The sequence below is a fragment of the Bombina bombina genome, chromosome 5, assembly GCF_027579735.1.
Source record: "Bombina bombina isolate aBomBom1 chromosome 5, aBomBom1.pri, whole genome shotgun sequence".
Classification (NCBI taxonomy): domain Eukaryota; kingdom Metazoa; phylum Chordata; class Amphibia; order Anura; family Bombinatoridae; genus Bombina; species Bombina bombina.
In genome coordinates, this window is record NC_069503.1 from 763,087,789 (window position 1) to 763,231,967 (window position 144,179).

General features: G+C 37.0%; 1 protein-coding gene across 1 annotated transcript; it reads right to left on the reverse strand.

Annotated features, from left to right (window-relative positions):
- Positions 1-32,065: 32,065 nt before the first annotated feature.
- On the reverse strand, positions 32,066-110,770 carry LOC128661616 (1,25-dihydroxyvitamin D(3) 24-hydroxylase, mitochondrial-like; the record flags this gene model as incomplete). Its single annotated transcript, XM_053715849.1, has 12 exons — positions 110,621-110,770; positions 110,144-110,334; positions 86,662-86,755; positions 75,951-76,047; positions 75,782-75,873; positions 63,915-64,026; positions 43,431-43,576; positions 41,811-41,977; positions 41,642-41,720; positions 39,321-39,518; positions 35,604-35,709; positions 32,066-32,085 (listed from the first exon to the last, which is right to left on the reverse strand). Coding segments are annotated over exons 1-12 (1,452 nt in total), but the record flags the coding sequence as incomplete, so codon positions are not given.
- Positions 110,771-144,179: the final 33,409 nt, after the last annotated feature.

Sequence of the window (144,179 nt, forward strand, 5' to 3'; positions counted from 1 at the left end):
ATTTTATTTAATTATATTTAATTGTATTTAATTTATTTAATTATAGTGTAGTGTTAGGTGTAATTGTATCTTAGGTTAAGTTTTATTTTACAGGTACTTTTGTATTTATTTTAACTACGTAGTTATTAAATAGTTAATAACTATTTAGTAACTATTCTACCTAGTTAAAATAAATACAAACATGCCTGTAAAATAAAAATAAACCCTAAGATAGCTACAATGTAACTATAAGTGGGGTTAAGCTAGCTACAATATAACTTATAGTTACATTGTAGCTATCTTAGGGTTTATTTTTATTTTACAGGCAAGTTTGTATTTATTTTAACTATTTAGTAACTATTCTACCTAGTTAAAATAAATACAAACTTGTCTGTAAAATAAAAATAAACCCTAAGATAGCTACAATGTAACTATAAGTTATATTGTAGCTAGCTTAGGGTTTATTTTATAGGTAAGTATTTAGTTTTAAATAGGAATTATTTAGGTAATAATAGTAATTTTATTTTGATTTATTTAAATTATATTTAAGTTAGGGGGTGTTAGGGTTAGGTTTAGACTTAGATTTAGGGGTTAATAAATTTAATATAGTGGCGGCGACGTTGGGGTGGCAGATTAGAGGTTAATAAATGTAGGTAGGTTGTGGCGATGTTAGAAACGGCAGATTAGAGGTTAATAATATTTAATTAGTGTTTGCGAGGCGGGAGTGCAGCGGTTTAGGGGTTAATATATTTATTATAGTGACGGCGATGTCCGGTTCAGCAGATTAGGGGTTAAAAATGTTATTTTAGTGTTTGCAATGTGGGAGGGCCTCGGTTTAGGGGTTAATAGGTAGTTTGTGGGTGTTTGTGTAGTTTTTAGCACTTTAGTTAAAGGAACATGAAACCCAATTTTTTTCTTTCATGTTTTAAACAACTTTCTAATTTACTTCTGTTATCTAATTTGCTTCATTCTCTTGATATCACTTGCTGAAAAGCATATCTAGATATGCTCAGTAGCTGCTAATTGGTTGCTGCACCTAGAGGCCTTGTGTGATTGGCTCACACATGTGCATTGCATTTCTTCAAAAAAAGAATATCTAAAGAATTGAGCAAATTAGATAATAGCAGTAAATTGGAAAGTTGTTTAAAATTGCATGCCCTATCTGAATCATGAAAGTTTAATTTTGACTAGACTGTCCCTTTAAGAGTTTTATGCTACGGTGTATAAAACTCCTAAAGGGACATGAAACCCACATTTTTTCTTTCATGATTTAGAAAGAGAATGCATTTTTAAACATCCTTCTAATTTACTTCTATTGTCTAATTTGTTTTATTCTCTTGATATTCTTTGCAGAAAAGCATATCTAGATATGCTCAGTAGCTGCTTATTGGTTGCTGCACATAGAAGCCTCATGTGATTGGCTCACCCATGTGCATTGCTTTTTCATCAAATAAGAATATCTAAAAAACGAAGCAAAATAAACAATAGAAGTAAATTGTAATGTTGTTTAAATGTGTAAGTTCTATCTGAATCATGAAAGAAAGATTTTGGGTTTAGTGGCCCTTTAACTACTGACTTTAAAATGTGGTATCAGTCTTGATAGGAGACGGTGTACCACTCACTTTTTTGGAAGACTCGAAATACCGGCGCTATGCAAGTCCCATTGAAAAAATCGGATACTCAATTGACGTAAGTGGATTTGCAGTATTTCCAAGTCTAGCCAAAAAAGTGAGCGGTACACCTGTACCTGCAAGACTCGTAATACCAGCGGGCGTTAAAAAGCAGCATTGGGACCAGCCTAACGCAAAACTCGTAATCTAGACGAAAATTTGTTTCCCCATAGGAATCAATGGGGCTGCGTTACAGAGCTTTACGCTGATTTTTTGCAGGTGTTAGACTTTTTTTCAGCCGGCTCTCCCCATTGATGTCTATGGGGAAATCGTGCACGAGCACGTGAAACCAGCTCATCGCGACTTTCAGCAGCGCTGGTATTGGAGTGTGGTATGGAGCTCAATTTTGATCTACTCTCACTTCTTGCCTGTTAACGCTGGGTTTATGAAAACCTGTAATACCAGCGCTGTAGGAAAGTGAGCAGTGACAAGAACGTGTAAGTTATTACCGCATCCCTTATTCTGCAAAACTCGTAATCTAGCCATTTGAATTTTAAAGGTTATATGTTGTCTGTTATTTTTTATGATATTGTAGAACACCTATAAGCCATAAATGTGTATATTGTGTAGTATGTGTATGGCATGATTTTTTTTTACATTTTTTTAAATCTTTATTAATTACCAAATTACACAAACAATGATATATATATCTCACATGTCGAAAATTTTACACAGATGTATCAGTAATTCAATCTCAAATAAAAATAAAGAGTGTAGTTACCCGCCTGGCAACTATTATTAATGCAAATAGAATCAAATTTACTCCTAAGGGGTCTAACTTCCAACCCCCCATCAAAAAAAAAAAAAAAAGTAGAAAGAAAGGGGGAGGGGAATTTAGTTTTTTAATTTTTATACCTCACTTTTTGTCCCCCCAATCAACCTATTTTACCCATTCATCTTTCCTCTTATTGAATCTGGAAGTTGACAATCCAACCTGTTCGATTTTTAAACTCTAAACCCATATTATTCAAACATTTCCTACAAATTCTGATTATAGAGAAAAGAGCTTGGGCCCGCGCCAACTAAACCCCTATTTGCCTAAGGGTGGTGGCACCTAGTAACCACCGGGGTGACAATAAGGTAAAATCAGATTGGAGTCCCCCAGGCGCCTATCAAACGGAGGCAAAGGGGATGAACAGTGACGATTGTATGGTAGGCGAGTGAGAGAAGTTACTTAACACTCAGGCAAATATTGCTTTACAATGTCAAATATTAAAACTTTAATACGCATAAACAATTCAAATCATCATCTCAATGTACACGATAAACCTCAATAAATAATCATGGATCCATGAACAAAAATTGAAAAATAAAATAAAATAGATACAATAAAAACAATGCAATAAAAACAATACAATAAAAACAATAATTCAATCGGATTGCAATAGTATAGCACTCAAAATGGCACTTGTTGTGGATAATAACAATGTGTTATGGAACCCACAATGGCAAAATGTGGAAGAAAACATGGAAGAAAATATAAAAATGAATGAAAAAATGTAAAAAAGTGTAAAAAATACTTTTGAGATAAATAGTCTAGTCTGTAGAGTTCATCAAAGGTGTGGTAGACCTTAATTGCGAAGAGAATAGATATTGCGTGTATATTCAGAGTGGTAAAAAATTCAAAGTGATAAAAAATTAAAAAACATATGTGTATAATATAAATCCAGTGGTGATCGGGTGAGGTGCAGGTACACCTTTAAAAAAGAAGCTTTGGAAAAGTTTAAGTGAAAAAACAGGTGAAAATTTTCAAATCACACATTGGTGAATAAATACATAGGCATAATATAGCAAAAAATATAGCTAATAATGGTGACAGGAAGTCTAGTGCTTGCAGCTCAGGGGTTCCTAGAGAATACAGAGTATGAATTTCTGAAAGATTCCGAGCATATAGTAAACCGATATCAACCTAAAAAGAAATAAAAAACAACAACATAGCGCAATGGCGTTTTCACAATGGGAGTAATAGAGGAAATAGGCTTACCAATCGGTCAACGCGTTTCGGCCCGTGATAGGCCTTTATCAAGACTGTTTTTATTGTATTGTTTTTATTGCATTGTTTTTATTGTATCTATTTTATTTTATTTTTCAATTTTTGTTCATGGATCCATGATTATTTATTGAGGTTTATTGTGTACATTGAGATGATGATTTGAATTGTTTATGCGTATTAAAGTTTTAATATTTGACATTGTAAAGCAATATTTGCCTGAGTGTTAAGTAACTTCTCTCACTCGCCCACCATACAATCGTCACTGTTCATCCTCTTTGCCTCCGTTTGATAGGCGCCTGGGGGACTCCAATCTCATTTTACCAAATTCTGATTATAGAATATATTTTCCTTCTTTTATCCATTTTATAATCATATGAATCTATTATCAGATGGTTAACCAGCGTATTTTTCACTTGACTGAGGGAACATAGATTCAATTCTTAAATATCAAGGCCACGATCCGATATAAATCGTCGCCCGCAAAAGCCGGCGACGCCAAATTTTGCGCTGGTTTTGTATCCTATATACGGCGTAACATAGAAGTTACGCTCGTATATTTCTGCCTTCGGCCGTAGTTTTTTGGCCCATAGACAGGTATACCAATCCAGCGCACTTTGGTATCCAATATACAGCGTAAGGACTCTTACTCCATTTTCACCTCGCCACAAATTGCAGGCGTAGTAAGCCTTACGCTGTGTATTGGAGCTCCGTAACTCCCTAAACTAGCTGCAAAATAAAACCTAACACCTAACGCATGCGCAATGTCTATCTACCTGTCAACCGTGATCCCCAGCCGCAATCCCTAATAAAGTGTTTAACCCCTAAACCGCCGCTCCCGGACCCCGCCGCCACCTACATTACAATGTCTAACCCCCTAATGTGAGCCCCCTACACCGTCGCCACGTACATTAAAATTATTAACCCCTAATGTAATCCCCCTACACCACCACCATCTATATTACAATTATTACCCCCTAATGTGAGCCCCCTACCCGCCGCCACCTATTTTAACTATATTACCCCCTAATCTAATCCCCCTACACCGCCGCCACCTATAATAAATGTATTACCCCCTAAACTGTCCCTACATAAACTAAATTAAAAATAGCCCTGAAAAGCTCTATTACCAGCCCTTAAAAGGGCCTATTGCAGGGCATTGCCCCAAAGTAATAAGCTCTTTTACCAGCCCTTAAAATGGCTTTTTGTGGGGCATTGTCAGAAAGCAATCAGCTCTTTTGCCTGTAATCTAAATCCCCCTACACCGCAGCCAACTATAATAAATGTATTACCCCCTAATCTAGTCCCCCTACACCGCTGCCACCTATAATTAATGTATTACCCCCTAATCTAATCCCTCTACACTGCCGCAACCTATATTAAAATTATTAACCCCTAATCTAATCCCCCTATACTGCCGCCACCTATATTAAATTTATTAACCCCTAAAATACTAAAATTTCCCTACCACTAAACCTAAGTCTAACCCTACAAATAGCCCTAAAAAGGGCCTTTTGCATGGCATTGCCCCAAAGTAACCAGCTCTATTACCAGCCCTTAAAAGGGCCTTTTGAGGGACATTCCCCCAAAGTAACCAGCTCTTTTACCAGCCCTTAAAAGGGCTTTTTGCGGGGCATTGTCCCAAAGTAATCAGCTCTTTTGCCTGTAATGTAATCTAATCCCCCTACACCGCCGCCACCTATATTAAATATATTAACCCCTAATCTGACCCCCCCTACACCGCCGCCACCTATATTAACTATATTAACCCTAATTATATTAGGGTTAATATAGTTAATCTAGTTATTATATTATATATATATATATATATATATATATATATATATATATATATATATATATATATATATATATATATATATATATATATATATATATATATATATATATATATATATATTAACTATATTAACCCTATCTAACTCTAACTTAATTATTATTAAAATAAATCTAAATAATATTAATAATATTAACTAAATTATTCCTATTTAAAACTAAATATTTACCTATAAAATAAACCCTAAGATAGCTACAATATAATTCATAATTACATTGTAGCTATTTTAGGGTTTATATTTATTTTACAGGTAACTTGGTATTTATTTTAACTAGGTACAATAGCTATTAAATAGTAAATAACTATTTAATACCTACCTAGTTAAAATAATTACCAATTTACCTGTAAAATAAATCCTAACCTAAGTTACAAATACACCTACACTATCAATAAATTAATTAAATAAACTACAAATATCTAAACTAAAATACAATTAAATACACTAAACTAAATTACAAAAAAACAAACACTAAATTACAAAAAATAAAAAAAAGATTACAAGATTTTTAAGCTAATAACACCTATTCTAATCCCCCTAAAAAAATAACAAAGCCCCCCAAAATTAAAAAAATTCCCTACCCTAATCTAAATTACAAAAGTAATCAGCTCTATTACCAGCCCTTAAAAGGGCCTTTTGTGGGGCATTGCCCCAAAAGTAATCAGCTCTTTTGCCTGTAAAAAAACCAACAACCCCCCCCATTACAACCCACCACCCACATACCCCTACTCTAACCCACCCAATCCCCCCTTAAAAAACCTAAGTCTAACCCTCAAGTGCTCCTTACCTGTCCTGAAGACCGGCGGAGAAGGTTGTGTTCCAGGTGGAGAAGTCTTCTTCCAGGCGGCGACATCTTCTTCTTTCAGGAACCAGCCGGCGCGGAGCAGAGGAGTTGAAGACCGATGACCGCGGAGCTGAAGACCGTCCATCTGGAACTGAAGACCGGCGATGCTGGAACTGAAGACCAGAGCCGGAGCGTGGAGGATCCTCTTCATACGATTGCCGCCATACACTGAATAGGAATTCAAGGTACGTGATTAAAAATGGCGTCCCTTGAATTCCTATTGGAAGATTTGAGCCTTCAAATTCAAATCAGCCAATCGGATGCAAGCTACTTTAATTATATTGGCTGATTTGAATAGCCAATAGAATAAGAGCTACTGTAATTCTATTGGCTATTCTAATCAGCCAATAGAATTACAGTAGCTATTATTCTATTGGCTATTCAAATCAGCCAATAGAATTAAAGTAGCTTGCATCCGATTGGCTGATTTGAATTTGAGGGCTCAAATCAGCCAATAGGAATTAAAGGGACACCTTTTTAATCGCGTACCTTGAATTCCTATTCAGTGTACGGCGGCAATCGTATGAAGAGGATCCTCCACGCTCCGGCTCCGGTCTTCAGTTCTAGCGGTCTTCAGTTTCAGCATCGCCGATCTTCAGTTCCAGCATTGCCGGTCTTCAGTTCCAGGTGGATTGTCTTCAGCTCTGCAGTCATCGGTCTTCAACTCCTCCGCTCTGCGCCGGCTGGATCCTGGAAGAAGAAGAGGTCGACGCCTGGAAGAAGACTTCTCCGTCTGGAACAGGACCTTCTCCGACGGTCTTCAGGACAGGTAAGGAGCACTTGGGGGGTTAGACTTAGGTTTTTTAAGGGGGGATTGGGTGGGTTAGAGTAGGGGTATGTGGGTGGTGGGTTGTAATGGGGGGGTTGTTGTTTTTTTACAGGCAAAATAGCTGATTACTTTGGGACAATGCCTAACAAAAGGTCCTTTTAAGGGCTGGTAATAGAGTTGATTACTTTTGTAATTTAGATTAGGGTAGGATTTTTTTTTATTTTGGGGGGCTTTGTTATTTTATTAGGGGGGTTAGAATAGGTGTAATTAGCTTAAAAATCTTGTAATCTTTTTTATTTTTTGTAATTTAGTGTTTGTTTGTTTTTGTAATTTAGTTTAGTGTATTTAATTGTATTTTAGTTTAGATATTTGTAGTTTATTTAATAAATTTATTGATAGTGTAGGTGTATTTGTAACTTAGGATAGGATTTATTTTACAGGTAAATTGGTAATTATTTTAACTAGGTAGGTATTAAATAGTTATTAACTATTTAATAGCTATTGTACCTAGTTAAAATAAATACCAAGTTACCTGTAAAATAAATATAAACCCTAAAATAACTACAATGTAATTATGAATTATATTGTAGCTATCTTAGGGTTTATTTTATAGGTAAGTATTTAGTTTTAAATAGGAATAATTTAGTTAATATTATTAATATTATTTAGATTTATTTTAATAAGAATTACGTTAGGGGTGTTAGGGTTAATATAGTTAATATATATAATATAATAACTATATTAACTATATTAACCCTAATATAATTAGGGTTAATATAGTTAATATAGGTGGCGGCGGTGTAGGGGGATTAGATTAGGGGTTAATATTTTTAATATAGGTGCGGCGGTGTAGTGGGATTAGATTAGGGGTTAATATGGTTAATATAGGTGGCGTCGGTGTAGGGGGGTCAGATTAGGGGGTAATATATTTAATATAGGTGGCAACGGTGTAGGGGGATTAGGGGGTAATACATTTATTATAGGTGGCGGCGGTGTAGGGGGATTAGATTGGGGGTAATACATTTATTATAGGTGGCGGCGGTGTAGGGGGATTTAGATTACAGGCAAAAGAGCTGATTACTTTGTGACAATGCCCCGCAAAAAGCCCTTTTAAGGGCTGGTAAAAGAGCTGGTTAATTTGGGGCAATGCCCCGCAAAAGGAACTTTTAAGGCTGGTAATAGAGCTGGTTAATTTGGGGCAATGCAACGCAAAAGGCCCTTTTCAGGGCTATATGTAGGTTTAGACTTAGGTTTAGTGGTAGGGAAATTTTAGTATTTTAGGGGTTAATAAATTGAATATAGGTGGTGGCGGTGTAAAGGGGATTAGATTAGGGGTTAATAATTTTAATATAGTTGGCAGCGGTGTAAGGGGGATTAGATTAGGGGTTAATAATTTTAATATAGGTGGCGGCGGTGTAAGGGGGTCAGATTAGGGGGTAGTACATATAATATAGGTGGCGGCGGTGTAGGGGGCTCACATTAGGGGTTAATATAGTTTAAATAGGTGGCGGCGGTTTAGGGGGATCATATTAGGGGGTAATATAGTTTAAAAAGGTGGCAGCGGTGTAGGGGGATCATATTAGGGAGTAACATAGTTAATGTAAGTGGCGGCGGTGTAGGGGGGTCATATTAGGGGGTAATATAGTTAATGTAGGTGGTGGGGTAGGGGGATCATATTAGGGGGTAACATAGTTAATGTAGGTGGCGGCGGGGTAGGGGGCTCACATTAGGGGGTAAAACATTTAATGTAGCTAGCAGCGGTGTAGGGGGGTCAGATTATGGGGTAATATAGATAATGCAGCTGGCGGCGGGGTCCGGGAGTGGCGGTTTAGGGGTTAATATATTTATAGTTAGGAGTGAGAGGGGAGATTGCGGATAGAGGGGTATACGTGTCGGGCTATGTTTGGGAGGCGTGTTAGACAGTACTGGAGATTTTATAACTTAGTCAGGTTTTTTATGAGGTGGCAGTTTCTAAAGTGCCGTAAGTCACTGGCGACTCCAGAAATTTGTACTTACGCAGATTTCTAGACATCGCTGGTTTGTCAGACTTACGGCACTTTAGCAAATGCCGGCGCCGTATATGGGATAGCTCGAGTTGCAAGCTGAAACTACAGGCGGCGCAGGTTTCCACGCTTGTGCCGAAACCTACGCCGTATATATCGGATCGTGGCATAACTTTCTAATAATTAATACTGCTACCATAATAAACTTACCATTACCCCTCCATGAATCATCACAAGATAAAAAAAAAATTTGTTTCCTTTGTCTTTTGTTTGAAGTAATTTATATATTAATGAAAGTGACTATTTCTCAGGATGGATAAAATCCAATAATGGAGGTTTCTGCCGGATGGGGAGGAACATTTTCACCAATTGAGCAATAAAATGTTTCAGGTGGAGAAAGTAAAATGTATTCCTAGCTTGGACCCCAAGAATTATTTTTTTAAAATCATTAAAGGTATAAAGTTTCTTAGTGGTAGGATAAAATACATCTGTAATCATTTAATTATGATTAGGTGCCCATAGACCAAAAATATATGTAATGGATCCAAAAGGGAAGTATAAGTTGACACCTACCGGTAACCATTTAGAGAACTTAAAGTTTGCCCAGAAGCCTTCCTCCAGACCCATAGAATATCCTTAAATAAAAGGTGGGCATATATTTTCCCTCCCAATTCTCTATTTGTGGTGTGAACAAAAAAGTTTAAGGAACGAGGATGGCATACATACTTGTCTACTTCACTACATAAGTATCTAGCTGTTTGTAGCAACCAATCTATTGGAAATCTAATAATTGTTGCATAGTTGTAGAGTTTCAAGTTTGGTAATGCCAACCCTCCCTTTATTTAGGGTAAGTATAAATTTTCAAGTTTTTCTCTAGATCTCTTCCCACTCCAAAGAAAATATCTTAGGGTTCGATTGAACCCTAACAGATATTTCTTTCTAATTAATAAAGGAAGCATCATTAAAACATACAAGGTTTTTGGAAATATAAATATCTTAAATAGATTTACTTTGCCTGTCAGAGAGGTCGGCAGCCCTACCAAGATGTTATCTCCATACCAACTTTAAGGGTCAGCTGAAATAAGTAATCCCAAATAAGACAGGGATTTTGTTTCAATAAATGGATAAGATTGATTGGAATCCATTTTTTATACCATAGTATTTTAGATTTTGTTAAATTAATCTTGTAACCCGATACAAGATTATAATCTTCCTATTAATTAAAGGGACACTAAACCCCAAATTTTTCTTTCATGATTCAGGTAGAGAATACAATTTCGAACAATATTTCAATGTACTTCTATGCTCTGATTTGCTTAATTCTTTAGATATCCTTTGTTGAAGAAATAGCAATGCACATGAGTGAGCCAATCACACAAGGCTTCTATGTGCAGCCACCAATGAGCAGCTACTGAGCCTATCTAGATATCAGTGAAGTGCGGTGAAGTGAGAGGCTAGTGAGGCACTGGCTATGATATGACCGAGAAACACATATATGAAGACCATACACTTTTAAGCAACTTTCCAATTTACTTCTATTATCTAATTTGCTTTGTTCTCTTGGTATCCTTTATTTAAAAGAATACATGCAGTAGGTAGGTTTAAGAGCTGGGAACTAGCTGCTTATTGGTGGCTGCACATATACGCCTCTAGCCACTGGCTTACCATTGTTCAGCTAGCTCCCAGTAATGCACTCCTACTCCTTTAATAAAGGATAGCAAAAGAATGACGCAAAATGTTAATAGAAGTAAATTTAAATGTTTTAAATTGTATTTTCTATCTGAATCAGCAAAGAAACAATGTGGGGGATACTAAATAGGTTTAGTATCAGATGAATGGGCACTAGAGGCCCTGATTGTTCAGAAGAAAAGTGCACATTATGAAGTATACACTACACATTACACACATGGATACATTACATACCATACAAAGACACAATACATGACATGCACACCTTACAGAGACTACGCACATGATGTAACACACACACACTACTTATCATACACAAGAACACTACACATCATGCAAATACTAGAAAGCATACAAACACTACATTGCATATAAAAATTCAAGCACATTACAACATATCATGCACACATGTATACACACAAACAAACTATGCAGAAGATGTGGAGTACACAGCATATACACAAACATTATGCAGCACACCCACACTACAAAATATATACATATATTATACACTCTGCAGCATTAGCACACTACGCAAAATATATACTCATAATCATAAATATACTCTATGCAACTTAAATACACATACACACTAACTGTATAACAAAAACACACACTACACAACATTGGCACAATATATTTACACATGTTTATTCAGATGAACTACACACAGCACAATCCATAAACACTTCTCAGCATAAACATTCATATACACACACTACAAACAGTATACTAGAAATTCACACAGGACAGATAATACAAACACACATCTCACATCTGAGATACAGTATATGTTTTTTTTTTTTAAAAAGTGTCTTAGATTCTATGTCTTGGCCCTTTAGGAAGGAATGCAAGGCATGTGAGAGTAGGTGGTTATAAATTATAACAGGGAATGCTATGCTAATGGAAAGAAAAAATGGAGACTATTATCTAATCTCGTATCACATAAATAAACTCACGTTAGCAAACTAATCCTGAACTTCAAAGGAGACAAAAAATAAAGCAGCCAGCAGCAAAAAGAAAAGGCATGGGAGGCAAAGCTAGAGAGTGGCACTTCCGTGTTAGTCAGAGCATACATAAATATTCTAGTAAATTACGGAACAGTGTTTGACTTAAGTGTTGCACAAAAAAAATAAACTTTGACCTCAAGGTAAAGGAGAGGAGTGCTCAGAGTCAGTGCAGTTAAGTAAGTAACCAAACCGTTATCCCATTCCCTGACCCTCAGTAACATACAGCAGAGCAGCGCAGCAGTTAGGTTAAATTGGTTAATTAAGGTTAGCAGCACCTGGCTGCTTCAAATTTTCATGCACAGCACAGTGTCAGTGTCAGTGTTGCACAAAAAAAACAAAAACTTTTGGTCACTAACCTGATTAAGAAGTATAGAAGACACCACTGATGGTCATGACACCCCATGAGCTCATTTGAAGAAGCCACCGACTTCACTTCTGACAGTGACACAGTCCACTGACTGGCTACTGGATAGCGCTAGCCTGCCTCTCTGAGACTCACTCAGATGACTCAGTCATGACCGGATCGGAGTTGGAGCTGTGGAATGGAGATGCACGGTACTCAGTCACTAGTCTGAGCTCTGAGCTCTCACGTGACCTGACAACCTGGCTGAGCCTCTCACAATCGCATGCATGTGACAGCTCTCACTCTGCGCCTCGCATTCCCACCTGTCAGTCAGTCCCAGAGTCAGACATGCTCCTGTCTGATTGGCTGAGGGGCGGGCAGGGCTCCCGAGGTGGCTCAAGAGGCTTCTAGACACCAGCCTCCGGTGGGAGTGGTATGGGCCACAAAAGAGATGAGCATAAGCTTATTCGCCACTGGGTGGCAGTCTCTAGCGGCCCATACAAAAAAGTACATTCATATTGCGCAACGGAAGAGTAGCTGAACGGCTAGCAGCCTCTACTTCCTTGCGCAATATGAATGTGTGTACTAGTACTACAGGTTTTATTACAATACTATCTTGAGATCAAAATTTGGGCACTGCGGGGTCACCTTTGATGATCAAAAAAATATTTAAAAAAAAAAAAAGATTTTTTTTTTTTTTTTTTTATAATTATTATTATTATTATTATTAAAGAGTGTAATTACACACATTGGACAGGGGAGGCGCTACCTCACCTGCCTCCTATGAATGCACGTCAGATATGCTTTTCAGCACAGGATATCAGGAGAATGAAGCAAATTAGATAATAGAAGTACATTAGAAAGATGTTTAAAATGGAATATTCTTTATTAATTTATTTATAATATATATATATATATATATATATATATATATATATATATATATATATATATATATATATATATATATATATATATATATATATATATTATTTGCCGGATCAGTAACAAATACAAGAAGATTGTGTGCAAAAAACAAAGTTTTGTATGGCATGATTTAGGGCTAAGTGCCCAAAACATTGCCTGTTCTACTTATGACCCCTGTGTTCCAATAAAGGTGAATAAAGTGAACTTTGCTGTTTGGATCTCATTATATTTTCACTTGTAATCCAAGAAAAATGCAATTCATCTGACTCATATTTCAATTTTTCTGAAAGGAGCTTACAATACTCCTATTAGGTGATCTTTGATATTCTTCCCAGGTATTACTTGCACATTCTTGAACAACAGGATGTTCTTCTAAGGCAATGTTTCTCAACTGTTTTGTAGCAAACACATCTAAAAGCATACCTTTTATCCATATGAACACCAACTTCAACATGAAAATATTATTAGGTTAAACAAATTAAAGGCAATTGTGCATATCCCAGAATGTGATATATTGGTTTCAAATCTATTTTTCTTTTTTATTAAAGGGACACTGAACCCAATTTTTTTCTTTCGTGATTCAGATAGAGCATGCATTTTTAAGCAACTTTCTATATTTACTCCTATTATCAATTTTTCTTCATTTTCTTGTTATCTTTATTTGAAAGAGAAAGTTCCAGAACCCTGAACAGCACTTGTTTATTGGTGGATGAATTTATCCACCAATCAGCAAGAACAACCCAGGTTGTTCATAAAAAATGGGCCGGCATCTAAACTTACATTCTTGTTTTTCAAATAAAAATACCAAGAGAATGAAGAACATTTGATAATAGGAGTACATTAGAAAGTTGCTTAAAATTGCCTTCTCTATCTGAAACCCAAAAGTAAAAATTTGGATTCAGTGTCCCTTTAATTGATTTTAAAAGTTCAGTTTTACTATATGCAGCAAATCTTTGGAAATATTAGAACAAAGAAATAAACAGAGTAAAAACACACAACACATATCTGTCACATTATTTTTCACAGTGCTACATATTTTAACTGTCACTTTTCATGTGATACACTGTATTAGAGTTTCTCAACTTCAGTTTTCAAATATCTATTAGTGCTGTGGAATCTGTTGGTGCTCTACAAATAACCGATAATAATAATAATCTATAGCCAACCAAATTAAAGGTTTTTACTAAGTATAGCAGAGTCAGTCACATTGAGTGAGCAGATGTCCAACTCAGGCAGGGAATTAGAATCTGGCCTGTTATGGTGATTGAAAATAGAACTGAGAAACAGTGATTTCTGTCATACAGTGTTTATCTTAGCTGCATCTGGGCAAAAAATACTGAATAGTGCAGCCAACGAATATTTGGGGAAACATATTTCCCAGAGTACTCATTATGAAAGATTTGAACAAACCATTTTTTTTTTTTTTTTTTTGCGGCTGCACATCCCTATTACATATAAAGTTTGTTGATTGGAAGCTTGTTGCTGATCAATCAGGCAGATATTTCCACACTCAATACTTCTTTTTTTAATTGGAAATGTTAAAGGGCCATAATACCCAAATGTTTAAACACTTGAAAGTGATGCAATATAGCTGTAAAAAGCTGACTAGAAAATATCACCTGAACATCTCTATGTAAAAAAGAAAGATATTTTACCTCAAAAGTTTCTCAGTACCTACATCCCATTGTAAAGTACTTCTAAGCAGCAAATCAGTATGTCTGTCCCGGGACAGCGGAAGGAGCGAGCTTTCGTGCACACTCATCTTATTTCCCTATTCAGTGTAAGAAAGTTTACAACAAAATCTCATGAGAGTTAAGTGAAATCTCATGAGTTCATGACCTCAGCACTGTTGATGCTTATTGGCTGCTGTTCATCTCCTCATTTTTTTTTTTACCTGCAGCTGGACAGCAGCTGAAGTATAACTTTTTACACAGGAGTTACTCTGCTGAGCTGAGGAAATTGTGAGGTAAAATATCTTCCTTTTGTACATAGAGATGCTCAGGTGATATTTTCCTGTCAGCTTTTTACAGTTATACTGCAACAGTTTCAAGTGATTTTGCATATGAGTATTATGTCCCTTTAATTTAAGCCAATTACATTCTCTTAAGATTCCAAAATACTATGTCATTTTTGGTGCCTAGAATGTTGTAATTTCTGATTTCATAATACACCTGATCATGTTTGCATAAAGAGTGCTAAGATTTCCCCCAGAGGCTACATACTTGGTTCCCAGTTCCTCTTGACATTTATAGCCATTGGTTTGTTATCCATAGGCATATCCTCCTAATACATATGCTTTATATTGTTTCTACATTTACACCCCTTATTCTTACTATCTGCCCAGGTGTCTTCTATGCTTGATTAATATTTTGAATTGAAAATTTGTTTCAGACCTCACCTGCCACTGGTCTTCAATCCTCTATTACATTTCTAAAAGAACCATGGAGGCTGCAGGCAATTAATTTCTTACCCTCATTAAATGCATCTGGTTCAGCTTGTGTAAGGTGGTTTTTGCTCAGCTGCAGTTCCAACAATTTGTTATATGCTACCATATGCTTACGCTGCTTCGTACATGGGGCCCCATAGCTCCAGCTATTGCTGCAGGAGATATATATGTTGGAACCTCTATTAGATAGTTAAGAAATATACCTGTTATAGACTGCAAAGTGATGGTGTTCACAATTTTGTTTTCAGACTGGACAGTTTAAGCACTGAATGGGACAGCTAGGTTAACCTTTTCTTGGATAAGATTTGCTCAAGTTGTCTATCTCCCTCTGGATTTGGGTATCTGGATTTCTCCTTTAGGTTGTTGTATATCTGAGTTTTCATGTAGAAGTCAGTACATCCTTTCACATGTCCTTTTCAATGATTGATACATTTTAATATTCATTTTACTATGCATATGTCAAATACAGTTCTTTCTAGATAAGACACTTCCAGGTGTCATTCTTGTATTTATTGTGTTTATTTATGTTTTGAAGCTAACAGAACATAAAGGAATTCTTACTGGCTGATAACAAAACTGCTGTTTTTCTATATCTTATTTTCTCTATGCAGAAACATCTCAAAATGCATCTCTAAGATGCAACAAAGACAGCAAATATGGCAGCAGCATCATACAGCCATAACATATGAATTGTATCATAAATAATGAAATAACTGCAATATTTATTCCTTTATTACTACATACTTATAAAGCAATATGCCATGTATGTATAATATTTATTTAAATAAACCAAATATTAGTTATGCTTTAATTCACTGATATGCTACACTGTATAACTACAAATAAAAAAGTGTTACTTATAATATAGAATGAACTGTATTCCCAAACCTGAGACTATACATTTCAAAGTTAACTTTTAGCATTATAAATCAGACTAATAAATGATTCATTAAAATCAGTCCCAACATGTTTAGTTTTATACTATGTTCCTTTTGTAATTTTCTATGCTCAGGTTTTATTTTTCCCAACAAAGATGGCCACCCTAAAATTAGACATAAATAAAAGGACGTAAAACACATTTTCTATGATAAATAAAACAACTGTTTGAACTTTAGCAGAAAAAAGTATATTTGTGCATTATTTATTCTGCTGTATTAATGTATATTGCTGGAACTCCACAAATGTTCAATGGTGGTCAGCATCAAATCTTCATAAATCTTCAGAAACCTAAAAAGAAAAAATAGATTTCAAATATCCTCATTTTACAAAAACAAAGAACACTTTACTTAATGCTCTTAAAAAAAAAAAAGAATCAAATTTGGATCTCCTTTACAGATAGACAAACAATTCTGATGCGATGAGAAACTTGAGAGCTACTTTTTAAAATATGCTGACATTTTATGTTTTCATGAATATTTCCAAGCAACAGACAAAAGTAAGAAGTTCTAAAACATGTTTGTAACAATGTAGACAAACAGATTAAGATTTTACAGTTTTAAACTCTGAATAACTATTAAGGGCTAGATTACGAGTGGCACGCTAACAGTTGCGGGTGAGCAAAAAGGGGTTTATCGCGGCTCTTTGTGTGTGTCGGAAGTAGTGTGTGTATTACAAGTTGAACGTAAATGCGTTCACTTGAGTGCAATTGAATTTGAAATGCATCAGGATACCGCAACTTCAGAGTTCTGGTTAACTGTTAACACTCGACTAAAATGTTACACAAAACACATAAAAAATACATTTAAAAGTGTAACATTGAGATACCTACACAAACATGTCTAAATATGTGTATATATATATATATATATATATATATATATATGCTCCGCAAACTCACCTTAATAAACTAAATACGTTATATAACTCATTCTGCCACTTTGTGCTACAATGTAACTACAGGACCCATCATTGTGACATGCTAAAAGAACTAAACTGGCTGTCGCTGAAATCCAGACGCACCCTCCATCTTTCCCGCCTTGTCTTTAAGAGCCAATAGCATGGCAGCCGAATATTCAGAAAACTAACTTTTTGGAATGTTCTGTCCAAAGGATTTGGCCGGACCGAATTTTTCAACTGTGCACAAATCTAATTAATACAAATTGCATTTTGTTTAAAACATTATGATTATCATATTATAGTTGTGTACACACTTTACAGTTTAAAAGTGTTTCTGGAACTGTATTGCATGTTAACCAGTTTTCTAATAGCGTGACAAGCTGTATGAAGCCTGGTTCTTCTAATCGATTTGAATAAACTGCTTTTTGTGCTTCCATTATAAAAAAGGAAGTGGCCAACACACTTTGCAATGCTCACAACAAAATATATAGTTTTGCTGCTGAACTAAGATCAAAGAACCAACAAACAATCTCCTAGATTACGAGTCTTGCGTTAGCCTTAAAAAGCAGCATGGAGGGGTCCCAACGCTGCTTTTTAACAACCGCTGGTATTAGGAGTCAGGCAGGAGAGGGTCTACCGCTCACTTTGTTTCCGTGATTTTAGCTTACCGCAAATCCCCTTACGTCAATTGCGTATCCTATCTTTTTAATGGGATTCTCCTGGCAAGACTCCTACCGCATTTAAAAATCAGTAGTTAAGAGTTTTATGGGCTAATGCCGGAACATAAAATTCTTAACTAAAGTGCTAAAAATACACTAACACCCATAAACTACCTATTAACCCCTAAACCGAGGCCCCCCCCCCACATCACAATCTGCCGACCGGACATCGCAGCCACTTTAATAAATTTTATTAACCCCTAATCTGCCATCCCTAACATCACCGACACTTACCTACATTTATTAACGCCCCCAACGTCGCCGCTACTATATTAAATTTATTAACCCCTAAACCTAAGTCTAACCCTAACCCTAACACCCCCTAACTTAAATATAATTTAAATAAAACGAATTCTATTGGCTGATTGGAACAGCCAATAGAATGCAAGATCAATCCTATTGGCTGATTGCATCAGCCAATAGGATTTTTCCTACCTTAATTCCGATTGGCTGATAGGATTCTATTAGCCATTCGGAATTGAAGGGACGCCATCTTGGATGACGTCACTTAAAGGAACCTTCATTCTTCAGTCGCCATCGGATGGAAGAGGATGCTCCATGTCGGATGTCTTCAAGATGGACCCGCTCCACTCCGGATGGAAGAAGATAGAAGATGCCACCTGGATGAAGACTTCTGCCGCTTGGAGAACCTCTTCTGGCCGGATTGGATGAAGACTTCTGCCCATCTGGACGTCCACTTGTGCCCGGCTGGGTGAAGAAGGCTCAAGGTAGGGTGATCTTCAAGGGGGTAGTGTTAGGTTTTTTTAAGGGGGGATTGGGTGGGTTTTAGAGTAGGGTTGGGTGTGTGGGTGGTGGGTTTTGAAGTTGGGGGGGTATTGTCTTTTTTTTTACAGGTAAAAGAGCTGATTACTTTGGGGCAACCGCAAAAGGCCCTTTTAAGGGCTATTTGTAATTTAGTATAGGGTAGGGAATTTTATTATTTTGGGGTGCTTTTTTATTTTATTAGGGGGATTAGATTAGGTGTAATTAGTTTAAAAAAATTTAATTCTTTTTTTATTTTCTGTAATTTAGTGGGGGGTTTTTTTGTACTTTAGTTTATTTAATTTAATTGTAGTTAATTGTAGGTAATTTTTGTAATTAATTTAATTTAATGATAGTGTAGTGTAATTTAGGTTAGAATTTATTTTACAGGTAAATTTGTATTTATTTTAACTAGGAAGTTATTAAATAGTTAATAACTATTTAATAACTATTCTACCTAGTTAAAATAAATACAACGTTGCCTGTAAAATAAATATAAATCCTAAGCTAGCTACAATGTAACTATTAGTTATATTGTAGCTATCTTAGGGTTTATTTTATAGGTAAGTATTTAGTTTTAAATAGGAAAAATTTATTTAATTGTAGTAAATTTATTTAGATGTATTTACATTATATTTAAGTTAGGGGGTGTTAGGGTTAGGGTTAGACTTAGGTTTAGGGGTTAATAAATTTATTATAGTGGCGGCGACATTGGCGGCGGCAGATTAGGGGTTAATAAATTTAATATAGTTGCGGCGATGTTGGGGGGGGGGCAGATTATGGGTTAATAACTATAATGTAGGGTTTGGCGATGTTTGGGGCAACAGATTAGGGGTTCATAACTATAATGTAGGTGGCAGCGGTGTCTGGAGCGGCAGATTAGGGGTTAATAATATAATGTAGGTGTTGATGATGTCAGGGGCGGCAGATTAGGGGTTAATAAGTGTAATATTAGGGGCGTTTAGACTCGGGGTTCATGTTAGGGTGTTAGGTGTAGACATAACTTTCATTTCCCCATAGGAAACAATGGGGCTGCGTTAGGAGCTGAACGCTGCTTTTTTTCAGCCAGCTCAGCCCCATTGTTTCCTATGGGGAAATTGTGCACGAGCACGTTTAGCCAGCTCACCACTATCGTAAGCAGCGCTGGTGTTACAGTGAGATGTGGAGCTAAATTTTGCTCGACGCTCACTTTTCTGAGGCTAACGCCGGCTTGAAGAATATTCGTAATACCAGCGTTGGCTTAAGTGAGCGGTAAGAAACAAAGGCTCGTTAGCACCGCACAGCCTTACCGACAAAAACTTGTAATCTAGCCGAATATATGTTAATAAGCATTTACCACTGAGACTTCACCTAACCTGTTGTTTTACTGTATTATTGATATCATTTTTTTAGTTGGTAAAATACCTGCATATTTTAGCAGTTTTAACAAAATGTGGTTTTCCCTGCACAGATTATTTTATATATGGTACATTTGTGATTAGACAACACTGGTTAGGATACCATCTTTCTTTTGTGTTTTGAGCTGTAAACATAACCTGCTTTGACAAGTTATGTGAATAAATATCCAGTTTGATGAATTACTAAAAGTGACAAAGGTGGAATTTCAGAGTAACTGTAAAATACAACTGTGGTTAGAGAATAAAATAATTAGAGTTATGCTCTAAAAAAGTAAAATTTGCCCCACAGCTTATCATCTCCATCTATATCAATATATTGTTGTTTATATGTATTTCCCTTTGTTTGTGTATTCAGTGCTAAGCAGTATCACAGCAATATATAAATAAATCATGATTATAAATTCTGATTATTATTTTCACAGACCATTTATTATGTGCTATTGAAAATGTTTTTGAACTCTTTACTTTCATATTCTATGTTATGATGACCCCTAGTGGAATTAATAGAATAATGCATGACTGAAACCTTTACTTATCTGGGTTTACACTGAACAAAGTACATACTTTTATAATATGACATATATTTGTATCAATACTTAAATATTGCTTAGGTACATAAGCAAAAAATGGATAAATAACTATTTGACCCATTTGTTTACACCAGAAGAGCTGTATTAATTTCTTTGCATGGCTTTTACTGGGCTTACAAATGCAAAGCCATGCTTTTTTTTACCATGTAACACCAACTATACTTTGTATTGGGACAATTTGATAGCAATATTCCAATCCTTCAGAAAATCTTTTTTTCCCCATTTTTTTTTTATATTTCAACAGCCATAAAATAATATTGTGCCTCCTTTGAATGACATATTGTGGCAGTTTGCACAGATTTTTTGTTAATTTATTTTGTTCATGCTTTAATCAAATATTTAAAACTTAATGGGCACTAACTGTTGTGCGCAAGCAATGAGGGGTATATTGCGGGTCTTTGTGCACATTGGAAGTAGCACACGTATTAAGAGTTTAAAGTAAACGCTATCGCTTGAGCACAATCAAATTTAAAGCTTGTCAGGTTAGAGCTCTGGTTATATTTTAAATTATATACAATAAAGTTGCATGAAAAAACATCAAAAATAACTTTAAAAATACAGTTACAATCATAATTACACTGTCTGATAAAAGGTAATAAAACCAAAATATTGCATTAAAAGGTTATAAGATATGATGTCTCAGGTGTTAGAAAAAAAAAGGCATAGAAAGCGCATTAACATAGAGATACATACATAAACATGTCTAAATATGTACATATATGTGTATATATGTTTATTGTGTGTACAGATGTGTTTATGTCTTTTATTGTATATGTTCTGTACATATTTAACATTCCAAAGTTCTTACAGGATAATATATTTTTTAATTGTAAATATATATTTCTATAAAATAGATATATAGGTATAGATATGTATTTTACATGAAAGGTATTATATATATATATACAGGTATATATATATATATATATATATATATATATATATATATAGATATATAGATATATATATATAGATATATATATATATAATAATAATAATAATAATAATAATAATAATAATAAAAAGTACATTATTTTCTATGTGAAGAACATAGGAATGAAAAATATGCATTTTCCACATTGTGTTTCACGATTTAGATCTTAAAGTGGTTGGGTTAGTGCACATGAAAACTTTTTAATCTTAAGGCGTGTTATTGAAATATTACATATAAAATATTGTAAAAATTAAAAGTTATGACAAATTATTAAGCATACTGAAAGATATTCTAAATAATCCACATGATATAACAAATAAAAACTCTTAACCTATACAACTTGCTTATATGTTAACTACATAAGGTAAAATGATTTGTAAACTTTGCACATTGTTTTTCCTTGTATTAATGCACCACATGATATTAGGCAGTTTAATTGCACATCTGCCAACAATTATGATAGTCAGAATGTTATTAAACATAAGGACATCAATTCATTGCGCAAATTAGTCAGTTTCAGAGTGCTTGTGACATGATGCTTTTGTGGGGAGAATAGGAGATGTACAGAAAGGAGTCAGAGTGATTGAGTTTCATACTGAGACTGGACCAGTAAGAGCAGTCAGTGGCAGTGGGAAAAAAAGGTATGAGAGGGTAACAAAGTATCAGAGGTGTCTAGCAAAGCAATATTGAGAGAGATTTAAATGGCCAAGAATAAACTACCCATCTTAGGATACAAACTGACATATGGCTGTAAACTCTTAAGATCCAGAGGTCTTTGCATATTTTGTCAAAGGGTTTTGCTTCATTGTAAGACATTGGTTAAGCTGGTCAAGTTTATTTACTGATTATTAACTTCTCAAACATGATATAAAAACACCAGTCTTACAGGACTGCATGTGCCTTTTTTATAGATGGAGACCTGTATTTACTTTAGCAGTTTCATTTCTCCAAGAGGTGTGTAAAGCGTTTGGTTTATGCATACAGAGAAATGCCCATGGGCCATAGATCCTACTTGATAAGTAATGAAGAAGCTGCAAATTTAGCTTACATTAATACAATTAGAAAGTTGTCCAATTTAACACAAGTAATCATGTCATATATGTTTTTTACCCAGAAATGTATCTAAGCCATTTTTAAATTTATCTAAGGTATAAACATTTACTACCTCCTTATGAAAGGAGTCCCAATATTTGAGTGCTTTTACTGTGAAAAAATGTTTACATTGCTGGAAATTAAATATCCTTTAAATTGTGACCTCTTGTCACAAACAACTGCCTTGGAATAAACATCACTTTACTAACTCTGTATATGGGCCTTAAATATATTAATATAAAGTAATCATATCACCTCTCAAGAACCTTTTTTTTTTTAGAAAAAAAAACAGACCCAGTTTGGCTAAATGCTTCTCATAGTCTAAATCCTCTATTCCCTTTATTCATTCCGTGAATCGTCTCTGAAACTTTTAAACCCCTTAGTGACCAGACCATTTTTTAATTTTCTTACAGTAAAGGAACAGGGCTATTTTTACATTTCTGCGGTGTTTGTGTTTAGCTGTAATTTTTTGTCTACTCATTTACTGTACCCACACATATTATATACTGTTTTTCTCTCTATTAAATGGACCTTCTAAAGATACCATTATTTTCATCATATCATATAATTTACTATAAAAATAATTATAAAAAATTGAAAAAAACACACTTTTTCTAACTTTGACCCCCAAAATCTGTTACACATCTACAATCACCAAAAACACCCATGCTAAATAGTTTCTAAATTTTGTCCTGAGTTTAGAAATACCCAATGTTTACATGTTCTTTGCTTTTTTGCAAGTTATAGGGCAATAAGTACAAGTAGCACTTTGCTATTTCCAAACCATTTTTTTTAATTAGCTAACATTGTAAAACTGATACCCAAAGTATTGATCTAGGCCCATTTTGGTATATTTTATGCCACCATTTCACCGCCAAATGCGATAAAAAAAAAAAAATCTTCACTTTTTCACAAACTTTAGGTTTCTTACTGAAATTATTTACAAACTCCTTGTACAATTATGGCACAAATGGTTTTAAATTCTTCTCTGGGATCCCCTTTGTTCAGAAATAGCAGACATTTATGGCTTTGGCATTGTTTTTTGGTAATTAGAAGGCTGCTAAATGCCGCTGCGCACCCCACTTGTATTATGCCCAGCAGTGAATGGGTTAATTAGGTAGCTTGTAGGGTTAATTTTAGCTTTAGTGTAGAGATCTGCCTTCCACCTGACACATCCCACCCCCTAATCCTTCCCTAACCCCCCTCAAACAACTCTCTTCCATCCCCCACCCCACAATGGTCACCCCATCTTAAAGGGACATTATACACTAGATTTTTCTTTACATAAATGTTTTAGATGATCAATTTATATAGCCAATAAAGTTGTTTTTTCTAATTTTAAAACTCCTAACCATGCCCCAAAGTTTTAGGAGAATACCAACATATACCTACACCAGATTGCTTCTGTTTGTGCAAAAGGGTCTTTTCATATGCAAAGGAGGGGGGGGGGTTCTGCTACTTCCCACTTGCAGTGGGTGTTCCAGTAACCTTTTAAACAGAGCTACACTGGAAGCTTCTAAGTAAGTTTTTAATTGGTTTTATACTGGATTTTTATATCAGTATCTGTGCAGATTATTCTTTATAGTAGTGTCTATTACATGCAGTTACTGTATATGAAAATTGGTGTATACTGTCCCTTTAAATACTGGAAGAAAACCTACCAGTACTAAAATAAAAGGGTTGTTTTTTGTTGTTGTTGTTTTTTTTGTTTTTTTTTTAAATGTATGATATATTTTCTGAAGTATAGGATCCCCCTTTAACACCCAACCTCCCTGAGCCCCCCCAAACAACTCTCTAACAATCCCCCCTCTACCTATTTTTCGCCATCTTAGGTACTGGCAGCTGTCTGCCAGTACCCAGTTTGCTCTAAATTTCCCTTTTCGGCACAGATCCCACATACGATCCCTCTCTTCTGTCCTTTTAAATTTACCAGTATTAAATCTAATTTTCCATTTAATAGCCCATTTTCAAATTTTTATAAATCCCCTTGCAAAGCAATTTCATCCTGCATTGGCCTAATCCAATTACACAACGTTGGGCTCTATGTATCATTGGCCGGGCGGACAAGGAACCTCATTAAACCAGCTTCAAGGTTGCCCACTTTTATCATTGAATAAGCCACTGCTTGTCATTGCCACCTGGCTCCAATTGGATCAGGAAGAATTAAGTCTGCAACACTTTAGGTGGCGGAAGGCTAAGTAGTTGCAGTCAGGCTTGTATTTAGGACATGAAGCTGTATCCACAGCTTAATAAATGGGGCTCTTTGTATCATATGTAAAAATAGAGATGTTGCTATTTAATCCTTCCTCAAAGTCATTAATGCAAATATTTCAAAGAATGGGCTCAGTACTGATCCTCGGGGGACTCCACTAATGACTTTTGTCCAACCTGAGTGTGATAAGAATGGGAGGTTACGTCACGGGATGGGGACGTGGCTTATAGCCATTATAGTCTATGTCGCAGTTACTAAGTTAGATGTGTTGTACAAGCTGTATACGTCTATGCTCTGCAATAAAATAGCGTTGTACCTTCTATGCTGTGTCCTCCATCTCATGACATGGTGTCAGAAGTACTTGCCTGTGCTTCTGTTTCCTGAGTAATAACGATGTTGAAGTTTACCCCACCTGAGCCTTTTGATTTTTCTCAGCCTGCAGCTTGGCCCACATGGCGTCAGTGGTTTCAACGCTTCATGATTGCTTCCAAGCTGGACAAGGAGAGTGGTGAAGTACAAGTTAATTCTCTTTTATACTCTATGGGGAAAGATGTGGAGCCAGTGTTTCATGCCTTTACATTCCAAGAAGGGGAAGGATTTGACTTTGAAATAGTTATGAACAAACTAAGTGTCCACTTTGTGCCCAGAAGAAATGTGATTCATGAGAGGGCTTGTTTTCATAAACGTGCTCAGCGTGTGGGAGAATCTGTGGAGTCATTTGTGTGCAGCCTGTATAAACTATCTGAATTAGGTGAGCAAATCAGAGACAGAATAGTCCTAGGAATTGCCGATGCTGAGGTCTCACTGAAGCTACAGTTGGAGGCTGATTTATTGTTAGATGGGGCTATTAGGATGGCCCACCAGAGTGAACTGGTGAAAAAGCAAAGTGCTGACCTGAGGTCTGTGAGTATTGTGGATGAAGTGCAGCAGTTCAGAAGAGCTGCAGGTGAAAGGCACAGTGTCAGCGGTAGACCAAGGGCAACAGATAGGCCCGGAAAGGGTGCAGCAGGCTTGCTGCATGCGGTGTAACCGTACCTATGATCTGAATGTCATATGCCCCACTAAATATAAAAGATGTGGAAAGCTTAACCGAATGGGCCATTTTACAAAGCATGTAAAACTGAATACATTAAAGGGACAGACTAGACAAAATTAAACTTTCATGATTCAGATAAGGCATGCAATGTTAAACAACTTTCCAATTGACTTTTATCACTAAATTTGCTTTGTTCCCTTAGTGGTATTATTGAAAAGCTAAACCTAGGTAGGCTCAAACTGATTTCTAAACCATTGAAAACTGCCTCTTAGCATTTTGAATTTTTTTCAGTTAGACAGTACTAGTTCATGTGTGTCATAAAGATAACTTTGTGCTCTCTCCCGAGGAGTTATTTAGGAGTTTGCACTGGTTGGCTAAACTGCATGTCTGTCAAAAGCACTTTGATAAGGGGTCAGTCTGCAGAGGCTTAGATACAAGGTAATCACAGAGGAAAAACATATATTAATATAAACATGTTGGTTATGCAAAACTGGGGAATGGGTAATAAAGGGATTATCTATCTTTTTAAACAATAACAATTCTGGTGTAGACTGTCTCTTTAAGGAGATGCAAGTGGATAGTGACCGGGAGGGTCAAGAAGTGTCCTTTGTAGGGTCTGTTGTTGAACGGTCTGGTTCAGACGAAGATTGATGAGTTACCCTTACTGTAATGGGAGCCAAGGTTGCCTTCAAGATTGACACGGGAGCAGACATCACTTTTATGTCCCTTGCAGCATTCATAAAATTGCCTTGACAGCCTCAGCTGGTGAAAGTTACAACAGAAGTTCATAGTCTTGGTGGCAGCATCGATTGTGCGGGGAAATTTCTTGCCAGGTGTGAGTACAAGCAGAGGAAATTCACCATGTGGGTACATGTAATTAGAGGTCAGTGTGTTAACAACCTATTGTGCAGGAAAGCAGCCTGTGGTTTGGGCCTTTTGAGTGAATGAGATTTCAGAAGATATGTTTGGTGAATTGGGCCTACTGAATTGCAACCCAGTCCGAATATCACTTAAAAGTGATGCAGTCCCACACAGCATTACCACTCCTCGTAGAATTCCATTCCCATTCATGCCTCAAGTCGAGAAGGAACTTCTGCTTATGAAGAATATGGGAGTTATTGAAAAGGTTGTTGAAGCAACTGACTGGTGTGCCCCTATTGTGCCTGTAGCAAAGAAAAATGGGAAGGTACGCATCTGCGTAGACTTGAAAAGGCTGAATGAGGCGGTGAAGAGAGAGAGATATGTGCTGCAGACGATTGAAGACATAGCTCCGAAACTGGCTGGGGCGAAGTTCTTCTCTACACTGGATGCTTCCAGCAGCTTCTGGCAGATACCTCTAGATCCACAGTGCCACAAACTAACTACCTTCATTACACCGGTAGGTTGGTTTTGCTTCTGCAGGCTCCCCTTTCAGGATATCCTCTGCTCCTGAAATCTTTCAAAGAGAGATGAATTCCCTCCCAAGGCCCCACGAGGGCACAGCAGTCGCCATGGACGACATTTTATAGTGTATAGGTCTACATTGGAAGAATATGATCAGTGTTTGTGCTGTGTGCTGCAGACCATTAGAGAGTCCTGGCTGAAATTAAATAAAGAGAAATGCCATTTTAGAAAATCTGAGTTATGTTACTTTGGGCATATCATCAATGGAGATGGCATGAAGCCGGACCCTGATAAAATCCTTGCTTTTGAACAGATGAAAATTCTTTCTGATGTACATGAGCTGAGACAAATATTGGGCCTTGTGAATTATGTGGGCAGGTTCCTTCCATATTTATCCACAGTACTACACCCTATCACAGAGTTGTTGAAGAAAGATGTTGCCTGGGTCTGGGGTCCTTCACAGGAAGAAGCTTTTGTACAGGTCACGTCCTTGCTGGGGTCTGCCCCAGTGTTAGGGTTCTACAACCCTTCTAAAAAGACTGTGGTTAGTGCTTATGCATGCAGTTATGGGCTAGGGGCTGCCCTCCTACAGCTAAATGAGAACAAACTATAGCCCATCGCCTACTGTTCTCATACACTGACGGCTACCGAGTCTAAATACACACACATTGAGAAAGAGTGCCTGGCTGCAGTTTGGGCCTGTTAGCGCTTCCAGTGTTATTTAGTGGGTTTAGAGAGAATTAGTCTGGAGACTGACCATAAACCGCTAGTCCCTCTAATTAACTCCTAAGATATTGACAAAACACCCCTAAGATTTTAGAGACTTCTGATGAGGCTGCTTAGGTTCAAGGTTCAGGCAGTGCATGTGCCGGGGAAACAACTGGTAGTGGCAGATACACTTTCCAGGCTCCCGCTGGCTGTTGCTGAAGAGTCTTCAATGGAATCAGATGTGAAAGTGTTTGTGGGTTCAGTTCTGGCATCCAAATCCATTTCTTTAGGAAAGCTAGAACAAATAAGAAAGGAGACACTTTTAGATACAGACCTTCAAGAAGTTATTTAGTACATAAAAGAAGGTTGGCCCGAGAGCCGGGCAGCCTGGATGTCTTTAAGTTCTTACCAGTCAGAGAGGTCACAGCTCACTGAGCTGGGTGGTATAGTGCTGTTCCAGGACCAAATTGTCATTACTGTTAGCATGCGGCAGGAGATGTTAAGCAGGATTCATAATGGCCACTTGGCCATTACAAAGTGCAGAGAAAGGGCAGCTATGGCGGTATGGTGGCCTGGCATCAGTTATGACATTGCAAGCCACGTGTCAAAATGGGCCGTTTGCCAGGAATGCTGGCCTACTCAGAGAAGGAAGCCCTTGATTTCTACCCCGCTGCCTGCAGGCCCATGGCAGAAAATAGCTGCAGATTTGTGCGAACTGCATGAGAAGAAGTATCTAGTTGTGATTGACTACTATTCCAGGTATTTGGAGATTGCACCCTTGAATGAGATCAACAGTCAAACATTAGCACTCATCTCAAGAGCTTGTTTGCCCGGCGTGGCATACCAATGGAATTAGTGAGTAATAACGGAATGCAGTTTGCTTCCATAGAGTTCAGTTCTTTCAGCAGTGAATATGATTTTGTCAAGGGGTGCTCCTCCTGGATAGCAGGAACCAAAGAGCTCAGTTGAACATCCTTGTTCAATCTCAGGCATTGTAGATAGGCTCTACCATGTGAATTAGCCTGGGTCCAGACCAGCTTTTCAGGGATTTTTAGTACTATGCCTCACTTGCTGCACGGTTGATTAGCTTTAAGGTTTAAATAGTTTGGGCCATATTACAAGTGGAGCGCTAATTAATACTCCCTTTCAAGCGTTAACTGTGCTAGAAGTAAGCTTTTTGCACTAGTCAGGTTTTTATTTCAATGTTAAAGCCTGTTGCCTGCCTTATTTTTTTTCTAACACCTGAGACCTCATATCTTTGAGCCCTTATAACTTGTGTGTGCTTTTTTAAAAATATTTTTTATTAGATAGTGTTATTATGAGAGTAACTGTACTTTATAATGTACTTTAGATGTGCTTTGTGACACTTTTTTGTTTCGCAAAACAGTTAACCAGAGCTCTGAGGACGCGGTGATGATTCTAGCGTAAATTGCTTTTACCTTCAACTCATAATACCAGCAGTAAGCCCGACAAGAACAAACACCTGTGATAAACCCCTTATTGCTTGCGCACAAACGTTTGTACTCCACTCAAAATCTGGCCCTTTATTATTCTGTGTTGTGTATGTTGTTACAAGTTACTAGTTTAGTTATGCGTTCAGCCCCAAAAGTAATAGGGCCTTTAATCCCCGATCTCAAAATAAGCTGTTACCCCTCTGTGAAATCAGAAATTTTTGTTTAAAATGTATATTATTTTTATTGTTACATATTTTATCCTTACCCATTTCTGCATAACAAAGTATGTATTTCAATTAATTAGGAATTGAGAATTTCCATTTTTTCACTTACAAGTTACAATGTAAAATACAGAAAATTACAAAAAAAAATAATTTTGTGGGTTTTATTGCAAAGTACATTTTCTAAATGTGTTGTTTGTTGATTTTAAAAATATATGGTTAACTCTTTGGTTTGGTGAGATTCTTTAAAAATGCGTGCGAGTATTCCTATATCCCTGGTGGAATTCTTTAAAGCCACTTTTTAAACTGACTTTTTAACTCCATTTGTATGGAAAGGAGGTGCATACATTACTAAAGTGCACAATGAAAATCACAGTTTACAAATCATACAAAATAAATACTTGAACTAATAACACAAAAATACTCAGGGAAAAATTGTTTTGTATTTAATCAAAAACATAAACTTTGTATTTAAATTACACAACAATAAATCATATTAAAGGTACATGAAAAACATTTTTTTTTCTTTAATGATTCAGATAGTTTGCCATTTTAAACATCTTTACTTCTATTATCAATGTTCTTCATTCTCTTAGTATCTTTTGGACATATGCTTAGGGTCTGGCCCATTTATGAAAAATATATGGTTCTGCACAAATGCAAGAGTGCTAGATGCCAGCACTATTTCCTGCCATACAGATGCCTACATAGGTATCTCTCCAACAATGAATTTTAGGTGAGCAAAGCTAATTTGATAACAGAAGTAAATTGGAAACGTTTATATATTTCAATACTCTGGCTAAATGCCAAAATCATTTTTTTGGGTTTGATATCTCTTTAAATATGCACAGCATAAATCATAATTTAAGTATATTGGATGTGCAAAAAACACATAGAAATGTGCTCTCTTTTTAATTGTTTGATGCTCTGCATCTAATAAATGATTCACTTGTAGAAATACCATATCATGTTTACAAGATTTTCTTAAAAAGTTGCGTCTAGATTTTCTTTTTATGGGCAAATTAATATTGCCCACATTCCATGATGTAATATTAAGCATTTATCATTTACAAAAATAATAAGGAAGATAAAAAAGTGCACCTTAGCCATAACATCCACAAAAATGATTGTAAATTTGGCAGAGCCAATGAGGGAGAGAAAAACAAAACACCTTAGTAATGAAGTGATGTGAACAGGCAGTGATTAAGGGCATTTAAGTGTCTACTGACCAGTGAAGAAAAAAAAAACTACTCCCCCTCCCCTCTCTCCTCCTATTGCTCCATTTAGCTAGTTCCACCGGTCACTGTTTTATCAGTTTTTAAACTGAAAATCTATAAACATTGACACATTCCAAAAATGCTAACACCTCTTCCTTGCTGTTTAGAATATTTTCTCAGAATTTTAACCTTCGTTATTAAAACAACAAAGACCTTAAATCCCTTATTGTTAAAGGGACAGTCTATGCCAAAATAAACTTTCATGATTCAGATAGGGCATGTAATGTTAAACAATTTTCTAATTTACTTTTATCACCAATTTTGCTTTGTTCTCTTGGTATTTTTAGTTGAAAGCTTAACCTAGGAGGTTCATATGCTAATTTCTTAGATCTTGAAGGCCACCTCTTTTCAGAATGCATTTTAACAGTTTTTCACAACTAGAGGGTGTTAGTTCTTGTGTTTCATATAGATAACACTGTGTTTGTGCACGTGAAGTTATCTGGGAGCAGGCACTGATTGGGTAAGCTGAAAGTCTGTCAAAAGAACTGAAATAAAGGGACAGTTTGCAGAGGCTTAGATACAAGATAATCACAGAGGTTAAAAGTATATTAATATAACTGTGTTGGTTATGCAAAACTGGGGAATGGGTAATAAAGGGATTATCTATCTTTTAGAACAATACAAATTCTGATGTAGACTGTCCCTTTAAGCTCATTACAAACCAGAATAAGCTCAATCCCTTATTCTTTCTGCCACATAGTCTTGGTAAATAAAAAAATGTTTTTAACCTTGCACATGGATATTACTGTTTTGTTTATATGCATTAAATACAGAGCTTTCGTCTTATAACTCACAAATTTCACTCCACATTGTACTTGCAAATTACAAGTACAAAATACAAAGCATCGTTTTTTTTTCTTTGTATAATGGGCTGTACATTCCATGGGTATAGGAAATTGTCTCTCAAATCCCAGTGTAATTCTGTAAATATTTCCGCCCTACAGATCTCACATATTAAAAGGTGGTAAGCTCAAAATATTCAAAACTCTAATTATTCTAAAAGACAAACCTATGCATACAAAACTAACAGCAAATATATGGTACAATGCACTGCAAACAGTGTAATTTGATTTGTTTTAGGCGTCATTTTAAAGTTTTAACATACGCCAGGTTCTCTCTGTGTACTTGGTTCTCCAATGCAAAGTTTTATAAAGCAGAGCGCTCTCATAATTTATATTGCAGACATCTCACCACTTGCAAGGACAGCTCATTTTTTAATAGAATTCCATGAGGGTGTTGGCATGGAATACCACGTCTAGACTGGCAATTATTTGTTTGAGTGGGAAAGTCTAAAAAAAGGTCATGACAGTTATTTAAATGGTTTAGTAGTGAAAAGGGTTACTATGATAAGACATACCCCTCAAGATCTGAAATCTTTTATTATTCATGCCATAAACAAATAGTCTGCTTGGTTATAAAATTGTGATACATTTTACAAAAGTGCTGTTTAAAAAAAAATGAGGGACAGTTTAGTCAAAATTAAAGTTTAATGATTCAGATAGGGCATGCCATTTTAAACAACTTTCCAATTTACTTTTATCATCAAATTTTCTTTGTTCTCTTGGTATTCCTTGTTGAAAGCTAAACCTAGTTAGGCTCATGTGCTAATTTCTAAGCCCTTAAAGGCTGCCTCTTATCTAAGTGCATTTTGTCAGTTTTTCTTTTGACAGTTGTTCACAGCTAGACAGCGCCAGTTCATGTGTGCCATATAGATAACATTGTGCTTCCTCCCATGGAGTTATTTTAGCACTGACTGGCTAAAAGGCAAGTCTGTCAAAATAATTGAAATAAGAGGGCAATCTGCAGAGACTTAGATACAAAGTAATCATAGAGGTAAAAAGTGTATTAAATGGATAGGAACGTCAAAATTAAACTTGCAAGAACCAGATAGAGCATGTAATTATAAAACACTTTTAAGATCACTTCTATTTTCAAATGTGCTCTGTTCTCTTGGTATCCATTGTTTAAAATTAATACTCACATATTATACACTAGTGGGAGCTAACTGGTGTTTGGTGCCTGCATACTTTGGTCTCTTGGGCTTAGCTAACTAAATGCGTTCAGCTAGCTTCCAGTAGTGCAATGCTGTTCCTTCAGCAAAGACTAGCAAGAGAATGAAGCAAATTTGATAATAAAAGTAAGTTTGAAATTTGTTTAAAATTGTAAATTAAAAGTAAATTGGAAACGTTTATATATTTCAATGCTCTGGCTAAATGCCAAAATCATTTTTTTGGGTTTGATATCTCTTTAAATATGCACAGCATAAATCATAATTTAAGTATACTGGATGTGCAAAAAAACACATAGAAATGTGCTCTCTTTTTAATTGTTTGATGCTCTACATCTAATAAATGATTCACTTGTAGAAATACCATACCAATTCCAAAATCAAATCAACCAATAGGAATGCAAGAGACTCCATTTTGAATTGCGTACCTTGCATTGAAGATTCAGTATACAGCGGCGACCATATGAAGAGGATGATCTGTGCCAGATGTCTTCAGGATGGACCTGCTCCGTGCCACCGGGATGAACATAGAAGACGCCGCCGTGATGAAGATAGAAGATGCCGCCTGGATGAAGATGGAGCCGCCTGCCGCCTGGATGAAGATAGAGCCGCCTGGATGGAACCGCCGGGATAAAGATCCTTCAAGCGGGACTTCAGTGACTGTAAGTGGATCTTCAGGGGTTAGTGTTAGGATTTTTTAAACTTTTTTGGGTGGTTTTTGTTTTTTTAGTTTAGGGTTTGGGCTTATAGTAAAAGAGCTAAATGCCCTTTTCAGGGCAATGCAAAAGAGCTAAATGCCCTTTTAAGGACAATGCCCATACAAATGCACTTTTCAGGGCAATGGGTAGGTTAGGTTTTTGTTAGAATTAGTTTTTTTTTATTTTGGGGGGTTGGTTGGGTGGTAGGTTTTACTGTTGGGGGGTCTTTGCATTTTTTTACAGGTAAAAGAGCTGTTTAACTTAAGGCAATGCCATACAAAAGGCCCTTTTAAGGGCTATTGATAGTTTATTGTAGGCTAGGGTTTTTTTTTTATTTTGGGTGGCCTTGTTTATTTTTATAGGGCTATTATATTAGGTGTATTTCTTTTTTATTTTTGATAATTTTGTTTGTTATTTTCGTAATTTAGTGTTTGTTATTTTTTGTAATTTTTTTCTTTTGTAATTAGATAGTTTGTATTTTTTATTGTAGTGTTAGGATTTTTTTAATGTGTAATATAGTTTATTTAATTGGTAGTTAGTTTAATTTTAGTTTAATAGTTATATTAGTTTAATTGTTAGTTTAAACTTAGTTTTTTTAATTTGACAGGTAAGTTTTAATTTAATTTAAGATAGGGAAATTGTTATTTTAATATAAAGTTAGTGGGGCGTTAGGTTTAGGGGTTACTAGTTTAAATTAGTTTATTGCTTATTGTTAATTATTTTCAAATAGTGTTTGCGATGCGGGAGGGCGGTGGTTTAGGGTTAATAACTTTATTATAGTGATGACAATGTTGGGGAGCGGCGGAATAGGGGTTAATAAATTGTATTAGTGGCGGCGATGTCGGGAGCAGCAGATTAGGGGTTAATAAGTTTAATTTAGTGTTTGCGATGCGGGAGAGCCTCGGTTCAGTGGCTAATAGTTAGTTTATGGGTGTTAGAATACTTTGTAACACTTTAGTTATGAGTTTTATGTAACGGTTTTATAGCGTAAGACTTATAACTACTGCTCTCAGATGTCGTTACGGATCTTGTCATTATAGGGTGTAACGCAAGCTTTTTAGCCAGAACGCAAAACTTGTGATGGCAGCGCTATGGAAGTCCCATGAAAATGTAATTTTTGCGAGTGTGGGACTGATGTTGCGTTACAGGCTAAAAGGCTTGCAGTACAGCTATACCGACAAGACTTGCTGTTTTAACGCTGAAATTAACATTTTTTTCAGCGTTAAAACATGAACGCAAAACTTGTAATCTAGGTGATTGTGATTACATTATTTTTCTGTTATTTTACAATAGAATAACATATCAGTATCAGTATAAAATGATTCTAAAAATATTAATACCTTGCTTGCTGCCATTGTTTTTCCATGGCTAAACTATTTCTATCTTTTACCTTATTTGGAGGGGCAAACCCTGACTTGTTTTGCAAGCAAAACTTCCATTGTTTTGCATGATGCTATTCTATCAGCTTTGCTGAGACCAGTTAAGAACAGATGCATAGCAGGACCAGGCATGCAGTGTGCACTTCCAGTTCTCAGAAAGGGGAAACCCACAATTTAAATTACAAGAAAAAGGGGCAAAATAATGAAAATATATTATTTTTTACTATTAGTTATTAAACATTTTATTTTACAATTTCAATCTAAAAGTGTTATGTTCCTTTAAAGGTTGAAAGCTTTCAACAAACTTATTTTTTCATATTATTTAAACTTTATGTTTAACAATCTTTAAACTTCAAAGATACATACTTAGCGTCTTTTTAAAGATACAGGTAATTTTCTTGCTGGTATCATCAAGCCAGAGACAATAGATTTTACTGGTTCTTCATCAGTTGCCAGTATCTGAAAATGCTGTACCAACTAAAAATAAACAAACAAGTAAATAAATACATAAATAAATAAAGTTTATAAACATCTATTAATAATCATTCATGTTGCTCCATTTGTTACATTCAAATAAATTATATATATATATATATATATATATATATACAGTATATATATACAGTATATATATATATATATATATATATATATATATATATATATATATATATATATATATATATGTGTGTGTCTATACATTATTCTTTGAACCTATGAGCTGATTATAGTAAGTGATCAAAAATTAGTACTAGTCACAGGAAAGAGTCAAAACTTACATAAAGTAATGTAGAAAAAACACATTCTGCATAGTTTTAGTAACTACTTCTAGTAGATAGCATATTGTATAAAATTCTAATTTTGAGGTCTATTTGTTCAGAGATAAAGATGCATTTTTTTAAAGTAATGTTTAAGTTGAACCAACCAGCTATCTTTTTTTCATGTCAATGATCTAGATCTAATAGAACTAGTTTTTTTTATATATTGCACAAAAACATTGCCGCAATGGCATATGTCAAAAAAATTGCAATTCAAAAAGATTTATTTCAGCCCCTCATCACATCCACAAGACATAAAGGTCTTGTCAATATAAGGCCAGATTACCAGCAGAATACTAATTATCACTCCCGCTCTAGCGTTAACTGCGCTAGTAGTAATTTTTTTGCACGCTTCAGGTTGCGCTCGTATTATGAGTTGAAAGTAAACTGTTATCAGTTGCACGCTAACCCAACGAGCGCAAAAAGCCTAACTTAGATTATTGCGTGCAGAACAACCTATTCCCCCATAGATGTCATCGGAACAAAAAAGTGTGGGAAAAAGCTTACACGCTACTTGTACACAAACCCGATCGCATATTCTCAATTATGGTAACCCGACATGAAAATTTCACATTTAAATGTTCTTCACATAGAAGAATATGTTCCATTTATTCATAAATATATATTTCTACATATATCTGATGGCATTTTGGTACAATATATAGCTATGCCTACATTTAGAATTTGCAAAAAACAGCACTCTCTGGACTTATATAAGGTACAATACTCCTTAATTACATACCATACTGGTATGTATTAAAAGAGTATTGTACCTTATATATAAGCCCAGATAGTGATGTTTTCTACAAATCCTATAATATATATATATATATATATATATATATATATATATATATATATATAGAGAGAGAGAGAGAGAGAGAGAGAGAGAGAGAGAGAGAGAGAGAGAGAGAGAGAGAGAGAGAGAGAGAGAGAGAGAGAGAGAGCATTGTGCTGCTATGTATAGCAAAATAAATAAAGTCCTGTCATTGCTTTTCACTACGTTTTGAGTCGCTACTCGTGTGCATCTCTGTATGAGTCTAATCTGCTTCTTTTTGAGAGGAGACAAGCTGTATTGAAACATTATTACCGGCACATCTATGATGCTTCGCTCTACCTGCTGACATCGACCATATAGGATTGAGGATTCTATGGTGAGCATTCATTTGACACTTTGTTATATTTATTTGTTTTCTTCTGACATACTACACCAGAGGGTTCCTTCTGTTTTGTGCGCTCCTCCCCCTCTTTTGTTTCTAGATTCTTTGAAAGTGTGCTTCATTTTGAAGTCAAGTCCTGATTTGGGATCAAGCTGCAAGAACTTTGAGGAATCCCTTGTCTACACAAGAAATTACACTATCTAGTGAATAGTGACTTGTGACTTTCATACGAACTGGTGTCAGTGTTACTAGTGATACATTTCTCCTGAGCGCTATTCTTATTCTATTTTGTATATATGTCTTTATTTGTGTGTACATATGTATTTATTTGTTTACATGTCTGTAAATACTTATATACACATAAATACATATGTACACATATATAGACATACATTATATACTGAATATACATACATATACATCTTTAGAGATTTATATGTATATATGTCAGTGTTAAAGCCCTTTGCATGCCATTTTTTCCTAAAACCTGAGACCTCATATCTTTGAGCCCTTATAACTTTTTTTGCAATATTTTTTAAAATCATTTTTTATTAGATGGTGTTATTATGAATGTAACTGTATTTTGTAATGCATTTTTTATGTGTTTTGTGACACTTTTTTGTTTTGCAAAACAGTTAACCAAAGCTCTGAGAACACGCTAACCCGACAAGCGTTACCTTGAATTTTGCTCAAAAGATCGCATTTACTTTCAACTTATAATACAAGCGATAAAACTCAACACACAAACACACGCAATAACCCCTCTTATCACTTGGGCATAACTGTTAGCACTCCACTTGTAATCTGGTCCACAATTAGTGGAGCAGAATCTATCTTGTCGCCTTTTAGTGCAAAGACCAAGCACAACTGTGAAAGACATAAACAGATTTAAGATATTACAGAGCAAAGACATATAACTGTGAATTTTTCTTTCATGATTCAGATAAAACATACAATTTTATGAAACTTTCCATATTAATTATATTATCAAATTAAATTGTTCTCTTGTTATCCTTTGTTGAAAAGCAGGAAGGTAAGTTCTGGAACGGACCGCTACGGCTAAGGAAAAAAAATAGTCAGAGGGACTGGGAGGGGGAAGGAGAGTGGAGGGAGAGGGGTATCATACTGAGGGATGGGATAAGAGGGTGGGAAATTGATCTAAGAGGGGGAGGGGGAGGATTTTGAGGGGGGCAGCTACACTACGGAAAACTTGTTTTTTTTAAAAAATAAAATAAAAAAATAGCCTAATTTGCAGCAAACTGGGCACTGGTAGACAGCTGCCAGTACCTAAGATGGTGGCAAATAGGTAGAGAGGGGAGGGTTAGAGAGCTGTTTGGGGGCAATCAGGTAGGTTGTGGTGTAAGGGGGGATCCCACACTGCAGAAAACATATGAAAAAAAAAGCCTTTTATTTTCATACTGGCAGACTTTCTGCCAGTACTTAAGATGGGGGTGACCATTGGCGGGTGGGGGATGGAAGAGAGCTGTTTGAGAGGTATCAGGGAGGGACCAGGGGTTGGGATGTATCAGGTGGGAGGGTAATTTATACACTAAAGCTAAAATGAACCTACAAGCTACCTAATTAACCCCTTCACTGCTTGGCATAATACAAGTGTGGTGCACAGCTGCAATTAGCGGCCTTCTAATTGTCAAAAAGCAATGCCAAAGCCATATATGTCTGCTATTTCTGAACAAAGGGGATCCAGATAAGCATTTACAACCATTTGTGCCATGATTGCACAAGCTGTTTGTAAATAATCAGTGAGAAACCTAAAGTTTGTGAAAAAGTTAACGATTTTTTTTATTTGATCGCATTTGGTGGTCAAATGGTGGCATGAAATATACCAAAATAGGCCTAGATCAATACTTTGGGTTGTCTACTAAAAATATATATATATATATATATATATATATATATATATATTGTCTAAAATGCCCAGTCCTTAAGGGGTTAATTAATAAGTTTTGTTAAAAGTCATAATTCGATACTATAAAAGTATGGGTACATTAACTATGATTATAAAAATCAGATCATTTTTATATGCAAATATGCTATAGTCTTCTTGGATTAAAGCCTTCTATGTTCATAAAAGTAATAAAATTGATGTTACCCAACAAAGAGCCAATTGAAGTTGCAGTTCTGCCAAGCGACGTCCAATACACATTCTTTTTCCAATGCCAAAGGGTATGTTAGCAAATGGATTAAGTGTTTGTTTTTCATTCAACCACCTTTCAGGTTTATATTTTCGAGCTTCAGGAAAGAACTTGTCATTCCAGGACATTGCATGAAAATTAATCATGGCGATGGTCTATTTCAAATACAAAAATTGGAGATATTGCGTAATGCTATTATGATTTTTATCATAACATTATTTAATTACAAATTGAAAACAGTTTTGTTAAAATAAAATGTTACCATGTTACCATGAAAATATCTGCACCTTTAAAGAAAAAGGTGCAAGAATATCATTAACAAGAACATATCCTAAAAAGTTATGTTTACTGCAGACATTTTAAAATGATATTTCTCCCCAGGTTGGACTATCTTGGTTTTAGCTACCAACAAGTGTAAATGATTATGCATATATTTTAGTTTATAGTTAATGGATTTTGTTATCGACACCTTGCATTTTTATATAACTAAAAACTACTGAACAGATTTGTTTACAATTCCTGCATTAAAAAAGCTCTGGGTATTTATTATCCTATACATCAGTTAACCTGAAGTGTCAAAATATAGGTAGGCTACATGGAAAATGTCTGTCTGAAAAGCATGAAAATAATAATAAAAAGTTCTTATATGAATATTGGATGGTGTCATTAGAGAAAAAAACTGTTTATTAGCCTTGAAGGAACAGTAGCATCATAAGATGTACAGAGCTTTACAATACATTTTACGTGATCTCTATTCCATTCTGTTAGAAGAGCCATGTTATTTATTTGTTTTAAAAGACTTGTAATATATGTTTCAATTATCTATTTATTTTTATTTATATGTTTATATCAATCAGCAGAATGTAGAGTACACAAAGTAATATATGTAGATACATAGGCTCCCATATATATCTATTGTACAAGGAAATGTACCATATGTGCAAATTGCATATTAAAACAAAGGTAGTGCAGTGAGTCTTAGTCACTAAGCGTTGCAGAGTTATACATTTATACATTTAAAAGGCTAAAAATAATGCACAAATGAAGAGACAATAGTACTGCTTGCTTGGCCAGGTTTGCACAATCCAAACAACATATTTCTGGGCTCCTCCCCTAATTTAGTCACAACTGAGGAAGGGAGAGGAGCCCAGAAATACGTTGTGTGGATTGTGCAAACCTGGCCAGGCAAGTAGATCTATTGTCTCTTCACTTTGTGCTTTATTTTTAGTATTTTAAATGTGTAACTTTGTAAAGCTTAGTGACTAAGACCCGCTGCATTTACTTTGTTTTTATATACAATTTGCACATATTGTTTGCAAGTTTTTTTAAATAAACCATATTAATTTAAGCTTCCCTGCTTGTGGCACTGTCAATTTTATAAAATGATCTTCCGATCTCTTGATATTTTAGATAGCAGCCCAACAAGGGTATTTCTTGTATATGTAATATATAGAACCATATTCTATTTATTATTTTAAGGCACTCTCATTTCTTTAGTTCTACGCTACCTGCTCTTGTGTGACTGATCATCCAGAAAGAACAGGGTATTTTAACCGCGCCACCCCTGTGAGGTTTAAAAGATGAAGCCCATAGCTAGAATTATATGGTTTTGGAATTAAATTGTATTATTTCTTCCCCAGTAACCTCACTTGCAGATGAAGATGTTACTGGTTGTTAGTAGTAGGCAGAAGGTTTCAATATTTAGTCATTTTCATTTGTTTTATATTGAACTTTTGTTTTGCAAATGTAAACAATGGTCTTAAAAACTAACTCCTCCTATTTGTGATATTTTATATGTCTTGTAAACCATGTAATGCGGCTTTATTTATTTTGAAGCGTGATATATTCTGTGGAATTTGTTTAGCAGCCTTGTTTTGGACGGTGGCTTTTCTACATCTATCACATAACTTTAAAGCAAATACTATGGACTGGGTTTTTCAAGGAGCTTGTTGGCGCACTTCAGTCATGACTTTGGAGCTGCATTAGCTCTTCCTTCTCCTTGGTTCCAAATGATTGACCCCTAGAGGAATCTTTTTCTACATAAATATCCTTCCTTACCCTCTCACACCCTCTCTCTCCATCTCTTACTTACATTCGCTGCCCCTCTCACACCCCCTTTGATTGTCCTTTCACTTATCATTTCTAATTCTTTCTCTTATTTGCTTTTCATCTGTCTTTTCTCATACCTATTTCTTATCACAGCTATCACATGTATAAAAAAAGAGTATTAGTGGGCATGTGTGATATTTGTATAAATATAAGTTTATACTGAACTTACTCCCTGTGGGATCAAAAATCCACCAAGACTTGTATCTTCTTCCAGTGTTCGACTTGTAAATGGCACTGTAGGAGTTAGCCTAAAATAAGAGGATATTCATGTCCATATAAGTTTTGTAGCATAATCATAATATAAAACATGAGAGAATTTAAATAATGTGGGTTAGTACCTCATTGACTCTTTTATGCAGGATTTTAAATAAGGCATCTTGAGTAAGAGATCGGCACTTGGCGTTTTCTTTGCTGGTAGCACATTCTGTATTTCTTCTAGAAGCTTGTCTTGAGCATTAGTGTTTCTTGAAAGATTAAAAAGCAACCACATTAAAGAATTTGCAGTCTGTGAAGAAAAGAATGAATTATAATTATATTCTTTTGCAAATAACAGACTGAATTTAGTATTAAAAATGTAAAATAGTTTGTCACTACCATATATTATGTAATGTCCAGAAATAGAAAAAGAAAAGACAATGCTATATGACAGGAAAATCAAAATTAAACCTTCATGGTTCAGATAGAGCATGCAATTTTAGGAATTCTTTCAATTATTCTCCAGTGTCAAATGTACTTATTTCTTTGGGTAGCCATTGTTAACAAAGCATACCTAGTTAAGGCTTAGGAGCAGAAATGCAGTCTGAGCTTGCTTGTTGCTAAATATGCAAATTTGGATGCATGCAAAAAAATACTAAATGTGATGCAGTTACATTTGGCTGTTAACAAAAAAAAACTTAACGAATGCATGCAAAATTATTTTAAAGGATTTATTCATTTACCTGAAGGGAAATCAGCAGGAGGGATAGCAGGACAGAGTTCCCAACCCACGTCAATCCTGCACTCATGCATTTTCCTCTTACTATAGGAGTGAGACCCAAAATCAGTTAACTAGTTGTGGAGGTTTTAATGATGCCAGTTAGGCCTTGTAGCCGATAAAGGGGTAAGGCTACTAAATCTATTCACTCAGAAGAGTTTTTATTTACCCTGTGTAGTACAGAAAAACGGGAGGGGGCACTCAACACATTACATACTGTGTCTTAGATACATTTCTTCCCATCCATTCGGGAGAATACAATTAGTTTCTAGCCCCATAAATTCACCTGATTTTACTGGAACAGTCTAAAATATTTTTTCTATCGTATCATAAGATGAAAATGGTTTTTATTACATCATGAAGTCATTTCTGAATTTCTATTAGGGAAAGATAAGGTTCATAAAAACCTTTGGCTTTATTATTTTTTTTAAAATCTCCTTATAAGGAGGCTGAGGGCTCTGAGACTCACCCATGGAAAGGGAGTTTTAAGGGTCTCCCTTATTTCATACAACAAATGATACTCTGGTGGCATAAAGGTCCAATGGGTGCCATTGTTTCTATTGATATAGCTCTCTATAATCACATATAATCTTAGAACTTGATCTCACCTCTTCATATGCACAGGAAACAGACCTTATATTAATATTGTGTGTAGCTTCAAATATTCATATGTTTCTTAGTGTCTTTATAAATTCATTTTAATGGACAGGAAACTTCAACAATTGTGGATTTTAAGTGAGTGTACACAAGTTCAGTCCAAACTTTAAAATGTATTAAACTACATACTCATATAAAAGGCAAACTGCAAATAGCTTATTTAAACAAATTCTCATTATATTTCTCCCTCTTCTCTCATGAGAAGATTGTTATCCTCTATTATTTTTTTTCTTGGTACCCTTACATATTTTCCCAAACAAATTCAGCTTTAATTTTTTGCTTAGGACAAGGAATTCATAACACATGTTAAACGAGCAAATGGACTTACTGTTTCAACGCCACCAATCTGAAGTTCAGCAAAAAGACCTGGCAGTTGTTTTTTTGTAAAAATTTTATCTGAATAAATTGCACTAAGTATGTCATCCTTTTTTTCAGTGGAGAGTTGTGCCAGCCTTTTATTTATACAACGTTTTGCTAATAATGAAAAAGAATAAAAAAAGAGTTATTGCATAGGCAAAATGTTACCAATTAAACCCATGTGTAGACCAGTTAATAGGGAAAAACATATTTACATATGTTTAAAGGTATACACTTAACAGCATTTTTTGTTGTAGGCATCACATTTTTGTTTGCTGTATTATTTTTATATTTGTTTTACAGACACTCTATATGTTAATTATGTAACAAAAACAAAAGTTAACTTGATCAGTAACAGCGCTCCTTTATTAAAAACAAATATGTTAAATTGAAGTAAGCATAACAAGAAACAGAATGTGTAAAAAAAAAACAGCAAACAGTTTACTTTTTTTCTAGCAAAATGAGCAATTCTCATTGTAGCCACTGCACTCAGGGAATAAGACAACTTATATGTTGATAACTTAGGTTGCATTCTGCCTCTTCTGAGCATGAGCAAAACTGTTTACCCTGTTAATATAGAAGTTTTTTTTTTTATGACAGCAAGCTAGATATGCTTACCTGAAGAAATCCCAGCCCCCTTTAAGGACTGTGGCAGGAAGTATTGGACACTGCACAAATTAAGTTTAAATACATAAAAATAATAGGTAAAATCTTTTTAAAATTATTTAATAGTACATATTGCAATATTTTTTATGAAGTATAAGTCACTTTTTTATTGCAATAATAAAACAGACTGTTTCATATCCCTTTGGGTAAATAAATTTTAAATTGAAACTAAAAAAAAGGTTTCATAGTGATGTACTTTTTTTTAACATTTTGAGATTATAGTCTAAGACCAGTCATTGTTTGTGTATGTTTTTTGTGTTCAAAAGAAATTTAAGATAGTGCCTAATGTTTTTCGGCATTCTACATGGAATTCCTTAAAATTATATGCATAATCATCTTCATCGAAGAACAAGGGACCTAAGCGATATGAGTAAATATTACATTCCAGCAGTATGTGTGCATTTTCCTGTTTGATTCTTCAAATGTGCAAAGTGTGTCAAATCCAAATCAATTATATTTAGAATCAGTAGTATTTGGATTGCTGGAGGTTCAGTTATGCTATACTGAATGAAATTGTGTGCACAAAGAAATTGCTAAAATACTTGATCCAGGAAACATATCTCCCTTGACACAGTCTTCTTCCTTAAAGAGACATGAAGCCCAAATCTTTTCTTCATGATTTAGGTAGAACATGCCATTTTAAACACCTTTCCAGTTTACTTCTATTATCAAATTTGTTTTATTCTCTTGGTATCATTTGTTGAAGGAGCAGCAATGCACTACTGGTTTGTAACTGAACACATAGGTGAGCCAATGACATTCAGTATATATATGCAGCCACCAATCAGCATCTAGAACCTAGGTTCTTTGTTGCTCCTGAGCTTTCCTAGATAAAGCCTTCAGGAAAGGATAACAAGTGAAGGAAGCAAAATAAATAATAGGAGTTATTTGGAAAGTTGTTTAAAACTGTATTCTCTATCTGAATCATAAAAGAAAAAAAATGGGTTTCATGTCCCTTTAAGGAATGTTTACAAACTAGAGCTTTACATATGTGGCTCAAACTCAGTTATCTTTCTGGAACCATAGCTCATTAAGGGCCAGATTACAAGTGGAGCTGTAACAGTTACACGCAAACAATAAGGGGCTTATTACAGGTGTTTGCGCTCATCAGTAGGGATGGGCGAATGGTTCTAAAAATTCAAAATTTAAAACAAATTTTGATACATTAGTTCATTTGAATCAAATTTCGAATGTTTATATAACATTCTAACATTCTATTTTTAAATTTTTGTTTTCAAATTTTTCAATAACATTAGAAAATATTTGTTCGAATAATAGAATGTTTAGCTATGTATTTTATATCACATTCAATTCCGAAATGTTACATTTGAATTCGAAATAGTATTTCTAGTCTACAACTGTGTTTTATAAATATAATATTCGAATTTGAATGCTACATTCAAATTCGAATGTAGCATTCAAATTCAAAATAGTATTTCTAGTCTAATACTGTGTTTTATAAATGTAATATTTAAATTCAAAATAGTATTTCTAGTCTACAACTGTTATTACTTTTATAAATGTAATATTCAAATTCGAATGCTACATTCAAAATTCAAATGTCACATTTGAATTCCAAATTGTTTTTCTAGTTTAATACTGTGTTTTATAAATGTAATATTGGAATTTGAATATGTCATTCAAATTCAAATGTAGCATTCATATTCGAAATAGTATTTCTAGTCTATAACTGTATTTTATAAATGTAATATTCAATTTTGAATGTGACATTCAAATTTGAATGTCATATTCGAATTCTAATGTGACATTCGAATTTGAATGTGACATTAGAATTCGAAAGTGAAATTCAAATTTGAATGTGACATTCAAATTAAAAAGTTACATTCCAAATATAATTTTTAAGAAAATGTGCTCCTATCAACATTCAATTATATAAATCGAATTTCTCCAACGTTTTAACATTCAAATTTGAATATAAACCCATTCGCCCATCTGTACTTATCAGGTTTACCTCTGGTATTACAAGTTGAAATTAATTGCAATCACTTGAGCACAATCGTGATTTACGTTACAATGATTACCTTGTCCTCAAAGCGCTAGTTAACTGTTTTGTGACACAGAAAAGTGTCACAAAACGCATCAAAAATACATTACAAGTATAGTTACACTCATAATAACACTATCTGATTAAAATTATTAAAAAAAATATTGCACACAAAAGTTATAAGGGCTCAAAGATTTGAGGTCTTAGGTGTTAGAAAAAAAAGGTGGGTAAAGGGCTTTAACATATATATACTGTATATATATATATATATATATATACATATAAATATATATATATATATGTTTAAATGTGTCTACATATGTTTTTATGTATTCATATGTGTATATATGTACACATATATAGACATTAAAGCATTTGCAGTGAAGTAGATAAAACGATGATAAAGCATATTTAAGCAATATTCATATTTAATAAGTTAATACGTGTTATACTGTGTATTTACTGTAAATATTTCACACTCCAATGTTCTGCACATAGCAGAATATGTTCAAAGTATTTATATATATATATATATATATATATATATATATATATATATATATATATATATATATATATATATATATATATATATATTTATTTATATACATATATCTAGACTTATATATAATAATCTATTTATTTAAGTATAAATATATATTTGTGCAAAATACCATCAGATATTTGTAGAAATTTGTATTTATGAATAAATAGAACATATGTGAAGAACATTGGAATGTGAAATATTCATATTTTCATGCCGAGTTAGTGCACATGAGAATATGCAAATGGTTTTGTGCGCAAATAAAGTGTTTTTATCTACTTTATTTGCTCCATTGACCTCTATGGGGGAAGGTGTGAACAGCATAATTTATACTTACCTAATAAATTATTTTCTTTCCTGGCATGGAGAGTCCACAAATCCATTCAATTACTAGTGAAATTCAACTCCTGGCCACCAGGTGGAGGCAGTATCCTCCCACTACCCACAATCCCCAGTCATTCAGCCGAGGAATTATGGAAAGAAAAGAAGACACAAAGGGTATAGAGGTGCCTGAGGTTTAGAAAAATGACAAAAAGTTGTCTTAAAAATGAGGACGGTTCATGGACTATCCATGCCAGGAAAGAAAATAATTTATCAGGTAAGTATAAATAATCTTTTCTTTCCAATGGCATGGAGAGTCCACGAATACTAGTGGGAACCAATACCAAAGCTAGAGTTCACAGAATGGAAGGGAGGGATACACAAGACAGGCAAACCTAAACAGAAGGCACCACTGCTTGAAGAACTTTCCTCCCAAAAGAAGCCTCAGCTGAGGCAAAAACATCAAATTTGTGAAATTTGGAAAAAGTATGCAATGATGACCAAATCGCCGCCTTGTAAATCTGTTCTATAGAAGCATAATTTTTAAAGGCCCAAGAGGAAGTGACAACACTAGTGGAGAGAGACATAATTTTCTCTGGAGGCTGCTGTCCAGCTGTCTCATAAGCCAATCGAATAACACTTCTCACACAGAAGGAGAGAGTAGAAGAAGTGGCCTTCTGTTTAACTGAAAAGACAACAAAAAGAGCAAAAGATTGACGAAAATCTTTCATAGCCTGTAAATAGAACCTTAAAGAATGCACAACATCCAGATTGTGCAATAACCACTCCTTCTTAGAGGAAGGATTAGGAAAAAATGAAGTAACAACAATTTCTTGATTAATATTGCGTTCCGAGACAACCTTAGGTATAAATCCTAATTTAGTATGGAGAACCACCTTATCTACATGAAGAATAAGATAAGGAGAATCACACTGTATAGTCGAAAGCTCTGAAACTCTACAGGCAGAGGAAATTGCCAGCAAAAAGAAAACCTTCCAGGACAATAACTTGAAATCAACAGAATGCATAGGCTTAAATGTAGCCTGCTGCAGAACCAGATTAAGCAATAGACCTAAATACAGGCCTGATTCTAACCAAAGCCTTGACAAAAGATTGAACATCTGGCAAAATTGCCATGCCCTTCTGCAGAAGAATCGACAGAGGCAAAATCTGACCCTTTAGGGTAATGACTGATAAACCCTTCTCCAGGCCCTCCTGAAGAAACGACAGAATACGGGGAATTCTCACCTGACTCCAAGAAAAAACCCTAGATCCGCACCAATAAAGGTATTTACGCAATACCTTATGATAAATCTTGCGAGTAACAAGCTTACAAGCCTGAACTATAGTCTCAATAACTTTCACAGAAAAACCTCTTCTGGACAAGACTAAGCATTCAATCTCCAAGCAGTCAGCTTCAGAGAGACTAAGTTCAGATGGAGGAAGGGACCCTGAAGTAGAAGATCCTTCCTCAGAGGCCATTTCCATGGGGGGAAATTATGACATCCTCACTAGGTCCGCAAACCAAGTTCTTCGAGGCCAGGCTGGAGCTAATAGAATCACTGAAGCCTGCTCCTGCTTGGAAGCTTGGCCTTTAGACAAGATGCCATCAGCTCAAGCTCCGGAACTCCCCACTTGAGGGTTAACATCGAGAAAACGTCCAGATGGACAGCTCATTCCCCTGGATGAAATGTCTGCCTGCTGAGATAATCCGTTTCCCAGTTGTCCACCCTGGGATATGAATGGCAGAGACATGACAATTGTAAGACTCTGCCCACTGAAGAATGATAGTCACTTTCTTCATAGTTAACAAGCTCCGAATTCATTCTTGGTGGTTGATATATGCCACCTAAGTGATGTTGTCCAATTGAAATCTGATTAACAGGACTAAACTCAGTTGAAGCCAAGCTGATAGAGCATTGAGCATTGCTCTTAATTCTAGGATATTTATAGGGAGGGCTGACTCCTCCTGAGTCCAAAAGTCCCTGAGCTTCTAGGGACCCCCAAATTGCTCCCCAGCCTAATAGGTTGGCATCCATGGTCACAATCTCCAAGAAGGTCTCAGGAAATAAGTACCCTGAGACAAATGGTCCTGGGAGATCCACCAAGACAGAGACATCCTTGTTTGAGAGTCTAAAACTATCCTCTGAGAGAGATCTGAGTGGTCTCCGTTCCATTGATTGAGCATACATAACTGTAGAGGTTTCAGATGTAAGTGAGCAAACCGAATAATGTCCATGGATGCCACCATGAGACCAATTACTTCCATGCATACAGCCCCGATGGATGAACAGAGGACTGAAGAGAATGACAAGCCTCCAGAATCTTGAATTTTCTGACCTCCGTCAAAAAAAATCTTCATAGATACTGAGTCTATGGTTGTACCTAGAAAACATACCCTGCTACTTGGCACCAATGAACTTTTTTCTAGATTCACCTTCCATCCGTGAGAGCGAAGAATAGCTAACAGAGAATCTGTATGTGATCTTGCTAACTGAAAAGATAGTGTCTGGACCCAGAAATCGTCCAGGTAAGGAGCCACCGCAATACCTAGAGATCTGGCCACAGCCAAAAGACCCCCTAGAACCTTTGTAAAGATTTGAGGAGCAGTGGTGAGGCCAAAAGGCAGTGCTACAAATTGAAAATGTTGACCCAAAAAAGCAAACCGGGGGGAACTTAAAATGTTCCCTATGGATAGGCTCATGAAGATACACATCCTTTAGGTCTATAGTGGTCATTATCTGACCCTCCTGAAATAAAGGGAGAATAGAACGAATAGTCTCCATTTTAAAGAATGGCACCTTGATAAATATGTTGAGAGACTTTAAGTCTAGAATGGGTCAAAAAGTTCCCTCCTTGGTATCCACAAAAAGATTTAAATAAAATCCTTGATCCTGTTCTGCTAGAGGAACTGGGATAATCATACCCAGAGAGGACAATTCCCTTACACAGTTTAAGAAGGTCTCTCTCTCTCTTTTCCTGGTTTGCAGATAATCTTGATAATAGGAATCTGATCCTAGGGGGTCAAGACTTGAATCCAATCCTGTATCCCTGGGAGATTACATCCATTGCCCAAGGATATGGAACATCGCAAATCCAAGCTGGCTGAAAAAAGGAAAGCCTGTCCCCTACCTGATCCAGAACTGGATCAGGGGTGGCCCCTTCATGCTGACAGCCTCAGCAGAAGGCTTTCTGGATTGCTTACCCTTGTTCCAGGGCTGACTAGCACTCCAATAACTCTTGGCTTGCTCAGATTTAAAAGACAAGGTAGATCTCTGTCTCTTGAAGTTACGAAAGGAGCGAAAATTAGAAGTCTGACAACCCTTGGGTCTATTTTTCTTATCCTGTGGTAAAAACACTCCCTTTCCACCAGTAACCGTGGAAATGATATCTGCCATACTAGGACCAAATAAAGTCTTACCCTTAAAAGGTAGACACAGAAGCTTGGATTTAGAAGTCATATCCGCAGACCAAGACTTTAACCAAAGGGCTCTGTGGGCTAGTATCGCAAAACTAGAAATATTGGTTCCCAGACTAACAACTTGCATACTTGCATCACTGATAAAAGTGTTGGCCAACTTTAGATCAATCAATCATGAAAGTCCAGCTCACACTGTTATTGGATGGGTGCACGCTATCGCTAGGCACTGCACAGCCCAGCAATCAAATTCCAAAACAAAAAAGTGAATAGCAGCACTCCAATAGAGTTTTCAATTATTTATTGCATATCCAGGAGTACAAAAAAATAGCAACGTTTCGGACTACATGTCCTTCATCATGCCATACATACATCACTTCCTATCCCTCCTTATATACCCCTTAGGACACACCCACAATCTAATTAACTCTTCACAAACTCCTAATACTGTTTTATTACTTCAGCATATGTGGGTATCCTAAATATTAAACATCAAAATACTAAACTAATTTTCAATCCACCTATATTACATAAGAAGGTGAAAAATACACAGAATTTATTGAAGGCATCAATATTAATTAGAAAACATTCAATTTAAAGAAAAAAGCAAGAAAACCATACTTAGCATATGTCAATTTCAATTATAGGTTTCCTGTATCATTACTATTTTTCTTTTTTCATAATATCACCACACATTCTCAGAGTCTGGGTGCCATCTAACCTCGTATACAATACTGACCATCCAAGAAAAAGAGAAAAAAAAGAGAGATAAACATAGAAATTAGTAATCATAAGTTAACAAATTTTAAAGGAAAAATTCCTAAAGAAAAACAGACAAATCATAATCCTTGTTCATACCAAATGGAACAAATGAATTCAAAGTAAAAATCCAAAATGCCTCTCTTTGTTTCAAATGTTGTTCCCTATCCCCCCCTCGTCTACCAGGGGGAACATGTTCCAGAATTTGGAATCTGAGTTGGCTCACCCCATGTTGGGCTTCTAAAAAATGAGTGGCTACAGGGGATTTTAGATTCTTTCTCCTGATATTTGATTTATGCTCTGTGATTCTATCACGTACCCTACGGGTTGTCTCTCCTAAATAAATCAAACCACATGGGCATTTAAGGAGATAGATGGCATACTCTGTATTACATGTTAGAAAATCTTTGATCCAAAATTTCTTCCCTGACTGTGGATGTACAAACGTGGATCCCTTAATCATACTATTACAATGGGAGCAACCAAGACATGGGTAACAACCCAAATTTTTACTTGTAATATATTTCTGTTTTTCACTTATAGTACTCCCAATGTCTGCCTTTACCAAAGAATCTCTTAAGTTCATACCTCTTCTATATGCAGGCATAGGTGTCTGCTGAAATGTTTGAATTACAATTTGCTAAGATGTACCAATGTCTGCAAATGATCTTATGCATTTGTGTACTTAATTCATTGTATTTGGAGACAAAAACCAATTTGTCCCCATTTCTCTTTTTAACTTTCTCTTGTGGTTTTAACAGACTCTCTCTTGTCATCTCAAGTGTCTTATCAATTTCCTTGTGGATCAAATTCTCATCATATCCTCGATCCAAAAAGAGATCTCCCATCTCCCTCAGCCTTTTTTCACTTAATTTGTCTTCTGACACAATGCGGCGTACCCGCATCAACTGGATTTTTGGTAGGGAGTTCTTTAAAGATTGAGGATGTGCACTACTTGCTAACAAAAGATCATTCCTGTAAGTCTCTTTCTTATACAGATCTATCCTGATTCTATCCTTATCTTTAAAAACCAAAGTGTCTAGAAAGGCCACACTTTCCTCACTGTGAACCAGGGTAAACTTGATATTCCTTGTAGAGAGATTTAATGTATCCACAAACTGCAATAGGCTTCCAATGTCGCCCAGCCATATGCCAAATACATCATCAATATAGCGCCACCATGTGGCGCCATATTGTTTAAAAAGTTTATTACTATAAACAAGTTTTTTAACAAAGTAAACAAAGTTTATTACTATAAACAAGTTTTTCTTCATATATACTCATATAGATGTTGGCATATGTAGGGGCGACATTGGAGCCCATTGCTGTACCTTGCTTTTGAATATAAAATTGGTCTTGAAATAAAAAGTAATTGTAACAAAGTATAATGTCTAATAATTCCAATACAAAATGTTTCTCTTCCCCAGTAAACAAATTTGAATCTGTCATCATTTTGTCCACTGCCCCCACACCCCCATCATGACTGATGGAGGTGTATAGGCTGGACACATCCATACTGAAAAGTATACATTTATCTAGAGAAACAGAGATATCCTCCAATTTATTTAGGAAATCCCCAGTATCTCTGATGAATGATTGGGACTCCACTACAAACCTCCTCAAGATACGATCAAGATAAACAGAAACACCCGAGAACACACTGTCCACACCTGCCACAATTGGACGACCCGGTGGTCTCATCAAGTTTTTATGGATTTTTGGTAGTGTATATAGGACAGGTGTTCTCGGGTGCCTGTTTATCAAAAAATATTTTTCTTCATGTCCAATAATGCCTTTTTGAATAGCAACATCAATACATTTGTTTAATTCCTTCTGAATGATAAAAACAGGATTATATGCAATCAGGAAATAGATATCCTTATCAGACAACTGGCGTAATATTTCTGATACGTAATCCCCTTTATTCTGTAACACAGTGGCTCCGCCCTTATCGGCAGATTTAATTATTAATAGTTTGTTATTTTTAATATTCAACAAACTATCTCTCTCCTTTCTAGAGAAATTAGATACCCTGTGTTTAAATTTAAATCCCCTGGTGCTGTGTTTCTTTTTCAATTTATTAATATCACAATACACTTGGGAGATAAATGTATCTATGCTCTTATGGTAATATTGAGGATTAAATCTTTTTTTGTTTTTAAATTGTAATCTCTTAAGACTTAATTGATCCCTCAAACTTGATCTATATATATTCACATTCTCAGATGTTATTACATTCCCCTCATTACTCTTTAATGCAAAAAATGATTTCAATTTGATCTTTCTAAACAATTTATATAAATCCTGATCAAGTTCAAAAAAGTCACATTTATTTTGTGGGCAGAATGACAATCCCTTATCCAGGACACAAAGTTCCTCATTTTTTAAGATTTGATCCGAAATATTAATCACCAGTCTGTCCTTTTGCTCTTTCATAGGTTGTTCTGTCAATACCTCACCGATATTACCTATTTCTTGCGCCGTGCTCGACTGCTGCCTTGACGGGTACTGCGTGTCTGTTTCCCCGTTCCTGTGACTGTGCTTTTTCCCTCCGTGGCGGAATCGTTTGCCGCTGTTTCGTCTGAGTCCCCCGTCGATTCACTCGAGGTATTCTGCGACATACCCTCTCCTCTAGGTCTCCGCTGTCGCCGCCATCTTGGACCGGAAGTACCACCTCCTGACCTGTTCTGCGGGTCATACTTCCAGCGGTAGACTCGATCTGTCGAGTAATCTTCCTCATCACGGAGGAACTTTGATCTTTTCCTTTCTTCTAGCGTTTTTCGTAATTCCGCTATCTGGGAATTAACCCCTGCAAGAAATTTGTCCATCTCATCAATGGTAAGTGCTGCCTTTAACTCTGCCTCTAGACGACCAATATCCGATTGTTGTAATTCTAGCTCTTTTTGTAGAAACTCCACAGTGAGCACCATAAGGTCAAACGAGCATTTATTTAAAATGAGCTCAAATTTCTTGCAATATTCAGTGTTATCCACCATCAGAGTGGGTCTGGCACTCATTCGAAGGCCCCGGGGAATCCTTCTCACCCGGTAGTATTCAGCTAATGTGGTTGAGTGCAGCTCAAAGGCAACATGTTTTTTAACAGCTCTTTCATAATTATTACCAGCTTTATCCACTGGCAGTACCTTTAGGAAGTCTCTGGATCCCAATGCCAAAGTAGTGATCCTAGATGCCTCCAAATCTGTGTAAGCAAATGTTGTTGTACTCAAGTCTGCATTATTTCCAGTCTCCATTGAAACAGCGGTGCAAGTGACTAGTGCAGTAACATACATAATAAATCAATCATGAAAGTCCAGCTCACACTGTTATTGGATGGGTGCACGCTATCGCTAGGCACTGCACAGCCCAGCAATCAAATTCCAAAACAAAAAAGTGAATAGCAGCACTCCAATAGAGTTTTCAATTATTTATTGCATATCCAGGAGTACAAAAAAATCGCAACGTTTCGGACTACATGTCCTTCATCATGCCATACATACATGCCATACATACATGATCCACAAGGAAATTGATAAGACACTTGAGATGACAAGAGAGAGTCTGTTAAAACCACAAGAGAAAGTTAAAAAGAGAAATGGGGACAAATTGTTTTTTGTCTCCAAATACAATGAATTAAGTACACAAATTCATAAGATCATTTGCAGACATTGGTACATCTTAGTAAATTGTAATTCAGACATACCAGAATTTCAGCAGACACCTATGCCTGCATATAGAAGAGGTATGAACTTAAGAGATTCTTTGGTAAAGGCAGACATTGGGAGTACTAAAAGTGAAAAACAGAAATATATTACAAGTAAAAATTTGGGTTGCTACCCATGTCTTGGTTGCTCCCATTGTAATAGTATGATTAAGGGATCCACGTTTGTACATCCACAGTCAGGGAAGAAATTTTGGATCAAAGATTTTCTAACATGTAATACAGAGTATGCCACCTATCTCCTTAAATGCCCATGTGGTTTGATTTATTTAGGAGAGACAACCCGTAGGGTACGTGATAGAATCACAGAGCATAAATCAAATATCAGGAGAAAGAATCTAAAATCCCCTGTAGCCACTCATTTTTTAGAAGCCCAACATGGGGTGAGCCAACTCAGATTCCAAATTCTGGAACATGTTCCCCCTGGTAGACGAGGGGGGGATAGGGAACAACATTTGAAACAAAGAGAGGCATTTTGGATTTTTACTTTGAATTCATTAGTTCCATTTGGTATGAACAAGGATTATGATTTGTCTGTTTTTCTTTAGGAATTTTTCCTTTAAAAATTGTTAACTTATGATTACTAATTTCTATGTTTATCTCTCTTTTTTTTCTCTTTTTCTTGGATGGTCAGTATTGTATACGAGGTTAGATGGCACCCAGACTCTGAGAATGTGTGGTGATATTATGAAAAAAGAAAAAAGAAAAATAGTAATGATACAGGAAACCTATAATTGAAATTGACATATGCTAAGTATGGTTTTCTTGCTTTTTTCTTTAAATTGAATGTTTTCTAATTAATATTGATGCCTTCAATAAATTCTGTGTATTTTTCACCTTCTTATGTAATATAGGTGGATTGAAAATTATTTTAGTATTTTGATGTTTAATATTTAGGATACCCACATATGCTGAAGTAATAAAACAGTATTAGGAGTTTGTAAAGAGTTAATTAGATTGTGGGTGTGTCCTAAGGAGTATATAAGGAGGGATAGGAAGTGATGTATATATGGCATGATGAAGGACATGTAGTCCGAAACGTTGCTATTTTTTTGTACTCCTGGATATGCAATAAATAATTGAAAACTCTATTGGAGTGCTGCTATTCACTTTTTTGTTTTGGAATTTGATTGCTGGGCTGTGCAGTGCCTAGCGATAGCGTGCACCCATCCAATAACAGTGTGAGCTGGACTTTCATGATTGATTGATTATATATGTTACTGCACTAGTCACTTGCACCGCTGTTTCAATGGAGACTGGAAATAATGCAGACTTGAGTACAACAACATTTGCTTACACAGATTTGGAGGCATCTAGGATCACTACTTTGGCATTGGGATCCAGAGACTTCCTAAAGGTACTGCCAGTGGATAAAGCTGGTAATAATTATGAAAGAGCTGTTAAAAAACATGTTGCCTTTGAGCTGCACTCAACCACATTAGCTGAATACTACCGGGTGAGAAGGATTCCCCGGGGCCTTCAAATGAGTGCCAGACCCACTCTGATGGTGGATAACACGGAATATTGCAAGAAATTTGAGCTCATTTTAAATAAATGCTCGTTTGACCTTATGGTGCTCACTGTGGAGTTTCTACAAAAAGAGCTAGAATTACAACAATCGGATATTGGTCGTCTAGAGGCAGAGTTAAAGGCAGCACTTACCATTGATGAGATGGACAAATTTCTTGCAGGGGTTAATTCCCAGATAGCGGAATTACGAAAAACGCTAGAAGAAAGGAAAAGATTGAAGTTCCTCCGTGATGAGGAAGATTACTCGACAGATCGAGTCTACCGCTGGAAGTATGACCCGCAGAACAGGTCAGGAGGTGGTACTTCCGGTCCAAGATGGCGGCGACAGCGGAGACCTAGAGGAGAGGGTATGTCGCAGAATACCTCGAGTGAATCAACGGGGGACTCAGACGAAACAGCGGCAAACGATTCCGCCGCGGAGGGAAAAAGCACAGTCACAGGAACGGGGAAACAGACACGCAGTACCCGTCAAGGCAGCAGTCGAGCACGGCGCAAGAAATAGGTAATATCGGTGAGGTATTGACAGAACAACCTATGAAAGAGCAAAAGGAAAGACTGGTGATTAATATTTCGGATCAAATCTTAAAAAATGAGGAACTTTGTGTCCTGGATAAGGGATTGTCATTCTGCCCACAAAATAAATGTGACTTTTTTGAACTTCATCAGGATTTATATAAATTGTTTAGAAAGATCAAATTGAAATCATTTCTTGCATTAAAGAGCAATGAGGGGAATGTAGTAACATCTGAGAATGTGAATATATATAGATCAAGTTCGAGGGATCAATTAAGTCTTAAGAGATTACAATTTAAAAACAAAAAAAGATTTAATCCTCAATATTACCATAAGAGCATAGATACATTTATCTCCCAAGTGTATTGTGATATTAATAAATTGAAAAAGAAACACAGCACCAGGGGATTTAAATTTAAACACAGGGTATCTTATTTCTCTAGAAAGGAGAGAGATAGTTTGTTGAATATTAAAAATAACAAACTATTAATAATTAAATCTGCCGATAAGGGCGGAGCCACTGTGTTACAGAATAAAGGGGATTACGTATCAGAAATATTACGCCAGTTGTCTGATAAGGATATCTATTTGCCGATTGCATATAATCCTGTTTTTATCATTCAGAAGGAATTAAACAAATGTATTGATGTTGCTATTCAAAAAGGCATTATTGGACATGAAGAAAAATAATTTTTGATAAACAGGCACCCGAGAAAACCTGTCATATATACACTACCAAAAATCCATAAAAACTTGATGAGACCACCGGGTCGTCCAATTGTGGCAGGTGTGGACAGTGTGTTCTCAGGTGTTTCTGTTTATCTTGATCGTATCTTGAGGAGGTTTGTAGTGGAGTCCCAATCATTCATCAGAGATACTGGGGATTTCCTAAATAAATTGGAGGATATCTCTGTTTCTCTAGATAAATGTATACTTTTCAGTATGGATGTGTCCAGCCTATACACCTCCATCAGTCATGATGGGGGTGTGGGGGCAGTGGACAAAATGATGACAGATTCAAATTTTTTTACTGGGGAAGAGAAACATTTTGTATTGGAATTATTAGACATTATACTTCGTTACAATTACTTTTTATTTCAAGACCAATTTTATATTCAAAAGCAAGGTACAGCAATGGGCTCCAATGTCGCCCCTACATATGCCAACATCTATATGAGTATATATGAAGAAAAACTTGTTTATAGTAATAAACTTTTTAAACAATATGACACCACATGGTGGCGCTATATTGATGATGTATTTGGCATATGGCTGGGCGACATTGGAAGCCTATTGCAGTTTGTGGATACATTAAATCTCTCTACAAGGAATATCAAGTTTACCCTGGTTCACAGTGAGGAAAGTGTGGCCTTTCTAGACACTTTGGTTTTTAAAGATAAGGATAGAATCAGGATAGATCTGTATAAGAAAGAGACTGACAGGAATGATCTTTTGTTAGCAAGTAGTGCACATCCTCAATCTTTAAAGAACTCCCTACCAAAAAGCCAGTTGATGCGGGTACGCCGCATTGTGTCAGAAGACAAATTAAGTGAAAAAAGGCTGAGGGAGATGGGAGATCTCTTTTTGGATCGAGGATATGATGAGAATTTGATCCACAAGGAAATTGATAAGACACTTGAGATGACAAGAGAGAGTCTGTTAAAACCACAAGAGAAAGTTAAAAAGAGAAATGGGGACAAATTGGTTTTTGTCTCCAAATACAATGAATTAAGTACACAAATTCATAAGATCATTTGCAGACATTGGTACATCTTAGCAAATTGTAATTCAGACATACCAGAATTTCAGCAGACACCTATGCCTGCATATAGAAGAGGTATGAACTTAAGAGATTCTTTGGTAAAGGCAGACATTGGGAGTACTAAAAGTGAAAAACAGAAATATATTACAAGTAAAAATTTGGATTGTTACCCATGTCTTGGTTGCTCCCATTGTAATAGTATGATTAAGGGATCCACGTTTGTACATCCACAGTCAGGGAAGAAATTTTGGATCAAAGATTTTCTAACATGTAATACAGAGTATGCCATCTATCTCCTTAAATGCCCATGGGGTTTGATTTATTTAGGAGAGACGACCCGTAGGGTACGTGATAGAATCACAGAGCATAAATCAAATATCAGGAGAAAGAATCTAAAATCCCCTGTAGCCACTCATTTTTTAGAAGCCCAACATGGGGTGAGCCAACTCAGATTCCAAATTCTGGAACATGTTCCCCCTGGTAGACGAGGGGGGATAGGGAACAACATTTGAAACAAAGAGAGGCATTTTTGATTTTTACTTTGAATTCATTAGTTCCATTTGGTATGAACAAGGATTATGATTTGTCTGTTTTTCTTTAGGAATTTTTCCTTTAAAATTTGTTAACTTATGATTACTAATTTCTATGTTTATCTCTCTTTTTTTTCTCTTTTTCTTGGATGTTCAGTATTGCATACGAGGTTAGATGGCACCCAGACTTTGAGAATGTGTGGTGATATTATGAACAAAGAAAAAAGAAAAATAGTAATGATACAGGAAACCTATAATTGAAATTGACATATGCTAAGTATGGTTTTCTTGCTTTTTTCTTTAAATTGAATGTTTTCTAATTAATATTGATGCCTTCAATAAATTCTGTGTATTTTTCACCTTCTTATGTAATATAGGTGGATTGAAAATTATTTTAGTATTTTGATGTTTAATATTTAGGATACCCACATATGCTGAAGTAATAAAACAGTATTAGGAGTTTGTAAAGAGTTAATTAGATTGTGGGTGTGTCCTAAGGGGTATATAATGAGGGATAGGAAGTGATGTATGTATGGCATGATGAAGGACATGTAGTCCGAAACGTTGCTATTTTTTTGTACTCCTGGATATGCAATAAATAATTGAAAACTCTATTGGAGTGCTGCTATTCACTTTTTTGTTTTAGCCAACTTTAGAGCCTTGATCCTATCCTGGATCTCCTCTAGAGTAGTCTCCTCTGAAATTAGATCAGACAAAGAGTCACACCAATAAGAGGTTGCACTAGCAACTGTCGCGATATAAGAAACTGGTTGCCACTGCCCTGATGAAGAAACATCTGTCTTAAATAACCCCCCAGTTCCTTATCTATAGGGTCTCTAAAAGGGGAACTATCCTTGGGAGAATAGTTCTTCTGGTTAAGGTAGATATAGCGCCCTCTACTCTAGGAACAGTGTGCCACAGATCTCACACTGAATCAGCCACATGAAACATCTTTTTAAACACAGGAGACGGGTTAAAAGGAACACCCGGCTTCTCCCATTCCTGAGATATAATGTCAGACATGCGATCTGGAACAGGAAAAACCTCCATAGATTTAGGTTTGACATCAAAATCTCTATTCAGTTTATTAGCTTTTTTAGGAGCCTCTGCAACAGTTTCAGAGTCATCCAAAGTAGCTAAAACTTCCTTCAAAAGTAAACGGAGATACTCCAGTTTAAATCTAAAATTAACCTCCTCAGAATCTATTGTGCTAGGAACTGCAGATTCTGAATCAGAGATCTCGCCCTCAGAAGCTACAGAGGAATGATCCTTGCTAGATAACTGAGAAAGACTAATCAAATCAGTTTTGGCAGAATCAGAACCCATAGAAATGTTCTTATATTTCCTCTTCCTTTTACCAGAACTAGGTTAAGCACTTATGGCTCCAGATACTGCAGAAGTCAACCGTGCAGCAAAATCTTTAGGCAAACACTCCCAGAGACTGACTGAGAGGAACCGCAGGGCACTGCATGTGAATATGTCAAAGACTGGGACATGTTAGCAGAAGGCTGAAACAACCCCTGAACAGCATTATCCTGAGAGAAAGAAGGCTCAGATAAGGAATCCTTATCCTTAGATAATCAAACCTTATTAAGGCAAGGGGAACAAAATTGCACAGGAGGTATAACCTGGGCATCTGCACAATAAAGACATTTATTAAATGACAGAGAAAGCTTGGGATTGGCTTCCATAGTAAATAAAATAGCTCTTTATTTCCTGTATACTCTAATTTAAATATAAAAAAATTAGAATAAAATTCTAAGCATAGATAATTATTAAAACCGACACCTCTACACCCTAGCCATGCTGGAGAGACTCACCCAACCGGTGAATCCAATCCACACCAGCAGATAAATCCTGTTCAAACTGTAGATCCTAGAAAGCTGCAAAAGTCAGAGAGAAGCGACAGGAAGGAAAAACGATCTAATGCCAGAAAATCCAGTCTGTCTCTTTGAAAATCCGACTTCCATACAGCCGGCTAGAAACAAACTGTTCAGCACTCAGTAAGTAACAGAGTAGTCACATGATTACAAATTCAAAAGTAAGGTGCAGTCCAACAACTTTCTTAACGAGATATTAGCCAAACTAAATAAAAGGTAAATTTGTGCATACAAATCCCCATACCCAAAATCAAAAAAGCCTTTACATGACAGATCAGTGTTCTGAACTGCTGCCCAATAAATCCCCAACCTTTAAAAGGGATATTCAGTCGCATAAGGATCCACATTGTTCTCTAAGTATCCTTTTCTTTTTCTTTTCTTTTCTTTTTTTTAAACAAGGAACTCCTAAGTGCTGCATCCTTCTCACCTAGAAGGTAAAAGCACTTACCAGCGGATCCGTTGTAGGGCAGGTACAGCAAACAGGTGTGATGGAATCATCACTGACATAGACTTGTAGTGAAAGAAAAAAAACGAGTAACCAACCCTGGTTTTCTTTATAGGGGTAGCAAAAATGTTGGAAGGTAAGCAAACACCACCTCACCGTCTTCCAACTGCACAATTACTCTTACTAAAGAGAATTACATGGACACATAATAACCCCAATCCTTGCTTGCAGGGAAAAGTGCCCATTAAAGGATTAACAACTTGATTTCTTCAGACACCTTCTTCGCACATCACCTACAATGTAACACAGGCAAAGAATGACTGGGGATTGTGGCTAGTGGGAGGATACTTGAAGCTTTGCTGGGGTGTTCTTTGCCTCCACCTGGTGGCCAGGAGTTGAATTCCCACTAGTAATTGAATGGATTTGTGGACTCTCCATGCCATTGGAAAGAAAGTTCAGCTTTTTACACTCTTCGGGTTAGTGCGAGAGTGAAAACAGTTTACTTCCATGTCATTATACGACCGTACCCGACGAGCTCAAAGAAATTACTTCTAGCATTTTAGTGACTTTGTGCAATCTAGCTAATATTATACAGGTGTAATATTCTTCCTTCCTTCCTTCCTTCCTTCCTTCCTTCCTTCCTTCATCCCTTGTTTCTTTCTCTCTTTGTTTCCATATGCTTCATTATTTTAATGAAATTAGTAAAACAATCATGCAACTGCTTGTAATCTATCTTCTAGCTTTATTAATGCTTTTGTGTCATTTGTTAACAATCTTATTATTTTGCTAAAAGAGGTATTCATAATCTAGTATACCTCATAACTGAAGAATAATCTCTTTAGAATAATCTCTTTAGAGTTTTTGGATACCTCCAAATATAAATGTTATTAAATTTAAATTGTTACACCATAAACTATAGTGCATTACAGTACAAGATTATATTTATCTCATATGATGATCTGTTCAAGTTCCTTAGTGTATTCCATGTTTGTTTGTTTTTCTGGGAGGGGGTGCTCAAATTCATTACAATTCCTTTTTTTTTTTAATTCTACGGAACAAATTCCCCAATATGTAAAAATATGTAGTCCAATCCATCAAATAAAAAAACAATGTGAAATTAAGAACTGGGTAGAATTCTTAGCAGTTAAAAAAGTTTCAGTGTCCTATTTCACATGGTATTAAATAAGAATATTTTCTAGCTTAACAAAAATAAATAAATAAATGAAAATATATCTCAGATAAAAGTTTTTAGCTATTAAACTTGTACATATCTTAAATATAGACACCAAATTGTTCATTTTTTATTGTAATTAAGTGCTTGGTTGTTTTACATAAAATTAAATTAAAACAATATTCAAATGTATATGGAATTGTCACTTGCACAAATGTCATGAATTGATAATTTGTAATCAAATGTAATACAATCAAAATATAATATTAATAGACACAAGAATAAAAACTAAAGATATCCTGGTAGTTCAAATTAGACTAATATGATAGTTCCATGTCCAGACATCTGATATATAGATATTGATTAAGGGAAAAAGCTAACATTAAAGGGACACCCTAGACTTAAAAGGCTTTATTTCTTATTGTTACATACCAGACAAGCATTTTGCAACAGGTTCCACATCTATAAGCTTGTAAGAAGTACATGAAACTTTTAAATAATCATCATTTGTTAGCAGCTGAAAATGGCCGCCAAGCTCCACCCACAGCTTTCTTCTTGTCCAGTTACCTGTTTTTTTGTATGACAGTTTAGCAGTGCATGTTTAATATTTTTCAGTTAGCTATTTCAAATTGCACATGCACAAATCAGCATGTGCGAGTAGGAAAACTTATTTTTAAGAGTTGATAGTGATTGGAGAAACAGAACATACCAAGATATACACGCAATAGGTGGGCGGGGCTTGGTGGCCATTTTCGGCTCCTAACAGGTGATGAATATTGAAATGTTTAAGTACTTCTTACAAGCTTATAGATGTGGGACCAGCTGCAGGATGCTTCTCTGGAATGCAACAATAAGTTATCAAAATTATGTATTGGGTCTAGATTTTCCCTATTAGCAGTCATCATTAAAACTGAATCAATCAGCCACCATGTATTGTATAAGTTTTGGCTATGCAACTTTTGTTGTAAAAACCTCTTTGAAGAGCCCTTGAAAATAATGTGTTTTGTAGGATTAATGGTCATTTTTTTCTGTTGTATATTTCATTTAATTTGTTTTGCTAATTAAAAAGGTAGCTCTTCCAGCACAGTGTTTTTATACAGCACTTGTAATAGACTGATATAAAGGCAATTGCTTTATTTTACTTTTCACTTACCCTAATGACATCATTATAACAGTATGTTTTATTTAATTACCTGTCATTAATATGTTATCCCAAGCTTCAGTATGATTTCTCCACTGAACAGTATTCATTTTTTTGTGAAGATCTGCTGAAGTCACTATCAAGGGACCTAAGTAGTGCATCATCTGAAAAATATTAAAAGTTGTTTATTTCTGTGTGAATTTTTTCTCTCTACAATTTACTACATATTATAGAGGCAGATGGGTTACAAAAGGACATTAACTCACTTTCACCTAGATTACAAGTTTTGTGTTAGAGGCTGTGCGGTGCTAACGAGCAGTTTATGCTCACCGCTCACTTACAGACAGTGCTGGTATTACGCGTTTTTACAACCCAGACAAGAAGTGAGCGTTGAGCAAAATTTTGCTCCTTACCACACTCCAATACCAGCGCTGCTTACATTAGCAGTGAGCTGGTGTAACGTGCTCGTGCACGATTTCCCCATAGGAATCAACGGGGAGAGCCTGCTGAAAAAAAGTCTAACACCTGCAAAAAAGCAGCGTAAAGCTCCTTAATGCAGCCCCATTGATTCCTATGGGGAAATAAAAGTTATGTATACACCTAACACCCTAACATGAACCCCGAGTCTAAACACCCCTAATCTTACACTTATTAACCCCTAATCTGCCGCCCCCGACATCGCTGCAACCTACATTATATTATTAACCCCTAATCTGCCGCTCCGGACACCGCCGCCACCTACATTATACTTATGAACCCCTAATCTGCTGCCCCCAACATCGCCGACACCTACATTATATTTATTAACCCCTAATCTGCCACCCCTACCTACATTTATTAACCCCTAATCTGCTGCCCTCAACATCACTGCCACTATAATAAACATATTAACCCTTAAACCGCCACACTCCCGCCTCACAAACATTAGTTCAATACTATTAACCCCTAATCTGTCGGCCCTAACATTGATGCCACCTACCTAGATTTATTAACCCCAAATCTGCCACCCCCAACGTCCCTGCCAATATATTAAAGTTATTAACCCCTAAACCTAAGTCTAACCCTAAACTTAACACCCCCTAACTTAAATATGTTTAAAATAAATCTAAATAAAATTACTATAACTAACTAAATTATTCCTATTCAAAACTAAATACTTACCTGTAAAATAAACCCTAAGCTAGCTATAATATAACTAATAGTTACATTGTAGCTAGCTTAGGATTTATTTTTATTTTACAGGCAAGCTTGTATTTATTTTAACTAAGTAGAATAGTTACTAAATAGTTATTAACTATTTAATAACTACCTAGCTAAAATAAATACAAAAGTACCTGTAAAATAAAACCTAACCTAAGTTACAATTACACCCAACACTACATTATAATTAAATAAATTAACTAATTTAACAACAATTAAATACAATTAAATAAAATTATCTAAAGTACAACCCCCCCCACTAAATTACAGAAAATAATAAACAAATTACAAGATTTTTAAACTAATTACACCTAATCTAATCCCCCTAACAAAATAAAAAAGCCCCCCCAAATAAAAAAAGCCCTACCTAACACTAAATTACAAATAGCCCTTAAAAGGGCCTTTTGCGGGGCATTGTCCCAAAGTAATCAGCTCTCTTACCTGTAAAAAAAATTACAAATCCCCCCCAACATTAAAACCCACCACCCATACAACCAACCCTATTCTTAAACCCACCCAATACCCCCTTAAAAAAACCTAACACTAACCCCTTGAAGATCACCTTACCGGGAGAAGTCTTTACCCAACTGGGCCGAAGTCCTCAACGAAGCCGGGAGAAGTCTTCATCCAAGCCGGGCGAAGTGGTCCTCCAAACGGGCAGAAGTTTTCATCCAGACGGCATCTTCTATCTTCATCCATATGGCACGGAGCAGGTCCATCTTCAAGACATCCGACGCAGAGCATCCTCTTCAATCGACGGCTAACACAGAATCAAGGTACCTTTAAGTGACATAATCCAAGATGGCGTCCCTCCAATTCCGATTGGCTGATAGAATTCTATCAGCCAATCGGAAATTAAGGTAGAAATTGAAGTTCAATCCTATTGGCTGATCCAATCAGCCAATAGGATTGAGCTCGCATTCAGCCAATAGGATTTTTTCTACCTTAATTCCGATTGGCTGATAGAATTCTATCAGCCAATCGGAATTGAAGGGATGCCATCTTGGATGACATCACTTAAAGGTACCTTCATTCTGTGTTAGCTGTCGATTGAAGAGGATGCTCCGCGTTGGATGTCTTGAAGATGGACCCGCTCCATGCCAGATGGATGAAAATAGAAGATGCCATCTGGATGAAGACTTCTGCCCGTCTGGAGGACCACTTCGCCCGTCTTGGATGAAGACTTCTACCAGCTTCATTGAGGACTTCAGCCCGGTTGGGTGAAGACTTCTCCCGGTAAGGTGTTCTTTAAGGGGTTAGTGTTAGTTTTTTTTTAAGGGGGTATTGGGTGGGTTTTAGAGTAGGGTTGGTTGTGTGGGTGGTGGGTTTTAATGTTGGGGGGATTTGTATTTTTTTTACAGGTAAGATAGCTGATTACTTTGGGGCAATGCCCCTCAAAAGGCCCTTTTAAGGGCTATTTGTAATTTAGTGTAGGGTAGGGCTTTTTTTTTATTTTGGGGGGGCTTTTTTATTTTGTTAGGGGGATTAGATTAGGTGTAATTAGTTTAAAAATCTTGTAATTTGTTTATTATTTTCTGTAATTTAGTGTTTGTTTTTTTGTACTTTAGATAATTTAATTTAATTGTATTTAATTGTATTTAATTTAGGGAAATAATTTAATTGTAGTGTAGTGTTAGGTGTAATTGTAACTTAGGTTAGGTTTTATTTTACAGGTACTTTTGTATTTATTTTAACTAGGTAGTTATTAAATAGTTAATAATTATTTAATAACTTGTACCTAGTTAAAATAAATACAAACTTGCCTGTAAAATAAAAATAAACCCTAAGATAGATACAATGTAACTATTAGTCATATTGTAGCTAACTTAGGGTTTATTTTTTAGGTAAGTATTTAGTTTTAAATAGGAATAATTTAGTTAATTATAGTAATTTTATTTAAATTATATTTAAATTAGGGGGTGTTAGGGTTAGACTTAGGTTTAGGGGTTAATAACTTTAATATAGTGGCAGCGACGTTGGGGGCGGCAGATTAGGGGTTAATAAATGTAGGTAGGTGGCGTCGATGTTAGGGATGGCAGATTAGGGGTTAATAATATTTAACTAATGTTTGCGAGGCGGGAGTGCGGCGGTTTAGGGGTTAATATATTTATTATAGTGGCGGCGATGTCTGGTTCAGCAGATTAGGGGTTAAAAATGTTATTTGAGTGTTTGCGATGTGGGGGGGCTTGGTTTAGGGGTAAATAGGTATTTTTTGGGTGATAGTGTACTTTTTAGCACTTTAGTTAAGAGTTTTATGCTACGGCGCTGTAGTGTAAAACTCTTAACTACTGACTTTAAAATGCGGTACCAGTCTTGACAGGAGAGGGTGTACCGCTCACTTTTTGGCAGATTCATAATACCGGCGCTATGCAAGTCCCATTGAAAAAATAGGATACGCTATTTATGTTAGTGGATTTGCGGTATTTCCAAGTCTGGCCAAAAAATGTGAGCGGTACCCCTGTGCCTGCAAGACTCGTAATACCAGCGGACGTTAAAAAACAGCGTTGGGACCGGCCAACGCTGCTTTTTTAGCCTAACGCAAGACTCGTAATCTAGCCATTTGTTTTCATCTTGTGTCACTAAATAAAACCAGCCATTAAATCTGCCCAGACTCGAACCAAAGAAAATTATATTTTTTCCTGCATTCTGAAATTGACATCTGATGACAAATCCCAGCCCTGATAACATTCCACACTTTTCCAATTATGGTTTAACGTATATTTGTTTAAAGCTGCATAAACTTGCTTGATTTTTTTATTTCTGCTTACTGTTTTTACCATGCAATTTTGATCTGTTTTGCTGGACCTTTTTAAGCACGGAGATGCAGTCATATTATACTATCTATATATGTATATATATATATATATATATATATATATATATATATATATATATATATATATATATATTATGTATGGCCTAGCACTCTCGGTTACCATTTAGTATTGCGGTGTGCATCAAGTAATCCAGATAGAGAATAATGAGGAAGGCACTCACCGGATTTAACCAAGGGAATTTTAACCCTTTACCGTATTACCGTGACGTTTTGGAGTATTACCCCCATTTTCAAACTGGCATAAACACCCCACGTACATCAGTGACTTAAATACCCACTCACCTTAAACACCAAAGTGCACTACAGAGAGTGCTCTGTGTTCAATCTACAATATGGGGCATGTACTTAAATACTAAAATTTGGAGAAATATCTTAATTTCTAGCCTTATTGTATATTGCATTTATTTGCCATACTACCTCATCACTTTCTCATAGAACAGACTATCTTTATTCCTCACCTCTAGAGAATCCAGAGGCTGATAAACACATTTCAATTTTGAGCCAATTACAAAAACTGGTTTTCTATTGTTTTTCAGACCTGAAAATGTGTTATTAGCTTCTTAACATTGGACGGTCCTGTTCTATGTGATCACAATCCAGTTTCTTCATACTTTTAACAGTTTTTTTATACCATTTTTCACATATAGAAGTCAAAAGCTAAACATACTTCAACAATATTCCAAACTGGCCTTTTCAAAGGATTCTAATTAAGGCTCCATTTATTTAAATCCGGGCGGGCAAGTTTCACGTCCGAGAACCTGTCCGTTCGGCTTTGTGGAGAATTAAGGTAGAAAAAATCCTATTGGCTGATGCAATCAACCAATAGGATTGCGCTCGCATTCTATTGGCTGATCCAATCAGCCAATAGAATGCCAGCTCAATCCTATTGGCTGATTGGATTTTTTCTACCTTAATTCCGATTGGCTGATAGAATTCTATCAGCCAATCGGAATTCAAGGAACGCCATCTTGGATGACGTCATTTAAAGGAACCTTCATTCTTCAGTTGGACATCGATGGAAGAGGATGCTCCGCTTCGGATGTCTTGAAGATGGACCCTCTCCGCGCCGGATGGATGAAGATAGAAGATGGTGCCTGGATGAAGACTTCTGCCCGTCTGGAGGACTTCTTCTGGTCAGCTTTGATGAATACTTCTGCCCGTCTGGAGGACCACTTCGCCCGGCTTCGTTGAGGACTTCAGCCCAGTTGGGTGAAGACTTCTCAAGGTAGGGTGATCTTCAAGGGGTTTGTGTTAGGTTTTATTAAGAGGGTATTGGGTGGGTTTTAGAGTAGGGTTAAGTGTGTGGGTGGTGGGTTTTAATGTTGGGGGGGTATTGTACTTTTTTTTACAGGTAAAAGAGCTTATTACTTTGGGGCAATGCCCCGCAAAAGGCCCTTTTAAGGGCTATTTGTAATTTAGTATAGGATATGGATTTTTATTATTTTGGGGGGCTTTTTTATTTTATTTATTAGGGGGATTAGAGTAGGTGTAATTAGTTTAAAAAACTTGTAATTATTTTATTATTTTCTGTAATTTAGTGGGGTTTTTTTCGTACTTTATATAATTGTATTTAATTGTAGTTAGTTTAGGGAAATAATTTAATTGTAGTGTAGTGTTAGGTGTAATTGTAACTTAGGTTAGGTTTAATTTTACAGGTATATTTGCCTTTATTTTAACTAGGTAGCTATTAAATAGTTAATAACTATTTAGCAACTATTCTACCTAGTTAAAATAAATACAAAGTTGCCTGTAAAATAAAAATAATTCCTAAACTAGCTACAATGTAACTATTAGTTATATTGTAGCTATCTTAGGGTTTATTTTATAGGTATTTAGTTTTAAATAGGATTAATTTAGTTAATGATAGTAATTTTATTTAGATTTATTAAAATTATATTTCAGTTAGGGGGTGTTAGGGTTAGGGTTAGATTTAGGGGTTAATACATTTAATATAGTTGCAGCGACATTGGGGTCGGCAGATTAGGGGTTAATAAATATAGGTAGGTGGCGGCGATGTTAGGGACGGCAGATTAGGGGTTAATAAAATTTAACTAGTGTTTGCGATGTGGGAGTACGGCGGTTTAGGGGTTAATATATTTATTATTGTGGCGGCGATCTCTGGTTCGGCAGACTAGGGGTTAAAAAATTTATTATAGTGTTTGCGATGTGGGGGGGCTTGTTTTAGGGGTTAATAGGTAGTTTATGGGTGTTAGTGTACTTTTTAGCACTTTAGTTAAGAGTTTTATGTTACAGCGTTAGCCCATAAAACTCTTAACTACTGACTTTTAAATGCGGTACCAGTCTTGACAGGAGAGGCTGTACCGCTCACTTTTGGTCAGACACGTAATACCAGCATTATGCAAATCCCATTGAAAATATAGGATACGCAATTGATGTAAGTGGATTTGCGGTATTTTAGAGTCGCGCCAAAAAAGTGAGCGGTACACCTGTACCTGCAAGACTCGTAATACCAGTGGGCATTAAAAAGCAGCGTTGGGATCTCTCAACGCTGCTTTTTAACCCTAACTCAAGACTCGTAATCTAGCCGATACTTTTTACCTCTATTATTACCTTGTATCTAAGCATCTTCTGATGGCCCCCTGATCACATGACATTTTATTTATTTATTATCTTGACTTGCATTTAGTACTGTGTTGTGCTAAATCTTAAATAACTCCTCAGGATTTTATCTATATGACCTACATGAACTAGAAGTCTCCTGAAGTGAAAAGCAAATAAAAAAGCATGTGATAAGAGGCTGTCTATAGTGGCTTAGAAACAGGCAGAAATTTAGAGGTTAAAACGTTATAAAGTATATTAATATATCAATGTTGGTTGTGCAAAGCTGGGAAAGTAAAGGCATTATCTATCTTTTTAAACAATAACAGTGTAGACTGTCCCTTTAAATGTATTTTTGATGTTTACTAGAGCTCTGAAGTCACGCTAACCCAACGCGCGTTAAATTAAATTGTGCTCAAGTGAACGCATTTACTTTTAACTCATAAGACGTATGCTACTTCTGACGCGCGTAAAGCACCACAATATACCCCTTATTGCTTCTGCGCAACACTTATAGCTCCACTCGTAATCGAGCCCAAAACTAAATTTAAAAACTCAATGGCTATATTACAAGTGGAGGACCTGCGTTAACTTGCGCTCATATTACAAGTTGAAAGTAAACACGACCGCACAAGCGCAAACTAAATTTGCGCTTATCAGGTTAGCGCAACTGAAGTCCTTGTGTAAAGAGTTAGGGCTAAATAAAAAGTTGCACCAAGCACAACATATAAACATTAAAATAAAGTGTTACACTCATATACACTACCTAATAAAAAAATAATAATTTAAATATTACATTTTTTTATAAGGGTTAAAACATATAAGTTAAGGTATTTCAAAGGCTTATATGGTATAAATACATACATAATATCATATACATGTTTAAATATATGCATGCATATATGTGTTTAAATGTGTTTTTATGTTTATATGTGTATATATGTATATATATATATATATATATATATATATATTTTTATATATATATATATATATGTATATATATATATACACATATAAACACATATCTACAAATATATACATATATATATATATATATATATATATATATATATATATATATATATATATATATATATATATATATATATATATATATATATATATAACAAAGAAGAAGAAAATACTGCAAGCCAGATACTAGTGCTGTTTAATCAGGTAAGGTTTATTCGTCCACAAGAGGAGACATAAGCAGACATAAAACACCTGACATGTTTCGTGCAGGCGTACCTGCGCTTCATTTATATATTTTTTTTTAGCCTTTTCCACTCAAATACCTGAACAAAAGAAAAATAAGTTTTTTATATAAGAAAAAAGATATCCTAGCAGTCCTTATGAAAAAGATATTAATCAAATCCTTGTGGTCATAAAACGTAGTCTTTATTTAAGGAGTTAAAATATGGCAGACTCCATATAAAAGATAAGGTAAAGGAAACAAGTCTGACCGGTTTCGGTCTCACAGTGACCGTAGTCATAGACATAAGCTTATGTCTATGACTATGGTCTGTGAGACCGAATCCGGTCAGACTTGTTTCCTTTCCCTTACCTTTTAAAGGCTGTTATATTTGAATTCCTTAAATAAAGACTATCGGCTAGATTACGAGTTTTTGTCGGTAAGGCTTGCGGTGCCAACGAGCATTTTTTTCTGGTATTACAGGTCTGTCTAAACCCGGCGTTAGCCGCAAAAAAAGTGAGCGCAGAGCAAAATTTAGCTCCACATCTCACTGTAATACCAGCGCTGCTTACGGTAGTGGTAAGCTGCCAAACGTGCTCGTGCACGATTTCCCCATAGGAAACAATGGGGGAGAGCCGGCTGAAAAAAACCCTAACACCTGCAAAAAAGCAGCGTTCGGCTCCTAACGCAGCCCCATTGTTTCCTATGGGAAAATACATTTTATGTCTACACCTAACACCCTAACATGAACCCCGAGTCTAAACACCCCTAATCTTACACTTATTAAACCCTAATCTGCCGCCCCCGACATTGTCGCCACCTGCATTATATTATTAACCCCTAATCTGCCGCTCCGGGCACCGCCGCCACCTACATTATACCTATGAACCCCTAATCTGCTGACCCCAACATCGCCAAACCCTACATTATATTTATTAACCCCTACTCTGCCGCCCCCAACGTCGCCGCCACTATAATAAAGTTATTAACTCCTAAACAGAAGTCTAACCCTAACCCTAACACCCCCCCTAATTTAAATATAATTTTAAATAATCTTAATATAATTACTACAATTAAATAAATTATTCCTATTTAAAACTAAATACTTACCTATAAAATAAACCCTAAGATAGCTACAATATAATTAATAGTTACGTTCTTAGGGTTTATTTTTATTTTACAGGCAAGTTTGCATTTATTTTAACTAGGTACAATAGTTACTAAATAGTTATTAACTATTTAATAACTACCTAGCTAAAATAAGTACAAATTTACCCAACACCCAACCCTACATGAAAACCCACCCAATCCCCCCTTAATAAAACCTAACACTAACCCCTTGAAGATCACCCTACCTTGAGACGTCTTCTCCCAACCTGGCAGAAGTGATCCTCCAGACGGCCAGAAGTCTTCATCCGATCCGGGCAGAAGAGGACCTCCAGACGGGCAGAAGTCTTCATCCAGATGGCATCTTCTATCTTCATCCATCTGGAGCGGAGCGGGTCCATCTTCCAGCCAGCCGACGCGGAGCATCCTCTTCCAACGACATCCAACTGAAGAATGAAGGTACCTTTAATTGACGTCATCCAAGATGGCGTCCCTTGAATTCCGATTGGCTGATAGAATTCTATCGGCCAATCAGAATTAAGGTAGAAAAAATCCTATTGGCTGATACAATCAGCCAATAGGATTGAGCTTGCATTCTATTGGATGCTCCGCGTCGGCTAGCTTGAAGATGGACCCGCTCCGCTCCGGATGGATGAAGATAGAAGATGCCGTCTGGATGAAGGCTTCTGCCCATCTGGAGGTCCTCTTCTGCCCAGATCGGATGAAGACTTCTGGCCGTCTGGAGGATTACTTCTGCCTGGTTGGGTGAAGACATCTCACCCAGCGGCAGATTAGGGTTTAATAAATGTAGGTAGTTGTCGGCGATGTTAGGGATGGCAGATTAGGGGTTAATAATATTTAAATAGTGTTTGCGAGGCGGGAGTGCGGGGGTTTAGGGGTTAATATATTTATTTAAGTGGCGGCGACGTCTAATCTGCAGATTAGGGGTTAAAAACTTTAGTTAAGTGTTTGCGATGTGGGGGGGCTCGGTTTAGGGGTTAATAGGTTTATGGGTGTTAGTGTACTTTTTAGCACTTTAGTTAAAAGTTTTATGTTACGGCGTTAGCCCATAAAACTCTTGACTACTAACTTTTAAATGCGGTAACAGTCTTGACAGGAGAGGCTGTACCGCTCATTTTTTTCAAAGACTCTTAATACCGGCGTTAGGAAAATTCCATTGAAAAGATAGGATACGCAATTGACGTAAGTGGATTTGCGGTATGCTCGATTCGCGGAAAAAAAGTGAGCGGTACACCTGTACCTGCAAGACTCGTAATACCAGCGGGCATTAAAAAGCAGCGTTGGGACCTCTCAACGCTGCTTTTTAAGGCTAACGCAAGACTCGTAATCTAGGAAAAAGTTTTTATGACCGCAAGGATTTGATGAATATATTTTTCATAAGGACTGCTTGGATTTCTTTTTTCTTATATTTTTGTGGAGTACTGGGACTCCATTCCACTTACTCGAGTCCTGACTGAGAGCCAACATCGCTTCACAAAAACATCAAAGGAGGAGGAGCCCAAGAGTTCTGAGCCAAGCAGTGTGTGAGTCATCCCTTGAGGACGTCTAAATTGCTGACATGCTTTGCAAACTACGTCCACGCTGTGGACCAAAACTTCGTGTTTCTGCATAACAAGGATGCTATTGAATTCCGGCAGAGGTGATTTGTGTCCGGTCACACAGAGGCAACCGGTGAGTTAGGGGTTGTTAAAAGCTACAAGCGGCTTCCCCCTTGCACCTAGTGGGTCCAAATATTTTGAGTTGTGAGGCTACCGTGGCAAAGTGTCATATTAACTGTTCATTGGAAAAAGAACGGAAGGGGTAGGAGAGGCATTGACTTCGATCCCCCAGTATAGTGATATTAGATTTCAGCCTGCCGTTTTATATATACACTCACACACCGCATGTTGCAGAGAGTAACGGCTCCATGTAGGGCGTTTATTACACCAGACTGTTTTTTCGTCTGTTCTATTAAGTTTAAATATAATTTAATATTTATTTGTTTTGCTGTGTATGTACTGTAAATATTGTACATTCCAATATTATTTACCTAGGGGAATTGTTCTTTGCATTTTTAAATAGATATCCATATATATATATATATATATATATATACTTATACCTATATATATGCATATAGATATATATAGGTACAGATATAGATTTTACAAAAAAAATCATATATATATATACAAATATATATTTAAAAATAAAAAGAATTTTTTTTTCTATGTGCAGAACATTGAAATGTAAAATATTGATAACTACCTTCTGGTTAGCACAATTGGTCTAATTTGTGTTGGGTTAGCGCGCAAGCGATAAGTGTTAACTTTTTTCCAGTTTGCAAGGTCCATTGAACTCCATTGAAGGTCCTTTCCCTTTAGCGAGGACTCCTATGGGGCTTTAATCCAACCTATTTTGCAATGTTTAGGGTGGTGCTGATAATTAAGCCCTAAACTCTTTGAAGAAGCATAGGATAAGAACCTCCCCCTCCCGCTTGCAGTAAAGGGGAAGGTCTTTAGCATAGGCTCTGGGATCCACAGCACTAATATTCCTATTAGTACGGCCCTGGAGTCTAGGAAGAAGAAAAGGATTTGCACGGCTCCCAAGTGGAGACTGCCCATCCAGTTAAAGGTGACAGGATAGAACATTTATATTAGTTTTACAAAAAAATATATATAAATATTAATTAATAGGAAATAGTGCAGCCCACCGATATTCTGACAAATTATTTTTTATGAATATTTTTTCCAAATGATTTGTCCAAAACAAATTATTCAGTGCTGCACAAGTCTTAAGATTTGTGTGGAACAGTTATGCAAGATAGCCATAAAATTACCCTTACATATTTCACTATACTCTGAGTATTGACTTGTTTGCATTCTTGAAAGCCACACTTACTTATATTACTTGCTATATCCAACTATAACAAATGTTTGTATTATTGTAATTATTGTTAACATTATTAATTTGTACTGAATGTTAGAACATCCGTAGTTAAATTAATATAATATATACATACCTTTTTTACTGATTTGATAAAAAGTAATGCATCTTCTTTACACTTGTTTTGCAAAAGACCACATCTCTCATTGTAGAGAACTAAACAAATTGCTGTAAATTAAAAAAAAATTAGTTTAGGAATGATATAGAAAAAACTGCCATACACGAAGGAAAAAAATGATACTTACTTTCATATGACCATTTATTAAGTTCAAAATATAAATCATCAATATACTCATTTTCATCACATTTTCTGTTGATATATGCGATAAAGTCTTCCATGACCTAAACAAGCATTAAAGAATATAAGACAAGTATTCAAAAAGTGCCATTAACATCTATAGTACAGAAAACAACCATTAGCGTAGCATATGCTTCTAATAGTCTATTTTTTTGGTAAATTTCATTCACCCATATGGTATAATTGTAAAACCATTTATATCTGTATCTTTACTACACAGAATAATTTTAAGATTGAACTACTCAAAGAATAAATTAATATTCAGAGAGAGAGAGAGAGAGAGAGAGAGAGAGAGAGAGAGAGAGAGAGAAAGAGATTGTTCTTTATTACATTGCATAATAATTTTAAAAAAATAATGACATTTTCATTCACTTGTCAGAAGATCTTTTTGATCCCACCTAAGTCAGTAGAATATAATCTATAGATCTTTTGAAAGATACACTATGATTATCATATGAGAGTACTATATCCAGAAATCAATATTCTCCCATTGCCTCATAAAAAGGTTGCCAAAAACAAAAGTAAGATTAATGTCCAAACTTGAAAATAGTATAAATACATGTTGAACTCCAAGCTCAATATGAACTATTGGAATATACAACTAATCTTTCCTTTTTCTTTTAGTTAATTCTCCATTAAAGGTAGCGTATATAACAAAAACAGATGTAAATGGGTTTTTAAGCTACAAGTGACCACAATCTTAAATTGATTGGAACATTTCCCTAAACTAAAAAAAAACAAAAAACAATAACAATATTTCAGGAAAATAAACTCTCAGAGGCTACAAACCTTTAATTTAAAATTAAATGATTTATTTAAAGGTAAATATAGATATAGCAGAGGAAAACACAGAGGAGTTTACAATTGATGAAAGGGAAAAGTAAATAAAATAATACAGTATCTATCTATCTATCTATCTATCTATCTATCTATCTATCTACAGTATCTAACTATCTATCTATACATCTAATTTAACTTCTATTTACTCTTATCTTACTCTTACTTTACTTAACCCCTTAAGGACCAGCGACGTACCCTGTATGTCGCTGGCCTTTTTTTGGGACTTGATTGTTTTATAGAGCGGTCTTGCCACCAGAGTTAAGACTGCCCTATTCCACAAAGCCTTCTGGAGGGAGGGCATTAATAGCGTGTTCTTGCTAGACTTGTGCTATTATGTCCTGAAAAAACCCTTAACGACCAGTGACATACAGGGTACATTGTGGTCATTAAGGGGTTAATAATCCTTGTAATAATTTCACATTTGACTTGTGTATGAAAATCTATTTCTAATGGGTAGAGGCTTAACATTAAAGTTTTTTAAACCTGTCAATGCATGTCTCTAAATTATTGTTTAGACAGTTTGTGCATCAATCAACAATATTTGTAAAGAATCAAGGTATTTTAAACTTAATTTAGAGAAAGGAAGAAAACCTAATTGGATAGTGGATCAGTTTGAAGATCATGAGACTGGGTTCAGGTATTTTTACAAATGAGGACACTTTTATTTATGCATTGCATATTTTATAAACCTATTTTTTTATTAAATAGATACTAAGATTTAAAAAAATAAAATATATTGTCATTGGTTAATCATCAGAATGGTACTTAGTTTTTAAATATCTCTAATAGCTATGACAAATATGGCATAGATTACAAGTGGAGCACAAAAATATTAGTGCTTATTGTGCATTAAAATCACTTGAGTGCAATCTTTAATGCTTCTATATTTGCTCTCATATTACAAGTCCAAAGTTATTTTTTATCTCTTGAGCAATAGTGTAGGGCACAATTACATCTGCATGTCAGATAAAGCAGATGCACTAAACCAGGGATGTGTAGTTAAAGTTAAATAAAAGTTTTTAAAATTACCACATTTTTTTACCTTAGATGCAAATTCATGGAGAGAGGCAATGATCAGCTCAGCCTCCCTTAATTGCGCAACAACTTAGAGGGTGCTGTATGGAGCGTCCGCCCACTGTATCTCAGGAGTTACATTTTATTATTAAGCCAATCATGAAAAAGCCCCAAGTGGGGCAGCTCTCATATCTGCCTCTTGGGGGGGGGGTCACAGTGTTAGTGTAACTTCCGTGGCTTTAAGGGGGCAGAGCTATCAGTCTTCCACGTCCTCTCTCCACTAGGCAGATTGGCAGTACATTACAGGGATGTGCTGGTCTTAGCTTTCATTGTTGCTGTGACGGTGCTAAGGAAGGACAGCCTTGGTAAAGTATTTATTTTACAAGCATTTAGCCCCTTATGCTCAGACTGTATTTGTTGTTTATAACATTTGTGTTAAAAAGTTTTCATAAACAATGCTATATAATTATACTAAACACAATATTTATTTATACTTATGATCCAAATCACTATAATGAAACATCACATTCCTTAGCAAGGATCAGACTTTCAACTGAAGTTTTAAAAAAACCCATAATGAGCAGTGTGTTGCCTAAGGGGGCTGACAAATATTGCTGCAGTGTTGCTTAATGGTAAAAATATATTTTAAAGAATCTTAGCAATAGCTTGTGTAAAAATATTCCAAATGGATCCAGTACTCCCAACAGACCAAAAACAGTACAGATAAATTATAAAACATAATACAGATGCAAGATAGGCATTTCCTGGATTTGTAGGAAAAAGCCCCAATAAAGTTTGATAAAATTGTTTTGCTATAAATCCAATGAGTGCCTGTTATTGTACATCTATATTTATTATTATTATTATTATCGGTTATTTGTAGAGCGCCAACAGATTCTGTAGCACTATAAACAAATGTGGAGTACAACAAAACAATTATAGGGATCACATGGGTAGAGGCCCCTGACAAGAGTTGCACTGTTGTAGTCAGCTCTTAAGAAGGTGATCTACGAACAGATGGACTCTTAGGCATACATGCTAAAGGGGTTCAGGGGATAGCAATGGAGGAGAGGAACTGGTATAAAGAAAGGTTAGTGTAGGTTGTATGCATCCCTGAACAGTAGAGTTTTTAGGGAGCACTTGAAGCTTTCAAAACTAGGGGAAAGTCTTATGGAGCAAGGCAGAGAGTTCCACAAGATGGGAGCCAGTCTGGATAAGTCCTGTAAATGGGAGTGTGATGAGGTAACAAGAGAGGAGGAGAGTAGGAGGTCATGAGCAGAGCGAAGGGGATGGGAGGGAGAGTATCTGGAGACAAGGTCTGAGATATAGTGGGGAGCAGTGCAGTTGAGGGCTTTGTATGTCAGAGTGAGAATTTTGTGTTTAATCCTAGAGGCAAGAGGAAGCCAGTGAAGGGATTGGCAGAGAGGTGCAGCAGATGAAGAGTTACGTGTAAGGAAGATGAGCCTGGCAGAGGCCTTCATTATGGATTGTAAAGGAGCTAGGTGGCAGGTGGGGAGACCAGAGAGGACAGAGTTGCAGTAATCAAGGTGGGAAAGGATGAGAGAGTGAATTAAAATCTTAGTTGTGTCTTGTGTAAGGAAACGTCTAATTTTAGTGATGTTTTTAAGGTGGAAGTGGCAGGCTTTAGCCAAGGACTGAATGTGAGGAGTGAAAGAAAGACCTGAGTCAAGTGTGACCCCGTGACATCGGGCATGCGGGCTAGGGGTAATGATGGAGTTGTCAACAGTTATAGAGAGATTGGGGGTGGAGATTTTAGAAGAAGGGGGGAAAATAAGGAGCTCAGTTTTGGAGAGATTTAGCTTGAGGTAGTGAGAGGACATCCAGTTAGAGATGTGAGAAAGACAGTTAGTGACACGGGTTAGCAAGGAAGGAGATAGATCTGGTGCAGAGAAGTAGATTTGGGTGTCGTTGGCATACAAATGATATTGGAAACCGTGGGACTTTATTAGGGAACATAGTGATGATGTGTAGATTGAGAAGAGAAGGGGACTGAGGACAGAACCTTGCAGTACTCTGACAGAAAGTGGTGATGGGGCAGAGGAGGCCCCAGAGAAGGCTACACTAAAAGGACAGTTTGACAGGTCAGAAGAGAGCCACGAGAGGGCTGTGTCACAGATGCCGAAGGATTGGAGAGTTTGGAGCAAAAGAGGGTGGTCAACAGTATCAAAGGCTGCAGACAGATCAAGGAGGATAAGCAGAGAGAAGTGGCCTTTTGATTTTGCTGTAAGTAGGTCATTGGTAACCTTAACAATTGCTGTCTCTGTGGAGTGATGGAGACAAAATCCAGATTGCAGTGGGTAAAGGAGGGAGTTTAATGTAAGGAAATGGGATAGGTTTGCATATACTAGTTTTTCAAGAAGCTTTGAGGCAAGAGGGAGGAGAGAAATAGGGTGGAAGTTGGATGGAGAGGTTGGATCAAGGGAAGGTTTTTTGAGGATACAGTAGGTGTGACTAGTGCATGTTTCAGAGATGAGGGAAATATACCGGTGCTGAGGGAGAGGTTGAACATTTGTGTGAGTATAGGGGTAAGGTTAGAAGAGAGGGAGAGGAGTAGCTGAGAGGGGATAGGGTCAAGGGGACAGGTAGTGAGGTGAGAGCGCAGTATAAGTGTGGAAACTTCTTCCTCAGTAACAGGGGAGAAAGAGCTAAGTTTATGGCTATGTGGGTTGTGGTTGATTGAGAGCATTTGAGGGAGTGAGAGAAAGGAATTATGTTGAGAGCTGATTTCATTTCTGATGGAGTGAATTTTGTTATTGAAGTGGCTGGCAAAGTATTGAACTGACAGAGAAGTTGTATTAGGAGGTGGGGGTGGATGGAGAAGAGTATTGAAAGTGGAGAACAGACGTTTTGGGTTTGAAGAAAGATTAGAGATAAGAGTAGAGAAGTAGTGTTGCTTGTGGAGATTAAGGGCAGAATAGTAGGAGTTCAAGATGAATTTGTAATGAAGAAAATCGGCTAAACTCCGAGATTTTCTCCAGTGCCACTCAGTAGTACGGGAACATCTGCGTAGGTACCGTCTCAGAGGAGTATGCCAGGGATGAGGATAAGTGTGTGATTTCCGAGCTATCGTAAGAGGGGCCAAATTGTCAAGGACAGATATAAGGGTGGAATTATAGTGGCAGATAGATTGGTCAGGGCAGGAAAAGGAGGAGAAGGACGAGAGGAGAGGTTCAAGGGAATTAGCAAGCTGTTGCTGTTCTAATGACATAATGCTTCTGTGAAGTTTGGTATGAGGAGTAGAAGGAGGGAGAGTTGTAGAGAGAGATGATATGTTGCAAGTGAGGAGATGGTGGTCAGAAAGAGGAAAAGGGGAGTTTGTGAAGTTTGAGAGATTGCATCAATAGCTAAAGATCAGGTCAAGGGAGTGACCGTCTTTGTGAGTGGGAGAATCAGTCCATTGTGACAAACCGAAAGAGGAAGTGAGTTGCAGAAGTTGTTTTGCAGAGGAGGCAGTGGGATTGTCAAGAGGGATGTTGAAGTCGCCAAGAATGAGGGTAGGGGTGTCTGAGGAAATGAAATAAGGTAGCCAGGCAGCCAAGTGATCTAGAAATTGAGTAGCCAGGAGGTTGGTATATGACTGCAACATGTATAGAGAGGGGAGAGAATAAGCAAATCATGTGGGTTTTGAATGAGTAAAATGTGAGGTAAGAGATGGGTTGTAATTGTTGAAAGGTGCAACGAGAGGAAAGTAAAATACCTACACCACCTCCTTGTCTATTACCAGACCTAGGAGTGTGGCTGAAGTGGAGACCCCCATGTGACAGAACAGCAATGGATGTTGTGTCTAGGGGAGAGAGACAGGTTTCTGTTAGGGCCAGAAGGTTGAGGGAGCAGGAGATGAAGAGGTCATGTATAGAAGTGAGCTTGTTGCAAACAGAGTGAGAGTTCCAGAGTGCACAAGTGAAAGTGGTAGTGGCTTTAGATGCAGAAGGAATGTGAGTTGGCAGAGTTTTGTTTTCTGAGTCTGTGGGACGGTACACATGGATGTGCATGACTAGGCAGTTGTTGGTGACCAGGATTAGAGGAGATGTCACCAGCAGTTAGTAAAAGCAAGAGGGAGAGTGACATGAGATTATTATTAGTGACATGAGATATTTAGATTATAGCTATATTTTCTTTTTGTTTATTTGTCTATATTTTTTGTGTCTGTGTATTTGTATCTGTGTCTTTCTATGTGAGTGTCTGTGAGTGTTTTTCTGTCTTTGAATATGTGTATTTGTCTTAGGAGTGTTTCTGTGTTTTTGTTTTTTTGAGTGTGTGTTAGTGAGCACATGTTTCTGTGTGTCTTAGTATTTATATGCATCTGTGAATGTGTGTGTGCCATTCAATGTTTTTATTTGTGTGTGTCTATGAGTCTGTGGATGTGCCTTTGAATGATTTTGTGTGTGTGTTTGCCTGAGTGTTTCTGCAGACTTTAAAGTATCCCACAATGTAACCTCTATTGGGTTCATATGTGTGTTTATCCGTCTCTGATACTAGCCTGTGCCTCACCAGCCACTGACCTCACTGTATGTCACTGTACTAAATCTCTTACATAATAGACTTCTGTGAGTGTGCTAAGCCAATGGTGCACAGATAGTGGTGTTCTTAATTTAGTTCTGTGTTAAACTATTAAGATGCTTTGGTTAAAAAAATTTAACCATCCACATGTTATACCAGAATGTGTATTATTCTTTCTTCAAAGTCACGCAAAGATAACCTAACCTGCAATATAGATTGTGCTCCACTAGCCTAAAATATTTCCTTAACGATTATGGGCCAGATTACAGGTGGAGCTGTATTTATCGCTCACCCTCACGCTGTAACAGCGTTAGAAGTACTTGACTGTATATGTATACATATGTGCTTATGTGTTTATAAGTGTATATATGTCTGTAAAAACATATATACACATATAAATACATATCTATACATATATAGCCATATATGTACATACATATACATCTTTAGACATGTATATGTATGTATCTCTATAGTAAAGCCCTTTTAGCCTGCCTGGCTGCCTATCTTTTTTTCTAACACCTGGGATCTCATATCCTGGAGTTTTTTTAACTTTTGTGTGCAATATTCAGTAAGAATATTTTTTATTAGATGGTCTTATTATGAGTGTAACTGTACTTTTAAATGTATTTTTTATGTGTTTTGTGACAATTTTTATATTAGGGCTACAATACAAGAGGAGTGCAATCGTTTACGCCCGAGCAATAAAGGGTATATTGTGAGGGCTTGAGCTTATCAGGATTAACGCTAGAATCATTACGACTTTAGAGATCTAGTTAAGGTTTAGGGAAAATAAAACGTTGCACAAAAACATCTAAAATACATTACAAAGTACATTTAATAATACTGTCTAATAAAAATTATTTAAACAAATATTGCACACAAAAGTTATAAGGGCTCAAAGATATGAGATCTCGGGTGTTAGAAAAAAAAAGCCGGCAAAGGGCCTTAACATTGATATACATACTTATATTCTGCATTTAGCAGAATATGTTCTATGTATTTCTAAATAGATATTCCTATTTATATCTGTATATATCTATACCTATATATAATCATATATATATATATATATATATATATAGGTATAAATAAATATTTTTGTTAAAAAAACCATCAGATACATGTTGAAAAATGTATTTATGAATAAATATAACATATTCTGTTATGTAAAGAACATTGGAATATGAAAAATGCATATTTTCATGTCAGGTTAGTGCAAATGAGAATATGCAATCGTGTTTACACGAGAGTGGGGTGTTAGGTTTTTAAACGTTTTTTGTTTATTGACTTCTATGGGGAAATAAGTAAATGCGCACGCGATGTTCAAACTTCGACTTTTTGCGCTAGTCGGGTAAACCGCTAGAACAAAAACAGTTTACTTTCAACTCGTAATATGAGCACAACCTGACTAGCGCAAAAAGCTTAATTCTAGCAGAGTTAGTGCTGTAAACGACAGCGCAAAATACTGCTTCACTTATCTTATTTAGCCCTTAATCAGAGCTCTGAGGTCGCGGTAATCATTCTAGTATAAATCTACATTGTGCTCACACGTTTGCATTTACTTTCAATTTGTAATACGTGCGCAAATGAACGTGAAAAACCCAATATCGCTCTTGCGCAAACTATATTGATTCACTCATAACCTGGCCCTACATATATATATATAAATATATATATATATATATATATATATATATATATATATGATGGTCTATGCATATAATTAGTAGGCAATTGCTAGCCATCACTATCCCCCCTACCCGTGCTATTGGGTTTAGATTGTGTGCCGTCTGATGTAGAGGGGCTGTTTAACTGACAGGTCTCATCATGCTGCTTTGTTTACTTTGCCGACGAGACCCGGGCGTCACATAATGACGTCACCGCAGCACTGGATCAAATAGACAGTATCCCTTAGACGGCAGACACGATGTAGCTACAAACAGAAGTACACCAGAATTTTAAGGTACTTAATACAAATGTACCATATGAGCTACAACCGACTCTTAGTAGGTAGGCAATCTGGTCACACTATTTGTTTAAATGGTTATTGAAATATATGGATCATTTGAATAACGGTTACACATCTGATTGTTACAATCATAATGATATAGATTTATGCTCTTTTTCTTTCCCTTGTATATACTTGTATCTATATTGCACATAATGTTTTTCATATCGTTGTTCACATATATTTGTATACATTTATGATATAACCACTTGTGGTTTAACATGTTTACATGATGTATCAACACTTAGGTTGCTATGGCAACTCTTTGGTGGTTCTTTTGAATTAGGGAGAGGGGTTTATGATATTCACTGTTTGATTGTGTATAAATTGTTGCATTGCACACAGTCACTCTGTTTGAGGAATGGGATAAGTTCCCTGAAACGTCACATTAAAAAAGGCACTTATTTAAAGACCAGCGAGTGCAAGCCTGCTTTGTTTATTATGATATATTGCATGCACCCTGGCAATTGACTTTGGAAGTGAGAGTGTGCTCTCCTGCTGTTTGTTGATTACTATATATACAGTCGTATGCAAAAGTTTAGGCACCCCTGACAATTTCCATGATTTTCATTTATAAATAATTGGGTGTTTGGATCAGCAATTTCATTTTGATCTATCAAATAACTAAAGGACACAGTATTATTTCAGTAGTGAAATGAGGTTTATTGGATTAACAGAAAATGTGCAATATGCATCAAAATGAAATTAGACTGGGGCATAAATGTGGGCAACCCAACAGAAATATTGCATCAATATTTAGTAGAGCCTCCTTTAGCAGAAATAACATCCTCTAGATGCTTCCTATAGCCTGTAATGAGTGTCTGGATTCTGGATGAAGGTATTTTGGACCATTCCTCATTGCAAAACATCTCCAGTTCAGTTACGTTTGATGGTTGCCGAGCATGGACAGCCCACTTCAAATCACCCCACAGATTTTCAATGATATTCAGGTCTGGGGACTGGGATGGCCATTCCAGAACATTGTACTTTTTCCTCTGCATAAATTCCAGAGTAGATTTTGAGCAGTGTTTTGGGTCGTTGTCTTGTTGAAATATCCAGCCCCGGAGTAACTTCAACTTTGTGACTGATTGTTCAACATTATTCTCAAGTATCTGCTGATATTGAGTGGAATCCATGCAACCCTTAACTTTATCAAGATTCCCAGTACTGACACTGGCTCCACAGCCCCACAGCATGATGGAACATCCACCAAATTTTACTGTGGGTAGCAAGTGTTTGTCTTGGAATGCTGTCTTCTTTTGCCGACATGCATAACACCCCTTGTGATGACCAAATAACTCAATCTTTGTTTCATCAGTCCACAGCACCTTCTTCCAAAATGCAGTTGGCTTGTCCAAATGTGCGTTTGCATACCTCAAGCGACTCTGTTTGTGGAGTGTGTGCAGAAAAGGCTTCTTCCGCATCACTCTCCCATACAGCTTCTCCTTGTGCAAAGTGCGCTAAATTGTTGAACAATGCAGAGTGACACCATCTGCAGCAAGATTATGTTGTAGGTCTTTGGAGGTGGTCTGTGAGCTGTTTTTGACTGTTCTCACCATCCTTTGCCTTTGCCTCTCCGATATTTTAGTTGGCCTGCCACTTCTGGCCTTAACAAGAACTGTGCCTGTGGTCTTCAATTTACTCACTATGTTCCCCACAGTGGACACTGACATCTTAAATCTCTGCAATAGCTTTTTGTAGCCTTTCCCTAAACCATAATGTTGAACAATCTTTGTTTTCAGGTCATTTGAGAGTTGTTTTGAGGCCCTCATGTTACCACTCTTCAGAGGAGAGTCAAAGAGAACAACAACTTGCAATTGGCCACCTTAAATACCTTTTCTCATGATTGGATGCACCTGTCTATGAAGTTCAATGCTTAATGGGCTCACCAAACCAATTGTGTGTTCCAATTAATCTGTGCTAGGTAGTTACAGGTATTCAAATCAACAAAATGACAAGGGTGCCCACATTTATGCACCTGTCTAATTTCGTTTTGATGCATATTGCACATTTTCTGTTAATCCAATAATCCTCATTTCACTACTGAAATATGACTGTGTCCTTCAGTTATTTGATAGTTAAAAATGAAATTGCTGATCCAAATACCCAATTATTTATAAATTAAAATCATGGAAATTGTCAGGGGTGCCTAAACTTTTGCATAAAACTATATATATATATATTTTCCTTTCTGGTGCATTAACATAGAAATCCTATATTATTTTTTTTGTGTGATAAAAATCATTAGGATTATTTACATTCACAGTTTTACCTCATTAATTTTGGTATCCATTTTGGATACTTCTTTGGGTTTCATTAGTTTTGATTGTACTCCTTTCCTCATTTCAAGCCATTCTTGTCCATCCCTTCAAAAAAGAGAACATGTACAAACAATAAAAAGGTTAATTTAAACATTTAAAATGTTGATACTTATATCTTTTAGCAATTGTTTATGTTGAAATATATTACTGAGTTGGCTACCTTGCAGAATGCTATTAGGATCATAAAAACAAAAATTACAGAACATATGGTCTAAAAGCTTAAACCTTCCAGACAACCGTATTATAAGAAAACCCAGAGTAAGCAAGTTCCTCATTTATATCAGTACTGTAGAAAGTATAGAGATGTGAGCAGGCACAGCGAGATACCTCTTCAGAGTACTATATATAACATTCCGGGCCTCTATATCTAGGGGAACAAAGAATAGAAGCCCCACCCGGACAAACTACTATTATTTTCAGCAAGTTTTTGCTGACATCATAAAGTTGTCAGCTGAAACACTTTTTATTGAAGACTGGTTTTATTTCTATCATTAGTTGTATGGCGTAATTTGGACTAGTATTGATTTTTCTTTTTCAAAGAGTCAAATTATACAATCTTCGAGAAATGCCCACATTAATAAGGATTTTTTTTTAAATCTACTTTAGGTGATCCAACCTGTTTTGGGTTATTTTCGGTATTTTCTATATTTTATAATAAAGTTATGTTTTTTTTATGTTAACTTCAGGAAAGTTTTCCTCTGTGAAAAGCACACTGGTCTAAAAGAGGCTGCTTCCGGGTGGTAAATCGCCATAGAACTAGCTGATGAGCTGTTGTTAGTTCCAAGTAGAGCGCTTCTCTTTTATATACAAATTAATATGACCCTAGGGAAGTCTCCCTATGGGTGATGGGGGAACCCAGACGTGGACTCCTTGCCCAGTGTGCTTAGAGGAATGTGGCTGCACCTCACTGACAAGGCCTATAGGAGGCCGAAACGATCGTCTGGGGTTGCCATGTTCCTTGTTCAGAGGAGAATTGCCGGGTATTTCGGGGCTGGACTGACCTTACTTGGCGGGATCAGACTGATATACTTCCAGAAAGTTTTCCTCTGTGAAAATCACACTGGTCAAAAAGAGGCTGCCTCCGGATGGTAAATAGCCATAGAACTAGCTGATGAGCTGTTGTTCGTTCCTGGTAGAGCGCTTCTCTCTTTGTATACAAATTAATATGACCCTGGGGAAGTCTCCCTATGGGTGATGGGGGAACCCCGACGTGGACTCCTTTCCCAGTGTGCTTAGAGGAATGTGGCTTCACCTCACTGACGAGGCCCATAGGAGGCTGAAACAATATATATGTGTGTGTGTATTTTATAATAGTCTCCTGGAAGGTTTAGTCTATAGTTTCTATTATTTTTGATTGCAAGCTCTTATATTCAGTGTCTTAGAGCCAAACACTTTTAAGAAATATGTATACCTTCTAGTGAAGAAAAGAAACTGATGTGGTTCTTATAATACAATTAGGAGCTTCACATTAAAGTTGCATCCTAGATTTTCAGTGTCCATACATCCTATACCTAAATATGGATTTCCATTATGCAGAGTATGGCCTCCTAGGTTATAAGTAGAGTTCTATTGACAGCTCAGGATTTGCTACCATTATTTTGGGCCCATGCTTGAGGATAACACACCTTCCTATATACCATAAGACATCTATTTAGACTTATCCATATAGACCTCTAGTAAACCACCTTTTTTAAAAAGGTGTGAAAGAACTTTAATCATCACATTACTCCATTGAAGAACTTTAATCATCACATTACTCCCATGGGCGACCACAAGTTGGGTCAAGAGTGGGCAACTGCCCCCCCTGGATTTTTACTGCCCCCTCCTATTTATAGCACAATAAAATTATTACATTATTGAAATGTAATCTAGAGATCAGTGTGACCATTTGCAATATATACTGACAGCGATGATCACCACTGCACTGATCAGTTTAGACAGGCAGAGCAACTTCCATTCCCTTCTTCAGAGCAATATATTCTGGGGCGCTCAAATCCCCTTCCAGACAGACCAGCAAATTCAAAATTGCTCTTCCTGCATCGGATCAGCTTCAGTGTGGCTCTGCATTTAGCTGTCTGCTCCGTGTGAGGAACGGTGTCAGATTACACACACACAGCCATGCTGCTCTCAGTGATGGATCCCTGCTGCCAGTAAAGAGGGTACGTTTTGCTTATTGTAAAAATGTAAGTTTTGCTTCTTATTTTATTTATACACTGTGTCCCACTGACCCTGGCTCATTGTCTAAAAGTATTCTTTTGTACATACAAGTCTCCAAAGGAAAACAAATATAATCAGTTTGTGGGTTGCTGCATGTTTATATAATCTGAAATCATTTGCACAGATGCATGAATATTATAAAAAATTTTAAAAAATCAGCATAATACTTCAACATTCTATCTAATGCAGACTCCCTTCTTTTCTGCAGAAAATTATTACTGTGTTTGTTCACTGTATGGTTTAAATCTTTGGATGTTATATTTATATTAAGTGACATTAAATCTAGTTATTATATTAACACCAATGTGTGTAAATATGAATGTGTGTAAGCATGTGTATGTGTGTGTTTATTTGTAATTACATGCGTGTGTGTGTGTCTAATTATATGTGCAAGTATATGTGTGGAGTGTGTGTGCAGGGCTGGACTGGGAATAAAAAGCAGCCCTGGAAAAATTGGAGACGATCCCTATTTTACGTTGACTCAGTTTACTGGGATACTCCTTCCCCCTATAATTTATATTAGAATTATATTATATTTGATTGTATTAATAAAAGTGCCAGATTGTGGGGCGGAGTCTAGCCACGCTAGGAGATGGCAGCTAGTTAGAAGGGCTCCTGTCTTCTATACCGACCAAATGCTTTTATTGATGGCATATCAACCCTAATTTCATCCCACTCGAGTACCCGATAACCCTTCTCTACAAACAACATTGGCAGGGTGTCTCCCGGAGAACCTGCACGGCTCTCCCTGGGGGAGCTCTGTTTGGGGCCTGTTACCGCTGCAACTAAGGAACATCGGAAGCTGAAGGTCCCGCAGCTGAGTACGCAAGTTCGAAGAACACCTTGGAGCGGCGATTTAATGACAAACGGTCTGCACTATTTAATACACGGACACGACCGAGATAGAGGTGAGCGTTTTTTACTTCAAAGGCTACTGCGGGGGTGACCTCAATGGAGATTGTCTGACTCCCGGAACTTTCTATAGAGGGTTCGGTGAGGACTGATCCACAATTACAGCCTAGGATAAAGGCTAAGAACAGTCTGCTACATACCCACAAATAGTAATCTATAGAGAGCAAGCCCAGACAACCGCAGATAGTTTCAAGTGCGTCATAAACTCCAGATAGGGAGACGCCATTACAGGGCCCCACCTCAGAGTACTTTAGGTGCTCAGGAGGGGGACTTCTCACTGCTTACGTACTTTATATCTCTAAATATCACCAGTCTGTATAAAACTTAGCAAAAGAACCCCTCTCACGCAAGTTTATTGAAGAGACATAACAAATAGAGGCTCTATACCGGTATATATATAATTCAGCAGGCCTGAAAGAAAGAACACTCCCCCCTTTATGTTATCACATCAAGACTAGGGGCCCTCAATAAATCCCTACATAAGTACAAAGAATTTCTACTTTAAATTACGGGATCAAACCTGGATGATCAGGTGATGCCTTGCAAGAGGCAAACTAAAGGTGACAAGACTCCCTCTTCCAAAACTCTCAACCATTATTTAATACCTAAGGAACCACACTCCTCAAAGACAGAAGGAGCTGCATAATTACAGACAACTATGGCAGAGACAGTCTGCATGGAAGACCCTGGAATGGGGTCTTTTCTTACATAGAAGGACATCACCCATCTTTCATCCAAAGATGACATCAAAATAGTTCTGCACGAAATGAGTACACTGTTTGGTGACCTACGGAAAGATTTAGGGGCCATGGATAAAAGAGTGATCACATTAGAAACAAAACACAGTGCATTAGTGGCTGAAGTTCAAACTAACACCTCATGTGTCCAGGAGCTTGATAATAGAGTAAATACACTCTCTGACAAATTGGAAGACCTGGAAAACAGGACACGTCGTAATAACCTCAGAATAAGGGGAGTTACCGAAACAATCTTTTCCCGGTGATTGAAGGTTATCTCCAAGTCCTTTTCAGAGTAATTAAAGATGATCCTTCCGGTACAGATATTCAAATAGAAAGGGCTCACAGAGCCTTAAGGCCCAAACCTCCACCTAAGGCCCCGCCGCGGGATATAATTGTCAAATTTCTCAAATATAAAGACAAAGAAGACCTCCTCCGCTGTGCAAGAGAAAAACATCCAATTATGCACGCAGGGGAAGAAATACAGTTGTTCACTGACCTCTCCCCTACCACTCTCCAGAAAAGAAGGGATTTATCCCATGTTACCAGTTCTCTGAAAATACACAAGGTTCAATACAGATGGGGCTTCCCAGTTTCGCTGATAGCCACAGCTAATAACAAATCGGCCATTTTCAGACCAGGATCAGACCTCAGCCTCTTCTGCAAAGAATTATCCCTACCGGTTGCCTCGGACAGAAGGGATCCTCTACTAAATAATAGAGATACCTAGGTATCCGTTACACCCTCAGAAGCTTTTTCTAACCCAGGATGACGGCCCTTACGAAACCTCTCGGCCTTCCTCTTGTACTCAATCGTAAAGGTTTTATAACATATCTGCAATGTGCTGTTTACTTGACCAGGAGAATTTTTTGAAACTTGTTTAGTCACAACATCAATTCCATTGGCCACATTGGCCCTGTGGCCCCTGGGGGATCTCTTACTGAGAAATTAGACTACTCAAAACAAAAGTGAAAATGAACGAAAGGAGAAGCTAAGAATTTAGCTAGATGTACTCTCACTCAAAAAGTATCCTTTTTGGTTTTTATCACTTGGGTTTAAGCACTCAGACTGGTCTCACCAGAATAACAAGTCTGGTTTTACCTTAAGAGCACTCTTCAGGTGTTCTAGTGACACTGACTTTCCTTCATTGATTTAATTATGTAATAGATTGCATAACTAGTTTCTTTTTTCCTGTGTAGGTACCTCTCAACATGGGACAGAATTGTATCCCTTTGAACACTCATTGCATAACTGCTCATGCTGAGTTACAGAGTTATATAGTTAAAACGTTATACAAAGTTTTCTCTTGTTGTAGTTTATCAGGAATGTTTTTGTTTTTTTTCTTGACTGTTTAATATGTTTGTAAATCCTTATAACTCTCCAATCTCATGTACACTTTTGGAAGATGCATGTTCACTACACTAAAGGTCTTGACCTCTCCCTATGGAAGCTGTCTCACACATATAAGGTATCATTATTTTATGGTATTATATTTATAACTTAGGTACAAAAGCCTCTTGAATTTACTGCCCCCTACTGAGGAAAACCTCCTAGGGGACACTTACATAGAGCCTGGGCAGCTTCCTGTCCTGGAATTATCAGACCAAATTTGCTAAATTAACAAATTTACTTATATATTGTATGCTGGGTACCCCCCCACACCCTTTTCCTCCTTATCCTCCCTTCATCCCCTTCCCCCCATACCTTCTCCCCTCTCCCACTATCCATGCCATCAAATATCAAGCCCTCTCTCTTAAGCACTCCACATAGTCGGTTGTGGAAACACTTCCCCAGTGTAGTTACCTTTTAAAAACAAAGGTTCTCAACTCCAATCTTGGAGTTTGACTTTCTGTTTTACTTTCTGTCCTTACTCAAGTTGACTTTCCTAATAATTTACAAAGGGTATTAGACTTGATTGCACAGCTCAATTTCGCCTCATTGTACCGTTATTAACTTTCCTCTACCCCTTTTTAGTTCTCTTTCTCCTTCCCTCTTCTCCCTTCCCCCTTTTTTTTTAACATGCCTCACAGTAGGTTTCAAGAAAACTCGTTTAAACTAACTTCAATAAATGCTAAAGGACTTAACAATCCGGGCAAACGCTCCAACGCGCTCAGAGAATTAAACAAATTAAAAAGCCAGATCATCTTGCTACAAGAGACTCACTTTCAAAAAGGAAAAGAACCCCACTGAAATCCCAGACACTTTCCTATTTCCCTTTTCACCTCTGGCCCAAATAAAAAAGGCGGGGTTGGAATTCTCATTCACAAAACACTGCCCTTCAAAATCACACATCTCACCAAAGATCCAAATGGTACATATATCCTATTGGTAGGTACACTATATGGCCAACATCTCACTATACTAAACGTCTATGCACCTAATCAAGCTCAGGATAAATTTCTCAAAAATGTTCTGAACACATTGCTAGATCATGCCAAGGGAGTGGTTTTCTTGGCTGGCGACTATAACCTTGGCCTGGACCCCCTCATGGATGCCTCAAAAGGGACCACCAGTGTGCCTGCCCCAGTTCTTAAGAAAGTTAGAAATGCCTTAATTAATCACGCATTACATGACACATGGAGAATACTGCATCCCAATGAAAGGGACTATACCTTCTTCTCTGCACCACACAATTGTTATACACGCATTGACCATGTGATGACAGATTCTTATGGTCTATCCCTCATTACACAATGTGATATAGGTAATATCACCTGGTCGGACCATGCTCCAGTCACCTGCTCCATTGTGTGGCCTGAACTACCAATCACTAACAGAAATTGGAGACTAGATGACTCACTCTTAGATAACCCCCTTATCCTTGAGGAAGTAGAAAAGGCTCTCTCTGAGTATTTCACATTCAACGCGAACACTTCCTCCTCCCCTATAATAGAGTGGGAAGCCCACAAGTCAGTGATTCGTGGGATATTCATTAAACACAGTGCTAGATTAGTTAAACAAGCTAGATTATATCATACAAGTCTTCTAGATAGGATTAGCACCCTGGAAAAAACATACAAACAAGACCCTTCTAACGACACATGTAAGCAAGAGTTAAAGTCCACCAGAACTGAATTAAAGCTATATCTTACGAAATCACATCAGCGTAACGCCCTTCGGCTCAAACAATATTATTACGAAGGAGGCAATAAGCCGGGCAGAATATTGGCGAGAACTCTCAAAAGGAAACAGCTACATGCATACAATCTTTACACACTAGAGAGGGTACAGCGATTCACAGCAGTAAACTTATTGCCTCTACCTTCAGAGACTACTATAAGACTCTCTACAATTTTAAAAACACTGACTATCCCCCACAAGCTCAACTGACTGACGTAAACCTCAAGAAACACATGGATAGCTTTTTTTGTAACCTCAACCTCCCCACCCTAAATGAAACTGAGAAAATTGACCTTGCTTCCAATATCACAATAGAAGAACTACTGCATGCCATTAAAGACACACCATCCGGCAAAAGTCCTGGCCCAGATGGTCTTACTTCTAGATATTACAAATTACTTAGTAACTTACTGTCCCCTCATTTGCTTCAGCTTTTTAACAACTTAAGAAAAAGCCCTACTCTATCCAAATCACTCCTAGAAGCTCACATTACAGTTATACCTAAATAAGGGAAATCGTATCACGCCCTGAAAATTTTAGGCCCATCTCACTTATAAATGCAGATATGAAGCTACTGGCTAAAGTCCTAGCCAATAGACTAAATAAATACTTACCAAAATTGATTGCCAGGGACCAAGTGGGTTTTATATCGGGAAGAGAAGCCCAGGATAATACTGTTAAAATCTTGCAACTGATAAACCATGCCAAAGTCACAAATACGCCCTTGGTCCTCCTCGCGTCAGACGCGGAGAAGGCCTTCAATAGGGTTCAATGGTCTTTCCTGCAAAGAACCATGTCTGAGATGGGCATCCCAAAACCCTATCTAAATATGACCATGGCATTATACTCTTTCCCAAATGCTAGAATTAGGGTCAATGGCACTCTGTCAGACTCATTTAATATAACAAATGGTACTAGGCAAGGGTGCCCCTTATCTCCCTTACTCTTTGCCATGTCTATGGAGGTACTGGCTCAAAAGGTTAGAAACAACACAGAGATTAAGGGCTTGGTAATAGGGGAAACAGAGCACAAACAAGCTCTCTATGCTGATGATGCGCTATTCTCCCTGACTGAGGCTGCAACATCCATTCCTGCTCTCATCAAGGAGATGAATAGTTACAGTAAGATCTCTAACTTTCAGTTAAACTTCTCCAAATCCGAATTCCTTAATATAAACACTAACCCGATCCATATAAAACAGCTAAGCAATACTTACAATATCCCCATAGCCCAGAATAAGTTGAAATATTTGGGAATTTCTCTAACTGCCTCTACACCAGACCTGTTTAAACTCAATTATAACACTTTAAAAAATGAAATAATTCGGGATTTGTCTTCCTGGAAAAGCAAAAGACTCTCATGGCTGGGGAGGTTAGGGGTGCTCAAAATGAATGTTTTACCACGTATATTACACCTGTTCCAAACCCTTCCCATCTCGCTCCCTGAGGGATATATCCCGCAACTACAAAAAGCCTTCGAACAGTATATATGGGATGGGACCAGACCTAGAATCCCTAGGAAAACCATGTATCTTCCCAGAGATGAGGGCGGCCTGGGAGTTCCCTGCTTGGAGAGATATAAACAAGCAATTTCACTACAACATATTGTGGAATGGGCACATAACTCCAATGACAAAGCCTGGATCCATATAGATATACACATTTTTAGGTTAAACAATGTTGCAATGATGGGATGGACAAACCACCAAAAAAGACCCAAATTAATTGATAAATACCATGTTACTGCAGGCATTTTAATAGACTGGGACAAAATCATTGTCACTAGCACACACATCTCCTCTAAACATGCTCCGCTTACTCCAATCATTGAACAGGTAGACCTCCCATACTGTTGACTAGGTTTTTCCAGGCTGCAACCTTATAGTCTATCATCAGGGATGGTGTTCTCCGTCATGAAAGACAGGGGACTAAAAACTCAATCTGGAATGAAAGAAGCCCATGGGGGGATTTTCTCCTTGTGGCTTCATTACCACCAACTGCTCCATTTCATTTCTCACCACAAGTACAGAGGGGACCTTGGCAGGAAGTTAATGCCCTTCGAGGAACTATGTACTACGCAAACGACCCCGACCCACCTGATATCTAAACTCTATAAAATACTCAATAACCCTAACTCACTAAACCTTCCGTCTTACACACACTCGTGGAAGAAAGAGCTTAATTGTAACTTAGAGGATGAGGCTTGGCTTCAAGCTTTCAGATTAACTAAAAAAGCTTCTGTCTCGGCGACGATACAAGAAATACACATAAAGCTCTTGTGTAGATGGTACCTGACCCTATCTCGTTTACACAGGATCTACCCCACGCTCAATAACACCTGCTGGAGAGGATGTGGAGAGGAGGGATCTCTTCTTCACATCTCGTGGGCATGTCCCCAGCTGAGAGATTTTTGGCATGACACACTAGCAGAAATGTCGGAGATACTGGGAACACAGATCATTCGCAGCTCAGATACCCTACTACTTCTCTCACTCCCCAAATTGCCAGAAATGGGCAAACACCCATTACTACTAATTATGCTTACGACGGCTAAGAAACTCATCCCGAAACTCTGGAAGACTCAAACAGTCCCTACCATTTATGACTGGAGAGCAGCAGTCGCTGACCTCCTCTCTCTTGAGAGATATCACTACCTAAAAACACACAGACTAGAGGTACATGAGATGATGCTGGCATTATGGAGCAGACAGATTTAGTCCTAGGATTAAATTCATACATAACATCCTCTACAAGGAGTTGGAACGTCCATGTTGGGGGTTTTTTTTTCCCTCCTCTCCCCTCTTTTCTCTTCTTTTCCTCCCTCTTCTTCCTACTTTCCACCTATATTAATCACTGAGACCTGCAATATTTTGTCTCAGTTAAGTGTGTATCACTTTGTATTTGCTTGTATTAATACATGTCCAATGTTAAATGTAAAAATTGTTGAGCATAATGAGAAAGCTTGTTAAAACTTATAACTTCGACTTAAAGATTATACTTTCTCCTTTGTATGGGACTTCTGATGGAATAGACAATTTTGGTTGCTTGGATTAAACTATCGCGTAATGTAACCTTATAGACTTTAACAGCATATACATAGCCATATACTTTGTTTATTATATTTCTTTTTCTCTTTTGCCTATGCAACCTTGTTGTCATTCTAATTATCTCAATAAAAACATTTTATTTTTTAAAAAAGTGCCAGATTGTGGTTATATACACACCCTACAACCCTATTGCATCCAATAAGCACCCCTTTAGATTTTAGCTTTCCAGTCCCATCTGCTGCAGTCCCCTGGGAAATCTCCCGGTATCCTGGTACGCCAATCCGGCCTTGTGTGTGTGTAATTATATGTGTAAATGTATGTGTGTGTATGTGTAATTATATGTGTTTGTAATTATATGTGTAAATATATATGCGTGTGTGTGTGTTTGTGTGTATGTGTAATTATATGTGTAGCTGTTTGTGTGTGTGTATGTGTAATTATATGTGTATGTGTAATTATTTGTGTATGTGTGTGTGTGTGTAAATATGTGTGTGCATGTGTAATTATATGTTTAAATGTATGTGTAATTGTTTGTGTAAGTGTGTGTATATGTAATTAAACGTGTAAGTGTATGTGTTTGTAATTATATGTGTAAATACAAGTGTGTGTGTATATATAATTATATGTGTAAGTGTAATTATTTGTGTAATTGTATGTGTGTGTGTGTGTAACTATATGTGTTTATGTGTAATTAAGTGTGTGTCTGTGTGTGCAATTATAAGTTTAAGTGTATGTGTAATTATTTGTGTAAGTGTGTGTGTATGTGTAATTATATGTGTAAGTGTGTCTGTATGTGTAATTATATGTTTAAGTGTATGTGTGTATGTGTAATTATTTGTGTAAGTGTGTGTGTATGTGTAATTATTTGTGTAAGTGTGTGTATGTGTAATTATTTATGTAAGTTTGTGTGTATGTGTAATTATATGTGTAAGTGTGTGTGTGTGTGTGTAGTTATGTGTGTGTGTGTGTGTGTAATTATGTGTATGTGTGTGTGTGTAATTATGTGTATGTGTGTGTAATCAATGTGTCAGTACATGTGTTTGAGTCTGTGTGTATTTGAGTTTGTGTGTATTTGCATGTATGTGTATATAGATAAAGGGGCATGAAACCCAAAACATTTATTTCATGATTCAGATAGAGCATACAATTTGAAACAACTTTGCAGTTTACTTCTATTATCAGATTTGCTTTATTCTCTTGGTATCATTTGTTGAAGGAGCAGCAATTCACTACTGGTTTCTAACTGAACACATGGGTTAGCCAATGACAATCAGTATATATATGCAGCCATCAATCAGCAGCTAGAACCTAGGTTCTTTGCTGCTCCTGAGCTTACTTAGATAAACCTTTTAGCAAAGGATAACAAGAGAAGGAAGCAAATTAAATAATATAAGTAAATTGGAAAGTTGTTTAAAATGGTATGCTCTGTCTACATCATGAATATCTAATTATGAATTTACTATCCCTTTAAACTAGAATTTTGATTCTGCGCTGAATTCTGAAGTTAATAGATTTGATGTGGGTACGGAGATTGGGCTTTAGAAAGGGAGTCTAATCTGAGGTCTGATATTTAAAATGCAGCTAACTCAAGGGCTAAAAGGCCATAGGTCTGAAATGACGCAAGTTTGTTGCTGACAGAGGTACTGTAGGACCAGACACTGGAGGTGAGTTTTAAATCAGTGGTTTAGCTAATCATCCTTTTGATTTTGGTTTGCCCCCCCCTAAAAAAAATTCTGTGGACACCCATGATTACTCCATTGACTACATTTGTGTATAGTTTGGATGTTAAAGTTATTTCTTCATTACCTTCCTTCCTTTTTTCTCTATCGCTGGATAATAAAAGAGCTCTTCTGTATTATTATTTTTTTTATGAACACAAAATAGAAAGTCGGGGCTCCATTTATCAAACTACTCAACTTCTTAACCTCTTCTCCCCCTCAGACGTGGCATAGTTAAAACACCTCCAACTTATTTGTATAGGGTGATTGATTGACCCTGCTCTTGCACAAACCTTGTGCAAGGTTTAATGTAGGCCGTAGACATACAACATATTCTGGATATTCAACAAAATCAAAGGCAGACAGGTTATCTAGCTGGGAACTTTGCCCAACCATCTTTTGATTTGAAACACCTGAACAGAATCTGCTTTCTAGCTGATAAAATGTGGTTGACACCATATGGATTTATTTACAATACTCTGGAAAACTAGTAAAAGTAGAATATAGTGGATTGTTGCTAAAAATTTCCAGGGATACTTTGCGGCAGAACCACACCGATTTATGGTTTGCACAGCCATGCCCACTCCAATCCACCCCAAAAAAAGCACATAAAATAGTATAATTTAGCCATAGTATTACTTTTATGATTCATGTAATTTTGAAATTCACTTCTTTTATCAAATTAACCTTGTTCTGTTGGACATCTTTGTTGAAAAGAATATGTACATTTCAACAGCAGCATCAAAGCACTATTCAGAGCTAGCTGTTGATTGGTGGCACACATTTGTCTTTTCTCATTGGCTCACCAGATGTGTTCAGCTAGCTTCCAGTAGTGTGTTCATGCTCTGGATCTGATTTTAATTATATGTTTAATACGTTTGAGGGTTGAAACCCAAGGTTATGTGCAAGCAATATTGCAATAATGCTCTAATGTATGAGAGCATTTTCTACTTTCACTGTTATAGCCTTTTAATGCAGGTTGAAACATCAAACTCCTCATAAACTCCCTTACTCTCAAGCACATAATTGTCATAGGAAGAATACCTTTACAGCAAGTAACAGAATAAGCAAGCAAGGGTTAAATTATGAACCATTCAGCATCTGTATAGCATGACAGCACAAAGCACTCTTGTTTATATACTGTAGATGTTACAGTGATATAACCTCAATATGTTTAACCTGCTAACTGCTGTATTAGGGCTGCCAGAATGGAGAACACTATATTTAGATATGTTGAGGATTTGTTTATGTTTTACTTTTGCTAAAGCACTATTGAAAGTTTCACAAGTAGGTGGCATTTTATGAGGTAAATATTCATATATGATCTTTGCTTCTGCAATAATTCACCCAGATGTGGTGTGTAAATAACGCTAAATATTTAGCGGTACCGCACTTTCCATAGCGCTGCCATTACAAGTTACAAAAAAATCTTCTTGTGTGGTGCGTTATGGTGTGTTAAGCTCCATACCGCACAAAAGCCAAGTCCTGACTTTACGTGCTTGTGCACATTTTCCCCCATAGACATCAATGGAGAAAACATGTTAGAAAAAAGCTAACAACTGCGATTGCGGAATGGCGATCGCTATAACACATTCCCCATTAATGTCTATGGAGACAAGAAGGTTATGTACAAACTTAACAACCTAACATAAACCCCTAGTCTAAACACGCCTAATCCACCGCCCCCCGACATTGCCAACACTAAATAAACCTATTAACCCCTAATCCGCCACCCCCAACATCACCACAACTACATAGTTATTAACCCTTAAACGCTGCCCCTCGAAATCGCCGACACTAAATAAAGTTATTAATCCCTAAACTGCCGCCCCCGACATCGCCAAAACTAAATAGAGTTATTAACCCCTAAACCGTTGCCCTGACATCGCTGACACTAGATAAATGTAACAATCCCTAAACCGCCGCCCCCAACATCCCTGACACTAAATAAAGTTATTAACCCCTTAACCGCCAAACACCCACATCGCAAATACTAAACTAAACCTATTAACCCCTAAACCTCCACACACCCACATTGCGACAAACTAAATTAAACTATTAACCCCTAAACCTAACACCCCTAACGTTAAATAAAAATGAAATTATAACTACCTTCAAATAAATAAAAACTTATCTGTGAAATAAAAAAAAAAACTAAAGCTTAAACTATAAATAAACCTAATATAACTATTTTAACAAAATAAAAAACCTAAATTACAAAATTAAAAAATCCTAACTCAACAAAAAAAACTAAGATTTAAAAAAATAAAAATAATCAAAGATTACAAAAAATAATAAATGAAATTATCCAAAATAAAAAAAATATACCTAATCTAATACCACTATAAAAACAAAAAAGCCACCCCAAAATAAAAAATAAAAAAACCTAATCTAACAATAAACTACTAATAGCCCTAAAAATGGCTTTTTGTAGGGCGTTGTCCTAAAGAAATCAGCTCTTTTTTTTAAAAAAATTACAAAGTCCTCCCTAACAATTACAACCCCCCACCCAAACCCCCAAAATAAAAAAAGACCTATCTAAAATAAACCTAAGCTACCCATTGCCCCATAAAGGGGCATTTGTATGGGAATTGCCCTTAATTGGGCAATCAACTCCTTAGTGAATAAATAAACCCTAATCTAAACCCCATTTTCTATTGGGGTACCTTGCATTCCTATTGGCTGAAAATTTCAAATTAGCCAATAGGATGAGAGCTACTAAAATCCTATTTGCTGTTGGTGGAAATGATTATTGCAGTATAGGTTAAAACGCTAGCGGTATAGCCGTACCGCTGCAACCTGTAATACGGGTGAGATGACTATTCCGCTCGCAAAAGCCAATTTTTCAGCGGTATAGCCGTACCGCACAACTTGTTATCTAGGTCATTGTTAACTGTAGGTAGAGTTTCAAACTTTTATTGAAGAAAATAAGGGAGACTAAAGAATCGACAAATTTCACATAGGAAATCAACAAATTATACTGTACATTAGTAATGGGATAAAACATTTTTACGAGTGGAACACTATTTTGTGCTTTCCCCAGCGTGCTAATTGCACTAGAAGTAAACTTTTTGCGTGCAACGTGTTGCTCTGGTATTACGAGTTGAAAGTAAAAATGATCGCTCTTGACGCGCACAAAAGCTGAACTTCACGAATATCACGCTCGCGATAACTTATTCCCTCATAGAAGTCAATGGAATAAAAATAAAAAGAAACAAAACACCCAACTCACGTGCAAACCTGATCGCATATTCTAATGTGCGCTAACCCGACATGAAAATATGAATATTTCACATTCCAATGTTCTGCACATAGCATAATATATTCTATTTATTTATAACTAAATATTTATATATAAATATTTATATGATGGTATTTTGGTACAATGTATATCTACACACACACACATATATATATATATATAAATACTTAGAACATACTCTGCTATGTGCAGAACAATGAAATGTGAAATATTTACTGTAAATACACATAACACTATATTAAATATGAATATTGCATAAATATGTTTTAACATGTTTTCATCTACTTAAAGGGACATTAAACCCCCAATAATTATTTTATGATTCAGATAGAGGGTACATTTTTAATATATATCCTTTGTTGAAGAAATAGCAATGCATATTGGTGAGCCAATCACACAAGGCATCTATGTGCAGCAACCAATCAGCAGCTGCTGAGCCTAGATATGCTTTTCAGCAAAGGATATCAGGAGAATGAAGTGAATTAGATAATACAATTAAATTAAGAAGTTGTTTAAAACTGCATGCTCTTTCTAAATCATGTCCCTTTAACTGCAAAGGGCTTCAATGCACTTGTATATATGTGTAACTTACATTTGCAGGATTTAACCCAGGACTGCAGATTTCTAGTGTGCTGCTCACTCTTGGCTGCTGTTTTGCGCCCTAAGCCACCAGAGGGCTTTGCTTTTCCAGAGTATTCTTGCCTGAAGCTGTTTGCTCTTCTGCTCCACCTGCTTGCCATCTGCAAGTAATTTCAGCAATCAGCCTGCTATTTTAGGCAGACTGATAGTTCAATCAGAGCTCTTGCATTGTGAGGTTTACTCCTGTGTTGGTGCGGCTGATCCTGTGTTGGTGCGGCTGATCCTGTGTTGGTGCGGCTGATCCTGTGTTGGTGCGGCTGATCCTGTGTTGGTGCGGCTGATCCTGTGTTGGTGCGGCTGATCCTGTGTTGGTGCGGCTGATCCTGTGTTGGTGCGGCTGATCCTGTGTTGGTGCGGCTGATCCTGTGTTGGTGCGGCTGATCCTGTGTTGGTGCGGCTGATCCTGTGTTGGTGTGGCTGATCCTGTGTTTCCTGCATTAAACTTCCAGTCTTTTTTACCTTGGCTTGTGATGTGACTATTCTTCTGGATTCTCATTTGGTCAGTTTACCTGTCTACTCATCCAGACACTCAAAGGTATTTTGCCTGTACTCCTGGTTTTGACCTATAGCCTATCAAAGGGACTCTATGTCAGGACTCTTAGTCTGCTTGCCTACAGCTAAAAATGCTGCATGTTCATCTGAATCCTGAAACCAAGTTCCCTTGTTGTGATACTGGCATATGCACAGCTTGTTCCTGAAACCAAGTTCCCTTGTTGTGATACTGGCATATGCACAGCTTGTTCCTGAAACCAAGTTCCCTTGTTGTGATACTGGCATATGCACAGCTTGTTCCTGAAACCAAGTTCCCTTGTTGTGATACTGGCATATGCACAGCTTGTTCCTGAAACCAAGTTCCCTTGTTGTGATACTGGCGTATGCACAGCTTGTTCCTGAAACCAAATCCCCTTGTTGTGATACTGGCGTATGCACAGCTTGTTCATGAAACCAAGTTCCCTTGTTGTGATACTGGCGTATGCACAGCTTGTTCCTGAAACCAAATCCCCTTGTTGTGATACTGGTGTATGCTCAGTTTGTTCCTGAAACCAAGTTCCCTTGCTCTGATACCGGTGAATGCTCAGCTTGATCCTCAAACCAAGTATACCTACGGTTACCTGTTATTCTGCCAGTCTGTTCCAGTTTAATAAACATATCCTGATTGTCTTGGGTCAATCTCCTTTTGTGTACTACTATGCCAGAAAAGAGTAAATCGCAGAAGCCTGAATCTGGTACCTCAGCACAACAGTTCCCTATTTCAGAGCCTCCTCACGGGATTATGACAATATGTCTTTATATGTATTAATGAGTTTAAATATCTGTAATTGCGCATATATATATATATATATATATATATATATATATTTATTTATTTAGACATATGTATGTATCTCAGTGTGAAAGCCCTTTGCCTGCCTTTTGTTTTCTAACACCTGAGACCTCATATTTTTTGAGCTCTTATAACTTTTTGTGCAATATTTTTTAGAAATAATTTTTATTAGATGGTGTTATGTGTATAAGTGTACTTTGTAATGTATTTTTTTATGTGTTTTGTGACATTTTTTAGTTTCGCAAAACAGTTAAAGGGACAGTCTACACCTTAGTCATCTTAAAGTCTTACTTTAGATTAGGCTGCAAAAATCCTCTTGCACACGTTATATATCATGCAGCAGTAACATTAAAAAGTTGTTTTAAGATTTAAAAATATTGTTTCTGGTCACTTTGAAATGGCTGCTAAGCTCTGCCCACTGATAACATAACGATCTGGGCTGCATTAAAAGCATCACTAGTTACAAAAGACTCACTGATTGGATTCAACAGATCGTCAATGCTATTCAGCATTGAGTGCATAGATGCAGCCCAGATTATGATGTCATCAGTGGGCTGAGCTTGGTAGTCATTTGAAAGTGACCAGAAACCATAGTCATTAAAACATTTTTTACTGTTACTGCTGCATGATATAGAAAGGTGCTGCAGGAGTATATTTGCAGCTTAAGCTAAAGTAAGACTTTAAGATTACTTGGGTGTAGACTGTCCCTTTAACAGCAGCTCTGAGGAAGCGCTAACCTGATGAGCATTAACTTGAATTACGCTCAAGCGATCTTGTTTACATTCATCTTGTACTACCAGCGCAATTTAACCTGCTCGCAACCGAATGTGCAAACCTGATATCTCTCAATCGCAAACGTTTGTGCTCCACTCATAATCTGGCCCTTTACTTTACAATTTGATACAGTTTGGGACAACAAAAAATGTTCATACAAATAATCTTCATTTACACAGTCTATCTTAATACATTCAACAAATGTCTGCAACTCCGTAATCTCTATTTCTCATTTAAGGCGCAGTGGGAGTACAGACACTAAAGAAAAAAAACACCTTGATGTGATGATCACATCAACAGAGGCCGCTACTCTTAATTTCAATGTATGTATCCAAATATATATTCCTAATACAAGTATAAGATGCAGATACAATGTTAAACAATGATGTTAAAAGTCCAAAGCACATTAAAATAACACAGTTGAACATGAGTACAATTTTACATGCCTGAAATTAATATTTTGCATCTTGTAGAAAATAAGGAAGAAAAATGTTCTAAGAACAGATAAATAAGGGAGTCTGTGAGACTGTAATTTTTTTTTTTTTTGACAAATAAGGGATCACCCGGAATTCAATAAGGGAGGGTAGGTTAATTGAACCAGAAACTACCTAGTAAAGGACCAGTGAGTGTAATCTCATTGCACTCTCTCTCTGTGTGTGTGTGTGTATATGTGTATATATACACACTGTGTGTGTGTGTGTGTATATATATATATATATATATATATATATATATATACATATATATATATACACAAACTGTGTGTGTATATGTGTGTGTGTGTGTGTATGTGTATATTTACAGGGCTCAACATTCTCACTAGCCATTGGCGAGTGGAAATTTAACAGTAGTGAGTGAATGCCTACAAATATTTCTTTAAACCATGGGTCGTGATCCATTACTGGGTCGCAACACCATGTTTACTGGGTCACAACTTGAGTGTGTGTGTGGCAAGTGCATGTGTGTTGTAGGAGAGTGTGTGTGTGTATGGTGTCTGTTGTATGACAATGTGTGGAGTTTATATTATATAAGAGTGTGTGTGGCGCGTGTGTATTGTATGAGAGTGTGCGGTGTCTGTGTGTTCTATGACAATATTTGTATTGTATGAGTGTGCATGTGTGGTGTGAGTATATTGTATGAGAGTGTGTGTGGTGTTTGTGTGTATTGTATGAGAGTGTGTGTGTGTTTTTATGAGTGTGCATGTGGTTTGTGTTTGGTGTGTGTGTATTGTATGAGAGTGTGTTTGGTGTGTGTGTATTGTATGAGTGTGTGTTTGGTGTGTGTGTGTGTGTATTGTATGAGAGTGTGTTTGGTGTGTGTGTATTGTATGAGAGTGTGTGCGGTGTGTGTGTATTGTATGAGGGTGTGTGTGTATTGTATGAGAGTGTGTGTGTGTGTGTTGTATTAGAATGTGTGTATTGTATTAGAATGCGTGTGTGTTGTATAGGAGTGTGTATTGTATGAGTATGAGAGTGTGTGTGGTGTCTGTGTGTTTTTATGAGTGTGGTTTCTGTTTGTGTTGTATGAGAGTGTTTGGTGTGTATTGTATGAGAGTGTTTGGTGTGTATTGTACGAGAGTGTTTGGTGTGTATTGTATGAGAGTGTGTTTGGTGTGTGTGTATTGTATGAGAGTGTGTTGTGTGTGTGTATTGTATGAGAGTGTATTTGGTGTGTGTGTGTATTGTATGAGAGTGTTTGGTGTGTATTGTATGAAAGTGTGTTTGGTGTGTGTGTATTGTATGAGAGTGTGTTTGGTGTGTGTGTATTGTATGAGACTGTGTTTGGTGCGTGTTTGTATTGTATGAGAGTGTGTTTGGTGCGTGTGTGTATTGTATGAGAGTGTGTTTGGTGCGTGTGTGTATTGTATGAGAGTGTGTTTGGTGCGTGTGTGTATTGTATGAGAGTGTGTTGTGTGTGTATATTGTATGAGAGTGTGTTGTGTGTGTATTGTATGAGAGTGTGTTGTGTGTGTGTATTGTATGAGAGTGTGTTGTGTGTATTGTATGAGAGTGTGTTGTGTGTGTGTATTGTATGAGAGTGTGTTGTGTGTGTATTGTATGAGAGTGTGTTGTGTGTGTGTATTGTATGAGAGTGTATTTGGTATGTGTGTGTGTATTGTATGAGAGTGTGTTGTGTGTATTGTATGAGAGTGTGTTGTGTGTATTGTATGAGAGTGTGTTTGGTGTGTGTGTGTATTGTATGAGAGTGTGTTGTGTGTATTGTATGAGAGTGTGTTGTATGAGTGTGTTATGTGTGTATTGTATGAGAGTGTGTGTGTTTGTGTATTGTATGAGAGTGTGTGTGTATTGTATGAGAGCGTGTATTGTGTTGTGTGAGTGTGTTGTGTGTGAGAGTGTGTGTGTATTGTATGAGAGTGTATTGTGTGAGTGTGTGTGTGTATTGTATGAGAGTGTGTTGTGTGGGTGTGTGTATTGTATGAGAGTGTGTTGTGTGGGTGTGTGTATTGTATGAGAGTGTGTTGTGTGGGTGTGTGTATTGTATGAAAGTGTGTTGTGTGTGGGTGTGTGTATTGTATGAGAGTGTGTTGTGTTTATTGTATGAGAGTGTGTTGTATGAGTGTGTTGTGTGTGAATTGTATGAGAGTGTGTGTGTTTGTGTATTGTGTGAGTGTGTTGTGTGAGTGTGTATTGTGTGTTGTGTGTGTGTGTGTATTGTATGAGAGTGTATTGTGTGGGTGTGTGTATTGTATGAGAGTGTGTTGTGTGTGGGTGTGTGTATTGTATGAGAGTGTGTTGTGTGTATTGTATGAGAGTGTGTTGTATGAGTGTGTTGTGTGTGTATTGTATGAGAGTGTGTGTGTTTGTGTATTGTGTGAGTGTGTTGTGTGAGTGTGTATTGTGTGAGTGTGTTGTGTGTTGTGTGTGTGTATTGTATGAGAGTGTATTGTGTGGGTGTGTGTATTGTATGAGAGTGTGTTGTGTGGGTGTGTGTATTGTATGAGAGTGTGTTGTGTGGGTGTGTGTATTGTATGAGAGTGTGTTGTGTTTATTGTATGAGAGTGTGTTGTATGAGTGTGTTGTGTGTGTATTGTATGAGAGTGTGTGTGTTTGTGTATTGTGTGAGTGTGTTGTGTGAGTGTGTATTGTGTGTTGTGTGTGTGTGTGTATTGTATGAGAGTGTATTGTGTGGGTGTGTGTATTGTATGAGAGTGTGTTGTGTGTGGGTGTGTGTATTGCATGAGAGTGTGTTGTGTGTATTGTATGAGAGTGTGTTGTATGAGTGTGTTGTGTGTGTATTGTATGAGAGTGTGTGTGTTTGTGTATTGTGTGAGTGTGTTGTGTGAGTGTGTATTGTGTGGGTGTGTGTATTGTATGAGAGTGTGTTGTGTGGGTGTGTGTATTGTATGAGAGTGTGTTGTGTGGGTGTGTGTATTGTATGAGAGTGTGTTGTGTGTGTATTGTATGAGAGTGTGTTGTGTGTGTATTGTATGAGAGTGTGTTGTGTGTGGGTGTGTGCATTGTATGAGAGTGTGTTGTGTGTGGGTGTGTGTATTGTATGAGAGTGTGTTTGGTGTGTGTGTATTGTATGAGAGTGTGTTGTATGAGTGTGTGTATTGTATGAGAGTGTGTGCAGTGTCTGTGTGTATTGTATGAGAGTGTGTGCGGTGTCTGTGTTGTATTAGAATGTGTATTGTATTAGAATGCGTGTGTGTTGTATAGGAGTGTGTGTGTTGTATGAGAGTGTGTGGGTGTATGGTATGAGAGTGTGTGTGTGTGTGGTGCCTGTTTGTGTTGTCTGAGAGTGTGTGGGTATATTGTTTGAGAGTGTGTGCGGTGTCTGTGTGTGCTGTATGAGAGTGTGTGGTGTGTGTGTTGTATGAGAGAGTGTGTACCTTTTTATAATACTTTCAAGTTTGACTACAATCAATAAATAAAATATGCACACATTTTTGTTACTTTGACAAAAATTGCAGCTATCTTGTATATTAGTCTAGAAATTTTCAGAACAAGCATAAAAATAGGGTCACAAAGGTATTTTGTATTATTGCACTGGATCTTAGGAAAAAAAGGTTTGAAGGACCCTAATCTAAAGGGATAGCCATGAAAGGACAAGGATATGTTATTCCTCTAGTGCTATAGGGACCTCATTAATGCTTAGACGGTTACTTCTGAAGGGGAAAAAGGGGCAGAGAGAGATTGGAGTGAAAAAGTTTGAGTGGAGAAAAGATAGCGTTAGGAGTTTGGAGAGAGAAGAGAGAGTGTAAAGAGAAGATATGGCCTGAGAGAGAAGGGAGGGGATAAAAAGAGAGATCGTAGAGAGGAGGGAGTGGAGAAAGATAGATGAGAGATAATAATTATAAAACAATTTTTCCAGGTCTGCTATGACCTCACATTATCGTCAAACACTCTCTGCTTTCTTTCAGTTCAACAACTTCCTTTTTCCGCCCTAGTTCATGTTGCTAACTGCCATGCACTTATTTTTGTTAATTTATTACTGTATGTAGATTTATTTAAGTTATGGTATAAGATAAAAACAATATTAAAAAATACTGCCCAATAAAGTGCTTCACACTGACTAAGCAAGGGGGTAGTGGGTGTGGTATGGGCAGGGTAGTGGGTGGGATCAAAAGTGGCAAGTAACATTTTGGGCTGGCTAGTAGCTTAGATTTTGAAATTTTCAGCCCTGTTATATATATATATATATATATATATATATATATATATATATATATATATATATATATATATATATATATATATATATATATATATATATATATATACACGAATAAGCAAGCCTGCAGCCGACAGTAAAGAAGCAGTGATCTGGTGACTCTACTACGTCAACTCCATTTAGGCATATTTCAATCCTCCTGGACTTGTCCAATCGGTGAGTTTGTTTGACAGCCCCTGTTCATGAGCGATTGGCCACACGTTAACATGGGGTGGAGTTGCACAAGCATTCTTATAGGACTCCTCTGTCTTAATCACAAAATATTTTTTGGGGGTTTAACCATTCCATAGGCCTTTACTAAATACACACACATATACTTTGGGTTTGTGACTGAGCGATAGCCAACACCTTTTTTTTCCATGCTTGCCATAGAAGTCTATTATGTGAAGAATTAAGTGCAGCTGCACTATCCAACTTTCAGCACACCTTGAATTTCGCTCAAGCGCTAACATTTTATTCTCAACTTGTAAAAATGGAAGCGCTATAAATTGCGCTTTCGCAAACTTAGAGGACCATTTTTAAGCTCCACTTGTAAACTTTGCCAGAATGTTGTGGAGTACTAGACTAGTAAGGGGACAATATCATATTAGGGTATTTCCTATATATTTAACTTTGAGTGAACTAGTATATTTTCACTCCCTTGAAACATTTTCCTCCTGACTGGAACACTTAGTTGACATTTTTCATGCAGTGTAGCAAAAAAATAATAGAATTTTTCTATTACATTTACAACCTTTGGGTTCTCTCTTTGTTCTCTTTTTCTGCCTCTATCTGTCTCTGTCTGTCTCTCTCACTTTCTCCCTCATACTCTCTCTCTTTCTCATACTTTCTCTCATACTATCTTCCTTTCTCTCTCTCTCTCTCTCTCTCTCTCATACCTTCTCTCTCTCATACTCTGTTTCACTTTGCAGTAAATTTATGTCAGAAGAGTGAGTACACACTAAACATTAAATTATTTGGACTTCAGTAGAGGTATATATGGTACTTACAGTGTAAGTAGACCACAAGCTTCTCCTCTATAGTCTCTATACATTTTCCAAGGCTTTATCTCCATCCTTTTAGGATAAATACTTTCTGTTCTAAAAAAGGTTTCCATAAGAGATGGATCTCCAATTTGCACAGATTTAAAAAATCCAAGATTCATCTTAAATATTTTTCCAAAGTTTTGATGGTACTTGTACTATATACAAAGAAAACAGAAACAGGTACATTAATGGTATAATTTCTCCATTAGATTAGAATTTTGAAAAATATTACACAATAAGTTCTTAAGTTTTTAAATTTAATATTTTACTTTAATGTATCTGCAGACTTACCATTAATTATGTTTTTTAAACCTTCATTATAAAATAAAACAAAAAAAAAAACAAAAAACAGATACAATAAACTTGCTAAACACAATATCCAACATTGATATTTACATGAAATGAGAACAATAAAAAAAAACTATTATTTTTTAGACTTACCATAATTTCATGTTGATTTTTTAACCCTCCATTCCAAAGCAAATTAAAAATGCTGCCAAATCCTGGTAAATCAACAGGACCTGGGAGAGATGAAAAAGGTAATGGTCTTGAGGCTAGTGTCATGCATTCAGAAGGTATGTGATAATGCATTCTGGTCATAAAGAGTGGAGATTTGAAGTGCATTTTGACAGGCAGATAAGGGAAACTTCAATAAAAAAAGTGGTTATCAATTAATCAAAATAAATAAACTATAAGACAAAATAAACTTTTTTTTCTATTATTGTTTCTAAATTTCTTAAATTTATAGTTATTATAATGAATCACATAATGAATAAATATGTGATTTGAGATACATTTGTAATTATAAATATTGTTAGTTCTATGCAAAAAAAATGTGATTATTCCTCTATTTGGTGAGCCTTTTTATAGTAGATAAATAAAGGAAAGGAAACCCTTGAATAGTATTGGCTAAGAGTTTGATGGGATGAAAATGGGGGTGGGGGGTTCAACAGTACACTAAACAAAATGCTGATACAAGATACTTTATTTATATCAACTTAAAGTTTGGGTTTGTTGCTTGCTAATTAGATGATGAACTAGTTCAACATATTCAGTTTCAAGTACACTTCTCATATTGTACTGCACTCTTATAGTTGGTAACACCCAGCTGGCAAAACCTAAATAGAAATAAATGCAAAGCAATGTACAGTTTTCAAAATCTAAACATCTTTTTTTCACATGATTTGAACATTAACATATTCAGTGTTGAAATGCTTAACATTTGTTTAATGCTTTGTTGCAATCAATGGACACTGCCTACTTAGCATAAAAATAACTGCAATAAATGATGCTCTTTTCCTGTGCAGTAGAAAATAAGGTTAAAAGTACTGCTAGTAAATGAAAGTATCTTTATATATATGCAAATATTTAGTTTTATAAATTATACGTTGTAGTTACTAAGAATATATTATTGGAGTGAAGAATTAGTTTAAAAACTGTTACAATATTTTAAGTTGGTAAATTTACTTGTTTTCTTAGGAATTATTTTATACTGTAAATATGTTATTACACATTTTCAAGATGTAGTTGTTTTTTTTTTAAATTTTCTTTTTTAAAACTTTATGGCAAAACAAAAATAAAGAAATACATAAAAAAAATATAAAATCTGAAATTGTGTGGTGATTGAATGCAACCAAAATAACCATAAATTTAACATGCAATTTGTGGGTATTTATCAAAGGGACAATGAAAATCAGTCCCGGACCCTCATCAATATTTTTAAACCAACTGCTGTCTTTATTTCCTATATAAAGCTTTGGAAAAATGTATATATTAAACTATCTGTATTTATTTGTTTTCTTTTATTGGCAAGTGTACAATAATATATATTTAGAAATGCTACATAGGTGCCTGTTTTCTTACTGCAGCACACTCCAGTCTTCTTTAACTCCCTATTGATTTTGAAGGATTAAGAGATACTCTGTTTTGATGCCTTGCAAGTGGAATATAAGTTTTAATGGCAAAGTATACTGGTAAGTTCCAAGAGCTATTCTACATTTTAAAACCTATAGTAATTACAGGAACACTGACATGGGGCTCAATTACATATGCAGCGTCGCTCACAAAAGCCGTCATCGGCTGTTTTTAGATGGATGACGCAATCACATATACGGTACCGAATACAAATGCGTCACACATATTTCACCCATTGGGCGCTATTTTTACTCCCATATACTAACATAAAACTGGTGTCGCAAGTCGGTATCACATATTCAGCGCAAGGATTTACGCAGTGAAAATAGAGAAATTTTATTACATTTTCACCTTGCCACACATAGGCAGGCGCAGCAAGCTTAGCACTGAGTATATGAGCACCATAACTCCCTGAAAGTATTAACAAAACCTAACGAATGCGCAATATCTACCTGCCAACCGAAATCCCCCCACCGCAATAACTCCCCCCACCGCAATAACTAAATATAATGTATTAACCCCTAATCTGCCAACCCCAAATCCCAAAGTATCTAATAAAGTTATTAACCCCTAATCCGCCCCACCCACCCACAACGCAAAGTATCTAATTACACTATTAGCCACTAATCAACCAACCCCCACACCGCAATCTACCTATTAAGATTATTAAACCCTAATCTGCCAACTCCCCACAACACAATCTACCTACCTATTAACACTATTCACCACTAAACCGCCAAAGCCCCACAACACAATCTACAAATTAACACTATTAACCCCTAAACCGCCAACCCCCTTTAACTCAGTCTACCTAATTAACCTTTTAACCCCTAAACCCCCACCCCCCCACAACGCAAAGTATTATTCTAATCACTAAGCCCCCTAACCTAACACCCCCTAAGTTAACCCCAATTACATAAAATAAAAAAGACTATCTTACTAATTTATTAATTAAAGATTACCAAAATAAAAAAAATCCTAATTTAAAATTAAAATAAAAAAATCCTAACAGTACATAAAAAAATACTAAAATTAAAGGGACATTCCAGTCAAAATTTAAATGCACATAGATTTATTACATCTTTGAATAGAAACATATTTGCAATATACATGTATTGGCAAAAATGTTTGTAGTAAAAGTTATCACTGATTTAGTGTTAGTATTTTTCTCTGCATGTGCATGTGAAGCATAGCTAGATATTGTCACTGCACCTACATTTTAAATACTGCAGCTGCTCAGAACACCAGTGGGGCTTGTATCATGTAAGCAATTAACAAATTGTGTCATTACCAGATGCTACAAGCACTTTAGGCTCTCCGAGCAAGTGCTGGGTTTAAAATGCTGGTGCACGGTTCATACTTAAATACACTTTTGAAGCAGCTATAGCTTTTATTAGAAGCATTTTTGTTAATGCATGTATATTACAAAATTGCATCTGTTCAATACCGAAATGCACCCATGTATTTTACATTTTTGGCTGGAATATCCCTTTAAGTTAAAATAAAAAATAAAATATTACAAAAAATAAAAAAATCTAAAAATACAGAAAAAAAATTAAACCTAATCTAATATCCCTATAAAAACAAAAAAGCCACCCCAAAATAAACTACCAATAGCCCTTAAAATGGCCTTTTGTAGGGCATTACCCTGAAGCAATTAGCACTCTTACATAAAAAAAACCTAAAAATTAACCCCTGGGGGCGGAGCTTAGCCACGCTGGATGATGGCTGCTTTTTGCTAGAGCTCCCATCTCCTTTCCCGGTAAAAATAGCTCTAGGGGCATGTAACTAACTCCTAAATCTCCTCTAACTGTCCCCTTGAAACTTTTAAAGCCCACCACAACCCTCCTTACACTGCTTCCTAACCTTTTCCCAAGACGGCGGGATAACGGAACAGAAAGATATCGGAGGGAAGAACAGCTGGTAGCCCCGGAACCATAATCACTGTCGGGCCCGTTAGATTACCTACCGCACATGCCAAGAACCTATCGCACACCCGGACCAACCCAGCACTGAGAGGAGAACTCTGCGCTAAGCAATTGAACACCGGTTTAAACTCCGGGCAAGCTGTGTTTATTGCGGCTCTGCTGGCCGCCATCTTGCTTCCACGTAGCCACCCGCTACCATAGTGCTTGCAGCAGACCACAGGACAGATCGGATCAAGCAAAGTAAGGCGGCACTCTGAATAATAAAAAGTGAGTACCTGGCATTTTTTTTACACTGGGGGCCTGCATCACTGGATCGGGGTCTAAACATCCCAGATCAATAACACCCCGTGAGGCATTTCACAAGTAGGGAGCCTGCGCAGCAGGCCGGGGGGCCTCTTAGGCACCATTCTGAAGTTAGCTGAACATACTCTGGGGGACATAAAGAACGATTGAAGGCCTGACAGTTTCCATCTCATTTACTCTCCCTCACGGCCTCAGAATAAAGAACAAGTGCACTAACTGCACATTACAAATTGCAACCGGACACTCTCTTAGTTACACCAACGTAGAAGCCAGATCTCCCTCCACTAATATATATATATCTCAACTGTCAAGACACACTTAGGGAGCTTGCAACACCATTTGCTTGGTAATATAACAGCATTCTTTCTTTTTTGCTTGCGTTGTATGCATCCTGCCACCAATGTAATGCCTTGCAAGAAGCATAACAAAGCTGATAAACCCATAGCTAACAAAACCTTAAACCATTACCTTAAACCAGCAGAGGCCCCTACGCCTACACACTCAGCTGAAATACCATCCCCCTTACCATCTAGCTCTATCCAGATGCAGTTTGAGGAGAACCCTACAGATATGTATCTCACTAAAAGGGACATTACACACCTTTCCTCAAAAGAGGACATTAAGGAAGTTATGCAGGAGATGAGGAATCTGTTTGGGGATCTTCGCAGGGACATTGGAGCTCTCGACCAGAGGGTTGTCACCCTGGAGGAAAAACAGGCAGCCACAGAAAAACAGGCCCAGACAAACACCATACAATTAACTGAACACACACATAAAATCAATGCTCTAACCGACAAGCTAGAAGACCTAGAAAATAGGTGCCGCCGCAATAATTTGCGAATAAGGGGGGTCTCAGAGACTGTTTTCCCCCCTGCCATAGAAGGCTACCTTCAAGCTTTATTTAAAATCATTAAAGACAACCAGGCTGCTGATGACATTGCTATTGAAAGAGCTCATAGAGCTATTAGACCTAAACCTCCCCCAAAAGCACCGCCAAGGGACATTATAGTAAAATTCTCACGATACAAAGACAGAGAGGAAATCCTCCGTTGCGCTAGGACCAAACACCCTGTCTACCATGCAGGCGAGGAAATCTCTATATTTGCTGATCTCTCTCAATCTACCCTGCAAAAAAGGAGAGAGATGGCTCCTTTAACTTCTGCATTGAGGAGGCATAAAATACAGTACACGTGGGGATTCCCTGTTTCTCTCATAGTCTCCTATAAGAACAAATCAGCTACCTTTCGACCTGGCGATGACCCTGAATCATTCTGCAACGACCTCTCATTTCCATTTGTCTTAAAAGAAGCTGGAGGTGCAGCCCTCCCAACTACAAGAGAACCACTGACTTCTTCTAGTCCCTCTGAATAAGACACTCTCAAGATGAGCGGTCCCTCTGGGGCCCGTGACCAATCTTTTTCCTGCTAAAGGGACCCTCTTTGTGAATCTCTGCTGCTCAAAATTACGGATAAAGAGCAGAGAGAGAAACAGATATAGGAAAGGAAGGCAGGATAATTGGAGAAACAAGGAAACAACAAAACTTAAAGAGCATGATCTGGTTCCCACTCATTGCTTGGCTGTAGTGGACAGATCTCAAAGCTTATACTTTGGACACCTTGATAAGGGACATTAAAGTTCTTTTATTACAGGAAACCGTATCCTTTTTGTGCTAAGGGCTGTTTATAGGCCCAACAAATTCTTCTTCAATATAATGTCCTTCCAACAATATTTTATTTGTTTTTTTTTTTTCCTTGTTGTTGTTTTCTGTATGAATCGTTGAAATGTTGTTGTTCTTTCTTTTTGCTCATTGCATATGTTTAACTTGGTATATATTTTAAGTGCTCTATAGACCTTTTAGTGGTCTATCTTATTACACAATGTGGTCAATTGGGGGGGACACGTCCCATTGCTAACTAAAAGGGACAGTTAAACTTGCTTCTCTCCATACCCCCCCCCCCCCTCCCTCCCTTTTCCCTCGCTGCTCCCTCTAATTACCTACGTCCCCTCACCCCCCTTTCCCATCCTTCCTGCCCTTCCTTCCATTCCCCCCAATCCCCTACCCTTCTCTTCCTTATCCATCCTCTACCTTCCCTTGTGTATAGATCAGATACCTACTAAACCAGGATCACCAAAGTAACCTTAAACGTTCTAAGTATCTTGAAAATGCTGACTAGAGGATTGATAAAAGTTTATACTTGTTTCTTATATAGTAATTGAAATGTTATTTAAGTGTTCATGTTTATCCGGATTTATATTCTGATGGACCCTCCAGATCCATACATGGTATACCCTGCCTCAACCAGGGACAAAATTAGAGGACAGGTTCCACTTTTGTTCATAAAAGACAATTGAATCAGTGGATCTCTGCTCTACTCTCTCCCCCTCTTCCAATACCTACATTACCTTTCCTTCTCCATTCTCGTCTTCCTCCCCCAACATCCTCTCCTCCAACTCTACCATTCTCTGCTCCATTTCCTTTCCAGTCATATCTCATTTCCCCTCCCGCCCTACCCCCTTTTATTAGAATAAGTTACATGCCTTATAGAATAAATACTATATAACACTGACACCTTTACAAGCCGGACAAGGAGATACTTCCCCCAGGTGCCTCTACCCTTCTTCTCTTCTCCTCGTACTTTAGAAAGGAGTTCTTCCCTTTTTCCTCTTTTTTCACTCTTGAACCCTCTTCTTTCCTGACTGCTGGGAGGGCTCTCCCTTAATTAACTCTTTCTTTAGCTTTCTCACATATAGTTTACTTGCCCCATCCAAGCCCCCCTCCCTTCCCCGTTTTTTTTTTTTTTTTTTTTTTTTTTTTTTCACAGTCATGGCGGGTAAAATGAGTAGATTTCAGGAGCATAATCTGCAAATCTCCACTATAAATGTCAAAGGTCTCAATAGTCCTGGCAAAAGATCAATAGCTAGTAGAGAATTCTCCAGATTAAGGAGTCAGATTCTCATGATCCAGGAAACACACTTTCAGAAGGGTAAAGAACCCAGGTGGCTCACCCCTCAATTTCCCATAGCCAGTTTTGCCTCAGGACCAAAAAAAAAGGGAGGAGTAGGTGTCCTAATTCATAGATCTCTCCCCTTTCAGGTCACACAAATTGACAAAGACCCCGAGGGTCGGTATATCCTTATGACGGGACAACTGTTTGGTCAACATCTTTCTCTGTTGAACATTTACACCCCAAACCAGGCACACACCGCCTTCTTTAGAAAAATTTCAAACTTAATCCTGGACCGGGTCAAAGGAACCCTGTTTCTAGCAGGGGACTTCAACTTGGCCTTTGAGCCTGGGCTTGACTCCTCTAGAGGAGTCTCGTCCATCCCTAGATCCAAACTAAAAACAATAAAGAACATATTCCACAACCTCCAATTGCACGATACTTGGAGGACATTACACCCACAGACTAAAGACTACACTTACTATTCTCCCCCACATAACTGCTACTCTAGGATCGACCATATATTTACTGACGCAGATGGTTTATCACTGACTAACCATTGTGAGATTGGTCAGATTACCTGGACCGATCACGCCCCAGTAACATGCTCGGTTCAATGGCCGGATCTTCCTATTACAACTAAAATCTGGAGGTTGGATGAGTCCCTTTTAGATGACCCCATTGCGCTTGCAGAGTTGAACAGAGACGTCACAGAGTACTTTTTGTTAAATGGTAACTCGACGGCCTCAATACAGTGCGAATGGGAAGCCCATAAATCCGTTATGCGCGGTATATTTATCAAACGAAGAGCGAGAATCCTTAAGCAAGCTAGAGAGAAACATACATATCTCCTGAATAGAATAGGCACCCTGGAAAGGGCTCATAAACACAATACATCAAATGACACAATTAGAGATGATCTTGTTAAAACTAGAGCTGACCTCAAAGCACATTTAATAAAGATACATCAACGTAACGCTCTCCATCTGAGGCAATATTACTATGAGGGTGGGGACAAGCCAGGCAGGGTGCTGGCCAGATGTTTGCGGAGAAAGCAACTGTCCACTTACATCCATCACCTTCAATCTTCGGAGGGCCATCTAATAAAAAGCAATAAAAATATAGCATCCACTTTTAGACAATACTATAACACATTGTACAATATCCAGCGGCTGGGGGAACGGGTACAGGGAGCAGACTCTCCTCCAGAACATGTAGACCAATTTGACAGCTACTTTCAGGGATTAGATCTGCACACCTTAAATGAGGAAGAGAAATCACACTTAGAATCACTTATCACACTTGAGGAAGTAAAACAAGCTATCAAAGATTCCCCATCCGGGAAGAGCCCGGGGCCAGACGGTTACACTATGGGATATTACAAGAAACTATCAGACGTTTTGGCCCCTCATCTCCTAAAACTATTTAATAACCTGAGAAAACATCCATCCCTATCTAAGAACCTATTAGAGGCCCATATCACTGTTCTCCCCAAACCGGGAAAACCACCGACTAAACCCGAGAACTTCCGACCCATCTCTCTCATTAATACGGATATGAAAATCCTAGCGAAAATCCTGTCCACTAGATTAAATAAATACCTCCCTAATCTGATTTCTGGCGACCAGTCTGGATTTATCCCGGGTCGGGAAGCCAGAGATAATGTCATTAAAACTATCCATCTTATTAACTTCGCTAAGGCTTCCGGCACACCCCTAGTCCTCTTTTCATCAGACGCGGAGAAGGCCTTCGACAGGGTTCGTTGGTCTTTTCTGCGTCGAGCTATGGTTGAGATGGGAATACCAGAACCCTTTTTAAATATGTCCTTTGCCCTGTACTCCAACCCCAACGCGAGAATAAGAGTTAACAACACCTTGTCAGAACCCTTTCTTATAAACAACGGCACAAGGCAGGGGTGCCCATTGTCGCCCCTGCTCTTTGCCATCTCTATTGAAATCTTAGCCCAGAAGGTTAGAAACAACAGTAACATTAAAGGCCTCAAAATAGGCCAATTGGAACATAAACAAGCGCTATACGCTGATGACATTCTTTTCTCCCTGACTGAGGCAGAGAGCTCAGTGCCTGAACTGTTATCGGAACTGGAAGCGTATGGCAGGGTTTCTAACTTTAAACTTAATATCTCAAAATCAGAAATATTGAACATTAACACGTCCTCCACAATTCTACAGAACATTAAAGACACCTATGGAGTCCCTTGGGCAACATGTACACTGAAATATTTGGGTGTTCACCTGACCACCAATATTCAAGACTTATTCAAATTTAATTATAGCCCCCTGAAAAATGATATAGCACGGGACTTATCCTCCTGGAGAAACAAACCTCTGTCCTGGCTAGGCAGGATAGGGGTCATAAAAATGAATGTCCTCCCCCGTATCCTATACCTGATGCAGGTGCTACCCATACAGCTCCCAGATAACTATCTCCCCCAACTGCAAAAGATAATAGATCAGTTCATATGGGCTGGCACTAGCCCTAGAGTCCCAAGGAAAACACAATATCTTCCCAGGGATAATGGAGGGTTGGGGATTCCAAACCTTACGGCTTATAAACAAGCAATTGTACTCCGTCACATAGCAGAATGGGCACACAATTCTGACAACAAGATCTGGCTTCAACTAGACAGGGATATTTTCAAGGTAAATAATGTAGCAACACTAGCTTGGACGCCTACACAACAGAGGCTCAAACACATACAACAGTACTCCATCACGATGCATATCTTACTAGAGTGGGACAAAATACTCTCTACTACGACACATATCTCTTCTAGATTTGGCCCGCTCTCCCCGCTGCTTGAGAACGTAGACCTTCCCTATCATAAACTGAAAAATAAATTCTCGACCCCATACCCCCTCAGAGACGGCTCTATCTGTTTCATCTCAGAAGGGGGCAAGCTGAAAACACAGCAGACTCTGGCAGAGACCCATGGGGGAATCTTCTCCTCATGGCTTCATTACAACCAACTAATCCATTATATTTCACATCACAAACACAGACCAGACTTTGGGAGAGCCCTCACACAATTCGAAAAGCTCTGTATACAACCTAATCATCCTAGCCACTTGATATCCAAATTGTACAAACTTACTGTTGCCCCCCCCCACTGCCCCCCTCCCTTCATATACAATTTCATGGCAACGGGAACTTAATCAAAATATAGACCCCGAGATTTGGTCGAGAGCATTTAAACTCATTAAACGCTCGTCAGTGTCGGCTAGGATACAAGAAATTCACATCAAATTAGCGGTCCGATGGTACCTGACACCATTGAGATTGAGCAAAATGTTTCCTGGCGCAACCAACACCTGCTGGCGAGGGTGTGGAGAGATAGGCTCTCTCCTTCACATCTGGTGGAGCTGCCCACACTTGAAGGGTTTCTGGAGTGGGGTGTTCCAGGCCATGTCGGAAATATTGGGCGCAACGGTCTCGTTAGTGCCCGAAACATTACTATTCTGCTCCATGCCCCAGCTTTCAGCAAGGGGTAAACAAGCACTGTTCCTGCTGATGTTGACAGCAGCTAAAAAGATTATTCCAAAATATTGGAAATCACAAACGACCCCCTCTGAACAAGAATGGCGCAATCAGGTGGAAGATCTGCTACTACTCGAGAGATATCACTACCTGAAAAGTCATAAATTAGAAACTTATGAACTTATAATTGCATATTGGAACAAAACCATATAGTGCCTTTGGCTGGGTTTTTTTTTTTTTTTTTTTTTTTTTTTTCCCTCCCTCCCCTCTCTCCCTTTCTTTCTTCTTCTTCTTCCCCCCTTTTTCTTTCCGCCAGAACCTTCTGGCACGTATACCTATCAGTATAAAAAATGTTTTACATTTGTTTTGAAGGGGATAAAAAAAAATGGAAAATCGGGTTCTATCTTTGATAAGATGCCCGATAAGGGACCATTCATTCTCTATAACCTTCCTAAATGACTGGAGATTATAAGGGTTTTAAGATTAGCTTTCATTATGTATAGTTAGTTTACCGATCACCCTAATCTTTCATCACTGATTATGTAATTATCACTGTCATTGGAAACTCTGTGTCATTGTTGTGTATTGATGGATGTTCCATTCTCTTTGTAATGTTTGATGAACCTTAATAAAAAATATATTAAAAAAAAAAAAAAAAAAATTAACCCCTAACAGTAAAACCACCACCCACCTAACCCCCCCCCCAAAAAAAAAAAAATAACACTAAAAAAAAAACTAAGCTAACCATTGCCCCTATATGGGGCATTTGTATGGGCATTGCCCTTAAAAGGGTTGTTTTTCTTTCATTCTGCATAGACACTAACACGCTTTGAAGAAATCTGAGGATTTATTTACATCACTTGGATTATTTATCACTTGGTTCACAACGCTATATATTGAGCTATTTTTATCAGAATTCAATACATATATTTATATATTTTTCACAATTTTTTTGGAAACATTTATATATACATTTTTTTTTCATTTTTACATTTATTGGTAATTTGTTGGACACATTTATTTCACATTGTTTGCACATCTTATCATATTTTTTTTACTTATTTTTTATCATTGGTATCCCTTTGATTATTTTTGCTATATTTATTTCTATTTTATGCGCATATGTTTATAATTCCATGTTTTATGTAATAAATGTTATATATATATATATATATATATATATACACTTTAACCCACCCTCTAGTGAGAAATCTTCTTATGTAATGATAAAATTGATAAATGCAGAAGTAACAACTTCTTTTTTCAATGTTTTTGTACACTAATCCTAAAGAAATGTTTGATTTCAACATGGAGACATTATATAATGCTCAACAAACAGTATTTACAAAAAACATAAATCTTGTGGGAGTCCGATAAAGTAGTTCTCTGAGATGAAATCAATGCTTTCTTAAGTAAATGGAAAAAAATATAAACTGAAAGAGTTACAGATATTTAATCAATAAAAAAACAGTTTTTTATGTCTGTGGCAAATCCATCAAAAGATCTCTGGGATAATCATATGGGCACAAAGAAACAATGGGAGATAATAAAAGGTAAGTCAACTTATACTAACTCCAGATCACAAGCGTGATTTCTTAGTTTTGGTGATAGGGTTGGCAAATTTTTTGCAAATTGTTTCAAAATAAAATAAAATAAAATACATATTTCCGGCCATTTTTGCAAGAAGAAACTACATTTACTTATATACATAGATTTTATGTGTTTATATGTGTATATACATATTAGAGCCTATGGAAGTGCGCTCTCATGAGTGCAATGCTTCAGTGCAATGTGAATGTGACATTGTGTTCGCATTGCACCTAACTCATAATACCAGCACACATTTGCGTGCATTGGTATTACAAAGTGGAGCGCGAATATTGCTTTAGCGAAAGCGATTTTTTTTGTGCTCCACAACCATCAACCTTATTCACTAGTTCTATATAGCTATATGCATTTATGGATAGATAATAAAATGTTATGCTAAGGTTGATCTTACCTATGATCTATTAATAAGATAGTTATATATTTACTAGTTGGTAAGTCTGCCCAGAGGGCAGTCTATATGTTGTAAATACAAAAAATAAAAAATATAAATACAGAAAAAAATAAACACATTATCCAAAATAAAAAAATAAACCTAATCCCTATGAAAATAAAAAAGCCCCCCAAAATAAAAACACCCCCTAATCTAATGCTAAACTACCAATAACCCTTAAGAGGGCTTTTTGTAGGGCATTGTTCTAAGTTAAACAGCTCTTTTACATTAAAAATAAACAAAATCCTCCCTAACAGTAAAACACCTCCACCCACCAAACCCCCCAAAATAAAAAACCTAACACTAAAAAAAACTAAACTACCCATTGCCCTGAAAAGGGAATTTGTATGTGCATTGCCCTTAAAAGGGCATTTAGCTCTTTTTCATTGCCCTTAAAATGGCATTCAGCTCTTTTTCAAAGTGCCCAGGAAAACCCTAAGTTAAAAAATAAAAAAAATATATATTTAAAAAAAAAAAAAAAAACTAACACCAAAGCCCCATATAGGTACTCACGGTTTCAGAAGTCAGGCGGAGAAGGTCTTCTTCCAGGCGGGTCCATCATCTTCATCCATAGCAAAGGCGGCGCGGAGTGGAGGTCCGGAGCGGTCTTCCCAGATGTGGCGATCCTTGGTGGCATTCCTCGGCGGCCGCGGTGGTCCTCTGCAGCGGCGATCCTCGGCGGTGGCGGTCCTCGGAAATCAGCCAATAAGATTTCAGTAGCTCTCATTCTATTGGCTGCTGAATTTTTCAAAACAGCCAATAGAATGAGAGCTACTGAAATCCTATTGACTGTTCAAATCAGCCAATAAAATTTCAGTAGCTCTCATCCTATTGGCTGATTTTGAAAATTTCAGCCAATAGGAATTCATGGTACCCCAATAAATACCTTGAATTTTTTCTTCAGTGTGCAGCAGTGTGCAGCAATCGCATGAAGAGAAACCTCCATGCCTTCGTCGAGGACCACCGTCCCCGAGGAGCGCCACTGATGACTGGCGCCGAGGATCGCCACTTCTGGGAAGACCTCTCCGGATCTCTGCTCCGTGCCGCCTTCGCTGTGGATGAAAATGATGGACCCTCCTGGAAGAAGACCTTCTCCACCCGACTTCTGAAACCGTGAGTACCTATTTGGGGCTTTAGTGTTAGTTTTTTTTTTATTTTTTAACTTAGGGTTTTTCTGGGCATTTGGAAAAAGAGCTGAATGCCCTTTATGGGCAGTGAAAAAAAGAGCTAAATGCCCTTTTAAGGGCAATGCCCATACAAATGCCCTTTTTATGGCAATGGTTAGATTAGGTTTATTAGTGTTAGTTTTTTATTTTGGGGGATTTGGTGGGTGGGTGGTTTTACTGTTAGAGGGGGACTTTGTTTATTTTTAATGTAAAAGAGCCATTTAACTTAGGGCAATGTCCTACAAAAAAAGCCCTTTTAAGGGCTATTGGTAGTTTAGCATTAGATTAGGGGGTGTTTTTATTTTGGGGGCTTTTTATTTTCATAGGGATTAGGTTTAATTTTTTTATTTTGGATAATGTGTTTATTATTTTTTTTATTTTTTGTAATTAGATTAAATGTAATGTATTTTTTTTGTATTTTTTATTGTAATGTAGTTTATTTTTATTGTAATTAAGGGGTTAATTTAGGGGGTGTTAGGTTAGGTTAGGGGGCTTAGTTATTAAATTAGTTTTTTGCGTTGTGGGGTTTGGCGGTGTAGGAGTTAGTAGGTAAATTAGGTTTAATGCTTTGTGGAGGGTTTGCGGTTTAGGGGTTAATAGATGTATTAGGTAGTTTGCGATGTTGGGGTTTGCGGCTTTTAGGGGTTAATAATTTTATTAAAGGACCAGTTATGTATATTTCCACTCCCACTGTACCATGTGATAGCAATCAGCCAATAACAAATGCATATACGTATAGTCTGTGAATTCTTGAACATGCTCAGTAGGAGCTGGTGACTAAAAAAGAGTGTAAATATAAAAGAATGTGCACATTTTTTTTAATGGACGTAAATTGGAAAGTTGTTTAAAATTACAAGCTGTATCTGAGTGTCCCTTTAAATAATTGTTTTTTTCTTCTTAAAACTTTGTGTGGGCGGTTAGTTTATTTTTTTCTTAATACTTCATATGGGCGGTAATTTTTTTTTATTTTATTTTTTTTTTAAATACTTATTGTGGGAACTTAGGGTTTTTTTTTTAATACTTATTGTGGGCGTTTTTTTGGATTTTTTTTTGTAATGCTCCGTTTGCCTTCACTGCATCCGGAATTAAGGTAGGAAAAATCTGATTGGCTGATTCAATCAGTCAATCAGATTGAAGTTTAATCCGATTGGCTGATCCAATCAGCCAATCGGATTGAGCTCGCATTCTATTGGCTGTTCCAATCAGCCAATAGAATGCAAGCTCAATATGATTAGCTGACTGAATCAGCAAATCAGATTTTTCCTACCTTAATTCAGATTGGCTGATAGAATCCTATCAGCCAATCGGAATTGGAGGGACGCCATCTTGGATGACGTCCCATAAAGGAACCGTCATTCTGCGTTAGTCCGTCGGGGAAGGTGGATGTTCCGCATCGGCGGTCTGAAGATGGAGCCAGAAGAAAGAAGATAGAAGATGCCGCTTGGAGGAAGACATCGCCCGGATGGAGGACCTCTTCTTTGCCGCTTGGATCAAGACTTCGCCCGGATGGAGGACCACATTGCCTGGATTGGATGAAGAATTTGGCTCGGCTGGGTGAAGATGGCTCAAGGTAGGGAGATCTTCAGGGGGTTAGTGTTATTTTTTTTTAAGGAGGGATTGGGTGGGTTAGAGTAGAGGTATGTGGGTGGTGGGTTTTAATGTTGGGGGGTTGTATTTTTTTTTACAGGTAAAAGAGCTGATTACTTTGGGGCAATGCCCTGCAAAAAGCCCTTTTAAGGGCTGGTAAAAGAGCTGATTACTTTGTAATTTAGAATAGGGTAGGAATTTTTTTTATTTTGGGGGGCTTTATTATTTTATTAGGGGGCTTAGATTAGGTGTAATTAGTTTAAACTTCTTGTAATATTTTTTTATTTTCTGTAATTTAGTGTTTTTTTGTATTATAGATTTATTTAATTAAATGTAATTGTGGGTAATTGTAGTTAATTTATTTAATTAATTAATCTAATGATAGTGTAGTGTTAGGTTTAATTGTAACTTAGGTTAGGATTTAGTTTACAAGTAATTTTGTAATTATTTTAACTAGGTAGCTATTAAATAGTTAATAACTATTTAATAGCTATTGTACCTAGTTAAAATAAATTCAAAGTTGCCTGTAAAATAAATATAAATCCTAAAATAGCTACAATGTTACTATTAGTTATATTGTATCTATCTTATGGTTTATTTTATAGGTAAGTATTTTTAAATAGGATTAATTTATTTAATAATAGGAATATTATTTAGTTTTATTTAAATTATTTTTATGTTAGGGGGGTGTTAGGGTTAGGGTTAGACTTAGGTTTAGGGGTTAATACATTTATTATAGTAGCGGCGACGTTGCGGGCAGGAGATTAGGGGTTAATAATTGTAGGTAGGTGGCGGCGATGTTAGGGAGGGCAGATTAGGGGTTAATACAATTTATTATAGTGTTTGCGAGGCGGGAGTGTGGCGGTTTAGGGGTTAATACATTTATTATAGTGGCGGTGAGGTCCGGTCGGCAGATTAGGGGTAAATAATTGTAGTTAGGTAGAGGCGACGTTGGGGGGGCAGATTAGGGGTTAATAAATATAATATAGGTGTTGGCGATGTTAGGGGCAGCAGATTAGGGGTTCATAGCTATAATGTAGGTGGCGGCGGTGTCCGGTCGGCAGATTAGGGGGTTAAAAATTTTTATTAGAGGGTTTGCGATGTGGGGGGGCCTCGGTTTAGGGGTACATAGGTAGTTTATGGGTGTTAGTGTACTTTGTAGCACAGTAGTTAAGAGCTTTATATTCCGGCGTTAGCCCATAAAGCTCTTAACTACTGACTTTTTTTTGCGGCTGGAGTCTTGTCGGTAGAGGGTCTACCGCTCACTTCTTCCAAGACTCTAAATACCAGTGTTAGGCAAATCCCATAGAAAAGATAGGATACGCAATTGACGTAAGGGGATCTGCGGTAGCCTCGAGTCGCGGAAAGAAAGTGAGCGGTAGACCCTTTCCTGTCTGACTCTAAATACCAGCGGGCGGTCAAAAGCAGCGTTAGGACCCCTTAACGCTGCTTTTGACGGCTAACGCCAAACTCTAAATCTAGCTGTAAATCATCCTTAAAATACAATATTACATTTATTTAAGACTTAAAAGCTTCAAATCTTCATCTTAATTGTTATTATTTTTTTTAAATAGTAGTGAAGAGAAGAAAGAATCATGTTTAAAAATATAGCAATTTAAAAGCTATTGAATAAAAGACAAAACATTTTCAAAATATGTTTACAGCAACTGAAAAGCTGTTGAATAAATGACAAGTATAGAGTTGCATAAGAATGTGTTTCACAACTAAACTCAATGACCTTAGCTTGTTAAAATATAAATAGACATTTGAGAGTTGTAGTACTGGACTTGTATGACCCAGAAAACATGGGAAAAGGCTTACACAAAAACCTCTATTCTTCACTGGAAGTGTAGGATTCTTGTGGATTCTTTAGACTAACCACAATAGCTGCATATTCATTAGTTTTAAATTTAGTCGCATGCATTTATTTATTTATTTGGCAACCAAAGAGTTCAGTACCCATTGCACAGGAGAGAAATTTATTTTTAAACTGTGCAATAAAAAAGGCACACAGCTGAATGAATTGTAGAAATAATACAATAAAGCTGTTACTAATTGGGAACTTTATGCTATTTTAAGATGCAGGGTCATTCCTAAAAATACTCGGTTTTAATAAGGAAACATTTATTTTTAAATAATTTGAAAATAAAAAGAGAACAAGAAAATGATTATGTATAAATGTTGCATGGTAATCAGCTCACATACTTGTTATGTAATAATTTATCTGCTCGGTTAGAATAATTAAAAATATGTATAATTTAGTAAAAGTAAAAACTCAGTTGAATAAAAACCTTAAAGTGACATAAAATCCTTTTTTTCCTTTCATGATTCAAATAGTTCATAACATTTAAAAAACATTCTAATTTACTTTTATTATTACATCTGCTTTATTCTTTTTGTAACCTTTGTTGAAGAAACAGATATGCACTACTGCGAACTAGCTGAAAACATCCAGGTCCCCATTATTCAAAACATCACCAGACCCTAAAGAAATTAACTTTTTGGCTTTGCCTGTCTTGCAGTCCGTGGGTCTGGTGATATATTCTAAAAAAGTGGGCTGAACCTCTCTGTGCAGACGAGTGACAATGTGTCTCCTATAGAAAACGATAGGGATCGCGACTTCAGCAAAAGTCCGCCCACATCGCCACTCATCTGCAATATGTGCGGAGGGAGGGGGCTGTATTTGAAGTGTTTGCTGAAACAAAAAGTGGTTTCTGTGTAGGAACACTTCAAATAATGCCTGTGCAACCTTAGACTTACAGTACATTAAATACATTTCACACAGTGGAAAATATCACCACTTAATACACAAATAAGACTGAAAACCTTTACCTAACCAGGAGGGCAGCGCTTTGAATACATTGCACTACATGCGATGTTTCCCCATTAAAATGCAGGTTACTTTCATAGAATGCCCAGAGCATCTATATCTACTTCATGTCTGCAATCTACCGTACTAATAAAGAAAAAGAAAAAACAAGAAAAACTTTCTAGTAAACTTAAATATACAATGTTTTAGTTACATACATACTGTAGTAAAATGCGATAATATGTATTTTAAGTATTGTGATTTTGTAATAGGTATTTTTTGGCATGTAATATTGTGTGTTTTAACAATAATATTTATGTTTTGTTATATAAATAAGTGATAAAAGACAGTAGCAACAAATTTTTAGTTTTACATAACTGCATAATGTTTAACATTGCAAAGTAAAACAAATGAAGTTATGTAAAACTTGCAATTCACAGCTACTGTCTTTTAGAACATATTTAAATCACGAAAAATAAATATTATTCTTAAAACAAACAATATAACACACCAAAAAAGCCTATTTAACATCAATACAATAATTTAAAAAATATTCATTCTACAATAACAAAAATCTAAATAACAAATTGTATATACATATAAAGTGTTTCTACACTATTAACCACTTCTGTGCCCTTACCCACAGCAAAACATATCACCTCTACACAATTGATCCATTCCGTGCACTTACCCCAAGCGCAACTTAACCCCTCTGCACTATTAACTCCCTAATTACATAACACCTTTGCAGAAAAAAAATAAAAGATAATACAGAAAAGACAAAAAACAGCAATAACAATAAAGTAATTGTCAGGGTTTTTTCCCTGTTTTATTTGCCATGTGCTGCTGGCAGCCATTTTACTCACCTCTCTTGCTGACTATGCTGCATTGTGGGGGATGCTGCTCATTTCCTGCACTTCCTTTTATGGCCAGACTGGTGTGCATCATCTGTGTGAGACAGGATGCAGTCTCAGAATGGTGATGTCATCACTTATTATTTAAAGGGCCTCTGTTCAGTATGCTTTGCCTTTCTGTTGTCTCAGACCTGTTTGTGAGAGTTCCTGTGTATTACCTGGTTGTCTGACATCCTTCATGGTTCCTGATCCCTGGCTTGTTCCTGACTCTGCTGTTTTCCTTGTTCCTGATTCGGGATCGTCTGAATTTTCGCTTTGGCTCCTGACTCGGCTCGTCTGACTACCAGCTCTGGTTTTGACTCCTGGCTTGTTATTTGACTTGTGGACTTTTTATTATTTTTTTGTTATTAGGTGTGATTATTTTTGCACTTCTCGTCTCAGTCTGATTCCTGATGGTGCTAACAATCCACCTTTACCTGCCATAATTTCCAGGATGGATGAACAGGATCACCGCTTGGATCAATTTGTACTAGCCCTGCAAACCCTACTGACTCCCACTGCACATTTGGACCAAAGTGTACTACAAGTTATGGCTGCTCCTGTTTCCGCTGCTATACCTAGTCCTACCAGGAGCATGTCCAGTTCTGCACCTCTACCTCAGTGATATGGAGGTGATCCTATTCAGTGCAGAGGGTTTTTGAACCAGGTGGGCATTTACTTTGAGATGTTACCTCAGACGTTTCCCTCTGACAGAGCTAAGGTGGGATTTCTCATCTCGTTACTCTCTGACACAGCTCTTGCCTGGGCTAATCCCTTGTGGGAGACTAATAAACCTGTGAGTTCAAATCACTCTGAATTTGTGGCCTCCTTTCTAAGGGAATTTGATGTTCCGGCTCGCTCCTCCTCTGCTGCTAAATGACTCATGTCCATTCAGCAAGGTACAAGATCTGTTGCTCAGTATGCTATTGAGTTCCGTATGCTTGCCGCAGAGGTTGTTTGGAACAATGAAGCCCTTGTTGCCGCCTTCTTTCATGTGCTCTCTGATGCGATTAAAGACAAAGTTGCTGCCAGAGATTTACCAGAGGATCTCGAGGCATTGGTGTCTTTCCGTTGTCTCCTACATGTTCGTTCCCACCCATGCCTTCCTCTCCTCCCATGCCTCCTGGTCCCGAGTCACCAGGTACTGCTGAGCCAATGCAGTTGGGATTCACATGTCTCTCTACAGCAGAGAGGGCCTTTAGGAGGAGGGAGGGGCTCTGCCTCTATTGTGGGTTACAGGGTCATCTTTTGAAGTCTTGTCCTACACGGCCAGAAAACGCTCACACCTAAGGTCCTGTCGGGGGCAGACCTTGGGTGGTTTATCCTCGTCCCCGAAACCGCTTAAGGAGAAACCTTTGGTCACAGATCTCCTTTCCTGGGTGGACTCCTCCATAGTCACTCAGGCTCTTGTTGACTCCGGTTCTGCGGGCTATTTCATTGACAGTGGTTTTGTATCAAAGCACTCCATTCTTGTTTTGTCTCAGTCTGTTCCGCTTGCTATTGAGGCCATTGATGGCAGGTCCCTTCAGCCCGCACTCATTACTCATGAAACTTCTCCATTGTCCATGGCTGTTGGGGCTCTCCATTTTGAAACCCTCCAGTTCCAGGTGATAAACTCTCCGCATTTTCCGGGTGTTCTGGGTTATCCCTGGCTCCAAAAGCACAATCCCAGTCTCGACCGGCGCAGGTCCGAAAATTTTTTCGTCCCCGCAATGTATTTCCACTTGTCTTCGGAAACCAGTCTTGTGCACTTCTTCGGTATCTCAATTGCCAGAGGAGTACCGAGAGTTCCTAGATGTTTTTGACACCGTACTTTGCCTCCTTACCGGTCTTATGATTGTGCCATAGACCTGCAACCCAGAGCCATTCCTCCTCGGGGCTGGGTTTACCCTCTGTCTGTTGCAGAGAATTGTGCTATGGAGGAGTATGTTGCCGATGCTCTGTCGCAGGGGATCATCCGCAAATCCTGCTCTCCTGCAGGGGCTGGCTTCTTCTTTGTGAAGAAAAAGGGTGGCGAGTTAAGACCATGCATCGATTATAAGGTTGTCTCCTACATGTTCGTTCCCACCCATGCCTCCCTCTCCTCCCATGCCTCCTGGTCCCGAGTCACCAGGTACTGCTGAGCCAATGCAGTTGGGATTCACATGTCTCTCTGCAGCAGAGAGGGCCTTTAGGAGGAGTGAGGGGCTCTGCCTCTATTGTGGGTTACAGGGTCACCTTTTTGAAGTCTTGTCCAACACGGCCAGAAAACGCTCACACCTAAGGTCCTGTCGGGGGCAGACCTTGGGTGGTTTATCCTCGTCCCCGAAACCGCTTAAGGAGAAACCTTTGGTCACAGTTCTCCTTTCCTGGGTGGACTCCTCCATAGTCACCCAGGCTCTTGTTGACTCCGGTGCTGCGAGCTATTTCATTGACAATGGTTTTGTATCTAAGCACTCCATTCTTGTTTTGTCTCAGTCCGTTCCGCTTGCTATTGAGGCCATTGATGGCAGGCCCCTTCAGCCCGCACTCATTACTCATGAAACTGCTCCATTGTCCATGGCTGTTGGGGCTCTCCATTTTGAAACCCTCCAGTTCCAGGTGATAAACTCTCCACATTTTCCGGTTGTTCTGGGTTATCCCTGGCTCCAAAAGCACAATCCCAGTCTCGACCGGCGCAGGTCCGAAATTTTGTCGTCCCCGCAATATATTTCCACTTGTCTTCGGAAACCAGTCTTGTGCACTTCTTCGGTATCTCAATTGCCAGAGGAGTACCGAGAGTTCATAGATGTTTTTGACAAGGTGTATACCAGTACTTTGCCTCCTTACCGGTCTTACGATTGTGCCATAGACCTGCAACCCAGAGCCATTCCTCCTCGGGGCTGGGTTTACCCTCTGTCTGTTGCAGAGAATTGTGCTATGGAGGAGTATGTTGCCGATGCTCTGTTGCAGAGGATCATCCGCAAATCCTGCTCTCCTGCAGGGGCTGGCTTCTTCTTTGTGAAGAAAAAGGGTGGCGAGTTAAGACCATGCATCGATTATAAGGGTCTCAATCATCTTACCATTAAGAATGCTTACCCTATTCCACTCATTACGGAACTCTTTGACCGCCTCAAGGGAGCTACGGTCTTTACTAAACTTGATTTGAGAGGAGCGTACAATCTCGTTAGGATCAAGGAGGGCCACGAATGGAAAACAGCGTTTAACACCAGGAGCGGGCATTATGAGTCTTTGGCCTATGTAATACTTCTGCTGTTTTCCAGGAATTTAATAATGATGTCCTACGAGATATGTTGCAACAGTGTGTTGTGGTGTACTTATACATACATACATTAAAAAATAGACGACATCCTCATACACTCACCCACACTTGAGGCTCATCATTACACGGGTTCTTCAGAGACTACGTGAGAATGGCCTGTTTTGTAAACTCCAGAAATGTGAGTTCCATCAGACTTAAGTAACCTTCCTAGGATACATTATCTCCGTTGCAGAGTTTTCCATGGATCCTGACAAGTTATCTGCAGTTCTGCAATGGCCTCACCCAGTTGGTCTTCGGTCTATTCAACATTTTTTGGGGTTCACCAATTACTATAGTAAGTTTATTAAAAACTTTTCTTCCTTGGTCAAACCTATCACAAAATTATTATAAAACAGTGGGCGCTTAAAGCAGGAGATTAAGTAGATATGCTAAAAATAATTATCTCTGTAGAGAATAGATAAAACGTTGGAGAATAATATCAAATACACTGTGGTATTAAATATGTTAAAATATATTAAAATATTTATTTAATAAACAGATCTTAATATATTAAAATGTTTATTTGATGAACAGATCCAAAACGGCAATTAATAATCAAAATCTAAAACAATATACATTCACTCCCAACTATAGTTGCTCTTACAACCGTTCACACACTCCCTAAAACAAACAATACTGTCTAAATGAATATATGAACAAAATAGATCAATGAATGCTGGAAATCACATCAAAAACAAAAAGTGCGATATATTTCTGAAAAAGGACTTAAAAAATAATAATGTCTGTTCCTGATGAAAAGTTTATGATATAAGTTTATAGACAATAAAATTTCTGACAGGTCCGCTACAGCAAGGTAAAATGCCAAGTCTTAGTCTTTTTTCCAAAACTGATTATCCCAAGTAACAACAGCCGTCGGTCTTTTTTCACCGGCGCTGTATACGATTTGCAAAAAAGTTAGTCTGTGAGACTTGAATGCTTTACGAAAATCTCCGTTATGATCCTGTGTAATTTAAGGCTATCCGCCTTCTTACCGTGACTCCGCTTTGTATCTCAACCGCTCTGCTACAAACAACCGACCGCACACTGGCGGCTTCCAAGACTCCTACGTCACCTGGTTTCCGGAACCTCCAGGTAGTTCAGACTTGCGCAAGTCTATTACGAGGTGTAGGAAGACCTCTAATCCTGGTTCTGTTACCGCTCTTCAGTACTCACACAGTACGCGGTACAAATTCTCCTCCAGTCTTCGTCTGTTAGATAGACTAATAGCAGAATAGCAGTTTTGTGTAGTGGCAGGGTGAATCCTCTACGCGTTTCAACCCGTATGGGTCTTTGTCAAGATACTTTACCCTGCACCTGTGCTTTCTTAAAAACCCTGCTGTAGCTCCTGATTTGTTAATTGTCCATTTCCTTCCAGCATATGTTAAATGTGGGAATCGATACAGAGACACATGCTTAATCAAATTTTCTAATTCATTCCACAGTCATTCATAAACCCATTCATATAGGATATCTCAATTTCTATCTTAATATTAAATGCAAATAAATAGTGATATACATTATTACAGATACCACTCTAAAATCATATATTTCATTGAAAAATGGATTGTGAAAATTGTATTATTTAATATATAAAGAAAAAATGAAGTATATTAAAGCATATTTACAACATAGATAAAAAAGCAGTAAAAGTAGTAAATTTAATCTAAAAAATTAAATCTAAAAAATTCAAAAAATTAAATCTCAAAAACTATAAGAGGGTTAATATTTATTTTAAGATAAAATGTATATACAAAACCTAAAAACAATAAAGCATTACACTCAAAGGACATGAGAAATAAGAAATGAAAGACATTTCTAAAATCATTTTAATCTTTAAAAATCATATATTTGTTAATAGTAGGGGTACATTGGAGATGATCAGAAACAGTCCATAAATAAATAAATAGGCAAGGGAATCTAGTGTGGGATAGATGTAATAAATGTTATATTAAGACAAGATAATCTTTGAGGAAATAGTATTACAACGAATTACATTAAAAAAATAAATTACATTAAAAATTACATTAAAAAAGGGGCCAGTTCCAATTCGGAGTTAAGACCATTGGGGTAAAGTGTATTAAAATTATAAATTAACTCTGCTTCTCTTTTTAAAAGTTTATTTTCAAAATTACCCCCCCTCCAATCTTTCCGTACCAAACACAATCCCCAAAATTTAAGATCCTTGATGTTATTTTTATGTACCTCTCTAAAATGTTGGTATAAATGTGTATCCAGCTTCCCCTTTTCTATATTCCATAGATGTTCCCTAATCCTATCTCTCAACATCCTGGTTGTTTCCCCTATATAAAAATATTTACACGAACATTGTAACATATACACTACACCCTTACTATTGCACCTAATTGTATCCTTGATCATATATTCTTTGTCCATACCTGGGATCACTACATCCTTCTTTTTAATCCCATTTCTACAAGCTTTACAAGTGACACAGGGGAAGAAGCCTCTTATTTCCTCTCCTCTTAGATCTTTATCTTTCAGGGGTCTTTCTTTCTTCCGTTTAAATTCGCTAGGGGCTAAAAGTGTTTTAAAATTTTTTGTTTTTTTGTACACTATCCTTGGGTATGGGGGGAGCTTGTCTCCAATCACCGGATCATTTTTTATAAGATGCCAGTGCTTTCTTAGGATTTTCCTCATCACCCCATGATCATCACTATATGTGGTGATAAATGGAACATCTATCATATCTTTCTTCTCATTTTCCTTCTTTCTGTATTCCAAAAGGGAATTTCTCTCTGTGTCCCTAGCTCTTGTAATAGCTGCTTTAATATTCTTCTCCTGATAACCTCTATCTCTAAACCTATCTTCCAATATTCCTATTTGTTCATCAAAATCTATTAATCTGGAACAATTTTTTTGAATCCTTAAACATTGACCAACCGGAATATTGTCTATCCATTTCTTATAATGGCAACTAGTAGCATGGATGTAGTTATTTGCATCCGTGGGTTTAAAATGGGTTTTGGTTATACACTCTTTATTATCCACTATTAAATCTAAATCCTGGAAAGTTATTTTTTCTTTACTAATATTATATGTAAAATACAGGCCCCTATCATTACTATTCATAGTATTAAATAAATCTATGAGAGACTCTTCACTTCCACGCCAAATAATTAAAATATCATCTATGTATCTTTTAAAAAGCACAAGATTCGCACCGAGCTCAGCAAACTGGAGAAATCTCTGTTCCCATTCTCCCATAAACAGATTTGCGTAGCTCGGCGCGAATCTCGTGCCCATGGCTGTACCCTCTATTTGCTGGAAATAACTTCCATCGAAGGAAAAGTAATTGTGCTCTAATATAAAACTAATACTTTCTAATATAAATTCCTTCTGATCCTCAACTATACTCTCATCTTTAGATAAAAAATACTCCACAGCTTCTAATCCTAGATTATGTTTAATATTTGTGTACAAAGATGACACATCACAAGTGGCCATAAAAAATCCTTCCTCCCATTCTATCTCTTTCAGTATTCTCAAAACACTAGTAGAGTCTTTTAAGTAATAATCTAATCTTCCTACATATTTCTGGAGGAACTTATCCACGTACTCAGAAAGGTTCGATGTAATGGAATCAATCCCCGAGACAATGGGCCTACCTGGGGGGTTAACTAGACTTTTATGCACCTTGGGCAAAAAGTAAAATATGGGAATCCTAGGGTGTTGAGGTTTGATGTATAAATATTCTTTTTCCGTTAAAATCCCTTTATCCTTCCCTTTATCTATAATTTTAAGTAATTTAGTTACAAACTTATTAGTTGGATCCATATCTAACTTCCTATAAGTCTTCTTATCATTTAGGAGTCTCTCAGCCTCACTCTTATAATTTTTGCTGTCCATGATGACCAGACCTCCTCCTTTATCCGCCATTTTGAATGTAATATCACTATTATTTTGAAGTTGTTCTAATAATTCTTTATCCTTTTTATTTAAATTTCTTTTACATTTATTCTTTCTCCCTTCATTTTTCCTTAGGTCCATCAAGACCATCTTTTCGAAGGTTTCTAAATTGCTTCCTCTATCATTTTTCGGATAAAAGTTTGACTTCAATTTTAAACTAGTGTGTTCAAATTTATCTACATTCGTGGTGGCTCATTCATTACATATATATTTTTCAATGGGGTTTTTTAAAAAGAAACGTTTGAGGGTCAGGTTCCTCACATACTTCTTCACATTAATGTGAGTCTCAAATTTATTCAAAGTTCTGGATGGGGCAAATGATAATCCTAAATTTAAAAGCCTCTCCTCATCTTTACTTAAAATTTTCTTACTCAAATTAAAAATCCCTATTTTTTCTTTTTTTATTATTTCTGTCTTTTGGCTTCTATTCTTTCCATTCTTTCCCCTTCCTCCTCTAACTCCTCTAGTTGTCTTTTTCTTTCTCTTGATCCTAAAACCCTTTCTTCTTTTTCTTGTATACTTGGTTTTTTTTTGGATTAATGAACGTCCCTCCCTTCGGGGACTTCGGTCTAAAAAATCCTTTTCTTCCCTGGTTAATTCTATTTGTTTCGTACTATTACCTACCACAAGTTGATTATCTTTCAAATTACTCAAGGGAGTGAATCTATTTGAAGTTGGTATATCCAATTGTCTTTTTTCAAAGAAATTTTCCTCCCTTCTTCTTTGTGGGTTAAAACCCCCTTGTTGATAGTTATTCCCTTCTCTCCCATAATGTTCAACATTCCTATTTCTTATATACCCTCCATTTCTATTTCTCTGAAAGTCACTTGGACCTTCATCCCTATATCCATTATAATTCTCCTTCCATTGGCGTTCCCTACCTCTAAAATGATTTTGCCCATTATATCTATTATCAAAATGATTGTAATTATTGAACCTTCTTTCAAAATTGCGGTTCCATCCTCCTTGATATCTATTCCTATAACCCCCATTATTATAGCCTCCATTTCTATCCTCATAGTTATTATGTCCTCTATTATAATGGTTAAAAGCTTTCCTGTTGTTAGGTTCCCATGAGTTATTCTCCACTCTTTCATTCCCCGGTTCTTTAACCACATTCATAGGTTCAGTGTCTCTCTGTGTACTTACTGATTCTGTGATATCCCTTTTAAATTTCTTATATTTAGCTACCAGGATTTCTTTCTTAGTGTTCTCTAATCTTTCAATAATTACGTGTTGTCTTTCCTTTAGAGCCTGATCTTCCCTTATCACTTCCAACTTTTCTTTAATATTTAATATCTCACTATTCATTTGCTCAATGCTCTCATTTCTCGATTTTTTGATCACTTCAATTAAACCTTTTGATGCTCCTTTTAAAACACCATCCCATTCTAATTGTAATGGTTCACTGAGTTCAAATGTACAACTCTTTTTTAATTTAAGGCCCCTTGGAATTAGAGATAGAGGTTATCAGGAGAAGAATATTAAAGCAGCTATTACAAGAGCTAGGGACACAGAGAGAAATTCCCTTTTGGAATACAGAAAGAAGGAAAATGAGAAGAAAGATATGATAGATGTTCCATTTATCACCACATATAGTGATGATCATGGGGTGATGAGGAAAATCCTAAGAAAGCACTGGCATCTTATAAAAAATGATCCGGTGATTGGAGACAAGCTCCCCCCATACCCAAGGATAGTGTACAAAAAAACAAAAAATTTTAAAACACTTTTAGCCCCTAGCGAATTTAAACGGTAGAAAGAAAGACCCCTGAAAGATAAAGATCTAAGAGGAGAGGAAATAAGAGGCTTCTTCCCCTGTGTCACTTGTAAAGCTTGTAGAAATGGGATTAAAAAGAAGGATGTAGTGATCCCAGGTATGGACAAAGAATATATGATCAAGGATACAATTAGGTGAAATAGTAAGGGTGTAGTGTATATGTTACAATGTTCGTGTAAATATTTTTATATAAGGGAAACAACCAGGATGTTGAGAGATAGGATTAGGGAACATCTATGGAATATAGAAAAGGGGAAGCTGGATACACATTTATACCAACATTTTAGAGAGGTACATAAAAATAACATCAAGGATCTTAAATTTTGGGGATTGTGTTTGGTACGGAAAGATTGGAGGGGGGGTAATTTTGAAAATAAACTTTTAAAAAGAGAAGCAGAGTTAATTTATAATTTTAATACACTTTACCCCAATGGTCTTAACTCCGAATTGGAACTGGCCCCTTTTTTAATGTAATTTTTAATGTAATTTATTTTTTAATGTAATTCGTTGTAATACTATTTCCTCAAAGATTATCTTGTCTTAATATAACATTTATTACATCTATCCCACACTAGATTCCCTTGCCTATTTATTTATTTATGGACTGTTTCTGATCATCTCCAATGTACCCCTACTATTAACAAATATATGATTTTTAAAGATTAAAATGATTTTAGAAATGTCTTTCATTTCTTATTTCTCATGTCCTTTGAGTGTAATGCTTTATTGTTTTTAGGTTTTGTATATACATTTTATCTTAAAATAAATATTAACCCTCTTATAGTTTTTGAGATTTAATTTTTTGAATTTTTTAGATTTAATTTTTTAGATTAAATTTACTACTTTTACTGCTTTTTTATCTATGTTGTAAATATGCTTTAATATACTTCATTTTTCCTTTATATATTAAATAATACAATTTTCACAATCCATTTTTCAATGAAATATATGATTTTAGAGTAGTATCTGTAATAATGTATATCACTATTTATTTGCATTTAATATTAAGATAGAAATTGAGATATCCTATATGAATGGGTTTATGAATGACTGTGGAATGAATTAGAAAATTTGATTAAGCATGTGTCTCTGTATCGATTCCCACATTTAACATATGCTGGAAGGAAATGGACAATTAACAAATCAGGAGCTACAGCGGGGTTTTTAAGAAAGCACAGGTGCAGGGTAAAGTATCTTGACAAAGACCCATACGGGTTGAAACGCGTAGAGGATTCACCCTGCCACTACACAAAACTGCTATTCTGCTATTAGTCTATCTAACAGTCGAAGACTGGAGGAGAATTTGTACAGCGTACTGTGTGAGTACTGAAGAGCGGTAACAGAACCAGGATTAGAGGTCTTCCTACACCTCGTAATAGACTTGCGCAAGTCTGAACTACCTGGAGGTTTCCGGAAACCAGGTGACGTAGGAGTCTTGGAAGCCGCCAGTGTGCGGTCGGTTGTTTGTAGCAGAGCGGCTGAGATACAAAGCGGAGTCACGGTAAGAAGGCGGATAGCCTTAAATTACACAGGATCATAACGGAGATTTCCGTAAAGCATTCAAGTCTCACAGACTAACTTTTTTGCAAATCGTATACAGCGCCGGTGAAAAAAGACCGACGGCTGTTGTTACTTGGGATAATCAGTTTTGGAAAAAAGACTAAGACTTGGCATTTTACCTTGCTGTAGCGGACCTGTCAGAAATTTTATTGTCTATAAACTTATATCATAAACTTTTCATCAGGAACAGACATTATTATTTTTTAAGTCCTTTTTCAGAAATATATCGCACTTTTTGTTTTTGATGTGATTTCCAGCATTCATTGATCTATTTTGTTCATATATTCATTTAGACAGTATTGTTTGTTTTAGGGAGTGTGTGAACGGTTGTAAGAGCAACTATAGTTGGGAGTGAATGTATATTGTTTTAGATTTTGATTATTAATTGCCGTTTTGGATCTGTTCATCAAATAAACATTTTAATATATTAAGATCTGTTTATTAAATAAATATTTTAATATATTTTAACATATTTAATACCACAGTGTATTTGATATTATTCTCCAACGTTTTATCTATTCTCTACAGAGATAATTATTTTTAGCATATCTACTTAATCTCCTGCTTTAAGCGCCCACTGTTTTATAATAATTTTGATATTTAAACTGTTACTATCCAGGAAGGGGATAGTTTCACAGTGAGGCTTTGGAGATTAGATTCAGCGCTTCACCCACACTACTGGTTTAAATTCAAACCTATCACAGACATGACCCGTAAAGAGAATGATCCACTCAATTGGTCACCTACTGCCATTAAGGCCTTTGATAGTCTTAAGACTGCCTTTGCTGCCACTCCAGTTCTGGATCATCCTAACCCTTTCCTGCCTTTCGTTCTTGAGGTCGATGTGTCTGAGACTGGAGTAGGTGCCCTCTTGTCTCAACATCCTACGCCTGACGGTTCCTTGCATCCGTGTGGTTTCTTCTCTAAGAAATTGTCTCCAGCAGAGTACAATTATGAAATTGGTGACAGGTAATTACTGGCCATAATTTTGGCACTCAAGGAATGGAGGCATCTTCTCGAGGGTACTAGTGTGCCAGTGCTCATTCTTACTGACCACAAGAATTTAACTTATCTATCTGAAGCAAAACGTTTGTCGCCCCGACAGGCCAGATGGGCCGTATTTTTGTCTTGGTTTAATTATGTGGTCTCCTACCTGCCTGGTAGTAAGAATGTTAGGGCTAATGCCCTCTCTCATCAATTTTCTCCTCTGTCCAAGGAGGAGTCTGTACCTACTCCTGTTATACCTCCTGACCATATTTTAGCTACCATACGTACTAATTTGACTTTTCCCTTGGGGGAGGAGTTCCTGGCTGCACAAACCAATGCACCTCCTGAGAAACCTAGTGGTAAGTGTTCTGTTCCTGAGAATCTTCGAACTAAACTTTTGCACACTTACCACTATCCTAAAGCCGCAGGTCTGTCACTTGAATATTCTGGTGGCCAGGTCTTCATTCTGATGTTGCTGCGTATGTTGCCTCTTTTTCTAAAATGTCACATTGCATTCCCTTGATGAAGTTGCCTACCGCTCAGGAGCTTGCTTCAATTTTTGCCCGGGAGGTCTTCTGTTTACATGGGTTACCCAAGGAGATAGTGTCGGACCGGGGTAGCCAGTTTGTCTCCAGATTTTGGCATTTCTTTTGTGCTCAAATGGGGATCCAGCTTTCCTTCTCCTCGGCATATCACCCTCAATCCAATGGGGCTGCGGAACGGTCTAATCAAGCTCTGGAACAGTTCCTCCATTGCTATGTCTCAGATCACCACAATAATTGGTCTGCACTGTTACCTTGGGCAGAGTTTGCTCGTAATAGTGCTATTAATGCTTCCTCCAAGTTATCCCCGTTCATGACGAATTATAGGTTTCAACCATCCTTGTTGATTCATTCATGTCTGTGGATATTCTGGCTTTGGAGGAGCATCTCTGGCAATTCCGGTCCACGTGAGTGCAGATTCAGGATTGCCTTCATCGTTCTATGCAGGGCCAAAAGTTCCAGGCTGATTGTAGGGGTCTGCCCGCGCCTTCCTACCAGGTTGGTGAGAGAGTTTGGCTGTCCTCCCGCAACTTGAACCATTGTGTGCCTTCCAATAAACTGGCTCCCCGTTATGTTGGTCCTTATCGAACACTCTGACGGGTCAATCCTGTGGCCTACACTCTTGACCTTCCTCCTGCAATGCGCATCTCCAATGTTTTTCATGTCTCCCTCTTGAAACTCTGCTGTTTTCCTTGTTCCTGATTCCGGCTGTTCTGTCTTTTCGCTTTGGCTCCTGACTCGGCTCGTGTTACTACCAGCTCTGGTTTTGACTCCTGGCTTGTTATTTGACTTGTGGACTTTTTATTATTTTTTTGTTAACTAATAAAGGTGTGATTATTTTTGCACGTTTCATCTCAGTCTGATTCCTGGCACCCTGCCAGTAATTAAATGCACAATAAAAAAACAAAACACCTTTTTTAAAAAAAAACCTTAATCAAAACCTTCCTAAAAAACACTAACAAAAAACCTTGGAAAAAACATTAAACAAAAAAGCATTAAGTAATAGCAATAAAAAACAAATTTTTCTTACCATTCTATAGTCTTCATCAGTTGAAATCTACTACAATCGAAGTGATGAATAATAAAAAAATTAAAAATTAGGGGCCACAAAAACAATTTCATCAGTTGTGGTCCTCCCCAAAAAAGACTGCTCCATTGCAGCAGCTGTAGATATTCTCCATCAATAGCGGTGGTGGATATACTCCAGCAGGGGTGGATATTCTCCGGCGGTGGCGGCTATTCTCAGTGACACAGAGGCTCCTCTTCTTCTCCGCTTCTTTCTTCATACTGTCCGGCAGCACACTGAATTTAGGATATCAGTTTTCCCTTATATAGGGGTGTGCAGGCATTTCTATTGACTGATTATTTTATTTTTTTCAAATCATCCAATTTTTTAAACACTCTCTTTAAACCTTTTTCTATTGGCTGATAGATTTTTTAAATCAACCAATATAAATAAAGTAAATTCTATTAGCTGATTTAAAAAAAGCAGACATAAATTTTAATTTGCTGATTCAATTGTTTGTTTGTTTTTTAAATCAGCCAATAGGAATGCCAGCACAAGAAGGGGAAACTGACATCCTAAATTCTGTGTTCTATTGGGCAACATGCAGAAAGGAGCTGAGAAGATCCATCGCCACTGGGAAGGACCACTGCTAACACTGGTGACCTGGAGAACCACTGCTGATGCAAAAAAAAAACAAAAAACGTTGTGGATTACAAATGGTGCTTCATTAATTTTTTTTGTTTGTTTTGGGTCTTTTTTTTGTTTGTTTTTTTGTCACAAAGACCATTTGGACTTACAACTGATGAAGAAAAGGAGAGAATTCCTTTTTTTTGGGACACTTCATTTTTTTGTGGCCCTTATTTATTTATTTTAATTTATCACCTGAATCGTAATGAATTACAACTGATGGAGACTTCAGGATGGCAATTTTTTTTTTAAATTTACTACTATTTCTGTTTAAAGTTTTTTGTTGGTGTTTTTTAGGAAGGTTTTTTGTTAGTTGTTTTTTTGGAAGTTTTTCTGTTCTATTATTGTTGTGTATTTAATTACGTTCTTTACTGCTGTTTGATTTTGTTTTTTTGTGTATTTTCTTTTCTTTTTTCTTTTTGCTGCAGTGGTGTTAGGTTAGTTTAGGAGTTAATAATGTAGAGGGATTAAGTTGCACTGGAGGTGTATGTGGAAGGGGTTAAGAATTTAGGGGGTTAGGTTCCACTGGGAATAAGGGCGTGGAAGGGGTTAACAGCTTATGGGGGTTAGACTTTGCTGGGGGTAAGGGTGCAAAAAACCCTAACCACCAAAAACTTGGTGGTTAGGGTTGTGCTGAGGTTAGGGCTCAGAAGGGGTAACAGTTTAGGGGTTTAGGGTGCGCTGGGGGGAAGGGTGCAGAAAGGGTTAACAGCTTAGGTGGGTTAAGCTCAGCTGGGGGTAAGGGAGCAGAAGGGGTTAATAGTGTGGGGCTATGTAAGAAATTTCTTGGTTTGCAGTATTTATATTAAAAGAATAATTACTAAACAAATGTATTAATGGTTTTCATTAATACATTGTTTTTTTATTCTTCTAATTCTTGCAGGCTGCAGTATGTTTACTTGGTTGTGTGATATATGTGAAAGGGATCCTTTATTTTACATCATCAATGCAGGTGCAATGCTGCTTGAAATATTGTATATCGCCAGAATCGCCACCCATTGAGTTATATAATAAAATGCCTGTCAGTGATGTCAGGCACTTGGAATATTTTGCTGGCTTTCTCTGCATGCCAATGAATCAATTTCGGGAACCTTGTGACTACTTTGATCATCGGGGTCCCAGTGAGCCAATGACAAGAGGTATGTATGTGCAG